Here is a 144,179-nt window from a genome sequence, read left to right as displayed (position 1 = left end):
CCATTTTATTGCACTTTCAAGAATCAGAACATATGTCAGTACTGGAATAGTTAAAAATATTTGTAGTACAGCTAGAGAAAGTCAGGTGTTCAACTTAAAAAAAACTAGTTCCTCCCAGCATAAGAGTGCCTGTGACTCCACACTGAATGGCATCAAGCATTTTAACAGTGATGACTTTAGGATATATAGCATAAGACCAGATTAAAGCTGGTATAGGAAGAGTTATGCTCTGCATCTTGTTACGTCTCTAAGTAGTGAAGTGTAGAATAATAACGGCCTCTTTTATTACAAACCAGAGAAAGTGGGTAAGAACCCCACAACTGTTAATATTTTTTCTTAGCCCAACACAACACACTTATGGACACTTTAAATTGGGAATTCTCTTATTTCTACTATGGGTAATGAACTGATGTTATATTTGCAGAAAACCTCTTTCCAGACCTTTTACATTTTGATCTACATTTGAAGATCAGCACAACCATCTCTCAGTGCCTACTTTATCATGCTGTTTGTCACACTGTGCAGCTCAGACCAGTTTGACGGTCCATTCATATTTCTCCTTTAGCCCTGGAGTGACTCTGATTGCCATTCAGGGACAGAGGTGAAGCTCAAGTCACTTTACAAGGGCATGTTTCTCCCATCTGTCATATTTTCTGGGTGTATTTATAGAGGTTTGTGTCTTCTCTGCCCTATGTCTCTTCCTTGCTTTTCCCTTACTATGTATAGTGTCTCTATACTCTTTAGCTGTATTTTCTTCCTGTAGACTGAATGATGACACTGACATTCAATTAATATTTGAAGAATAAATGTACACTTATCCTGTAATGTATCATTGTTAGCATCACATAAAATTATCTCCAGGAATATATAGAACTTATTTTTGTGTAAGCTAAGTGAGAACAGAATTTCCCTAAGAAAATGTTCCTTTAACGTGTAAAACGACTTCAAGTTAAACTCAAATAAATGCTAATGTCCAGCACTTAAACAAAGGGAAAAACTGTCTTCTAAAATAAGAAAAATATTTTTTATGATTGTCATTGTGACTGGTCAAAAGAACCATATTATGGAAAAAGATGTTCAGAAGGGTTAAAGCTTTGGAGCTACATGTTGTACAAACTATCCTCATCCCTCTTAACAGTAAGCTGTGTTGCACTGATTAAATGAGTTGCACAGTATTTGATTACAGAGTATAATCAACATGTTGCAAAACTGAGTGAATAATTCATAATGTGTCATTTATCTGACAATTTTTTCTTCTCTCTGTTTGCTAGTTGTCATTGAGCAGATTATTATGTTCTCAAATGCATCCCTTATTTGAATTTATTTGCTAAATAATTCCCACAAATTATTCTTATTCTGTGTGTCATCCATAGGCAGTTTGTTAGGAGCTTTCAATATTAAAAAACAGAGTTATTTTTATTTACTTGGCTCCTGGATTATGCACTATTCCCCTGTTTCTTTAATGGATGGCACCTAGATCAAAATGAATCTTCAATATCAAAATTCTATGTGCATTTTCTTCGAGTATACACCTACAATTCTTGGATAAGAGCTGGCATGCCTCACTAGATTTAAAATTCCAGTCTAAGAACAGATGACGTTATCCATTCCTTTCCAGATAACCTACAGTCACACATGTACTACCAGGAAGATTTGAGGGTGCTGAGAGTATAAGCAGCCAGAATAGTGTGCCAAGAAACTACAGCTTTTGGGGATCTCATCCCCTTGTTTCCTTCCTGAAATTAATCTGGGTCAACATTGCTCCTCAGAAAAGATAATTATTTCACCTTTTGCAAAATAGCCCTATGGACAGATACCTCTGAACTGGGAGGCTGCATTCCAGGGGAATCTACTAAGAGAGAGGCATCAGTATATACCCCATAAAAGCAGTCAAAGTATTAGGCCATACAGAAAAAGAGAATCATTTATTTCTTGTCTCCTATTTCTTTTATTCCTGGCTGTGTAATGGCCCAGTTTCTTTCTCCTTACTTCCTCACAGAATGCTTTAAGCTGTCTACTAACTTTTCAGGTGTCCTCTCAGGATTTACCATATGGATTGCAAAGCAGTTCTTAACAGGATGAGAACATTGCTATGCCACTGAATATTTCTGAGTGATTGTAGCTACCCAGCCAGCAAACACCCAGCTCAGTGTCCAGTGAAGCTGGGCTTCTTCTAAGTTGAGCATTCCTGGGGTGCCAGACTTAATGTGTGCAGGAGCTTGCATAAAATATTTATTACAGGAACAAAATTCCAATGCCATATTTTTCATTAATATTTCCTCTGTACATCTGAACACATAAGTCCAGTTCTGCACTCTACTTGTGTTGATAGCCCTCATCCCTTGGATTAAATCTAAGATTCAACTAACATTCCCTACAATAATTAAAGAAAAAACAAAAATTTTAAGTCTTTAAGATTAATTATAGCAAAATTGGCCATTGTTGTGATTCATATAAAATGCTTTTAATATTTTTGTGTGGCATTGCAAGTTTGTCTGCATTCCTCCTATATTGTCAATATCCATGGTCTGGGATCTGATACTGGTTCAAAGTTGTGATGAATTCAAGGCTGAAATTTTTATAGTTCTGAAGGATAAACACAAACCATTTACAATTCTGCATAGAGCAGATTCAGGAAAGAACATTGTCTCAATCTGTTGCTTTCACTTCACCACAGAGATTCACAACTTTCTTTTGTAAATAAAACATTTTTTAAAGAATCAGAACTAGGAATTGCTGTAGAAATATGCCCTTTCTCACAGAGCCTCTGCCCTCTGAATTTTCCATTGCTGTACCTACAATTCATCCACAACTTGATGGATGTCAAGTCAGAATCTTCATCAATCAAATCAATCAATCCGTGAATAAATCTTGTACCTTTCCTTGCATGAACACACTTAATCTTGTTTTGTGTAAACATTATCAGTGAGCCCCTGGCCCCAAGTGAGGCATATCAACCATTACTATAAACCAGCTTATGTCACTGGTTTATAAATTAATTGCTTTTTTTAAGCATGTAATTCGTAGACAAATTTGATTTTAGCTTTTTTCTATAGGAAGTGTATTGTTTTTCCTCCCCCAAAATCAATCTTTCAACACTATTCTAGTTCATAAGACTTAATTCACAGTCCTATTTTTGAACTTGAGCAAATTCATACTGCCATATTGGAATTTCCTTTCCATTGGAACAGTCTTATGGTTATGTTTTTGCTGATTTGCACCTCAAACAGATGTGTCACTGCTTCTCAGGTCAAAATTACTGCTAGCCAGTATAAGTCCTAGAACAGCTCCTCTCTGTCATGATATTGATTGCAGAGTACATTTTGAATACAGTAACATAGATACAGAATGTTAGGAATAAATTTAAATTACTCTGTAACATAATTCCATTTAAATACATTTGGAATGACATTCTAGTTTTTGAAATCCCTTCTCCATCCCCTAAAATTAGCAAAATTATAGGGCTACACAGTTACCCCATGAGCCCAAGGTGAGTACCAAGATATTTCTTGAAATCTTCAAAGTGTAAATGTGGGGGCTTGGAGTGTCTATTGCTATTGCTAGTAACAGATCACATGCTTTATGCTGAGGACTGAAGCTTGTAAGGCTTGTCAGGCTCTGAAACTTTCTTGACCTGCCTCTAACTTTGTTTTTCTTGGTTTAAGAGTGAGAGCCATTTCTCTAACTGTTCAGACGCCAAAGGTTAATTTGTTTTCCCTGTGTTTATCTTAGTGTGGTATGACCAGAACTTTGCATGGATACTAGTAACAAGCCACTATTCCATATAGAATGAGATATTACAAATCTAAATCCCAGTGTGTTGAGGCATACAGCAGTCTCTGAGTGGGAGGCACCATATGTGGGGTAGAGTGAGAGATGAGACATAGGATGATAAGAGATGGGATACAGGGTGCAGCAGTCTCTGGGTGGGAGGCACCATATGTGGGGTAGAGTGAGAGAGATGTGACATAGGATGATAAGAGATGGGGTACAGGGTAGATCCTGGAGAGTCTGCAGCAATAAACAGTAGATGACTGGAGCAGGACAAACATTGTTCTAGACATAACGAAGAAATAAAATGTAGCATACATAAAAGTATCACATATATTAATTTTGAATGCAATATGGAGTCTGATACCAAAGAAAACCAAAGTGTCAAGGAGTGTTAGCAAACATGAAAACTATTTGGAGTAGATCTCCAGAGGAGAAATTTAAAAGCATCAACATGAATATCATATTCCTTTTGGTGAAAGAGTCCAGGTGCTGACAACACTAAAAATACACAATAACCCACCTCTGCCTCTGCCACCATAACCACCAGACTGAAATAATTTATTTTAGGATTCTAAAGGATTCTCTCTAGGCTAAGGATGTAACAAAAGAGTTTGAAATTGCTAACTTCTCTAACAAAACCAGAGCTGCTCCTTATAAAGTACAAAAAAATATAAATCTGGAAAACTAAAACTGAAAGGTAAAAGAGATGTCAGTTTATTCTTTACAATAGTTTCCTAGAAACAATTAATCTGCATTAAATTCTGAGGGTAAAAATTGAAATAATTTTCCAAATTGATAGGCATAAAGTTAAAATTGTTTGTGGCCACTTAAGGGGCTTTTTTGACCACCGATAGATATACAGACTATATCAGGGGTCTACTTCCAGGTTATGAAATGTGCAATATTTAAAGTATTGGAGAGTATCACAGTTTCTAGCTTTATGCTATCACACACACACATATACACACATATTCTCCAGGTATCAGATAGGTCTTTTTCTACTTCCAGAATACGGAACTTACAGTGGCCAGTAAGAGATAACTGGATAACTGAGGATTAGGTCCATTTTATTTGTAGGACTTATCATTGACAACAGAGATGAAAACAGCACCCTACTTAGTGGGGTTCCATTCTTTAACTATGAAATTTTAGTATCACTGTAGGGAAAGGAGTAATTCAGCACAAGAGCAGCTCATGCTCAAGTAACTGGTGTATTTTGAATATTACTGTGTAGAGTCTCTCAATAAATTATCACAGACAATTAAGCACAGGTGTTTTGAAAGAATCTTGCTAGTTGTCCAAGATACCATAATTTATGAACAGAATGCTTTCCTCTCCCTAGGAGAATTTTCATTAAAAAGAAAATATTCCAATATACTTTCCAACTAATGATAAGTAACTGATATAATAAGAATTGACAGGTCACAACTTGATCCTTCACCCTTATTCAAAGCTGTAGATTCATAAAGTTTTAAATGTGTTTAAATATGCAAAAACTCAACAGGAAATTCCTGGCTTTAAGCACATGCTATCACCATCTGAACATTCAAAATATGAAAGAAAAGATCTTTAAAAATGAATCTCTAGAACCATACTGATAACTGATATTTTGAAAAAATCAAACCAAAGCATATTTTTAATATGTAGTCATTTTATTTCTCAGATAAGATTGCATGGTACTTCATAATTCAAAAGCATTTTCATAAATGTTTTAACACATAAACATGACCTTAAAATACATGCTGTCACTGTATTCACAAAAAAACCCAAAAGAAATAATGAGATATAATGCTCTTTTTATTTCTTTTTTAAAGAAAGAAGGAATATAAGTAAAAATGTCTCTATAAGTACTGCAAAGATATTACTATAAAACACATTATATTCTTTTAGTAGTCACCTGAATATTTCAGAAAATTAACTAGGAATTATTTAATAATGTTAGTTTTCTCTAACAATTTTAACTGAGGTTACATGAAGGAGTGATGTCTAAATAGCAGAGTTTTATCAGTCTTAAAGAACACCATGTTTTATTATGACATGACTTTTTAAAGTTTGGCTCTCTCCATCAGTATTATTTTAATTATTTTCAATTTTGAAGAGAATATTAAGAAAAGAAAGACCTCCAAATAATATGTCTTCTTAGGAGGACATGCTTTTTAAAAATCCTAATTATATTACATATATACATTATAAAGATTTTCACAAGACATTTGCTAGCACAAGGATAAGAATAAATTAACATAAATTAAATTTAGAATTATGGAATGATAGAATGGTTTGGCTTGGAATGAAACTTAAAGACCTTTTCATTCAAACCATGAGCAGGGACACCTTTAGGTTGCTCAAAGCTCATTCAACGTGACCTGGAACACTACCAGGGAACAAATATCCACAGCTTCTGTGAGCAAACTGTTCCAGTGTCTCACCATCCTCACAATAAAATATTTCTTCCTAACATCTAATGTAGGCCTACCCCCATTCAGTTTAAAGATACTCCTGTTTGTCCTATCAACATGTGCCCTTGTTAAAAGGATCCACATTACTACTCTCAATTTTGAATTTATTTATATGATGATGATCCAGGTGTTTTAATCCTAGTAGGATAACATTTCTCCTGACATGTTGTATTAGGTTTATAATTGCAAGATTTGGTGGCAGAGGGGTTACTGGGGTGGCTTCTGTAAGAAGCTTCTGGAAGCTTCCTCCATGTATGGCAGAGCTCATCCTTGGGATCTCCGAAGATGGACAAGCCTCTGGTCAAGGCCAGGCCAATTAGAAATGATTATAAATCCTATGTGATAACATATTTTAGAAAAAAAAAAAAGGAAAAAAAAAACCAAAACAAAAAAACCAACCAAACAAAAAACCCACAAAAGTTTGTGCATATATAAGAAAAGGGGAAAAAAAATAACCTCTACTTCCCATCAGCCAGAAACATTCACGCAGTTCCTGGGCAGTAGGAGTTCAGCACATGAAGCTGTTGCTTCAGTAATAGAAAACACTGCCAGTAACTAATGCCCCTTCATTCCTCCTGCCTCAGCTGTTATACCTGAGCTGTCACAGGGTGTGGAATGGCCCTTGGGTTCGTTTGGCTCAGCTGGCCAGGATACCCCCCCCTCCCAGGACCTTTCCTACCCCAGTCCCTGGTGGAGCCGGGATGTTTGGAGGCAGCGCTGGTGCTGTGCCAGCCCTGCCCAGCAGCAGCCAAAACTCTGGAGGGTTTCAGCTCCTTTGCAGCTACCAGGGCAAGCACAGCACTGAGGGCTGCTGGGGGAAAATGAGCTTCAGCTCAGCCAGACCCAATACACAAGTTGAAAATGTTTCAGAAGATCTTTAAAGGATTGAATTTCGAGGGTTTTCAGGCATGAACCTTATTTTCTAGGCTGCCTTCTTGAAGGATGACCAGAAGCTGGAGAAATACTTGAGTTTGGAAGGAAATACAAACTTTGGTGTCTGGGAGATAGATCTCCTAGTGTTTCCAAACCCGGAGCTCGATTTATCATTCTAGGATCCTTCTCACTATATCCTTCCACTGTCCAGAATTTGGTGTTTGGTTTTTTTTTTGGTTTTTTTTGTCCCGATATAATTTTGATCTTTTTCTTACATTTACTTTAACATATGAGTTTGGAAGGACTGCTCAGGGCTACAGAACTTGCTGCTTGCAGATTTCTAATCATTAAATGACTGTATTGACACTAGAGAGAACTAAGCAGTCATCTTCATTTATGTTTTAGACAGAAAGTCTTTGAGACAGTTGGAGAAATCCAAGCGTTTGATAAGAAAGCAGCCTAACTTAAAAGTGGCTGGCTGAAAATAAGATGCAAGTCTCTGCTAAATAGCATGTTAAATTGTATGGTTTTTTGTTCTTAACAATTCTTAACACTTACAACAATTTTATCATAGTAGTTGCTGAATACCTGTCACTTAGAAAATTGCTTATAATGTAGTAAAAATGTGTGGTTTTGATACCCTCTCTTTTCAAAAAGCTCCTTTTCTTTCATCATAATCACATTGCTATCTGCAGAATACACAATTCTGTGTGCTACATTACATTTCACTGCCCCAAACTGCTCAGAGTATTCAAATATTCTGAACAACCCTGTGTAGAAAGGTAAGTTTTTCTTTTACATGACAAGTTGTATTTTCATAAGAAAATACATACAAACCCAACATAAAATTTCTAGGTTTTGATCAATGCCTCTGTACAATCTGCCTGGCCAACCTTTCATACAGATCTATCTCTATACAATCAGTTCAGTTTCATTTACTTAGGCAACAAATTAATATGACAGTTAGAGATGGTTATAGAATCTGATATAGGATAGTTTAGAAATGCATATATTCTCTATTTCTATGTATGTCTGCTGCTATGTGATGCAATAAATTGTTGTATTCAATACAATTTTGATGTATTCACTAAGAATCTTTGAGTTTCAGTATCAAAATGACAGGTTTTTATTACAAAAGGTTTTCAGCACATCCAAGCTTAACCTGAAGCAAACCCCATTAAAACCCTTCTGAATTAGACATATATGTTGTTTTTACATAATTAAAACTAGTGAAAAAATAAATTTAAAAAAGCAGTCCAAATAGAAGCTATTTTTTTTTCAACCCTTAAAAATCATGGGGTAAATCAGGAAAATTAGTCCTGCATTTTGCTAATGGTTTCTGCAGGGACGCTTAAAGCAATGTCTGTGCCTATTGCTCAGATATATTACTGTTTACAACACTCATTAGAGTTGCTGGAAATACCATTAAAGTCAGGTTTGGCTTAATTTTTATAACTGCTGACTCACAGAAATAGAAACTGTTACAAGATTTTGAAACAGTGAATAAAAGGAAAACACAAATACTTCTTTCAAGCTGAAAGTATTTGGTCAAGCTATAATGACAGATCTTGTGCTGGATGATGAACTTACTTCTTTCAAACTAAATACATGTTCACTCCTGTAATTTACAGGGGACTATTTAAAGTTCACTCTTGGAGAGTTTTGGTTGCAATGTAGGTAAAATTTTAATAGTTTTTTTAAAGAAACATTTCAAAAAGGCAAGCCTTCAAAAAGGCATGACTTTCTTCTTAAGGCACGACTTTCTTCTTAAGGCACATGTTCCTATGTGGGGTTTTGTTGTTTGGATTCTTTTCTAATATTAGAACAGTAAATCTGAAGGTGTTTTAAAGAGGTTTTCATTTTCTTGTGTTGGAATCTGTTTTTAATGCTTTTTTTAAAAAGGATCAGTCAGAATATAGTCAGAATATAAGATGAAATAGTTTAATAAAGATTTTATTTTATAGTACTACTTGTAAGTGGAATACCTATTCATTAAAAGAAAACAAATAATATTTCTCAATTGAAAAAAGACATGTGATATAAAAAAATCAGTGTGACTTCCTACAGACTGCTCTTTATGGATCAGTAACTTCTTCATAACCATGTTTCTAATGGACCAACACAGAGGAATCTATTTAACAGTTTTACAGTCTAATTAGATGTGGCATTTGTCAAACGTGCCTGATTTGTCTCTAACAACTGCTAAACTACATATCAGGATACAGGCTGACCAGCTAACAACAAGAAAAGTCCAAACATACTGTGTGCTGGCTGTAGACAGAAACCACAGAGATTTTTAATGTCTGAAAACAGAGCACTATTTATAAAAGCACATTTTTTATTATTTTGATAATAAAATTCAAACTACTGTCTAAGTTTTTTGCTAATACCGTGAGTCTGCTTTCTGAAAGGAAGAGTGCTTCATCTTGCAAGACTTGCTGAGAGCACACAAAAAAGATGTAGGGAAAGAAAAGTGGAAAACTAAGCTCAATCGTTCTGTAAGAATCAAACTATCAGTGCCATCCAAAAATAATAAGTTTACTATTTTGAATGTCTTTTTATTTTCCATTTTTGATATTACAAAAAGTGTGCAAGAAAGGACAGGGATAGAAAGGCTGGGTTTGTCCTTGGCTGCAGTGAACATAAGAGGGTGGAGTACAGGATTCTACATGAAGAAAAGCAGGGTGAAAAGTAGGATTGCAAAGCTGGAGTTCAGGAGAACTGGTTTTCCTTCTTCAAGAACCTACTTGGAGGAATCTTAGATCTTTAGTTATATTACTTAATATTAGTGTTAATATTCAAATATCATTTTCACTAGGTGCACATTTCTCCAAAGAAAACCCAGCTCTCTGATGACCACTTTCTTCCAGTAGACCTTAAGAATGGCTGTAACTGACCATTTCCAGAGGGGCAATATCTCTTTTTAAATTCTCTTCCAGAGAATTTAGGCATTGGCCTCTGCTTGCATTACCACACAAAGGTGCCAATTAATATCATTTGCAATGTGAATTCTCAGTCATTAGAACTGAGACTAAACCCAGGAACTCATTTCACTCAGGGCATTGAAAAGCTGTCAGAGGGTAACAATTTCTGTCACAACTGATCTGACACAGTTGTGAAGAAGTGACCTAGAGATGTAATGCTCTATCTCGTTATCAGCTATGTGGACCATCCAGCCTATTTAACATTAATTATTTACTTTTGTATTTTACCTTTTTGTCTTTGCTCAGGAATAAATGCCTTAGGCATTGAGTAATGCTCCAAGGCAATTGAGCTATTTTATTTTTAAATGTAATATTGGGTCTGTATGTTAGGGGAAAGAAAACCATGTTACTCATTCTACCTTATATATAAATATATGGTATTGACTTTCATTTTTATTCTGTGTTTCATTCTGTCACCTTTTTATTTTCCTATTCTCAAGATAGTAGAAATCTTTTCAAGCATCAGAATAAAAACCTTATAGCATCTAAGAGGATGAGATCATTTGACTGGGGGCATTGTGGTTTAGGATTTTGACTTTATCTGAAGAAAGACCTTGAAATCTTTATATTCTAGCAGAACAGCAAGAATGTGAGTAGTGTGTGTGAAAATCTCTGGGATAAGAGGGCTAATTCTAGTCACAGTGTTTTCAAATAATGAGCTCATTCTTCAGCTATTACCATTGTAGCAAGTCATCTCATTGTGTTTCAGCGCTTCAGCATCTCAGGACACATACTAACCATTTTAAGCATCTACAAAACTGCTTTGTTGTCAAAAGTGTACTGAGTATTGATTAAAAATCTCAAAGACAGAGGGACAGAGAAAGAGGGGAGAAAGAAAGTGGAAGGCGGAAGGGGGAAAAGAGTCTTTAAGAACCAAATCTAACACAAAGCCAGTGAACTGCATACATTTTGTATGGCATAACAGTGATATAAATTAAAATGACTATGTTAGAATTGGGTAACACCTTACATAGCAAATATTCCACAAATGCAAACAGGAAGTTGATTTCATGGAGGTCAGCTCAGCAAAGATTGTTTTAGGTTGGGTAGGGGGGTGTTCATCTAGAATTACTCCCCCAGTCACCTAAGTTCTACCTGCATGTGTATGTATAGTAACAGGTACACTCTTCTTTCATTCTCCTTGTGGTCCTCAGTCTTGTTGGTAGAAGACTGAAGAATATAAAAAGGTAATATAAATTAAAATTTTGTGTTAAGAATGTCAAGGATCCTTGGTCATCTTAATTTGTACTGACTGCAGGACTTGGAGAAATTGTGTCTTCAAACATCTTTTAATTTCTTCAAATCTAGAATTATTAATTTATCCAAGACCTAAAGAGTCAGAAGAAGGATTTAGTTCTGCCACCAGGATGTTGTCATTTTCTCTGGTTAAACAAAAACATTAAGAGTTTAGGAACAGCTTATCTTTTTTTGTAAAATATTTTTAATACCAATGATATTGATCTAAGATTATAAATTTAATCGGTTATGAAAACAGATATTCCTTCTGTCAGGTCTTTCAATCTTTCCTTGTGATCAATTTCTGTTGAGTGCTGTTTTTGCAAAGTGAAAAAGTACACAAGTTAAACTAGGTTGCATTGATGAAACACTGGTTGTATCACCATAATCATGAACACATTTTCAGAATCTGTAAAAAAACAGCGGACTATAGCAAAATTACAAGTTGATAATTTGAAGCAAAAAGCACAGGATGATTATAGAGTTATAAATGTAAATTAAAAATGTAAAGTTACTAATAAATGAAACTTTAATAGTTAGGCAGGGTCTATTTTAGGGCATAATTTAAATGTATAGAATTGTGGTACAGATTGTTGCAGATACCTGTTACTGACAGCATAGGTGGAATAATCTTTAGATTGTTTAGATGATAAAAAAATCTCCGAAATGTAGCTCTGCCTCTTCAAACACAGCATATGCAAATGTGATCAATCTGATATGTTATACTCATACTAAGCTATGCCTTTGTTAACATGAAAGGAAAATATTCTTCTCTTTCTTGTACTGATATCAGTACCCCATTTCCAAAGATTCAGTTGTAATCAGCATGACTCATTTGTCTTGCCCTTAATGCAGAAGTATTTTCATCAGCTTTAGGTCATTGTCTTTGACAAAAGAGCAAAGAAAATGAGGTGAATGGAGAGTGGTCAAAGCTGTTCTTCTGTTTAAGTTTTTTTTTCTATATGTAAAAAGTACATAATCATGCATCTATATTGCAATGAATTTGCCTAATACAAACAGAAATACACTGCATTTTCAATAGAAATATAGAACACAAAAAACCTCATGTATCACTTTGGCTTAACAAGTTATTAAATAATAAATCATCAGCTAATGTACTGAGTGTACTAATAGAAAATAATGTGATTTTATTTACCAATAAGCCTTTTTTTTAATATTTAGTGATGTTTCTTATTTTGCATATACAGCACACCAATAAATACAGACAGGTATTACAACTGATAAGTGGCGCTCTATTGAGCAAAATCAATTTTGCAAGTATCTGAGTCCTATCATATATTTAGATAGTATAATTAAAATTTACAGTCTCAGAAAGAAAGGATGTTGTTATAAGCACAAATATAGTGAAATTTTATATGTGCTCTTTTACAAGGAAGTTTTGACAGGAACATGGAGAATGTAAACATATCTATTTTGATTCTGCATAAAATATGCATGTCAGTATTTTCAATTGTTTGAGATTTCTACTGAATTTTGTGAGACCTTTGAATGTCAAAGCATGTCTATGAACTAAAACAACAAACAAAAAAGGAATACACTTTCGACAAGTCCTCCAAATTTGGCTTTCTTACAATTTGACCATCTGTTTGTGCTGGACCTGGATTCCTCTGATACTGGCAATGGCCAGTATTGTCTCAGGTGGTGAATGCAAGAGAAGAAATGGTAACATAAGGTAGTAGGATGCTCAATCCAGCCAAGCAATGCTAAAACGTATAAAAGCAATTACAGTTTATCTTCTATGCACTGAAATTTGAGAATGGCATTTTCAATATTTTAGTAACTTACCTATTTCAAGGACTTAGTAAAAATTAGCTAAATGTCTTTAGGCTAAAAAGAGATAAAAAGTAATTTTTAGTTAGGTGAATAAGAAAAATGTGTATGCCATAAATTTAGGTGCTGAATTTAGGTCTAACGAAAAGCACAAAAATTTCCCTTGATAGCCAACAGACATACTTCAGAAAGGATGTTTAGACCATATAAATTAATTTCTAGGTGCCCGCCGTATGTATTTTAAAATACTCTGCATAGTCTTCAACGTACAAAACTAGAAAATTGATGTTAAATATTCTAATCTTCTGACAAGAAAACCCAGTTGTTTTTAAATCTATACTTTTTTGGCTATCTACACTTTTTGGAAAGTGAATATGGAAACAGGTTTTTCAAACAACTAAAATGCAGAGCTAATAGTGAACTTGCAGAGAAGTGGTTTTACCTCCCATGTCCTGTAAATCTAACAAGTTCTGCATAGTAATGTACAACCAGAACATCCCTTTGTGATGAAGCTCTGTGTTTTGCTCTATTCCAGACAGAACTTTTTTTTGTATTAAATTTTAACTCTGATATGCCATCAGTCAAAGCAAACCATATTCAGGGATGGAGGTGGACATTTATTTTTGTATATTCTACAATCTAAGTAATGTGCAGAGAAGTTTTAATCCTTTTCAAGCTGAAAAAAAAAAAAAAAGAGAGAGAGAGAAAAAAAAAAAAAAGAAAAAGAAAGCATGTACAAAGGAAAACAAAATCTAAACATTCCCTTCCCTCCCACCACATTAAAGCCAGGGAAAAAAGGAAAAAAGACCTAACCAAGGTACAGCCTCTTCTCTATAGACAAACTCTGAAAAAAGTTATCCTGCTTAATGCATATGAGTTGAAACTAACCCATAATTATGGCTTCCACTCAGTATATTTTGTATAGTTCACCATTCAGGTTTTCTGAAGAAATTGTCCAATGGATATAACAGATTCAAATATCTACAGCTTTTTAAGGGTAGGGTTTAGGATTCAGCACAATGAACTGAAATGACATTTAATTACTGATGTGCAGCCACTCAGTTCAGCTAATTATGATCCCTGGAGTTTAGTAATCATATGTAATTAACTTTTACTTTCATAAAAGCTTAATGTGCTGAAAAAGCACCAATAGCTGTGAATGCTACACTTCAGGATTTCTGACAGAATTCAAAATTAATTCTAAAAGACAAATTTTCTTACTAAGTGTTAATATAACCATCTGCTCTAAAACAATGTAAATTTGTTTTAATATGAGCATAAAATTATTTGTGATTTTTTTTTATTTTTTTAATTTCATGATCACAATAAATCCAGTATAAACAAGTGGGTGAATAATTCAGCTTTGGACAAGCAATCATAATCTATTCAAATAAAACTAACAAAAAGTCTGTTACGGAATACTTGAAAAACCATTTGAGTTTTCTTTCAGTTTTTTGTTTTTCCCTTTAAGAAAAGAAAAGAAAAAAATACTTAAAATCACTACAATTATCAGAACAACTGGATTTGTATTTCTGAAATATCTTAGTAGTAATTATGAACTATAAAGATCCGCATATATAACTATTTACCAAAAACAATGATTTTGTAGAAAGCAGGTTCACTACTTCATGTGTATTTAGTCAAGCTTTGCTGACCCTTGTTGCAGAAAAGAGTAAATAGATCAAAGCTCTGAAGTAAAATCAGAGAAGAATTGTATCCAGAATTGTATTCCCATCAATCAGTTGTGTTTAGCAAGACAATTACAACACAATTAAATCTCTATGATACAATAGTGAAGTGAAGGGACATACCAATTAGCTTTTAGTGAACCAGGGTACAAAAGCACTGTCACAGTTTGGTGAAACTGTTTAATCAAACTAAAATAATCCCTTTGCCAACAGATCTAGATTGCCTATTAACAGCATGCTGTTATATACACAAAAACCACATTGATACAGTATAACCCTTGAGAACCCAAAACATATTTGTGAGGGTTCTTGCTCTTCAATAAAGTTACTTTAACAATGTGGGTTGCAGTGGCACAGCTCAAGCTCAGACAATGGAGGCAACAGGCATTTGGTCACTGAGCTAACACTGAAACCAGCTCAGCTCAGCTTCAGCAAAACTGAGCCCAGGCCTGCCCTGGCACTACATTCTCAGGTCAGGCATTCATATCATTGTGTACAAAAGAATGGAAAAATCATTTTTACTGAGCTACAATGTAGTAACTGTATTGCCTTGTTCTGTGAGGAATCATAGGTGAGAAGAGACTGGTTCGAACCAAAGGAAAAAGCATGGAAAGAAGGTTGTTATAAAAATAATATCATTTTATGAACATTTTTATAAGCCGCAGAACAACTTTACAAATTCAAGAGATAGTGAAGTAGGCCAAAGACCAGAAGGCATTGCCAATTGCAGCATTATGATGGAAATTATAAAAATGGAAAAGTGTCTGGAATACTCTGATACCCTTACCACTACCTAGTGACAGCACAGAAAATCAAGATAATTCAAGAATCCACAGGATAAAAGGGTTAGACAGAAGTTAGGTCTCACATACCTGAAAAAATTCTCCTTGTGTATTTATACTGTTACAGATTTATCTTAGAAATGAACTTACATTCATTTTGAACTTACATTCAAACACCATAAAATTATGATTACATCTACAAACAGGAATTTAAACATTAATAAGATTCTGATATGAATATCCATGTGAAAACTTCTGAAGAACTCCTGAACCTCATAGTTGTGTGGTAGGCTTAATGTTCTTAGCATTGGGCTTTAAAACCTGAGTTCTATTTAGCGTCTGTTGAATCTTAAAGTCTATCAGTGACAGTCTAAAATGCTATTTTATCTATTTTAATTGGATATATGATGACATCATTTGTGAAGGTGACCACATCCCAGTATGACTTAGCCTTGTCAGCTTGGTGAGCTTAGTGGACCTATGACATTAAGCCTGAGAAAATTCTAAACATATTCAAATGCTGCATTTCATGCAGTAGCTGTAAGGAGAGAACTTAGTCCATTCTAGCACAATGGAAGCATTATTATTATTATTATTATTATTATTATTAGTAGTAGTAGTAGTAGTAGTAGTAGAAGTAGTAGTAGTAGTATTAATCATTATTATTAACTATCATTATTATTATTGTTATTTTATGGGAGAGCAAACAAACCAGTGCAATACTTGATATTGCTTTCTCATCTTATTCCCTTAGTAAAATGTACTGGCTTGTTTAATTTCTGCTTTACTAAATTAATTGTTATCGAGTAGGCTTAATAGCTCTCCCTTATGGCAGTATTAGAAATGGAAATAATATTGAGTAATTCTACAATAATCACTGGGAAGCAGTACTGTAATATTGTTCTCTGTTACATCAGTCGCTGTAGTAATAAAACTAATACTGAACTGTATTTATTTTTGTCTTGTTTAATATCTATCTGTTAAGGCAGTTTCCATATTATATTTATTATCCCTAATGTCTTAGACATTCCTCCAATAATATATATCCTTATACTCTTTATAATTTTTTCCCTGAGTGCTATTGATTTCTGCAGATTTTTTTTTTAATTAATGCAAAATTTATTTTTCCTTTTATTTACCACATAAATGCCACATACTATTTTTTTTTTAATTTTAGGATTACATCTTAGTTAATTAGCAAGGCTATGCTTTGAAAAGAGAAGAAAATGTAAGGCAAAGTCTATTTGGGACAATTTTCTAAACTTCTACCATTTTCAATGTAAGTGTCTTATCTGCCTACCTGCCTGGGCCAGAATTGATCATATTCAGGACATCAGATATGCTTACTATCTTTCTGCACCACATTGCTACTGCTATGCATTGTTTGTGTGTGTGCAGTCTAGTTTACAGGCTTGTCTTCTGTGTCCCCAGAGGTATCTAAAGCCTTAAATGACAAAATTTGAGGTCACACTTTATTGAACAAATCTCCATTAATTACTTCCAGCAGACCACTTGAATCAGCAGCCTTCCATGGTCTAATGAGATAAATTGTATTGAAAGGTCCTGCACAAATGCAAAGGAGGAAAGTTCGGAATGATTTGTCATCTCTACTAATTAGAAGTGATTGTTTTTCCTAGGTCTCAAATAAAGCCAATATCTTAATACAAAGATATTCTACTTTAACTAAGGTTTGGGATTAGAAGGAATAGTCTCTATCAGTTTCCACCATAGCACTTTAAATTGAATTTGATGCAAAGACTGCACAGAACTGTTTTATCTAAACTGCCTAACACTGTTAGGCAGGAATTTGAAGTAAAGAAGTGAATATTAACAGCAGTGCATAGATGATAGAACTTCAAGAATGACAGTATTATTCAAATTATATTGAAAACCCCCTTATATTTTTAATTTGTTGAGTGCCGTGTTGAAACTACCATGTTCCTGCAGTAAAATCTGAGAGAAAGGGAGAGGGATACATTCATTAAGGCATTTGTCTTCTGAAACCACCACTGTGCCTATTGAGGCTGTACTTCCAAGGAATGGCTGGGCTTTGCTTGCTGATGGGAAGTAGAAAATTTCTGTTTTTCTCTGCTTCCACACACAGTCTTTGCTTTTCTTTTCTTTATTTAATTGCCTTTATCTCAGCCCACAAGTTTTTAATCTTATTTTCTCCCCTATCCCTCTAAGGAAAGGGAGTGAGGGAGCATCTTGATGGGTTCCTAGCAGTCAGCCATGGTAAATGCACAACAGAATTCATAAGCACAACCCTCCCTGTTGACCAGCTATTAAACTGATTATGTGGATTTTTCTGTATTGGCAATACCATCTGTCCAGTAAGGTTTAAACCAAAATTCATGAGCAAAAGTGATCTTTAGAGATCCAAAGGACATTTCACTGAGAGAAAAATTCTTTATTTTGGCAAAATTCCATCCCAGGCAATTATGTTATGGACTGTTTAAGTTCCACCTATAATTGTAACTGGATATAAAATTCTACTTTAATTCCCATCTGCACAATTACTGCATATTAAGGGGCAAACACTTTATTTTATCCAGTGGCAACTGGGATGATAAAGGAACCTACCATGACACAAAACTATATCTTCGTTAATGAATATTAAAATCTTGAAAAAGTTCAAATGAGTAAACTACTTAGATCCAAATATTCTCCAAGGCCCTGAAGAACGTTAACCAAAATCCAGTTTTATGTGAATAACACTTAATTATTTTTGATCTTTCAATCTCTACTATGCTAAGAGTATTCAGGAGTCAGTGAATATTAGTGGTGGGATCCTGACAATAAGTCAGTGCTGCAGAAGGGGCTCTCAGGGTCAGACTGGCTCCAGCTCTGTATAGAAAGCCTGTGAGGGCAGCCTCAGTAAGTGAAGATCCAGCATACACAGCATCCTCTGGTCTTGAGCAGTCCCTATAAACACCCTGAAAGGCACCTGTGTATACACTAAGTGGGTGAAACCAAGAAGTCACAATGATGGGGGCTGAAGATATGTTTCCAAGGGTTTTGTGAAGTTTTACTTCTTGAATAAATTCTAGACTGGACTGGACAGGGGCAAAGTTTGAGATTCAATTTAAGCTCTGATTCTTTAATCATCCTTATCGTTTTCTGGACTTGAAGGGGAACTGAAGGGATGAGCACAGCATTAGAAAATAGAAAAAGTATATATTTATCTAAAAAGTATCTAATAGGAAGTTTGTGTCACAATAGGAGAAAAACTGCCAATAAAATCTTGTCCTCATAAGCTGAGATTTCAAACTGCAGAGGGAGCTAACTAGTAATGTTTTCTAGGAATGTGCTTTTGTAGGTATTGCTACCAATGAGTGTTCATCACCTTTTAAGAACTATTTCTAAAGAGTGCAGTAGCAGGCAATTAGATTCTATGATGCTTATGTTCCACTTCCAAGTTGAGTCATCCTACAATTCTGTAATTAATGAGACTGTTCTGTAGTAGGTAACATGGACTGTTAAACTGCTATTGTTAAACAGTAATTAACAATAAATTCTTAGTTCCTCACAGAAGATGTTTTGTCTTTTCCCCATAACAAAATCTGGATTAAAGCTATAGTTTATCTCTGCCAATCCTTCCACCTAAACAGGCTTCTCTTAAGTCATGTTATTCCAGAAAAAAATTTCAGATATTATTATTTTAATTTACTAAAATCAGTCACCTCAACACTGAGTAATCCTCCACTGTTTTTATTTTTTTAGATTTTCCTAAGATTTATCTTCTTTTCTTGTGTTTAATAGTTACTCTCCCATGTATCAGTTCCCATACAGTCTTTTCACTTTCAGCAATTAATTCTATTGTCCCCTGTTCTCCTATATTGAACACTCTGTGCAGTAGATTACAAGTACAGCATTATTTTATACAGGTATAGGTATTTTTAATCATATTGGACTTGCTAGGTCTTACTCAAAGTTTCTTTCCCATATTGCATTCATTTATCTTTTTTGCACAGATAAATCTGTATTTGCCTGGTTTCCATCTCACTATTGTACCACACATTGAAAATATCACGTCTTGTTCTGTCTTATTATTAATAATTTTCTTTCATTGTGTTATTTTAGCACTCTGAAGGCTATTTCCCCAATTATTTAAATTGAGTTAGTTCCTCCTATTTAGGCCACAGAATAGCATCATAAAAGTGGTTTTGATAGTATCATTCTCTGAAGCACATATTTCAAAATCTTGCTCTGACATTAAATGTCATTGAAGCTCCTATTTTTTCTGGTCTTTCAATTATTCTGTATTATCAGTTTTTACTCAAATGTATTTTTAAAAATTTTCCATTGAGGATTATTTTCATTGCAACTGCTTCACACCAGGATGTTTTGTGAGACTAATAAGAACTTGTCTCTAAAGATGAAAAAAATATTAACAGAATCAAAATAAAGTTTAAGATATCAAAAGATAGGGAAGCCTATTGAACAAAAATATAATGAAAATAATATAATTCATATGGCATGGAGGGGTCTAGTGCCATTGATAGCAGTCACAGAGTGATAAACACAGAAAAGCAGATTATAAAGTATTGTCACAATTTATATGGCTTCACACAAACTAGATGTAGCAAAAAATAATTTGAAATATTTAAAGAACTGCTTGTATAAGAGATGTAAACATTTATTTTTGAAGAAAATGATGAAAAATGAGTGAAATTCTAGAAAATTGTATTTGTTGACTCATTTTTTCTGTTATTCTCAGAAATATATGGAAAAAATGTGCCCATCCACATGAAATAAATTCAGTGTCAGTCAGTATGGATTCATCAGAAACAAATATGTCAATACAATTTAATTTTCTTCTGTGGTAGACTGGCGACATTGGGAGTTGAGAGTTAAGAAATATTATGTGCTGTAATCGTAGAAAACTTTTTGACAAAGCTGTACTGAATATCTGTAAGAAAAATGAGAGAAAATGGTGGGATGCACATTCATGAATGGGTGCAAGACTAGTTGGAAAAACCTACCATACTTTGCTGCCTGAGGGTGAGTAAGGTGACATTTTCTGCTTGTTTTTATTGGACAACAGTTACTATTTTCACTAGTGGTATCAGAAATTAAATAAGTAGTCCTTTTATTTTGCTTCTCTAATTGTATGAGACTGAAAAGGAGGATTAAAGGATCCTCCCTATCCACAAAGGATAGGGAAAGGATTAAAAACCATTTTGATAATTTGGAGTTTGAAAAATATTCAAATCAATAGATACACTTAAGTACAGTAATTAGGTTTTAAATGTTATCAAGACTTTGAAAGATAATCCCTATGAATTTTCCAGGAGCATATTAGATTATCATGGATTGTCAGCTAGTCTTCTGGAATGGAAACAGACTAATATACTTGATTGTCACTAGAAGGTATTACTCATGACGCCACTATCAGCCAGATGGTTAAAGGAAGAGGAAAGTATCAATTCTAATCTTGCAAACTTATAAAGACACCTACAATGTGGAAATGAAGTTGCCATGAAAAAATGACTCAGATGCATAACTCATATGGGAGAAATAATGAGGGGCAGAGAAATGTTTTAATCAAATCAGGAGACAATATCTGGAAGTCCTGAATGTTTCAACATTGAAATATTTCTATCAGATTTCTTAAGATTTCCTATTGTTGATTATCTTTTAACCTATATACACTAGAGGCATGCAATCATAAATAAGGTGACTTGCTAACCTTAAAATAGCAGTGTCAAAAGATCAGTTAAATTCAACTTTGAAAAGCTTTTAAAGAGAATGTAGATGGTGCTTTGGAAACAGAAGAAAAAAGATCAGGTTTGACGCCAACTTCAACCATAAAATGAAGCAAGATGAGTTGAGAAGTTAATTTCAGTAATACTGTGATAAAGGACATATAATTAAAGTAATGATTGTTGCTATTTCTTCCAATATTATTCTTCCTTCAAAGTCTGTATGTATTCTTCATTGAGGAAAAATGAAAAAAAGACACATATAATTTCTTCCAGGTTTAGTGTATTGTGTGCTAGGACAAATTCTAGGGAAAATAGTTATTTTCTAAATGTAGATTAGTTTGTTTACAACTAGTTCTAGAAAAGAGTTCTTATTGTAATTAAAATGAAAATGTTTTCCTTCAAATCTTAGTGAAAATTTGTGTCCCAAATTTGCAATCAATTCTTCTTTAAATAATCAATAACTGGAAAGAAAAAGTGGGTTTCATGCTATCTTACTTTGGCCACATAAACAGTCACTTGTTTTTTGACTCATTTACTGAATCAGTTTCCAGTGCTCTTGATGACTCTGTACAATACCTGCAGAGCTGGTTGTGAAGTATAATGAAACACTAAACCAATCTATATCCTTCAAGAAAGACAGAGAGAGTACATGTGTATGTATAAGAATGATACTATGTGTCACTGCCTGTGCAATTAAAAACTTGAAATTGTGGTTTAATCTGATATGAAGACATTTAGATACATGTGTCTAGACATCAGTACCCAGAGACATGTCTGAGGTCTAAGCTTTGATTTATTGTGAGTAGAAACATAGTGGAGGGAGTTCAGAGAGCAATTTAGCTGAGCACCTGGCAGATGCTGAATCTTTGTCTAGACCCATGGAATGGATTGACCAGTAGGGTGAGGACTTGAACATGTGTAGAAAGCTAAATCTGGAAGATTTAAATCCCGAACTCAGCCTGGCCTAATCTGTAATTAATTTATGGAGGTAGGCATGTACTGAGAAACAGTTGCTCTCACAGAAGAGGAAGACATTCTGACAACTAGACATTTGCAGGGGAAAAAGATCAGATGACCAACTTTAAATACATACTGACATCTAAATATTTAACTAGTGTCATGGCATCACTCTACAAGACTCTAGTACAAAACCAGACAAAAATAACTAGCCCAGAACAGAGTAAGGGAAGGGAGAGAGATTAATTTGATCTTCACTATCTTGTTGCCAATGATTGTATTGGAGCAGAACTACATTTTGGCTGAAATAGCTCAACTTAGCAATAAGGTTTGTATAAGGTGTACCTATTTAATAGTGATTTATACATTAAAAATTCAAGGATGTGATTCCTAGGACTTATCTGTCCTCAGGAAAAGAATTCTTGCTATAAGCAACACTTTAGCATGCCTTCATCTGTTTGTAGTCTTAAACCACCCTGTAATAGCTGCACATCTTCTATGTGTAGAACAAAGATAGGTCCTATGAAGAACAGCTTCATAATTTTTAAGGAGAAACATTCTTTCTTTGTTTACACTCCTGACAGTGAAAGTAGATGAACTTGCCCTAATCCTGAAGTGATTTCTTCATGGTAATAAGTCACGATGATAAGAACATTGTCTTACTCTTATGCTAACAGTCTCAACACCTTGACTACAAGTTAAGGACAGTTCGCATCAGTCAGCTTGGAAGGAGGATATAATTATCAAGATTTGCCTAGAAAGGAAAACCAACTATAATCCTCAGTAAGGCAAAGGAACATGATAAGGCACTGCATATTGTTTTTTTAATTTTAAGCTTTTTATACCAAGAATGCATCTGCATAAATTTCATAGTTTGGAGATCTTTACCACTTTGTCTAGCCATTCTTTTGCTTCAGAGATGAGCAGTATCTGCCAAGGCATATGGCTGGACTGAATAAAAATATTTTTATAAGAAGCTATAATGACTTTTCCTAGCCCAGTACTACACTTCAGGCTCACACCAATGACAGAATTTAACACGGAGCTTAGCTGGGCAATATTTATTTCCAGAGGGTCTCTGGACATGTGCAAAATCACATTAAACTGGAAGCTTAGAGTTCTTATTCTAATTCTAGTTTCTAGCAAAGTTTATTTAATTTGGAATGTCAAAACCAATTTTTGGTTGTTTATTTAACATTGATTATTTTTATGTACTTATTTTATGCAATCTAAAAGTTTCATCTAAGGTTCACACTTCATCACTCACAATTTATGCAACTGCAGACTAATTTTAGTTAACATTTAAAGTTATTTATCTGATGTTAGTACATTTAGTCTACAGTTGAATGATGAAAATTTCTAGAATTGTGGTCATCCAGATGACAGCAGCTGTCTGGATATCATAGAAATAGATAAAATTAGCATATGTTTGCTAGACACTTGAAAGTATTCCGCAACCCTCTGTGTTTTCTCCCTCACTATCTACAGCCAAATGGATAATGATAAAATCATTCTCTCTTAAATGCAACTTTTAGAATTAAGAACTCTTAATGAAATAAGGAATTTTAAAAATCTATGAAAATAGGTGATTTCCACTGAGCTTTATAATAAATTTTGTTTTCTTTAATTTAAAAATGAATTGCTGGAATAAATTTGTGTTATTGAAGAGAATACCAGACATTCATTTCCTAGGTTCAATTTCATTCTAAACTAGCAAGCACTTAACACTGTCAGCCCCTTGTGCTTTTAACAGAATAAAGGTCAGATAATCAGACATCTGAAAGGACAGCTCATTTATCATCCTTTGATAAATGTGTCAGTAGCTAATCTTTAGCAGTGGATGATAACACTACACAATGAAAAGTTAATGGATTCAAAGCACTGAATTTACCACAACATGGATGTAATGATGCTGTAGAGCAGAAGTTCAATTTTATTCCCTCTTTTATACAAAATTATGTTTTTGTGTGAGAGCTTTAATTACCACAATCTAAACATTTTTCTGATAAATTGTGTTCCACAGAGGACAAGAATGATCTTGACAAGAAATTATAATTATGGAATTGATTGAAGTATTATTTCAACAATCTAATGTAGCATTTCTATCCCATCAAGCTAATTGCTGAATCCTCACCAGTTTAAAAATTACTGCTAAATGTCTCTTGCTACAAGTTTATACATACAATTTTAGTAGGACATATTCTCATTTATATCTCAGCTATTATTATTTTAAAATCAAAATTAGTATAGTCATCCTAGAGCTAAAACTGAGATTGAGAATATGTGTCTGCTTTAAGCCATATCTTGTCAGCCTTAGGTTGTCATCCCTGTACAAGGATTTGAAATATTCTAAGGCATTTCTAATGACCAAAAAAAAAAAAGTTCAGACTGTTGTTCATTTATTTTCTCAAAACTTTATGAAACTCTTTTTTTTTCAATCTAGTTTTGTAAGTATCATAAAATGTAGAAAAGATTAATGCTGAAGAAGATGGGTGGTAAAGAAAAATGATACACATATATTTCTTGAATTGATACCAGAAGAAAAATGTCTGACATATACTTTTATATTACTTGATGAACACAGCAGGTCACTACCTCCCTTTTCCTTTATCTTCTTTATTTCTTTTCACAAGTTCATGGCAGAATGACGTGAAGAATATTTTTTCTAAAACACAGATTATTGCAATTTTGGTTAAAACACTTGAAGTTTATTGGTCTCCCGCTCAGGAAGACCGATAAACTTCAAGGAAGTATATGGTATTCTCTTAGATTCTGTTGAGACTGGAAAGATTTGGCAAGGTCCCATACAGGACAAGGATGATGATAGAGATAATATCCTGTTTTGGTGGTTGGAAACACACTGAAAGAAGCCTGTAGAAATTTGTACCTTGCCACCTCACAACCACATTTTTCCTCAGAAAGAAACAATCTAGACCTAAGTGGTTTATGTTCTTGTTTAGAGTATTAATCAAGAAATTTTAGATTTATTACTTTACTTTAAAAACGCCAAAGACAATGCATATTTTATTTATTAGTGTATGAATTAACTTTATTTCCTTAATTCTAAAGATGATTCAAGTAAATATATCTGTCTTATAAGGCAGTTTAGTCAGCACAAAAGAGAGAACAATGTGGCTAGGGTTCGTATCTAATGTTTTAAATATTTTTATAACCACTTTTACCCAGTTGTCAGGTATACTTTTCACAGTAATTTTTCATAAATATATTGTGGAAATCAGAAATATAATTTCCTGGCAGCATAATTTTCAGATATCATTGTCATAAGAGAAGCATAAAGAAAGTTTATTGCACGTTGTGGATATCTGAGTCAAAGAGTAGAACAAGGACTTTATTTTAAAAAATAATTCAAGAAACAAGAAAATAAAAAAAGAAGAAGAAAATATTCTGATTGATCAGTTTGGGTTTTTTTTTATGCCAGGTAACTTAGCTGACACCTTTGGTGTATATGGAAAAGAAGGCTCCAGACCATTTACAGTAAATTCAGAAATATTAGTGATAAAAAAATATATTCTTACAGTGACGTTGTTATTTGAGTGTCAATATTTCAAGCAATTTGCCATGGTAGCTATTACTCAAAATAATGAACTTCTATAAATTTAGAATAAAAATTTATATGAAAATTTTACCCTGTGTCTGAAGCTACTAATTTAAACAAAGTGGACAACATTGGAATAAAGAAATAATACGAAAAAGCTAGAAAATAATTTATAATCACATCATTATAATCATCTTCACAAGTTTCTTGACAGCCAAACAAAATGCTTGCATAATAGATTTTTCTTCTTTCTTTTCTTCTTTTCTGAGTATTTTGTACTTGGACTTAATTTTTTCTCCCTATCTCAAATATTTAATTAGACAATTTTCTAATAAATTATTCTTGGACAGTAAGTTAATAATATATCATTCAATTGGGAATAGCTCTGTGTTATAATAAGTGAGTATGAATAAGATAATCATATATGAAATGTACAAATTTTATTTTCATTAATTGATGGTAAAAATAGGATCTCTATTATATTACTTGAAGATTTATCCAAAGGACATCAAATTTATGACATATGTAAAATTAACCAAAGCATTAAAAAACATTGGTATTAAAAGTATTAAAGAATAAAAATACATGAAAACAGAAAACACAAAAATTATATTAATGGAAACTCATGTGCTTGCTTCAATGGTTTTCCTTTTTACATGGTATTATATGACAGTCTACAAACAGAGTAGTGAGATATTGTGTCAGGAAAACTCCTGCAAAATGAAGAATTTTTTTTTAATATTCAGAGTAGAAACAGGAATAACTTTAGTGGCGTTGGCTTTAGCATAGTCAAGGTAGTTCAGTAACAATTGCAGACAGAACATTACCATTTTGATACTGAATTCTTGGCTAAAAGTCATCAGATAGGGTGTGTTTTAAGGAGAAATGTTTCCAAAGTGAAATATTAATTTTCTGTGCCTGTTCACTTTAAACAAAGAGACAGAAATTGTAGGAAACATTTTTCTAGGTTCATCCAAATTTCTGGGTATTTCAAAGTTTTATTTTGATTCCACTACACTACAAATTTTACAAAGGTGACGGTTTCTCATTAAAAATATAGAGATATATTTTAAAAACTACTGCATGATCCTGACTATATGTATCACATGAAATCTAAGGAAAGGGTCAACTTCCTTTTTTATAAGCATTGTCTTAAAACTTTTAAGTATAAGAGTATCGCTGGCTCACAAACAATTGCTGTAATATTACTTTAAGATACAATTCTCCAACATGTCAAGGAAGGCTTTACAAGTGGTTGGTCAGATCTGAAATGTCCTTCAAAAGGTTTAAGACATGCATCCACTCACATATATATTCTATCAAGACAAAGTACATTAAAATCTCAATCTTTCACTAAATCTATCTATCTCTAGAATGATCTGTGATCTCAAACTGCAGGATGAAAAAGAAAAAAAGAAGCAGAAAAGCAGAGTGGTTTAAAATTGCACATTATCTTGTATGGGAGGAGCCAGGTGCAAACCTCTACTTTGTTTTTTTGGATTTTATATCACCATAGGGCTTCAGTCTCACTCAGAGCCTAAGGATTTTCATTATCATGATGGTTCACATTCACTGAAGAAAACAGATGTTCTCAAAATTCTTTTAAGCAAATGGGTCTGGGATTAGATAATAATAGGAACAGTGGGATAATGTGAAAATGAACAAAGCTGCTCAGAGATGTTTGTGAGAAACTTGGAAAGCATACCATATTTTATGGTTACATTTTTTTACAATGAACAAAGTATAAAAAGTATGTTTATATTGTCTTGTTTCAGATGGATTTTCCCACACATTATTGCTGTTGCTATTGCTATTGTTATTATTAATATTACTACTCCTGCTATTGTTCTGCAGATAATGTAATATAAGATGAAAAATCCAAGAGATTTGGAGATAAGCAAAATAAACTCAGACCACATTGTCTTTGAAAATACATGTATATCACTTGTGAAGCTATGAAGTGAATAAATTGCAAAGCCATAAAGAAATGAGCTAGCCTCCTAGCTCAAATCCAAATTACTCTCTCCACATCTTCCTTGAAAATTGCTTAAAGGAAAAATAAGTAAATTATCTGTGAAGCAAATTTATCCTCAATCCTATATGTTGAAATACATGTGTGTCTGACAATGCTTACTGTTGGCAGCAATTGGAAAATCAGAGTTTTTTAAAAAATTTTTAAACTTCACAGCTTTGTCACAGATTTCCTACCACAATATTAAAATTATATGCTCCTGTTCTCCAGTTTTTCTGCTTTTGCCTGTTCTGATTTTGATAATTTTCCTCTCTGTTTTCATTTTTTACCTCTTACACTATCTTGGATAATGTTCTGTCCCTTTAAATTCTGAGCAATGGAAATGGCAGTTTAAAGGTTTCCAAGACCTTTCCTGTTTCTTTCGAGCTCTTATCTACTTGGCTCTGAATCTCAGAACCATGGAATGGATGACTTTGGGAGAGAACTTTGCAGTTCATGTTGTTCAATCCCCCTGTTGAAGCAGTCAGAAGCCAACCAGCTCCCCAGGTACTTATGGGTGCATCCCATCAGGACACATGGATTGATGTATGGATGGTTTTCTTAACTACTACCTGATCTCATCCTCTTCTACCAAGAATAAGTTTTCCTTACTTCAGAATTTCTTTGCATCTCCAGGTCCTTGGACTTAAAAGGAGTTTAAAAAAAAATGTTTTGATATAGTGAATTTGAGTGCATTCTCAGAAGAGAGTTGATAACGCCCAGTTTTAGTTGATTCTCTCTTAAGGAAAGCCATATCATCCAGAAGTACCTTGACAGGCTTAAGGAACAGGCTGTGCAATGCCACGAAGTTAAAGACGGCCAAGTTCAAGGCCCTGTGTCTGGGCTGGGGCAGTACCCAATATCAATATGGAATGGGAAAAGAATGGATGGAGGGCATGTGAAGTCCTATGAAGAAGGACTTTGGTATACTACTGAATGAAAAGTTGGACATAAACTGACAACATGGGATTGCAGCCCTAAAGGGCAATCGTATCCTGGGCTGCAACAAAAGCAGCATGGACAGCAGGTTGAGGAAGGTGATCCTGCCCCTCTGCTGTACTACATACAGCTCTGCAGCCCCCAAAGTAAGGATGCAAACCTGTTGGAAGGAGTCCAGAAGAAGCAAAAAAATGGTCAGAGGAGTGGGGCACCTCTCCTGTGATGGCAGGCTGATAGAGTTTGGATTGTTAGCCTGGAGAAAAGATGGCTCTGGGTAGACCTTACAGCACCTTTCAGTACCTAAATGTTGCTGACAAAAAGGTTGAAACGGGACTTTTGAAAAGAGCAAGTAGTGACAGGATCATGCAAGATGAATGGCCTTAAACTGAAAAAGGGCAGGTTTAGACTGGAGAGTAGCAAGAAATTTTTACTGTGAGGGTGGTGAGACCCTGCCCAGAGAAAGTGTGGATGCTGAAAAGAGCAAGTAGTGACAGGATCATGCAAGATGAATGGCCTTAAACTGAAAAAGGGCAGGTTTAGGCTGGAGAGTAGCAAGAAATTGTTTACTATGAGGGTGGTGAGACCCTGCCCAGAAAAAGTGTGGATGTCCCATGTCTGGAAGTGATCAAAGCCATGTTGGATGGGGCTTTGAGCAAGTGGGTCTAGTGAAAGATGCCCTTGTCAATGGCAGGGAGTTAGAACTAGACAGTCTTTAAGGTTCCTTCCAACACAGTTCTTGGACCAATTCTATGACTTTGTCATTATTCTCTGATACATAGGAACTCTACAGACTTCTATATCTCTTGAAAATATTTCCTTATGAAAGGATGTTTCAAGTCTAAGTAAGTAAAAAAAATTGATTCCTCTCATGTGCAGGAAGCACAGAACTCCCTGAGGTCTCTCCCTTCTTGGGGATATCACAGGAGTAAGCTGTTGAATGGCTAGGAGGCAACACTTTCTACCACAATGTTTTCTTCTTGAGAGAAGAGTTATAGCAGGGGTGCTGCCATTGAGTGTGGGTTTGATGTAGTTTAAGCATGGATTGGCTTGGGTTTGCACAGAAATGCAAAAACAGACAGATGTGCTGGAATTTCCACACAACAACTAGATGAATGCAGGCAGCAATCTTTGGCAGGATTTAAAGCCTAAAACCATACACAATGTGATCCAGAAGAAGCTTTATAGGTGAAGAAGTTTTACTGGTGAAGGTCAGTCACAATCAGACTTTCAACTGACTAAATAATAGATTTTCATCTCTTGCACTCCTGGCCTTTGATGTTCACATGTACTTTATGTTGCATTTTAAAATTCATTAATACTTTTATGAATCTAAATCTGAGAGCTTAATTTTTCCTGCTTTACTTTTCTGGGCTGCTAAGGAAGAAGTTTTCAGCTTGGATTTTTTTATGGCTTCTGCTACTGTGTCACCATTAGCAAGGATGGAAGAAGAAAGTTTATAGAGTAATGATATACATCACTTAAAAAGTGATGACTAAACATTTCCACAATAATTTTAAGTCACATTTGTTACAGCTGTTAAAGAGATGATAATTTCACTTGAGGAATATTTTTTTTTTTTTTTACTTTTGGCTTTGTCAGCTAGTTTTATCATTGTCATAATTTATATGTACTTTATGCAGGATGTTGTTTGTAGCAAAGTTACTTACCTCAAACGTTTTATCTGTCACGTTTTGCTGTGCCCAAATATTCTTCATTTCAGAAAGCTTTCGATATGCATGCGATTGCTCATACAAAAGCCTTCTTCTCCTCCAAATACGTGTCTCACACCTTTGCCAAAAAACAGGATAATTGCCATTGTCAGTCTCAAGTAATTTTTTTTTGTCAAGTATTGGGCTATTTATCTATTTAACAGAACTGAAAAATATTTTTTTTGAGTATATAATTCCTTTACAATGTATTTGTGCTTACAATGTTTAGCAAATAGATTCTATTTATTTACACTGTGATGAATTTCATAATGTGAGATTCTAATTGAGAACCAAATATAAAATGGATTAAATCAGAAATTACAGATATACCTAACTGTCCATGACTACATCTACATAGATATACTTAGCTGTTCCTAGCTTAATAGAACAGACTTGCTGGTAATTAATTAATTTAACCCACTAATTCACTAGTGATACTCAGTAACTTTTGAACTGCCATTTTCAGCATGAGACAATGAGACATACTTGAAAAACTGGATGACTGAGGCAATTCTAAGATACCTTCTAGTTCCAGCCAACCCTGAATATGCTAATTACTTGTTGAAAAATGCTAATTACTGGTTGGAAAATGCTAATTGTTACATGTAGTAGACTATATAGCAAAGCCACACAAGAACTGATCTGCTGGCCTGTAGAAATGTCACTATTTGCACAGTACATAGGGGTTTCACAAACATAAGCCGTAGTCGCTCAGAGGCATTTTGATCAGGAAGAGAACTGCTCTGCCTCCATTTTTTTAACAAAATAGGCACAGAGGTATTTATAACACAGTTGTAGTAGGAAAAAATACCCCTATTTTTCCACCCATAATTTCTTCTACTATATTCCTATTAATTCCTACATAGTATTTGGACTTTTTTTCATATATAAACTTTATAAACCTTTACAGACATATCAATAAATCGCTTTTACATTAAAAGTAACTGTCTGGTCAATAATGAAGATAGTGCCAAAGGTTATTTAGAATTCACAATAGAGTGAGAAGTGGCAAAATTAAAAAATATTTTACTTAGTTCTCTTAGTTGTAGCCAAAAACTTCAAAGCATACCCTGAGGCTGTCATGAACAAAATCTATCATGTAAGCAGCCACCTGTGAACAGTTTCTACAAAATTTGGTGGAGGGCATTTATCATTCCTCAATTAAAATGTCAAATCTAATTAGACTTCCTCTCAACACACTGTATCTTACACAGTGGTACAATGAGAGAAGGGCTTCCCCTTGAATTACTAAAAAGCAAAGGGATTATCTGTGAAAGCTCCAAGAGAAGCAAGGGAGCCTTTCTGTAGCATTTCCAAATGCAAGGGAGTTAATTCATCAGCTGTTTACAGCCCATAAAATATCTATGGATTTGATATTTTACCTGGATGAAGGACACATTCATTCTCATAAGACTCCAGACCAAATTGTTCTGTGATTAGGAGAGATTTGTCCAAGATTCACAGGTTGTTTTGATAGTGACTGGCATCATATATTGGCTATTTGGCAGAGTGGAGACTTCACTATTCATTTTTTGGTACTTGCTTTTAATCCAGTATGACACATCTTAACAAAGCTAAACACCAAATGATTAACAGTGTGTTCTTTCAAGAAAGGGTTTCAAGCATCTTTCTCTTGCAAATTAGAGCTGTTCAGTCCGGCCTGCAAATCTGAGTAACAGAAAACACAGTGGAAAGCAAAATGTTGTATATTATTAATAGTAACTTAATTTCAGAGAAACACACATATTTGAATAAAAATAATTGAATATTTCATAAAATCTACCATTGTTAGCTATAAGAAATAAATGATAAGATATCAAATCAGTAAATATTCTCTTTTTACTGATCTCCTGAAAAACTGCAAGAGTCACATGTGTGTAATGCAGTCTAATGACTAAATTATAAGATATCAAATCAGTAAATATTCTCTTTTTACTGATCTCCTGAAAAAATGCAGTGTCACATGTGCGTAATGCAGTCTAATGATATGAAGACATGAATCACCATACTAATAACACTCTGTAGGCTGGTCAAATTGTATCTCTACAAAAGTGGAATTATTCCCTTTCCTTAACTCAATGCAAAATTCAAACTTTAACAAGTTTGAATAATGCTTTTATTGTAATGCTTTTTTTATAATGGGCAAGCCAGAGAAGTCATAGAGTTATAAGTCCTCCTTTTTTCTACCCTTTTCCCAACTTCCATTCCTTCTAAATACAACAATTGGATAAACGAGTTTGGGTTTGAGGCTTTTTTTTTTTATTTCCTGTTGCCATTTTTATAGATACTGTTTTACCTCTGGGTTTTTTTTCCAAGATTGACTCTTATTTTTATATTTATAAAGTATTGTTAATTGTCAGAAGCAAGTACTCTCTGTCCAGGTTCTTTTAAATATTCCAAACAAGGAGGTTTTAATTTTTAATACTAAATTTACTTTCTGGTGAATATTTTATATTACATGGGACTTTGACATTGCAGAACAATACAGCAATATAATGAAATCACAAGACAAACAAAATCTAGCAATTACAATATAGAGTTGGATAGTAACAGAGATGTGATTCCTATTACAGGTGTCTGTAAGCTCACCATTATGATGTTGGTTGTTCTCAGTCTCCAGAAAGAATATGTGGGTTACAGCCAGCTCAAACCCTTTGCTCTTTTCTGACTTAATTTTGTTGTTTTTAAAATTATTTTTCAGAGGCATGTATTCACACCCCCATGCAGGACTGACCGTCTGGGGAAGGTAATACTTTGTATTAGCTGTTGTAGGGAAGGCCATTTACACAACTGCTTGACACAATGAACAGATACACTCGGTTGAAGGAAAGGCCCTCTCTGGTCCCCTTTGCAACAGCTGTGCTCTTGTGGGTCCAGAGAGGAGCAGAGATCCACCCTGAGGCCCGTGGAGGGCCCCAGGTCACAGAGGGTGGAGATACACTGGAGGAAGGTGCAAGCCGTAGGGACACAACGCAGAAGCAGATGCTGACAGGAGCTGCAGCCCATGGCAGAGCTCTGCTGTAGCAGCTCTTTTCTGGTGGTCTGCCCTCCATGGAGAGGGCCCACACTGGAGCAGCCACTGAAGAACTGCCGCCCATGAGAAGGAGAAGTTCATGAAAGACTGTAACCTTCATGAGGAACCCCATGCTGGAGCAGGGGAAGAAATGTAAGGAAGGTGGAGTGGCATGTGTAAAGTATAGCAAGCTGATGGTAATCCCCATCCCCCTTCCCCCTCATGCCATTCAGAGGGAGAGGACAGAAGAATCATGAGTTTGGTGTAAAATACCAACAATATAAAATAGAACCTAGGAAGAAAGAGGAGGGAAAAGCATTTTTAGTTTTGTCCTTTTTTCTTGCCATCTTACGCTATTTTTTGCTGGGAAGAATTTAATTGCTCATTCTCCAACCTGAGTCTTCTTTGCTGATCATGGTAAATGCAGAGTGATCTTCTCACTCAGGGTTTATTTCAACCCATAAGCATTTCCTTCACATTGTCTCCTCCAGTCGTTTTGGGGAGGGAGACTGATACAGTGGCTTGGTGGAAATCTTGTAGCCAATGAATCTTAACCTACTGCACCTATTTTCTCTGAACATTCTTTTATTGACTGGTCACACAAATAAAATGGAGATTGACAACCACTCCATGATATTCCACATAATTATTGTCTGTAACTAGAAAACCGTTTGGCAGTGACTACTCCTCTTCTGTTAATAGTACAGTTTTTCTAGAAAATTAACATGAAGAGATGGAATAGGTAATAAAGGGTAAACTTAAAATTCTTCTGCTCATAAATATTTTTTTCTGTCGTGGATGAGACAGAACAAATTGTCAAAAAGGAAAGAACCTAGAAGGACACCTTCTATGTGGCAGCACAGAAAAATATTTCTTTACTTTCATCATTTTTGGCAGGTGTTTTGACAGCCCCAAAGCGCTAAAAATATTAACAGTATGTCAGAAAGTTAATGGAAACTCTTCACTCATTAAGTGTACATCAGTTAGAAGCTACTGTGTGCTAATTCAAAAAGCAAGGAAATACATTTGGGAAAATGTAGGAAATGAGCAAAGTATCTAAATTCTGAACAAAATTATTCTCCACTATGCCTTCCCCTTCACCAATATTAAGATGCTTTAAAATTAAATTTACACTTCTGTTAAAATATGTTCTTTATTTGCAAGTACATCTATTCTGCTGTTAACTGTTTTCAGCTCCTGTTTCTATTTACATTTGCAACTCAGATGCTTGGCTGGGTCTTGATAAATTTTCAATATACTTCCTTCACAGTAAACCAGCTGTGGTGCTGCTGAGCAATAAATCCTAGAAATTATTAATTTTCAGGGGGTTACTTCTCTATGTCATGATTCTATTTTATGATTATATTTTATAGGTGTTATCTACTATGGGATTCTCAGGTAATTGCTTGGAAACAACATTAAAGTTTACATTCTTTATAGCTTTCAACAGACGAAATACCGATTTCCATTAGTGAGTATGCATACAACATGCATATGAAAGTATCAGCTAATAATTCAGATAATAACTATTGCAATCATCATGCACCAAAAGGCATGTGAATTATTTTAAAAGACAAGCACTTTTAAGACATCTTTGCATAAAAAAAGTCATAAAACAGATAGAAAGTTAGTTCTGTCAAATATATGCTATTTCAGTTAAATTTATTTGATACTTTGTCAGAGTATGAGACTGTTCCAATATGGGTCACACCTAAATGAATTTGTGATTATTTCTAAAGTATAAATGTGTATTAATTGGGAGGGTTTTGCATATGAAATCTATTTGTGTATCTGTCGTCATATTGCCTTAATTTTTGTACTCATGCAAATACTTATATGTAGATATTAAATAGATCCTTATGACTCCCCTTGCTTCCAGTCCTCTAAATTCTAAAAGTTCTTTGATAATTTAGACTCTGATAAAAAATAATTGACAAATATTTATGCTCCCATCAATGTGTACATTTTGAGTTTGGTGATAAAATTCTTTCATCTAAGGTCACTGTATTTTGTTTTGTTCTCAAAGATTTTTCCTAAAAATAAAATGAAAAATATTTATGCCCAACCTTCTTTCATGGAAGATTGAAGAATCAGGAACTGTCCACAGCACTAGCCAGTATCAATTAAATCATATCTGCAAAAGACTTATGGAAACTGGCTAAGGTGTACTAGGAAGCTACCTTAAAATATCATCCCACAAATGATCTATTGTTTTTATAATAATTCTTATTGTCTGTATGTAGGTTTACACCACATAAGTTTCTGTATTCTATTAGTTTTCATGCAAGCAACTTCGATTTACATTCTTAGGTTTTTAATTTTTTATTATTTCAATAGATCTTTTTGTTGTGTGAAGAGGAACTGGGGTGTAGCATAGTAGTAATCCTCTATAAAAAACCAAAAACAAAAACAAAAAACTTTTTAAAAAACCCCAACCAAACAAACAAGCACTCCCCAGGAAAAAAGACTGTTAAGACAAGTGATTGATTACCTCTCCAGAGAGAAATACAGAGGTGTTTCACAGAGAATCAACTTACCCAGACTAGATTTTTACCAACAAAATGCATTTATCCTTATCCTTATAAAAATGTCTTGGGATCTCTTAATGAACATTAGTTACCAGGGCACTGATACCAATTTCTAAAGTAATTTCTGTCTCTCAAGCATGTTGTCATCTTGATAAAACATGATACTGCTGCTTGCTGGGAAAGCAATTCATTGTGTTTGCAATGTGCAAACAAATCCTTCCAACGTGAAACAAAGAACTGAAGAGTCTCTGCAGAGAAACTCATACTGAATAAAAATCCTCTCTTCACTAGCTTTTGTAGCCATATTATGTTATATGGAAATGTTACCAGATCCTTTAGAAATTCAGATCAAATAAAGGCCAGTATACTACTACATTAAATTTTACAAGAGGCAAGGAAGATGTTGTGCACTTTATTTAAATGCGATTTTATTGAACGACATGACTATTTTAACAACAGTTAAAGTAATTAAATATGGTACTAATTACAGGAATTATGAGTGATAGCATTATTTACTATAAGATATCCTTGTATTTGCAAGAGTATCAACTTTTTTCTACCTTTCTGATAACTTAGTCAAAACTGGCTAAACTATAATCATCTGAACTTTCAGCTTCTGAACATATATGCCTGGTTAAAAAAATAAGAAAAGTAAAAAATATCAGGCACACAGAGCTGGAGATTTCTCTGAAACAGGCTGAAGGAGTATATCTGAGGGTTTTTTCCCTGTTAAAGATATTTAGAGACTTCTTTAATGGCCTTTTGTCCTATGCTTTAAATTGTAAAAAGTAAATTTGTCAGGAAACATGGATTTTTTCCCAGTTTGTACAAACCCCCCATGATGAAACTAAATCTTTTAAGAAGTTTGCAATACACACATATTCAATTGGAAGACACAGTTTTACAGCTCCGTTCCCTAAGTACTCCATCTCAACTGAGCATGTTCTGGCCAGGTCGCAGCAGATATTCATGCACCATAGAATCTTTGTGACAGAATTAGAGGCAGCAGCAAAAAGTTTGTTCCTCTTGGACAACAAGTCAACAAGGCTGTATTTGTGTCCAGGCTGCAAGAGAAGCCAGAGAGAGGAGATGAGAGTGCAAACTATCCTATTAAAATTCAATCATAATAAAATACATTTTTGCAGCTAGATGACTAGAGATTAGAAGGGGTACAGGAAGTTCAGTTTCAAGGTAAACACATAACATGATATAAATTGGGACTTATTTAAAAAAAACCAAAACAAGTAGGATTCTGGTATCTAATTTCAGGAAAGCTGTTAGGAATTTATGATTAGAAGTGAAAAATACAGGCAAATATACATGGATATAATCTAGTTAGAAATTGTAGTAGTGTCACAAAACTGAGGTGGTCTCTGCAAAATAAAAGGATTAATGTGTTGTAAAAGAAGAAGCAAGATTAGATGTAGAGCCCAGAAATGAAGCTTTTATTAGAAAGCATTTGAGCACTAATAGAAAGACACAAGTGAAGGTCAGAGGTCAAAAAGCAAGGCAGTCTGAATGAAAACCTTGAGGAGAGAAAGTTGAATTTATTGGGCAAGCTGTTAGCAGGACAGTCTTCAGCAGCATGCAGAGGTTTATCCAGAATGGAAAGAGATTAATGATGTTTAATAGCTTTTTTTTTGACTGGAACTGTATGTAAATTCCAGCACAAGCATAGCAACAGTAAATAAAATTAATGTTTAAAAAACATTCAACTTTGAGACAAAACAGGACATAAGAGCTGGCAATAATAGCACTAAGATATTTACATGAATGACTGTAGAAAATATAATCATAGCAGTTTTATAAAATAAGTAATCAAATTATGTCAATAGTATTATATAAATGCTAAACATTCAACATTTTATCATTAAAATGTTAGCAGAACGGTGTTATGGACATGACATGTATCCTCAGTGCCAAATCCCTGTGTTCTCCCAATAAGCTGAAGTTAAAATTGCCTGTCTTGTACTTTAGAGTTCACATCCATGATACAGGTGAACCAGCAGCATCTGCTGAAATGTGAAGGTGACTGGGATGATGTCCTTAACATCATCAACAGCAAATGACTACCAGACACTGATACTCGCAGTGCTGCTCCTCTTGGCATTGAAAGTTTCCCGCCATTTAAACTTTTATCCCATCAAATGATTGGTTCTGCTATTCTGTTATTTATTTTTCCATTTTTGCAGTCTGATTATTACTTGGCTGAGTTTCTTTCTCAGTCTGGAAATAACTGCTGAGTCTTTGGTCATCATGTCTTCTTCTTGAGAATGATCCTCTGGGGAGTAAGGGCTTCAAAACAAATCAGAAATTCATGTTTCAATTAATCCATATCTGTGCAATTGCAAATATGTTTGTATTAGCAAATGCCATACCAAGGCTTATCTTGACTTTGGTCACTCTTTTTCCCCTGCACTGGTGGCCATGTGCTGTGATGCATTGGATCAACATTTTCCTGATAATTCAGATCAGCAGTTCCCTTCCTCTGCAATAGCAGTTCATTCATTCATTTTAATGACAAAATCTCCTAGCCCATCATCACGATTCACTATCACTGTGTGAAACTAGTCTTGTGGTAACAACTGAATTACACTTTAGAAAAGGAGGAAAACTTCCTGCAACTGTAAAAAAATCCTGTTGCTCATATGACAAAAGTCTGTAAGCTGACAATATTTAGGATTGATAAAGGGTTTGTAACAAGGTTACTAAAACTGTATTTTGAACAATCTGCAAATAAAATATTATGAAAATATTACTTATAAATACCTTTAGTTAAACTCATTAATTTTGGCTTGCTTTTCTCAGAGACAGCTGGTGCCTCTTTAAAAATAAAAATAAAATTGGCCACTTTCCTATAATTTGTTATTTTGCAGTTTTTTAGCATCTCATTTTATATTGTGCTTTCTTGTTTGCATTTTCTCGGTGTAGTGGTTTACGACCAGTTGGAAATTGGACACAAATTCATAATACTTTGTATTCTCCATTACTGTAAAGTTTAATTGAACTGGTAGCCCACACACTTATGATTTATCATACTGTATTTACATGCTCCATTCTTCCCACGCATGTGCTTATCAGTGATATGTTCTGTTTTATAAAGAGTCTAGAATTTCTAATGATCATCAAAAGTCATATTTTTACTCCTTCTGACTAGAATTCATATTGACTCTGAGAGAACTGCAAACAGATATGAAGCAATTAATAATGTTTCCCATGTTGAGGTAATGAGTATAGAACAAATGGCAATTGGGTGTTCAATTATCAATATAATTTGATTCAAGGAAAACTTAAATTCTCTGCCTCAGAGAAAAAGAAGCCCCTAAACATATGTGAAAACTGAATTCCAAATTCAAATGGGATGAAGAGTAACTTATATCCTAGGGTCTAGAATATCCCACCAAGGAAAACCAGACAGTAATAATTGGAACATTTAGAAACATGTTTAAGAAAAATGACTGCATGCATCAAGACCATATTCTGATCTTTGATTTTAGAGTCCAGTGGTGGAACTAAATCAAAATGCTTGTACCATGTCCCTACGGGAAATGAACAGATGGCCTTGATCTCTTGTGTATGAATATATTTTGCACATACACTTCAGCAGCAAAATTTATCCTCCTAAAAAAGAACTGGAGGTGGGGATAGGGGAATGAGGGCAAAGGATGGGAGAAAAAGAAAAGACTGTGAAACGTGAATGGCAGTGAAAGAAATCTTTAGGAATCTGCTTCTTTGCTGATGGATTGTTTAGCTGTAAATCATCAGAGTTTATGACAAGATCAGTTTACTAACCATAGATCACATCTATTGTGAATAATTACTGGAAAACAAATGGACAGTTGAAATACTATTCGATTATCAGGCGCACAGAAAACCACCTTATCGTTGCACATCATTGCAAAATACAACTAAATTACAACAGGACAAAGCTGTGCAATAAGTGTTACAGTTTTCAGCAGTACCAAAGTCAGGAATAATTTCTCCCTATGTTTATGCTTTCTACCTCATCCTTTTAAAAAATTATTTCATCACTTTTCTAGTCTTTCATATTTTCATCTTTTTTCATTATCATATATAAGGAAATTAATTTTCTCCAACTTTCCTCACTACTTTTCCCGTTCTTCTTCTGCTACTTCATCTTTCTCTCAGTGTTGCTAGACATTTGTAATAAAGCTTCTTGATTTTCTTCAAGGATTTCATAGCTATTTTAAAGTTCTGTACCAAAAAGATAGCTTGTTGATATTCTTCAGAGATTTTTGCTCACTTTTGCAAATCTAGTGAGAACTGGAATTTTAAATATATTGAAAAATATGTGTGATGAAGTGACTGTCTGCTCCATTCCCAAGAGAGCCATCCCATCAGAGGAGAAAGGTCTGGAAAAGTAAGGATCAACGTATCTTACACCAAATTAACATCCCGAATATAGAAGGTATAACATCACCCTTCCTGCTCTGCATGATGAATTTTGGGGTGAATGACTACAGACATTAATTAGAATGAAGAAATCTCCTCAGATCATATTTTAAAAGAAATGTCTGAGCTGGAAGTGTCTTGAGGAGAAGAAAAGTCCATGAATAGTAGGTTTTGTCCTGTATTTTTCTCTAAACAAATCATACTTGTTGGTCTTTCCATTTATGCAGTTGATGTGTAATTAAGGAGATGACTTCAGTAATACTAGACTAGTAACCTTATCTCCTTTTATAATTTTGTTAGCATTATAGTGGTGACTTAATCTTCATGTACTGTATGGATTTGTCTGGTATATAAGAAGTATATTATAAATCTATAATCTACATTTATGCCTAAAAAAAGATACAGGATCATCTAACGTGACCCACTGTGCATTTCAGGCTCAATTATGTGCATTTAACTAAGGTATATCTTTCTCAAAGACATTCAAACTGTGCTACAGCTTTTCAAGATATGAGGATTTCAGTACTTTTTTTTTAATTTCAAAGGAAAAACACATTCTTCATCAACATATAAAAATTCTTTATAATTGGAATATTGCTTTTAAACTACAACACAAAATGTATTGGATATTATAGCCATACCTAACATCTCTTCCAGAAAACCAAAACTCAAATAAGTCTCTTAGTATACTAATTTTAAAAGGGTGGCTACTATAGCAGATAATATTCATTTGTGTATTCCTCAAAAGAGCATATGAGCAGACAGAAAAATAGTAATTTATGTATGTCATCTCTGTTGAATTGTTTTCCATAATTTTCTTATGTTCTCCATTTTCAGATATCTCAGTCTCCAGTATCAGTCCAGAATTATTATCCATGAAAAAAACATCATTCTTTTAACTCATTTATATAAAATAAACAGTATACATTTAAATTACTCAATAACCCCTAATTATTTCTGAAGCTGTAAGAATCTTGCCAAACCATAAGCCAATAGGGAACTCTTCCATGATTTGGTGTTCCATCTTACTGGGCATACCTTAAAAATCTAAAGACAAGATAATAAGCAGCTGTACTAACTGCATTGCTTCCATTTTGTGTTTCTTTCTTCTGAGATATTAAAGTAACAATGCCAATGGATGGGTCAGCTTTTCAAACCAAACAAAAATTTAAACTGTTGTTCTGGTCAGGTAGACAAAATAAATTGCTCATATTTATCACACCCACCTTAGGGGAAGCTTTGAAAAGAAGTAAAAAAATTTAAAGTCCAGACTATTATTCACATTTTCCTAAGATTTGTAAAGACCTAAGCTGGAAAAAAAGGGTGATATCTTTTATTACTGTACTATTTTTCTACAGTCTTAATATTCTTTTCTATGTTCCAATTTCCACAGTGCTTAATCGCTTCATTCTGATAAAGAGAAGCTAGAAACGATAAGTTGTCATTAGCTGCACATAGTTGCTTCTTTTCTCCTTTTAATTTTAGCAAAAAGATACACAAATACTGCATCAGTTACAGAAAGACGAAATTGCTCCCTTTCAGCTCTCAGTTGTTTCCCGTTTACTTAAACTCTCACTTTACCCAAACTAGAAATGTCCAGAACCATCAAACTAATGGAATCATATCGAGAAAATGAAAATAAGTACTTCAGGCAACTAAATTTTGTGTCTCAATCATCTGGGAGGTGCTGACATGAAGAAAAGTACTTAGGCACTGATTATTGCATTGCCTCATCAGTAATGTTCTTATTCATTTTACCTAATTTTTTTTTAATGTCATTGGATATAAACAAGTTTTTATTGTTAATCTCTTTTTGAAACCATATGAAATTGAAGCCTGATTAAAGATTTTGTTCTTAGAAGAAGAAACATTATTATGTTCAAAATAATTTCCATATTAAACATATTTTTTCCAAAAATATTGTAGAATATCCGTTTTTTAACAGTATAGAAACTAAGGAATAGATGTGTCCCAAATGAAATTGACTTAATGATGGGATCAGGAGTAAAATGCATCACCCTGTCCCTGTGGAGATATGTCCTTTATCTCAAAACTATCCTTTTCCCACCTCAGATGCTCACAGGCAGGAGTGACTGCTGGCTGGGCTGTGTGCTTCATTGCTGATGGTCACAGAAGTGCTAGATGTAGAAAGAACCACAGGAAGGCAGCAGATGGTATTGTCTAGGGATAGAGTTGTAATTTATGCTCTTGCATTTACTACCATACATACATTTAAATAATAAGAAATATAATGAAAGAGCAGTGGTTTCTGTCATGGCTTTTGGCATAATTCTGAGCCTGTGTTCAGAGTTTTTGAATTAATTATCCTGTCAATCAAAGCCTAAAAGAGAAATCTAAAGATCCAGATGTAATTTTCAACAGAATACTCTCAGAAAAAGTAAATTAAAAAATGTATTATATGCTATTAAAAAATTCATGCTAGTAAATGAGACGTTAGGACTCAACATTAGATTGCCCACAATTTTTTAATTTATTAATTTACTTAGAAAGTTTTCATATCTTAAATTCTTTATGCCTCAGGCATTCATCTGAAATCTTGATGCTGTAAGCTTTCAGGTTTACCAACAGTAACTGTGATGATGTTTTCTAAATGTCTGTAGAGTAGTTTAAGGTTTTCTGCTGACTCATTGTTACAACTGGGAAATGCTAATGTATCCTGTCACCTCAGCCACTCAGACTCATCTGTCATCTCTGGTCTCTTGGCTTGTCCCATACCTCGAGGTGCCTGTTGCCATTCTGTCTGAAGGACTGACTGCAGCAAAGGAGAACTTTTGTGATGATGTGGATTTTCAAACCCAAACAAGACTTTAAGGAGAATTAATGTATTTCTCTTAGTTACATGTCTATTAAATTTTCAGAACCATCAAGTTCAAAGAATAAAATAGATGCTTAGTAGGAATGCAACCTACAAAAGCTGTATGTTGGCTTGGGTTTTTTTTTTCTGATTTTTTTTTGTTGCTATTGGTTTTTTTTGTTGTTATAGTAGGAATGCAACCTACAAAAGCTGTATGTTGGCTTGTGGGTTTTTTTTTTTTTGGTGTGATTTTTTTTGTTGTTATTGGGGTTTTTGTTGTTGTTGTTTTTTTGGGTTTTTTTTAAATTAATTTTTAAGTCCCAGGTTATGGACAAAAAACTTTAGATACACAAACTAAAAAAAAGGGTTTCTACCACCATCAACAAACCACTGCACTGTATCTAGCACTTTGATCCTAAATGGTCTAGTATATCAGAAGAATAAACCCACAGCACAAAAGTTATATTCAAACACTGATGAAATTGAGGTCAACAGAAAATTAATAGAGTAACATCAGAATAATAATTATTCCACCCTGAAGAATTTTAAATGCACTCATCAGAAGTAATGAGTATTTACACATCAGATACAATAATAATCATCAGATCTGCTTTCTATCTGTTTTCACCCCTCTAATTTTCCTTGACTCCTGAACATTTTCTTATCTTGATATTTTCATTCTACTGTACTTGAATTTTATTGGATTTTTCATCTGCTTTGATCCTTACAGTTATACCTCAACTTCTTGTGATTCATAAGAGGTATGCAATTATGTGCCTAATTCTATTTCAACTATTATGCTTTTTTTCCTATGAAAAAAGAAGACGAGTTTAATTTGTTTAATGCAAAGTAAAATATGTTCAAAAGGTTCCTGAATTCAGGGGTTCAGAAAACTCCTTTCTTTCCCTTATTTTTTTTTCCAGCAAAGTGCTTAATTTGCATTTATGAGTAGGAAAAAATATTTTATGCTTTCCACTTATGTATAAAATGCTGAAATTAACAAGATATGAATGATTTCTCAGAGAAAAGACAATTGCTTTTCTTAGTTGCTCTGAGTTAATTTTATTGCTTTAGTTTCAATTCTCCCATATTCCTACACAGTCCTTTCTCAGAAATTGCCTAAGCTTGTGAGGTTTAAGCTACAGGACTCAATTCTTTGTCTTGCAGACTTCCATCCATATTTGATATATCTAACTCATTTCATGACATTGTCTGTTTAGAATTGATTGTTTGGAACATTTAGTAGATTGTAATATTTTTCCATTAAAGAGTATAATGCTTTGTGGATTCAGATTTTGGTTCCCTTTTTTTTTCTTTCCTTACAAAATCCTCATTTTCTTTTTTAGAATTACTTGACATGAAAATAAAGTATTAAATACTTTCAAACTTCTCCAGGGAAAATTTTGGTCTACTTGAGCTTAGCCTTGTTATCTGTCAATCACTCAAACAACCTTTGTTTTATATACAGTAGCACAATGGAGAATTGTTGGAGAATGAATCTCAGAGTGCCATGAAGAATAACTGTTAGTTAACAAAAGAAAGCTAATCTCAGCTGACGAATTTTCACCTTTGTTCTACATTTACGTAAAGAGTTTCTAATAACCTCAGGGACTAAGTGTTATTGCTTTAGGGTATATGCTTGAAGTCTTGGTCTCTGTGTTTTTTGCAGCTGTGTCCATGATAACTGTTTAATAAAATGAACTTGGGTTTAAACTAAAATAATAATAGCATCAAGACTGAATATTTATGTTATGCAGCATGACAGAGACTAATTACATTTTTTGTGACTTAACAACTTACTATGGCCACTGGCTAAAAAACTGTTATAAATAGATCAAGGCTGTGCTACAGAATCAGTATCCACACAGTAAAATTAAGCGTAGCTACGGTCTTTGCAACTTGCACACAGATGAGGAATGCACCTGAGGGAGGCCACAGAGTTCTTATGCAAAACTAAAATGTCCAGCTACTTAGATAATTGTTACATGGCAAAACTTGTGCCTGACTCCATGAAAAGTCAAGAGACACCTCAGGGAGCCCCTCGTGAACTTTTCATCTGCACTTTTCCATTACAAGAAACATTTTATGTCAAAGTGAATGTTGGTACTAAGTATGCCCTCTATTTACAACACTGTTAGTAATAGCAATAATTTCAGAAGTCCCATACCTATTTTTTTTTCACTTTTTGATGCTTAACAAAGAATTTTGAGCTCCCTACATAAAGAATTTGACTTTTTTTTTTTTTTTTTTCCTGGGTAATTTGTAGACAGAAGAACAGAAGACAGTCTATGCAAAATAGTAAATGCACCTCGAAAGCTTGAGCATGTGAGGCTTTGAAAAAAAAAAGTGTATGGATGTTACCCTTTGATAGAATCAAATAAGCAGTGGTAAATAAAAATTAAAAAATCACTACAATATAAGCAGACTGTCTTGATCGTGCTAAAAATTGATCTTCTTTTTCAGTGTAAACAAGCAAGTAATGTCTATTGGTAGATACAATTGAGTAAATTCTGGTATAGTCTCATTTTCCAAACTACATGTGTTGACATCTGTATTAATAACATCATTATTAACAATTAGGATGAACAGCAGCCATTTCACAACTCAGATGAAAATGTCACAGAATTTTTCTATATTGTTAGTTTCTATTTAATCTAATAGATTTTTGTAAGAATATCCAGATTTTAAGGTTTTGTATGTAAGTAGCCAAATTTATCTCTGGTACATTTTCTCCAGGGAATGAAGCACAAGATCACACAATGGTTGGGGTTAAAAAGGACCTCTGGAGATTATGTTGTCCAAGCCCCTCTGCTAGAGAATGTTCACCTAGAGCAGATTGCACAGAACCATTTTCCAAGAAGTTTTGAACATCTCCAGAGCAAGAGTCTCCACAACATCTCTGGGCAGACTCTTTCAGTTCTTTGTCACCCTCAAAGGAAATAAGCTTTTCCTTATATTCAGATGGAAATTCCTGGTTTTAAATTTGTACCTGTTGCCCCTTGTCCTGTCTTTAGGCACCACTGAAAAGAATCTGGCTCCATTCTCTTGATGGCCACCCCAAAGATAATGGCATGCTTTTATAATCTCCCCTTGCAGTCATCTCTTCTCTAAGCAAAACAGTTCCAGCTCCCTCAGCTTTTCCTCATAATAGAGATGATCCAGCTCCCTAATCATCCCGATAGCCCTTTGCTGGATCCTCTCCAGTAGTTCCTTGTCTTTCTTGCATTGGGGAGCCTAGAACTGGACTCAGCACTCCAGATGTGGCCTCCCCAGGGCAGACTACAGGGGCAGAATCACCTCTCTGGATCTGATGGCCACACTCTTCCTAACGCATCAACAGTTGCTTTCCAGCAGGTCAGGCCCTTGTCTCCACTTGTGCATGGGGTTATTCCTCCATGGGTGCAGGACTCTCACTTGCCCTCACTGAACATCCTTCTCTATCCAACTCTCCCTCCTATCCAGGTCTGCCTGAATGGCAGCACAGCCTTCCGGTGTATCAGCCACTCCTCCGAGTTTTTTTACCTTAAGCAAACTTGTCAAGCACGCAAGGGTCTTGTACTGACCCTAGGGAAGACCACTGGCTACAGGCCTCTAATTAGAGTGCACCACTGACTGCAACCCTCTGAGTTCTGCCATTTGTCCAGCTCTAAATCCACCTCACTGTCCACTCACCTAAGCCATACCTGACCTTACATGTGAGCATCTTATGAGAGAAACTATCAAAAGCTTTGCTGAAGACAACATCCAGTGCTCTCCCCTCATCTACCCAGCCAGGTATGTCAACACAGAAAGGTTCTGAATTGGTCAAGCATGATTTCTAACTTAGAAATCCATGCTGACTACCCTGAGAACATACTTTTCATCCATGTGCATAGAATGAACATTCATAATGAGCTGTTCCATCACCTTTCCAAGGATTTAGGTGAGGCTGGATAACCTGTAGTTCCCTGGGTCCCTCTGTTCACCCTGTTTGAAGGCTGGAGTGACATTGGCATTCCTCCAGTCCTGAGTCATCTCTCCTGTTCTCCATGACTTCTCAAAGATGACAGAGAGTGGCTTAACAACAACATCTGTCAACTCCTTCAGCTGGTATTTCCTCATTTCCTCTGTAGGTTTAGGGTAAAATTAGAGGGAGCAAGGCAAAAGGATATTATGTTTATCTTTTAAGTTTTCTTTTCTTTTTTTTTTTTTTTTTGGTTGGTGGATTATTTTGCAGAAAACCTCCAATTTAACTGTATACTTCAGGAAGAGAAAGGTTTGAAAATGTTTCCTCAAACATATATAGTAACACATTAAAACTTAAAAAAAATTTTGAGTGTTCAGAGGAAACCAGAATGGAACAGCACAAAGAAGGTTTCTATCTAAAAAGAAAACTGCAGTATATAGATAAAGCTGTAGGGGAAATTTGACCTTCAAACTCTGAATGGGAAGGGTTTTGAGATAGAAGGTACATCCCTGAAATAGGAGTACCTGTGTTCATGACTGAAAGATAAGAAAAAGCTAGTAATTCTAGTCAGGGCAGCAATATGGTGTAAAAGACCTATCTAGAAGTAAGCACACTTTGGAAGATACTTTCATCTCCATATTTCCACATTTTTGCCCCTATGGCAAAATGTTAGTATACATTTGCTACAGCAATTTTCTGTGAGATTTAATAATTAAATTTGTTTAAAAGTAGTAGGTTTTCATAACACATATTCAGACCTCGGAAAGAATCAGGATGTCAGTCCAAATTAATCTCAATCTTTTTTTAAAAGCTTGCTAACATATGTCAATTAATAAGTAGAGAGCTTATGATAATTGGCAGTTAACACTCTATTATGAATAAGGTTGTTTGCTGTTAATGGAACATAATGGATTGTAATTCTGTTCTTTAACATTACATGCCAAAGCATGCCTCTCTCACCTCCCTTTCTGTCCTCACAACAAATTACACAATATTTGACAATGATAAGTAGACAAAGGATTATACTTAACACATTTAATATGGAGTATTATATACACCGAATGTAGAAACAAAGTAAGTGATATTAATACAGGTATTCCTGTCACTCCTGGTATGAAAATGCCTTTTTGTTTTGTTTTGTTTTGTTTTCTACCTGCTGTTGTTAAAACTCACAAAATTCAGTGGGTGGTCTGTCATAAATGTGTTCCCCAAGACTCAATTTTAAGGCCAGCTCTGTTTGAAATCTTTGTCAATGATCTGAATGAGGGAATTGAGTACACCCTCAGTTTGCAAAGGACATCAAGTTGGGTGGGAGTATTGATCTGCTGGAGGGTAGGAAGGCTTTGCAGAGGGATCTGGGATTGATGGGCTGAGGACAACTGCGTGAGGTTCAATGAGGCCACATGATGCACTTCTGTCACAAAAACTGTCTGCAGCACTACAGGCTGGGTGACTCTGGCAGGAAAGCTGCCTGGTGGAAAATGAACCTAGGGGTGCTGCTCAACAGCTGGATGAACATAATCCAGCAGTCTGCCCAAGTGACCAAGAAGACCAATGGCATCATGGATTTTTTCAGCAATAGTGTGGCAGCAGGACCAGGGAAGTGACTGTCCTCCTGCGCTTGACACTGGTGAGGTCACACCTCAAGGTCTTTGTCCAGTTCTGGGTCCCTCACTTTTGAGAAAGACATTGAGGTGCTGGAGCATGTCCAGAGAAGGGCAACAGAGCTGGGAAGTTTCTAGAAAATAAGTCATGTGAGAAGCGTCAGAGGGAGCTGGTTGTTAACTTGGAGAAGAGTAGTCTCAGGGGACATTTGCTAGACCTACCTGAAAGGTCAGTCTCCTCTCCCAAATATAAGAAACAAGACAAGACAAATTTTTCACAAGTCGCATCAGGGGAGGTTTAGGTTGCATATTTAAAAAAAAAATTAAAACTGGGACAAAGAGTTTTCAAGAATTAGAAGAGGTTGTTCAGGGAACTGGTGGAATCATCATGCCTGGAGAGGTGCAGATATGGACCTAGGGACAAGTGGCGGTTGTGACAATGTTAGGTTGATGGTTGTACTTGATGGTCTCAAAGGTCTTCTACAATCTAAACACTTCTATGATTCTATTCAGGTGTAAGTAAACAGTAAATACAAATCTTGAAAGCACTGGGACTGAGTGATCTTTGCTAATAATTGCTATTTCTTGTGTGACAGTTCAGAAGAAATAAAATTACATAAGAATCTATACATGATCCTTAAGCAAGGTAACTGAGTAAATTAACACAAGAGCCTGCTGAGGAATTGTTTCTATCATTTTCTGCTGGGAATTAACTTAGGTCAGTTCTCTATCGGGGGATAAAAACATACAAAGACAAAGAAAGGATGTTTACACTCTTTGTAGTGTAAACATGCACCATATTTGTTTAACTGAACAGAGCAATAGCATTATTTCTTTTCAAGCCAATGCTAATTACAGTTTGAATCAATCTCCTTGCCATTGGTAGCAGTAAACTTTAAAATATGTTTGCTTGTTTGACTTCACAGCAGTGAATGAATTAGCTTATTAGGTTTTTTTCTTCATTCCTGTTTACTGAAGTGTTTGTCTATCTATCTATCAAGCTATTTTTTAAAAACCTTACTGTCATGCACTACTAATCTAGTTACAGAAGTGTATGAAAATATCTAGTAGCGAAAAAGAAACCAATCTACCTTTTTGCAGACAAGTTGTATGAACTATAAAACCAGAAAAACCACCAAGATACTGGAATGGGATTACATATTGCCCTGTTTACAAGACCAGCACAATGAAAACTTCTTCTTCCCCAGATAATTACTTCCATTGATTTAATTTGAAATAATAACAATTATTGATAAATAAGCATTATTAGAACCAAGGGGAAAGGAAAAGATATGAAGTGTATGCACTGAATCTTAATGTCACAAGAAATAAAAGTGTCTATATGAAGTGACAGGGCTGATAAGGTTATATTCAGTTTCTTGATCAAACAGAATTCCCATTTCTGAAGATGTCAGTTTAATTATTCATCAGCATAGAGCAGATATATTGGATATATTATTGTTTGCATCACTTGTGATTCTTTTGAAGCTCTTTTTTTGATACACAACCTACCTCCAACAACAGACAATAGAAGTATTACCTTAAGAAAATCTCAGATTATGAATAATATTAGAAGTGTCTATCAAAGGAATGAATCTTTTTCCTTTTACCAAACTTTTTAACAGCTGCATCACAATAGTTCTTAGTATGGTGATGTAACTTCATTGTAAGGTTTATTAGTAGAAGAGCGCCTGTGTTTAACTAGCCTTATCTACTCTTAGACTTCTATAAGCAGAAAAATAATCACCAAATTATCTGAATCTTGTCTATAATCTGGAAAGGATATTTATGCTGTGGAAATTGTAGAAAACATCCTACTGTAATGGTGAATTGAGAAAACTTTTAAAGAATTAGAAAGAGATTGTTGTAACAGCTAGCTTTGTTTGTTGAGATCCTGGTGCCAACAAACTGATAAAACTGTCAGAAAATGAAGAACTCTTACCTTTTATCCTTTATGTTTAAAATTAAACCCTGTATTACACTGCCATACAAATTCCCAAATATATATGTTGATATTTGCATGGTAAATACTTACACTCATACAGACTGGATAAATAAAACTAAAGAACACCGGAAACACTGTAAAATCCTCTTTACACTTTGAATTTTAGTTTGGTTGAGTAATTGGGGTTTATTGTAACAAAAACAAACAAAGAAGGAAATCAAACAAAACCCAACAAAAACAAGAACAAAATCAACCAATCAACCAAAACCCACAAGGAGATAATTGTTTCCATTTAGTCATTCTGGGGTTATCTAAATTCAGAACTGCTGGAAAAACTTCATGGATTCAGGCCAGGGTGTACACACTAGTTAGTACCTGAGTATCAGCCTGAGCTGACCTACAAAATCAACTGCTTAGAAAAAACAATGTTCATTGATCAGATTTATATAAATGAAAGGTATCTGATCCTTGGAGATACTCCTTACTATGTTATATGGTACTGACATGTTTGTAATTCTGGGTAAAATTAAGACTTGCCAATGAAATGTAAAGGGGAGAGAGTCAGTCACTTTTTCCTCAGTATAGGAAAAGCAAAAGTGCTTAGCATTTTTTGCAAAGATCAAGACTGTATCTTTAAAATGAGTGATGCCAGTGACTGAAATTGTTTGCATCACAGAGCAGTCTCTTGGAATGTATAAGCTGGTTCTCTTCAGATGATATCAAATTGGCATCTAAATTTGGTAAAAGGGCCTTGTATACTCCAGTCAGTAATTGTAGGGTTTGTTTTGTTGTTTGGTTGTTTTAGTTTTCATTTGACTTTTTTTTTGTTTGGTTTGGTACAGTTTGGTACAGTTTGGTCTGTTTCTTGATTTTTGGTTTTGGGGTTTTCCTATTATTTTAAATTTACAATCACGGTACCAGACTAGGGATAATTTGAAGTAAAAAATTAAAATAAACAAAATAAACTGTGAGGATAAAAGTTCCTCATCATGAACTGTTTTCCTGTACAGATTCACTCACAGTGCTACAAATGTATACAGGTGTAGGGAATAACATTTGCAAGTCAGTGATCCCACATGTTCCTAAGTATATAGAAATGATCTTGTACATCCTGGTTTACATGCTTGTCTACCACATTTCATATCCCTGAAGTATGATGCAATGGTGGGGCTCCTTTTGCATTATGAAGCATGTTTGGAATTCTGTTTCTAAAATCAGTGTCCTTAATGAAATTACCATGGTTTGATTCCTCTGCATGTTTATTCTTACATTCCTTCATGTTTTATGCCACAATAGGATAAAAAACTTCAGCAGCACACAACCAGCTTTGGTGTGTGTCATTTATGTGATTGTTATGGCTTTGGGAGAGGGATGTCATATCCTTACATTTTCGCTTTCTAACCATCACTCTTGCCCTTTATTTTCCAGACCCTGTACATATTTCAAATTTAACAAACTCTCTAATGTAAACATGACTCAATAACCTATTGCATTGAATACAACAAAAAATAACATATGGTGTCTTACTGTGCAGCACAGGTGAATTAAAACCTAATTGAAAATAGTGTGTGTGTGCATCCATTCATGTGTACATATTTAAGTAATGAATTAGAATAAGGGTAAAAACAAAGATCTCAGAGATTATTTGCTATTTTTAATGTTGAATATCTCATTTAATTATTAATGCAGTTGATTTTTTCTATTTGCTTCAAAAAATAAAACCACTTAATAGCTCATCAGAAAACCATATAAAAAACTCAAGTTTGATATTTTATAATAAATATTGATTTAGTTGAAATCAGTGGAATAATTAAAATTTAATTTTCAGAATTTCTCATAAGAATAAATATCTTTAAATACAGGATGCAAAATCCCACTTTGAAAACACCTAGGGTTAAAATTAATTCTTTTACTCCAAGAATGTTGTAAGTTTCCACTCATGCTTAATCTTTTGTTTATACTTTCCTTGACAGAACAATATGAAGCTCTGTTACGAAAAATACACCAATCTGTAAATGAATCAATCCATTTCCTTCTAATCAACCTTTTTGTTATAGTTAGATTAGGATCAAATAATGAACAAATCTCCTCTTTCCAAAAATATTTTGAAAATAAACAAATTTTAGGTCCCTTTTTAGTGACTGAAAATGGAACTATAGATCTCTACATAACAGTGATGCATTTGAAAATAGTAATTAGGATCTGCACCTTTCTAGATCTTCTGTGAAAGTGAGAACAGCAAAAGGAGATATGACTAGGGAGCATTATAATAATTAAACCTTCTTAGTGCAATAGCATGATAGATTGAAAAGTATCAGACACCAAAAAAATGCCTTCCCTAGATACTTTAAAAAATTGACACAAAGCTTGAGGGAACAGAAACACCATCTTGCCCAATCATGGAGAGTTATAAGAAGGGTTAGGAAATTAACCCCTTTTTCCTGAAGTCTAATTGGAATCTAAAAGAATTATCTCATTGAAGTGCATCACAGAAACCTGATAGGCTGACAAGTATTCAACTGAAAACAATTTGTATTTGTTTGTCTTGGATTAGAAAAGAAAAAGCAAAAAGAAATAAAAGTTTTCTTCGACCAAATTTTGTACATGGAAACACAGATGGAAGTGTTTCAGAATCTGGAGAATGTAAAATAACCAAGAAACAAAGTCCAACTTTTTTTGCTATGTGTATTCATAAAAGTCTACACTTGAGGAGAACTGGCAAACCCAGTAACAATTTTAAAGGAGTGTGGGCAGCATGGCAATAGGTATCCTCTTTAGTGCTGTTTTGCTAAGAATTACATCTCTTACAAGCTCATATGTTGAGGATACCTTTTCTCAAGAAGTCCCAAATGGATAGATCAAAACAGCAGCTTCATTTTTAGAGGAAAAAATCTCAAATGTTGTGTGGGGTTTTGTTTTATTGTTCTTTCTGGTTTTTGTTTTTTCAAGGAGTGAAGTGTTTCTTCATGGTGCTGTAGGAATAAGGGAATTTTCTGGCATTTGTCAGATGAGCTTGTATGATAAACCTAATTGTAAGACAAAATGTTCTTCCTCCTGAGGTGTCAAAATCAATGAAAAGCTCAGATTGTGTTGAATCTGGGAGGAAAAAACTGCTGTATGAGTATAGATACTACATTATACTTTTTTGCCTTCTAGCTGCAGCTCCTGGGTTAGTGTTGCTCAATACTTAAACATAACTTGTCCACCTGTATCCTGTAAAGGAGAGAAAGCCACTAAAGGTCTCAGACATGAGACTTGCTCAGGGATTAGTGCCAGAAAACCTACCCTTCCTAGCTGATAAATGCTTTGGTGGTTGAGATTCTCCTCTTGATACAGCAAAATTTCACCATAGATGCCTAAGTATTCGTTACATTGGAATGAAGAAAACACAATTACTTCATGGTCAAATACTGTTTAAAGATATTATAATGCCTTTCCTAATTTTTCTTTTCCACTACTTTCCTTCTGTTGCAGTCAGTTTCCAGCAGTCCTGCCATTAATTATATCATAAACAATGGGTATTCAGGAGAGATTCAGCTTACCTGAGATGGATGATTCTTCTTAAGCTCATTCAAGACCTAAATCTTTCAGCAACTGATTGTTTGACATCTCTGCATGTGAATAGTAGCCAGGCTGACAGTACTCTTAATAGTGTCCAAAAGATTTCCCAAATATGGAAGAAAAAGAAAACAAGGAACAAACCCAACTAAAAAATAAACCAAAACCCCAAACCCAAAATTTTGAGAAGTTTTGTCACAAATATAACATAAAATTTAAAGGGTTGGTTGGTGGGTTGTTTTTTTTTTTTTGTGTAAAAACTGCTTATCTCTCTTTTCTTTCTCCATAAATGAAATTAAGCTTGAATATTTATAAGTGTTTGCTATCCAATGCTTCTTGTACTAGTTTTAAAATGCATTGGAACATGTAAGTGCTGGAATCTTACTATTATAGCTGTAACAAGGGGAGAATTTTTGAGAATATTTCTGAACTTTGCAAAATTGAAATGCATTTAGAAATAAAATTACTAGAATTACTGAAATGTAAACTAGTTTATTCTGCCTAAAAGCAATTAAAGACATTGATAGTAATTTTAATGTGTGGTTATATTCACACGTGTAAGCAAATTCAAGGAAAGAGCCTGTCTGCTTCTACTGAATTTTGCGCAATTCCTTCTGTTTCAGTTTTTCTTGGTTCCATTACACCTCTATGAAGAAGTCTTTAATAAAATCTGTGTTTTGTACATTAGATCAAAATTTCATAATTATGTTTTCTTCCATTACTATAATTAACTTTCACAACTAATGACTCATCTCAGATTTCAAAACCTAAAAACTCTAAACCATGCAAAGATATTTTGCATGATCTTACCATGGATCTAAACAGCACAGGTGGCAGCAATCTGGTATAAAATACAGTACATTTGAATAATAAATCAAGTACATTAAAGAATAAAAAGCAAAACTCAATTAAAAGAACTAATTGATAAAATTTAAAATTAAAAAAGTAAATGTACTAGTAAAAAGCTTGGTTAAGGCCAGAATGACTAATGATATACCCTTAAATCACTCAACAAAGAAAGCCAAAGTATCCTACAAAAAGAAAAACATTGCATTTTTGTTTTCATTGAAAACATACACATTAAAATACATGATGCCACCAATTATTTGGTTATGTGTTCTTGCATTAATTTAATTTAATGTATTTTTTCATTATTTTCAAGTTACATTTATTACAAATCTCCACTAATTTACATAAGCTATTCATGAGCGTTTTTGTAGAACTTGTAATGACAAGGGCCTTCCAAATTATTAGGATTTTAATATGTTTCCAGACCAGTAAAATATAACAAGTTGATTAGTTTTTGGGATGAACTATGTTTATGCTAAGAACCCTCCCTGAAGCACCACTTAATTTGCAAGGTATCTAATTTTGTGTATTCCAACAGGACATAGTTCCTTTCATTTCAAGGGAGTGTGAACATTGCCGTCTTTCGCATCCATCAATATCCATCTTCTGCTCTCCAAAGTCTGACTGCCACCACCCCTTATCGGACATCTTGACAGTATAATTGGAAACTGGAATCAGTGGGGAGGTTAATGTGTCAGAGAAAGCAGCATTTCACCTGAGTCGTTTTTCACAACCTTTCTGTTAAAAGGTCATACTTGTACAATCAGATGGAACAAGCACGTTCATCTGTTTCAACAACACTGACAGTTGTTTCTAAGTTTCTTTTTGTTTTGAAAGCTGCAATCATTCCCTACACTAATATAACTCTCAGTGATTTGTTTCCTTTTTAGATCAGTTATAACACTGTATTTTTAATTTAAAACTTGTCTTCTTATGACCAAATAGAATGCAAGGATTAGCACCAGTTATCAGTCTTTGATCGACAAAAATGTACATAGAAAGCCATCTTGAAGGTCAGTGTTTTACAGATTTTTCTATATCCATGTTGTTTGAAGTAATACAAGTATATTCTTATTGCAAAGAAACAAAAGATCAGAATCCAGGAATATTTTGTTACTATTTCTTTATTCTATTACAATTTTGGCAATAAAGATTTGCAGTGACCGGAAGCAACTTTCTGTCTGTTCTGCATTTTGGAATTAGTGTGAAATCTGAATAATCTTTTACCTATCTTTTCTCCAGTGTTTTATTTCTCAAGATGTGCAATTTTTTGGTATATTACTATATAAATATATAAATTTATATTATTGTAGGAATTTTATTAGTCTTTGCTGCACCTCTCTTCTGCTTACATTTCTTTTCTGATGTTAGACATTCACACATATAGATAGTCACAAAAAGCATCTTTGTTTTGATTTTCCATGTCAAGAAATGGTTACCTAACACATTTGGATTTAAGTTAGTTTACATAATATGTATCTGCTTTCACTTTCATAACTAAAGAAACATTATTATTAGAAACTGAAATATTATCAGCAGTCAGCAACAAATTAACAGTTTTCTCCAGATCACTGAAAGATGTTGAAGTACTTATTTACTCCATGTAACAAAAACCAAAGAAGAGAAATATTTACTCTGGACATCCAATTTATATGTTGGTTTCCCTTTGATGTTGAAAATCTCTTCAGACCTTTTTGACCATCTAACATGGGTGACAGCTGTCACACTTTCTGCCATAAACTTCATGTTGTACACTTGCCTTTTCTAGTTACTTTATAATTATTATGTTATTGAAGAAAATCAACAGAAAATTATTTCCCATGTTTCATTATTTTTCATCATTTTCATAATTTTTTTCATACTCCACTTTGTAAATGTCAAAAAATGTACTACTCTGTAGGAATTCTTGAGACAGAGAGTGATAACTGATAATTCATTCAAATTAGTATTAAAATTTGGGTGACGAAAATTTAAGCACAGATTTGTATTTTCTTAGGCAGCTTGGTGTTGAGAGAAGGCTTAAACCTTAGCTTAGGGGTCCTGTCTGTACTAAATTCCTGTTTTTCTCTTTCCCTTTCCCTTTCTCTTTTTTCTGTCTCCTTAATTATACAGATTTTCAGTGAAACTAAACTTTGACTGCTAGAGAAAATCCTATCTGGATTTCTATGGATTCCTTATTAGCTAGCTAACCAGATATTATTAATATAAGCACTTTGTCATCCTTTTCTCTCCTACTCTTTTATATATTTCACACCACTGTTGTGGTTTAGCCCCAGAAACCAAGCCCCACATTGCCACTCCCTCACTCCCTCACCAGCAGGATCATGGAGTGAATGGGAAGTGTAAAAGCTAGAAAACTCATGGGTGGGGATAAAGACGTTTAAGGAAAAGCCGTGAACACAAAACAAAATAAGGAATTATTTCCCTGCTTTCCCTGAGCAGGCAGAGGTTCAGCAATCTCCAGGAGAGCAGGATCACCATCAGGCATAATGATGACTTGTGAAGACAAACACCATCACTCTAAATGTCCACACCTTTCTCCGCCTTTCCCCAGATTTACATGCTGCACGTGTAAATACATGGTCTGGAATATCCCTTTGGTCATCTGGGATCACCTGTCTTGGCTGTGTCTCTGCCCAACCAACCCCACATGCCTCATTCTCTCACCAATGTGGCCGTATGAAAAGCAGAAAAGACCTTGGCTCTGGGTTAGCCCTACTCAGCAATAACAAAAACATCTCTATGTTATCAACTCTGTGTTCAGGTCAAATTCAGAATGTAGCCCCATACCAGCCACTGTAAATAAAATTAATGCTGCCCAAGTCTAAAAAAGCACAGCTATCTACCAGTTTTCTTCTAGCAATTATTCATCCAGGACAAAAAAATCCTGAATTCTGTAAGTGCTTTATTTTTCTCCCAAATTATACAGCATCTTTCTCTTTGCAGTGCCCCTCATTATGGCTCTTCATTGTCATAAGAGCAGCATTCTTTACTGATACTGCTGCTTTGCAAGGAAAGGCACTTTCCCTATTCACCAAGTCTGTATATGGCACATTTAATGGTTTTGCCAAATAGAGAAATGACACATTGTCAGCTTTGGGGGGAAAAAATCCATGTAGGCAGCAGCAGCAAGTACGTAAGATGGATACGTGAGATATATGAAGAAGGTGGATATTATTTTTTTTCCAGTGCTTCCTACACCATTTAAAAAATGGAGAATTGCAAGACAGTCATCTATCACATCACATGAAACAGCTATCAGAGGGTATATGGAGAAAGAAGGATCATGTCAATAATGGGAAAACAGCAGGCAACAGTTGAGATTTATAACCATGAACTAGCAATGAGCTGCATAGATGCTGGCTTTTCTGCCTCTGACAACTCATATATCTGTAATGTGTTTTCCATCTAATTGTAGGGATTCAGCTGCTCATGGCTAGTTGCAGGATTACCTCTTGTATTTGGAATGGAAAGAGCTTAGCAGCAGAGAAGAGAAAGGAAGTTGAGACAAGGATCTAATTTGGCACTGGTGGGCAATAACAGCCACTATGTGGAATATGGGCAATGATACTCATTATCAAACCTAAAGACAGAAAACATATAGAAAGGTAAAAAGAAAAACCTTAGGGAATTACTGAATTGCTGTCTAATTACTGAATTAGAAAATAAATCTCCTAAAATACTTCCTATTTCAGGTGATGAAAATGATTGCTTTTAATGGAAAAAAAAATTAAAACTCACTGATTTGTAAAAAAAAAAAAAGATAATATAAACAAGATGAATAACCAATACTTGTAATGCTAAATTATGCCCCTGGTAAATCACTGAAGAAAATATTGAAAGAAAACAAATATGTGATCACTGACCCAGTTGTAATTTTATTTGGTGACATTACAGACATTTCAGCATGTGAAGAAAGCAGTCATGCCTTCTCTCTTCAAAGGAAAAATGAGCTAGGGACACTTCTGTCTGCATTGTCACATGGAGTATTGACATTTCAATACCAACTGTCCACTCTTCTTGAAATATGAGTCTGTGAAATATTATATGCTAAAAGAAACAGGTAAACATGTCTGAATTCATATCATATTGGCCTCCAAATTAATTGAGCCAGACAATATAAACTCATTCTCCAACCAAATAGCTGTCTTACTCCTATCTCAGCTGTAGCAGGTGAAATAAAAGAGATGAAGCTGTAAGTTAAGGAGAAACCAAAGCAACAGTGAGCCTTCATTAAATGAGAAATGACAGAGAGATTGTGGATAAAGTTGGAGGCCAAAGACAGTAAAGAAGTTTATAATAAATATCAGTTTTTGGTTGCCTAGAAGAGATGGGGTTTTTGTAATTTTTTTTTTCTGTTCCAGCAAAAGAAATCTGATGTGGTAGAGTAACCAGAGGGTAAGCTGTTCTCTGTGAAAAGAGGTATCTGCTCCCACACAAGAAAAAAATTCCATCTTTAAAACAGGAAAAAACTGTTTGGAAAGGAGAGCTCACAGGTAGACTGGTTTTCTAATAACTTGTTTTGATTATTGATGAACTCTGGTACTGGAATGCAAGGAGTCTTGATTAATCAAAACATTTAGAAAAATGCTGCAAGCAACAGTTTGAGTTTAGAGTAAAATTGGGTTGATCAATTTATTTTTTTCACTCCTAACCACTACAGTTTTATGTCTTCATATCAGTGGCAACAGTTCCAAAGTTGTTTTTTGTAAAACCCTAAATCCCGAATAACAGACATAAACTTAACACTCAGAAGTGCTTTAAAAACTCTTGAATTGACTTTGGAGGACCCATTGCCAAATAAGACAGACTTATTTGAATTAAATTATTATATTAGTCATTCCTTACAATTTGTTTAGTTCTAATCTAGTACAATATAGACTGGGCCTCTGGAGAATGAAATCCAGTCATCTATGTGGTAGGGTTAGAAAATTCTGTTTCAGAGTGAGTTTGTCTTGTGAATGTTGTGGTCCTGTGTTGTGTGTACTGTATTACACAGAAATTCAGAATTTATAACCAGAACTTGTGATTTTGATGGTTGAAAAAGCTTATAATTAGGATTAATGTATAAAAGTCTGGTCTAATACATCCAATAAACATCAAAGCATTCAGTGGAAAACTTGCAATCAGTCTTCTGAAGATACCCTGAATTATAAGATGTAGTGTCATCCTCATGATGGAGCTCCTCAAATAGCTCTGTCACAGCAAAATGATCTACACATAGTTGGTGTGGTCTGGGCTTATCAGGTACTTGGAGCAATAAAGGTCTTTCTCCCAGGTTGGGTGTTTTGTTTTTTTTTTTGATATTTAGGTAAGAATGTCTTTATGATATTGCTCAAATTACTAGGAATTCTGAGCCATGAAAGGGAACAAAATACATCTGTAAAACTGCAGTCTAATTGTGCTAAAGGATCTTTAACTCCCAGTCTTTTCAATGCACTTTTAAATAGGATAAAAATAGAAATTAGCAGTTCTTTTTAATGTTTATTGTTTTTTCACCTGAAGAAGAGTAGAATTCTTATTTATTTTGTGCATCTCTGCTGTTTCTATTTCGTAGTAGGGATTACAGACAAGGGGATATCCAACACTCGGATTAAATGTTGTAAATTTGTTCCAGCTTCCTGAAAATTTTTCTTTCTATTTCTTTTTCTTTTCTCTTTATCAGGAATCACCATCTATCCCCTTGAAATTCCTAATTGCACTGTTGCCTCATCACACTGAACAATATTTTCAGTGCCTCTGAAAATTTGATAGTAGCAGTTTTTGGTAACAATTATGGGGTTATCAAGGTGTGCAGACCTCAAACAAATTTTCAGTGGTTGCTGTTTTATAAAGTTCCTGCTACTTAGATTTTGCCTTTTGATCAAAAAATTTTCAGCTAATGGGATTCAAAGTGTTAATAAAACAAAACTGAAGAGCACTTCATCTGTTGTTAATATCACACATATCAAGAAAACTTAAGAAACTCACTGAAATAATAGACTGATTATTTGATGTATTGAATAGGCCAGTAATTGTTATTCAAATGACAACATATCATTTTATTATTTTCTAAAACTATTTTCCACCTCCAAATAGATTAAATCAATATAGCTCCTTACGATGAAGTGAAATCAGAGTGGTCTTATATCACTGTCCCTCTAAATGGCTCAAAAGAAACAAGAATATTATCACTAAATCATCTGGACATATCTGTCTAAAGGTATTTAAATCTGTCTAGTGTTTTATTTTACAGTCTTGAACATTTTAATATGTAATGAACAATTGATAAAAAGTATTTTCAGAGTCAAAAAAACTACTGAGAGTTTTTTTTTTCTATTCTGGTTTAGAAAGCATATCAGAATATTTTTATCTCTGTTTTCTACATAATACAGTATTATTTACTGCATTAATGAGACAACTGGCAGCATTTCAGAACACAAAAAAATATTTTGAAAAAAAAATTTTCTCCATGACTAGCTTTCATTCACTCTAATAAAGTGACTTAGGCCTTATGATACTTAGGCCTTATGACCCTTAAATCACAACAGGTTTTATTCAGGAGCTAGTTTATAAATGCACTAGAGTGAGTGTCAGTCACTGCAGTGGGATAATGGAACACTGCCAAATACCTTAGCTCCTCTCATATCTTGATCTCACTAGAACTCAGCTTAGTCCTAGGTCCCAGTTTCTGGTCACCCACGTACTTTGCTAATTTTCCCAGGTTTTTTTTCCTGCGACAAAAAACTTTTACAATTCTGGGACTAATTCCACCAGAAAGATTTCCCTATAGTCAAAATGGGTAAATCCATACTACTTTGAGTATTTCCACCCCATCAATTCCTCAACATAATTCAAGCAGCAGTTGTACACTGAAAAACTCCCAAGCAATCTCAGCCCAGGTTCTCAGGTAGGCAAAAGCAGAGCCCTGTGGGTACAAAACTATTCTTTGGGATTTGCTGTGGAGCTGAAGGGTCATTCTCTTGGAGGAGATAACTTTGTCCAAGCAAATGTAAACGTGCAGCACTGATGACAGTGCAATACACAGCTGGTCCCAAAGAGTATATTCTACTGCATTTCTCCGTACATATTTACCAGATTTCTTCTATATCAAGTTTCCCTCCTTAACTTAGAGCTTTTAAGTGGCTAATTATATCTTCTAAGATCTCAAAATTCCTTTTAACACTGTTATACATCCTATGTGCACAGTTCATGTTTTTATCTCTCTTATATATAAGAGAGATATAATATATATATCTTTTTTGTATAAAAAACCGCTAGATATAGGAATAAAAATAAATTTCTAGATACAATATTATATTTTACTTTTTGTAACTAGGCAATATCAGATCCCTATAATGTATACCTTGACTACTCTTATCAAAGCAGTATGGATTTTCTGCTCAAGAGTTTGTTATCTAGCTGTTTATACATCATAAAGTTCAAATTACTTAAGCTACAGAGCTAAAATAATTGCTTTTCATATTCTTCAGACCTATATAACATTCCTTAATTCTGTATACAGCCTAACAGCAAATAGAAAATCACTGAAGGATTTCCACAGGCCAGTGTGTGTTAAGCTTGATTTGTATTTGAAATTTTTATTTCATGTACCAAACTTTGATTTTGTTTTTTATTATACCTTCCCATTTGCACAACATCAAATTTCCATCTAGTTTTGAAAGTTGAAAAGAAACTCCCACTACTGCTTACCAATCAAATAAAACATACTCAATTTCACAACCTTTTGGCTTTGTCTTTAAAAATTCACCAATAAACCTTAATGTTTACTCCAAATTCTGCTAGTTCAAATTGTCATTTCTGTGGAGTCTAGTTCAAATAACATGCCCTAGAAAGGTCTGGAATAATTTCCTCCACTGACTTCCCCCTTAGAAGTCATAATTTTAATCATTATCTCTGTATTTGCCACACACTCTTTTTTTAATGGTTCATTCTTTACAAAGGTCAGAGACTTCACGCATCTTTTAAAGTTACTAGATTTTAACACTAATTAACAATTAAGAATTTCATATACTGTTTCAAAGTTCCTCCACAGAAGTAAACAGGCTGGACTTATAACTCCACAGTGATATAAAACCAATGCCTTTATACTTTCTTTGTTATAAAATCTGTGAAAACAATGAAGGGTAAGGCGTTCCTGGAGCAGCTCCAGGCGATTAAGGCACTGGAGAACCCCACAGGGAAGGGCTCAGGAAGCTGTGACTGTTCAACCTTGAGAAGAGACACCTGAGAGGGGACCTCATCATTGTCTAAAAATATCTGAAGGGAGGATGCCGAGATAGATCCTGGCTCTGTTCAGTGGTGCCCAGAAGAGCACAAGAGGAAGAGAGATAGGACAAGAGGAAATGGCAGAAACCGATGCATAGGAAATTCTACCTGAATATGAGGAAGAACTTCTTTCCTGTGCAGTGACCAAGAACTGGAACAGGTTGCCCAGAGTTGTTGTGGAGTCTCCCCCACTGGAGACATTCAAGAACCACTTGGACACAACCCTGTGCAATGTGCTCTGGAATGAGCCTGCTGGAGCTTTAAGTGAATCTGATTTTTCCTCCTATGGACCTCATCTATCTTCTGTGGAAACTGTGGATATCAAAAACATTTTAAGAAAAATTATTTACTGTGTTGTCTATATCTTGGTGGGAGGAAAGATTAAAAAATATTTTTAAATTTTTACTCAAGAAATTAATGAATTATTTTCTGCGGTACAAGAGGTAGTCTCAGCATATCTGATATTTCTGAGACACACTCCTTCTGCAATACATTATCTCCGATTGAAGCTGTTCTTAAATCATGGCACTTTGGTTAGAATTGTAAAACTATTTATTGTTTACAATGGAACACATATTTTTCTTTCACAGAAATTTTAGTTGTAATTCTCCCAGCCTACAAATAAACACCTAAGGAAAATTAGGTCTGTATACCAAGGTGTAGAAGTTTTCAAGTTTTCACAATAAACGCTTTAATTCACTTCTGCTTTTGTATCTCATAGTAGTGAGCTCCAGGATAAAAAAGTTCCAAAGATTATAGTTATTCTGTTGAAATATTCTGGAAACATTTCAGATGGCTATGCTATGTTGAAAATCCTCTTTTGTCAATACGGCTATTTTGTCAGCTTGCACACGTTACTTGTTCCGTGTGCCCACAGTGGAGCAGAAGGACTCCTGTCCCTGGCAGCAGCAGAAATGTGTGATGAACTGACCACAGCCCCCATTCCCCATCTTCCTGTACTGCTGGGGTGGGGGGAGGATATAGAGTTGGGACAGAGGGAAAGGTGGATGAAAAGTTGGTTTTAAGGTCTTATTTTATTTCTCATTATCCTACTCTGATTTTGCTACTTATAAATTCAATTCATATCTCTAATTTTGGTCTGGTTTGCCTGTGATGGTATTTGGTGAGTGATCTCTTTCTGTTCTTGTCTCAACCCATGAATTCTTCCTTATATTTTCTTCCCCTTTCCAACTGCACAGGGGAGTGAGCAAGAAGCTTTGGTACATATGGCATCCAATACACTGTGCTAAACTAGAGAAATAAATCCTGCAACAAGAATTGAGAAACTTCTGATGAATCAAAGAAGAATATTCAAGAACTTGAGATTATTCTTAATGAGTTGTAATGCCCAAGTAATCTAGTGGTCGACAGTTAGACTATTAAGAAGCGATACACTGAACATAGCAGAACTGTAAATTTTCAGTTAGGCATGCAAAATTCTACTTTTTACTCTACTGTCCATTGACTTTAGACATAGCTTCCCTTTTGAGCTAGCATTTTCACATCAGAACAATTAATTTAGGAACAGATGCAAAAATGTGCATTTTTTTGTTCAGTGATCGATCAAAGACAAGTATAAAATATTAGATGTGAGGGAAGGTGCTGATGGGATAATTGCGATTCTGATTACGGTTTTGGGATATTCAGAATCGTATAAGCAAGTAATTGACTTTGTATTGTGTATTATGGCTTTTATCATCAGTACATCAGAGACATATGCATTTTCCAGCTCTCTGTATAATATCCTAAGCATGTCTTTAGTAGGATACAAAATTCATGGGTTTTTATTTTATTTGCTTCTACTAGTTCTTAGTTACAATTCTTATAATTTTCATTTAAAACCTCATGGACAAGAGCTCAAAAATGAACAACTAATAGTTAAATTCAGCAATAACTGTAAAATAATAAAGCAGGCAAACTTCTGCTGTTTTAATTCTTGTCTGCCATATAGTCAATGGATATACTGAGGGTGCATTTACGGACGTGGTGAAAACTAAAAATAGAAAAAAAAATACCTCGTTTACCCTATGAATAGCTAATCAGATTCTAATGTGATCAGTCAGAGCTTCAAATCTGCACATGTCCTCCTTTATTTCTGTGGTACACACTGTCAAGCTTTAATTTTATGTTGTTACTTGCATAGGAAATGAACAGGTGTTTAAGAGGAAATTACTTTCCCCTTCAGACCCCACCAATATTGTATAATTCATTGTTAAAAACAGCTTGCATACAACAATACCCTTAGAGCTAACTTGTTATGTAAGTGAAGCAAGACTACGTTGACCCTAACTCTTGCATCAAACAATAACATCTGTTATAAATACAATATGTGAAGGACCTTGTACATCAGATCTTCTGCCTCAGAAATATGGATGTTGTTGGCTTGTCACAAAGCTGAAAGTAAGCCAGCTCAGGATATCCCCAGTCAATTTGACAATCCTAACTCTGCATGACTCAGATTTGGAGAGTAAAGTGGCTGAGAACATATTTCATATTGTGCCTCAGTATCCCTTTTCACACAATTTACCCTAAGTAAATTGTATCAGCAGCTGAAGACATATACTTGTGGTATTGTTTTCACATGTCGTTTTCTATAGGCTAAGGAGCACATCACTGCTACCATTTTGACTTCACTTCCTCATGACCTCCTAATTGAGGTTATCAGTCCTCTAACCTCCACTCCTAACCTATTTTTGTTGGTATGAACTGAGTTATGGACTTTTCATTTAGTAAGCCTCTGTCAAGAAAGAGGTTTTAAGAGATCAGTTTACCTTCATTTGGTTGAGCCTGGAGTAATAACCAGCTGTAGGAAAATATGTGCAGAGAACATTAATTGGCAGAAGGAGAAAAAATTTAATACATTTCACTTAGTATGTTGACACTTTTACCTTGAAAATATAGTCATAAAGTCAGGTAGACAGATTGCCTTTGTAAGGGAGGTCATAGGGTTTTATTCAGTAATTTCTACATGAAGACAATAAGGCAATAATGACTATGAGATTTACCACAGTTCCTGTTACTGTCAGAAGCAGATGATTATTTTTGAAAGATTATATGCACAGATCACCAAACCCCTGTGTTTAAGTAATGTCTGCATTTTAATTAAAACTAATATTCTGGGCAATGTATGTCACATAATATGTTACAGATTATACTGTTCTCCTTCTTTATCAAGTAATTATTCTTATTTATGAGAATATTTATCTCCAGTCTAGTAATTTCATAATTTCTTCATATTCTTAGATGTAAGAGTGCAGGGTTTTCCAGGAACGGTGAGACAAATTTCTCAGTCCTCCACAAGAAGATAAGTATCTTGCTTTTTAGAAGTTTTGAAATTTAGCATGAAATCATGACTTTCTGAGTATCAGAATTTGCCATGCTAATCTATAGACACTGGCCAATGAAGCTTTAAGAGTTATGCATCTGATCTCTGGAAAAGAGAAATGCCAACATTGCAAATATCTCAAGATGACTCATTCTCTTATAGCTAAACTACAGACAATTGCTATTCTCACTGTAGAAACCAGGAAAATAATCCTGATCTACTCTGTTATTGAGAAAACAGTGTCAGTGGAAATTCTTTTTAGGGATATATTTATTAGAAAAATCTATTTTTATTTTTACAGATTTTTTTTTTTTTTATTTTTAGCACTCACAGAAGCAGTTTTGCTATAACTGTTAAGAAGCACTGCATGATCATAGGCAAGAGAGAATGAAATGGATGAAAAGGCAAGAGAGATCAATTACATAATAATTACACAGAAACTGTAAAATGTCACAGGCTTCACAGGTTTCCCCTATTTCCTGTGGAATCAGTTTTCATGATTCCCCCCGGCTGTATTGACTAAATCTCCATTGATCACAATGTTAACTGAGACAAGTAACGTGTGCAGAAATCACATTCCAGACACCTCACAACAGGCAAGGTGGAGCCATACATTCCACCAGACCATACATTCTCACTCACTGAGTGGTACTTGTATAACTGGTTCTTTCCATCTACTTCAGAAATTAAATACCCGGATGATGTCTGCCATAGGCTCTTAGGCTTCTCTGCTCTTCTTCAATACCTAGTTTTCTCCCCACCTCTACGTGTACTGCTTATAGATGACCAACCTAACCTGGTGGAAAATTTCTGGGAAAGCCAGTAATCTCCTGCACAAAGGGGTAACTGCCTGCAAGGCTGAGAAACAGCTGGGCAGTTCCCAGTCCACGCTGATGTGTAGGACCCTTCCTTCCTGAGAGCAGGGCTTCACATTTGTTTCTGTCAAAATTGCTTAGTTTCCGTGACTCATTCCTTCAGTGTTTTGGAATCCCTCTGAATGGAAATCCTCCCTTCCACTAAGAACCACTCTCCATTATGGTGTTGTCCTGTTATTGATGATGATGATCTGAAGTGGAACATTGAATGTAACTACGCACCAGTTAGATTTCAAAATGTTTTCCATTAGGCTATTAAGCCTCATGGATAAAGAATTTTTTATCTGCCTTGTAATCCATTCAGCCTGTTCTTCTCACACCACTTTGATTTTGATGGTGCTATTGGACATCCTTTACACAAGCTAGAGTGAAGGTAAACATATACAGTTATCCACAGAGCCAGTCAGTTCCCATATCCTTCCCAGTTTGGGGAGTAGCTTATAGGAAAACTTGCTTCATAGTCTTTCTAGACACTGATGCAAGCCTGAGCAACTGTAGCTCTCTGCAATTTCGTTGACTTTTAAAATGGGAATAGCATAAATTAATAAACACCTTTTTAATTTAGTGCTCTATTCCGCTGCAAGACATTTCTGAACTTAATTACCCATCAGATGTGAGTAATAATTTCCAATATAATTTTCTGGTTTGGTTTGTTTGCTGAAGTGGATGTGTTTCTCTAAAATCTAAAATATCCCACAGAAAAAAAAAGAATTTAAATTAATTTTTCCAGGTACACAAAAAAACCAAGTAAAATCTTTTGCTTTGGACAAAGTCAACTGTAAAGAATGTGTGCTGCATTTCATCACAAAGCTAAAGTTTCTGAGACTCGTTCCCTGTTTTTTTGTTGTAACTTCAGCATAATTTCTGAACAGAAATATTTAAGAAGTGAGTGTACAGTGCAAACTAGAGCTCAGAGAAGTATGGAATTACCTCTCTGTATGAAACAAAAAATGAATTTTAATTTAATTTGATATTACATTTTATAGGTAATTGTTGGGCTTTTTCTCCCACGGTGGAAGGAAAATGATAATTTGGATCATCATTTTTTAAATTTACATTAATGGAGATAAATGGTGGAGATTTTTTTGCTAACAGAAAGAAAAATATTCTTTTTCTTCATTGTTTTTAATGGCTTTAGGATGTTTTTCTCATTCATTTGCCCTTCTTTTTGTGTAAGCTTAAATAAATCAGGTAGAGCTTGGGCAGAACATAATATGTAGTGCATTTAGAGATACAGAAATGTACAGCCTAAAATCCCAACCATCATAATAAGGATGATGAGCTTATGAAAAAATGCAGGTAGTGATGCATGAAGCACTTTTATTAACACTTTTTTTCAGGACACCTGAAAAGACAAAATATAATGACACTGATGGAAAGATTTGAAATCTAAATATTATCTTTATTCTTCCAATGGCATTTTTTTTCAGTCCAAAAAAAATCAGGTTTTAAGGTGTATCTCCATGAAAAAAGGACCATTCACAGAAGAAATCTATGGAGCAAGGTAACTCAGTCTTATATTTTACCAGGCTATATGGAAAATGAAATTAAACTAAGCCAAAAATTATCTCATCTTGCAGAGACAATTGCTTTTTTTCCTGATGCAGTACAGTCCAAAACTTGAAATTCCTTGAATATTGAATAACTATACATGCCTGATTCATAAGTGCAAGAGGTATTGGCTTCCTAGGAAAGGGAAAGGCTTCCAACCTCCCTAGCAGTTTAGCTTTGATACAGAAGTGAAAGTAGAAAATAATTAAGCAAAACTTCATTTTCCATCACTCACAGAAAAGGTGCATTAAGTTTCATTCATTCATGCTGGTGATTTTCAGAACCTATTAGATTCATAACTCTCAACTCTCAGGAACTAGAGCAGCTTGTGTAGGTATAGAAGAGTAAGGGAGAGTAGTCTGATTAAGTCAAAGAACAGCTTTAACATTTTAGTACAGTTTGAACAAAGAAAATAACTTTTCTGAAGTTCAAAGATAAAAGGTATATATAGAAAGGAAAAGGTATTGGAACATATTATGAACACAATGTGTCTCATCTGTTTAGAGAGTGATGTAAGGTCTCATGTTCAGTGACAGGTAACTCTTGATGCTCAGTGTTGGTGTGTAACTGCACAACACATGCTTTACTTCCATTTGTGCTGGGGGAATTTACCACTTTTCTGAAAATAAGCCTAACTGCATCTCAAGCAATGCATCTCATTGTAACCTTATAAATATGGTTCCAAGTTCCAAACCACAGCAAAAAGCCTTGCATGACTTTTGGTGCTGAAGGAATGAGTTGCACTGTGCATGTGGAAAAAAGAAAGTACATAGCACAGAGTAAAACTGAAGTGAACACTGCAAAGTCTGTGCTCCACAGGGAAAATAGCAACTTTCTTGAACCTGATTAAAAGTACTCTCACCTAAGATCTCATGGATCATTAATACTTCTTGAACTTATAAATATAGTCTAGAAAAATTTTTATTTTCTCCTCAACCAAATAACATAAAATAGAAGAATAAGTATGGATATTACCATGTTTTAAAAGTTAGCTCAATATTTTTATGAAAATGATGAATTATCCATTTGCTCACATTCAGGGACTGCTCAGTAACAAATTAAAGTTGATTTTGTATATGGGATCTGCCATATATAAGAAGGCTGATAAAAAGAAATTTAATGATCAGCCTTCTAAGTAGTTGACAAGAATATTACATCTGCTGTGTACTATTAGGATTCAGTCAGTTACAACAAGTCTTTCAATTAGCTTTGTTCTTCACGCTTTTGCAATATTTTATGTTCTTATCATTAAAAAAGAAAAAATAAATTCAAATATAAATGTATATGCAATAATTTTATTTGGGGATATTAATTGACTGACATAAAGTTGGATAGACTATCTTATGGTTGATTATCAGACTAGAATGTTTTTTTTCCCTGTGGCCACCACTTTATGTTCCATCACTCACAGCTTTCATTTCAAAAAAACGAACAAAACCACAAAACCTTCCCAGACCTCTAGTGAGAAAAAATTATATGGAATAGCCAGATGAATGCAACTACTGTCAGTGTGAGTATCCAGAGAATCTGCAATAGATCTGAAATCCATGAACAGTCATACACCTACAAAGAGGTATTAAAAATAATTCAGTAAAGTATAAACAAGAAATGAGAGGCTTTCAGGGCAGAAATGAGGACTTTAAATGTGGAAAAGAGGCCATGATATTTTTATTTTTATTTATTGTCCAATTATTTGGTTTCCAATGGAGATTTTATTGTTGTAATGGTTTCTTCTCAGGCAGGTTAGACAAGATTGTTTGTGATATGGATGTAAAGGTCATGAAGCACTGAGTAAATTGTTCTAGAGCATGGTCATGGTGGCTAATTTTTCCTTATTAATAAGTTGGTGGTGAACACGAGTAAGGAATGTATTTATTTAGCAGCTTGAGACAATGAACAAAATTGATACAGATGGAAATTCTGAAAAAAATTCAAAAGAGGTAATATAAGATGCTTACTTCTTTGGTACAGCTCTATATGCAGTTTTGTGGTGGTTAGCAATAGAAAAATATTTATAGCTGATTAAAGATGTGTTATTCCAACAGTTTTATGATGTCTTGTACAGGAAAATTGTTGCAAGGCTAGGACAGGGTCTCCAGGACAAGAAGAGGGTTGAAACATTATGTATTGCGAGAAAATAAAAACTGGATTTGTTCAAGTTTAATAGAGGACTAAAGGAGAGCTTTGAATTGCTATCTTCAGCAATCTGATGATAAAAAAGGAGACACAATGGAAACCTTGGCCAGAGGTTTAAGCTTGCCCACAGAGGTTATGAAAACTCCATCCCTGGAAACATTCAGAACTCCACCACACAAACCCTTCAATAACCTGATCAAACTAGAGTCAGATCAACTAAGTTTCTTACAATTTTAATTGGTATAAAATTAGCTTTTCCATGCCTGAAGTTGTAAACATACATTTTCTTGTGAAGACTATAAAACTAGAGTCAGATCAACCAAGTTTCTTACAATTTTAATTGGTATAAAATTAGTTTTTCCTAATGCCTGAAGGTTGTAAACGTACATTTTCTTGTGAAGACTATAGATGCTTCTACCCAGAGGAAAGATAGTTCAGATAGAAATAGTGCATCTAGATGTTGTGGGATGTCTTAGGTGAAAATGAGTCCTGGAAAACCAGTCTTCAGTAAGTGCTGACAGTTCTGACTCCATGAAGAAAGAAACTACATACCAAGAGCAAACAATAAGAGCAGTAACTGAAAATTCTAAAAAGTCAAAATTAAAACTATGGTGCTGTGTTCTACCCTGCTGGAAACAGGCAAAGAGTATTTGGGGAAAAAAAACACAAAAAACCGAAAAGGATAAGTGTAACTCCAAGTCATATAAAGTAAGTTCTCTGTAAATCCTGACAGTGACCAAAAAAGGTTGTTTAACAGCGCTGAAAATGCAACATATAATCTGTGACAAATAGAAAATACGAAAAAAGCTATGTTAAGCTGGGCCTCCAAGTAAACAACACTGCATCATACAAATAGGTCAGATGCTATTTGCATCTTCTGGTGACACAAGTTAGTACAGGCTCAGTTATACAGTATGAAGCACCATGACAGACAATCTCCCTTATTATGGAAATGTCTATATGAACAACCCACCTTGGATTCCCCTAAGACAGTATTTCAATATCCTGTGCTAACTTCAGAGAGCATAGTTTTCATAGTTTTTAAACAAAATTTTGAGTATTTACTAGTTATTTAAGCCACAATTAAATCTCTACATTTCTTGTTATGGGTTCAATCTTACATTTTCATTATTTTTATGCCATATTAGGATTTTGTGGGATGACAATGACTTCCTTGCCAAAGATAAATTTTACCTCATGTGTTAATACAAATTATTATAATATAAGGTGTTTTGTATGTCTGCTTCTGGGAAACTTTCATTTGCTTTGATTCAGAAGTGCTCATGCAAACAAAACCATACTTCATTTTCTGTTGTTCAGGTTGTAGTTATGATTGTCAACCACCCCACACATTTTGAGTCCTAGATGAAGTCCCTGGGCATGGAACAGAATTGCAGTCTGCTTTCTCAAGGCTCTACTGGTTGCATATATATAGTTTATGGAAAAAAAAAAGTGAAACAATTTGCATTATTTTGCTATGAATGGCAAAGTCATTTTCACAAAGTATATTGTAATTTATATCACTTTCAGAAAGCAGCTATACTTCCCCAAAGGTGACTGATAATGAGAGAGGAAAAAGCCTTTGGGTGAGGCATTTATAACTTTTTTTTTTCTCTTTATTTAAACATTATCATTCATTTTCATAAAGACAACCTGAGTAAACTGACACTTAAGCAGAACTCAAACTGATGCAGTACTGAAATAAAATTCTATGCAGAATGAAAAGGTTGCCTCTAGGGAGATAGGTACATTAAAAGCCTTATTGTAAGTTTTATTTATGAAGCAGTTATAAAAGTATTACTCTACTTATACTAAAAAGTTGACTAAGGCAGTATGCATGAATGTACCTCAAACAGTAAATTGCAGCTCACTTTTTTTTAGCTCACTTTTTAAATCTGCTATTTCAATATTGGCACAAAAGATGCTTAGGTTGAATTTCATCCGAATAAATTTTAAACGTAGTTTAAAATACTTGTGATTGTTTACTCCTCCTTGGATTTACGTGGCAATTCGTATACTGAAAAAAATTATCAAAACCTAGCAATGTTGACAAAAGGATCACCTTACAAATGCTGAAGTGACAGTGACCAATCAAGAGAAATAATAGGAGAACTTTATAAAATAAAATTAATATAATGCAATTACCAAACTGTATGTTTAGATTCTCATGCCTACACAGCCCTCCCATGTGTGCACCTTCATAAAAATAAAACCTCATTAAATGTGAACAGTCTTATGTATCTTTATGAAAATATTGAGCTGCTAATTGAATCTGAAGCACAGAAGATGCTTAGTATTCCATTCAAAGTGTGATTTTGGTATATATATTCACTAATCCAAAGTCACAGAAAAAGATCCATCTAGAGAGTTTCTGGTTCCCCAAATGAAAGTATTCAAATTATAAGCTAAAAGCTCAGCAATTCCAAAGAGGAAATCTTTCAATGATTCCAAAATAAACATAATTTCTGATTCAAACACCTAAAATTGTAATAAAACAGTACATTCTGTCTTATACCATATGCTTTGGGCTAGCAGCCCAGGGGGCAGAAACCATTATGGTAATCTCTTTCCTATGGGGGTAACTATCAAGCATTGAGAAAATTTGTATATGAGAAAAGAAAAATGAACAAACAAATGTAAACAGCATATCACTATATACACCACTCCTACCCACAGCTTCAGATCATCAGAAATTTTGTAGAACGTTGTCTTTGTTCACTCCTTGATGCCAAACTCCATGACATGTATGAAGTCTAAATTATGAAAGAAAAATTTAACAAAACTAAACTACAAAACTTGTGCTCTGTTTTAAGAAAGTCATATATGTTCCATGAAACTTTCAGAAAAGTAAAATCAAAAATATATAATCACAGTTAATTATTACTAGTCTTCTTCCACATTAGTAAGTGTTCTTGTATGCGTGCACATACCTACAGTACATACTAAACCAAATAATGTCTGTCAAACTGCTCAGCAAATACAACAGAAATTAGAACAAAGCATGTCCACTTGCCTTTAACAATAACAATATGTGCAAACTTGACAAACAATATGACTTGGGGATGACTCTTAAATTTTAAATTCTCCTCTGAAAAGACATTTTTCTGCCTATTTCAATGTCCAATGTTATATGTCAAGGAAAAAAGTGTTCTTCATATTGCAATTTCTGTTTGGCAGAAGTTTGGAATAGATCTTCACTTGAGGTGGGAAATAGTCTTATATTTTGCTGATTGAATAATCTAACTGTGATAATTTCTATGGCAACTCTTTTGTCATGGAACACTCAAAGTTCTCACAGGCAACATGATGATCACAAACCACTTCCTTTTGCCCTTAGAGAGAAAATCTGTATTCTCATTTACTTGAAATGCAAAGCTGGTTCTCATCATGGCAAAATGAAGCATGAAAGAATAAAACATAAGGCACATATTGAATATTGTTTAAAGATAAAAATATGAGTACATACACATTCTAAGACATAATGTGCTTGAAAGCTACTGTTACATTTTCTCCTTTTTAGGAATATCATGGAAGATTATGTGTGCTACAATCTCCATTTTTCCTCAGAATGTACAAACTTTCTACACTGAATGCCTAGATTAGTTTATTCTTGGTCTTTTTAAGTCTTGATCCTTTAAATGCCCTGTCCCATTGCATTCTCTAGTGACTGAAATTTTGATGCTGAAATTTGCTGTTTGGTGAAGCAGTGATGCCACTTACCAATTATTGATTGTGTACATTGTGCAAAGAGAAAAGTCATGTCAATCCTGCTCGTCCCTCAGCTACTGCAAAGCCCACTTACACATAATGTAAAATTGTCCAGATTGAAAATATGCAGTTTTCTCAAAAAGCAGTATTGATGAACTAGCCAAAAAAATCCACGATTTTGCAGCTGCCCACTCAGTTGTAAAGGATTAGCATGGTGCAGAACTAACTTCCTTGCAATTGTAGCAGCTCTTTGAGCTTATGCCAAATATTTTGCTGCATCAATAATGTCTGTTCATATAAAATCCTCCTTTTGGATTAAAAAAAGTTGTCTCAGATATATGAAAAGTTGATCTATAATAAATTATAGTGAAGACTAAAAATAATTACAGTTAAAAAATCTCTGGGATAATGTTTAAATAGAATTGAGAATTTAAATTTTTCAATCTTATTACGCAGTGCTTCACTGAGGAGATGATTGTGTTACTAAATCTTCAACTCAAAGAGAAACTAGAAGAAAAACAAAATTATGTTAACAATAAACAAATTCAAAAGAGAAAATTCAGACTTAAAAAAAATCTTGATAAATATCAAACTCTCAGAGAGTAATTTCAAAGTTTCTGATGTTAACAGAAGGTAATTCATGGCTTGTATGGATTTCTATATTGCTCTCCACTCAGCAATTTCCTTTTCACTTGTTAACTCATACTCTTAGAATATCTAACCACAATTCCAATAAACTTTGCTTTTTCTTACTATCTTTTTCTTACATCTACATCTGGCGTTTAGCAGATGCACTAGGTTAATTTGTGGAAGAAAATCTTCAGAGATTATTAAACCTGGAAGCTATACCTATAGAGATAAAGGAAGTCTGTTCAGGAAATGAGCTGTGGTCCTCCAAATGAGTAATGCAGAATAACAGTCACAGCTCCGGATAAGAAATCACTCAAGTGGACTGATAAACCCATTTGGAATGGGCTTATCAGAGTATGCAGTCAGTATTCAGTAGACACCAAGATAACTATTAATTTTTAGACAATTTTTTTCGATCCTCTCCCAGTCTTTGGGGTTTAAGTATCAGAAATTATAAAGCACTGTTGAAAGTACAGGCTGAGGATGTGGCATGAAAAAAGAAATAGGGTTGTGTGAAAACACAACAAGCACTGGGACTGCACCATTACATAGTAGAGGAAGGAGAAAATGGTGCAGTTTTGTCTATAAGGACTCTAAGGTATAGTTATTGAGTAAACTGTCTCCAGAATATCAATATTTATTTGTCTTAAAGAAAACCAGTTAATCAAAAACCCTGGGAGTGAGAAGTTTTAAGGTCTAGAGCCTAGGGAGGATAGTACTGCATTATTTTCCGGGAAAAACATCAACTGCTATTTCTTAATCTGGAAATCTCAAGGCTATTAATTTTCAGAGGTTGGGAGTGCATGCTGGGGAAATTATTGCTTTATCTTTACCTACTTATAGTATTCCCCTCGTCAGAGACAGGACATTGTGTTACAACACCACTTCTTTCTTAAAGTTTCACTGTCTTAAAGACTTTTAGCAGCACTGCAGCATAGGTCTCAGTACCTGAGACAAAGACTGAATGGATCATGCCAGGTTTCACAAAATTTAGGTAATAACCAAGACAATTTTAATGATATTGCCTCCCAACCCCCTTCACTTAAAGAGGAAAACCTGAATTATAATATTCAACAAGAGAATGTATCTGATGCTCAAGACAGTAAATAATTTTAACACACATTTTTGGCACATATAATATACAATACACTCTCACATAATACTTTTTTAAATTAATTACAGAAATGACTTCAAGCTATTTAAGTAAATCCAGTCATCAGAGAGTATTGTGAGAAAAAGAGAACAGTGAACAAAAAGAGATCAGTAGGGTAAGTGGCACAGCTGTTCCTTACCCCAAAACACCTTCACTGTTTAGATATCACCTACATCAAATTGCACACACTTGAAAGTAATGATGTCATTAATCTTGCTTTTCTTCATGGATATGCAAGACTTTAGCTAGAAGTCTTACATTTTTTCATACACTGATTAATAGCTGTTTGCAAGGGGCAATTCATGACCACTATGACTTTTTTTTAGCTTTTTAATATCTATGTATAATTAAATCTCTTGGAGTTCTTTGTATGCACAGTAGGTAGTGGACTTTGAGATCAGTTATACTTGCATAAGTATTCTTTTGACAGACAACAAAGGTGTATTGTTGCTCCCCCTCCGCCTTTGAACTTTTGTAAATTTAATTTTATTTCTGTTTCTGGTATGATTTTCTCACTCTTTGAGTCTCATTTTTCTTGGAGCTAGAGACTGCCTTAATTGTAGTGGCTTTTATATAGCAGACTGTTGTTTTCTACATATAGTTTAAGTTGAAAGAAGAATTGCTGAAAAAATTCCTTCCTAGCAACACAGTTTCTTCGACAAATTCTAACAGATATAATGGGAGATGGTATTAAAAATCTCAATCTGAATTTAAGGTTTGTTTTTAGAATTAAGAGGATGTTTGAACCAGGAGAGCAAGAATATGTAATTTTTCTGTTCTGACGATGTTTTTTTTGGTTACTATTGTCCTGTCTGCACACTTGTGAAAGATTTTTTCTTTTCAGTATGAAGTTGCATAAGTAAATCTGATTTTAAGTATGGACATTTACCTGAAGAAAACATGGCATAAATTTTAAAAATTAGTTTAAAACTATGGTCTGGATATTGCAGCTTGTGTCCTGTTTTGTCATACTGCACAGATAAAGGCAGGTCCCATCTAGTGAACATCTCTCTTGCAAAGCTGCAGTAGAGACAATGAAGGAAAACTTATATTCAGTCCCAGATCAAAGTCCAGAAATGTGAGGGATGCTTTTGGCTTAATAATCGGGGAAAAACACTACAAAAAACATTGACTTTTCCCATTAATATTACAGTGGAAAAATATTATGTCAGCGACAAACTCTTGCAAATGCTGACAGACATGCTGCGCCCCAGAAAACTGGAAACCCCAGATTGCTGAGTCTCCACAAATCAAAAGGAATTATGTGAGTACAGAGTTGTGTAGATAAAGCCAGAAGCTCACACAGCAATATTTGTTTTTATTGGGAAACAGTGGATTAACACCAAAGGAATATCCATACCTACACTTACCATACAATTTTTAATGTAGTGATGACTAATTATGTTTTATAAATTATATTTGTAGCCAATTATAGCATAAATGGAAGCCCTCATCAGAAGAAATTCTAGATCAGTCTTAATCCTTCCATTAAGTGACAACTATTCTCAGGATTAAATATTTTTAATAGGTAAAAATATCAATTAAACTCTTAATAAATACAACACATTTATTTGTAGAATTAAATAAATTTCATTTATGCATGTATATATAGAAACACATGCATTATAGACATGTATAAATTAAATGTGTGTGCATTATATATATATATACATATAAATAAAATAATTTTTTTTCATATATGCATCCAACTTTGGTTATATGCTTAGAATATGCACATTTGGGTATTATAATATTATGAAATGCAATTCAAAGCAGAGCTCCACATGTGAATAAGCCAACAGATGGTAAGAATCCTCTAAGGCAGTCTGTATGCCAGAGTATAAATACTGCTGCAGTAAAACTAATCACAAGAGGAAACTAAAGCCTGTAGATGATGTATCGTTAAGCAAAATACAGTTAGAATTCTGGACTCAGCTTGGCTGAATCAGTGAATCCCACCCTGTCACAAATTACTGTCAAATGTTCTGAAGTGAAGAAAAAAATATCCTTAATTTTAATGACTAAGAGTTTGGTGTGGAGACGTATATTTATGGTTACTCAGTAGAAGAGTTATTGAAGGCCTGACCATCTTTGAAAAATAGTTAGTGGAAGCATTGGATTAGAAGCTGGGCAAATAAAAGCATAGACAGTGACTGCAAGACTTATGCCAAAGCAAAGGTAGAGCTGACTTCCAGCACCAATAAAAGATTTACTCAGTTTGCTCCACCTCGTGCTTCTTGTCTTTCAGGCTGAAACTGGATTCTTAATCAGACTTTCCAGTTGATGGTATAACTGACAAATATATGGCATAGTTTTCTAGGAGGATGTTTTTGCTTATTTTTTAAGGTTTATTTTCTGCTCAAAACACTCTGATAACAGAAACCAGAAATCTAATTATGCAGTTAAATACTTGGCCTAAATTAACTGAAGCAAAGACTGAAATCTTAAGTGTCTCATTTAAGAGGCTTTACATGTTTTAAAGATCTGTACTAAAGTCCTTACGCCAACAGTAAATAAGACAGGTGCCATGATAGGGTGTCCCCAAGACTGGCCTTCTGTTGCACCTTGCCATCAAAGATGATGAGCTAGATAGGTGCCCTTGGAGATGCTCAATACTTGGCCTGTATAGTGCAGTGAAATTCTCTACAAATTCAAGTGAAAATTGGTAAGCATTGTGTAAATAAAAAAATTCTGATTGCATAAATATAGCATATTAAACAATGAAGACCAAGTCAGGCCACTCATAGAGCATGATTCCCTGTTCCATATTACTGATCCAGCAGACCTGACTGTGTGAAAGGCTGATAAATCTGACTGAATGAGCATAGGTTCTTTGTGTATAGTTTTAAGAAAAATTTCACTGTATCTTCTCAAGGTGGGATATGTGGTTCTTCTATTTTGCTTTACTAACAGGAAGCTTTAAGCCTTAAGTGCATTTTGACCATAACTACAGGTATGCATTATGCACATGAATAAAGTGCATGTTGAATAATGGGTTACAGATGTCTCTGACTTTGATTTTTAAATAAAGAAAAAAAAAAGAAAAAGAAAATAAGAAAATAAGAAAAAAAATTATTGGTACCTAACTGAAATCAGACTATTAGTCTCTGTTTGGCTTCAAGTAAATCAATAGGCATTTCCAGTTAAGCCAAATTATAGACACACTTCACAGTGAAGACATGTACTGCTAAAGATGTGACTTCTTCATAACATGTAGAAGTCTAGAAGAATTTTTGTGCTACCTTACATTAAATAATCTGGTGTTTTTAACTTTAATGGCACTTCAAGGTTTTTTTCAGTTTTGCTTTTCTTTCAACATACTGTTACTACTGCTGATGGCACTTTTTGTGGAAGACATGCTTATGTATAATACAAACATTTCAAAAGAATCGAGATAAATAAATAAGTCTTTCTTGGAAATATACCTATAAACTCCTAGGTAAGCCATATTAAAAATATACTCCCAATGGATGGGATGTGCTAAAATATTCACTCTCTCTGCCTGAACAATTTTAGGCAATCCCTCTGAAAATTTGATTGATGGCTGGTTTGATAGCAAATACAATCTGCCACATTTTTGTGTGTTATGCACAGCTGTGTATATAAGCTTCCAGAAAATAACCCATATGCTAATTTTTTTCATTGAAGAAGGTTGTAGTAACACAGGAGAGTAAAGGAGGAAGCAGTTAAGGTTTTCTCTTTTCTTGACACCATCCCCTTGCTTTTCTTGTAAATCTGAAGTGAAATACTTCAGCGTCTAAAATCTGGTGCACTATAAGGATCCACTGCTCTGTCACTCTGCAGTCCCTCCAGTACTCCCATGACATGTCTGCAGGTTTCCAAGCAATGATGCTGTTTTACTTCCATCTCTCAGTGCTCCTCCTTTTTCCAATTTTCAGTGCTAAAGATGTACCAAAATGTTGTTGCTATAGTTACCCGAAGATAAATTTTGAAAAACACAATAGTTTTTACTTCCCCACCTTTGTAAGAATATCAACCTAAAGTTCGTCCCTCCCTTCTGTCAGAAGAGTACAGTGCAGAAGAAAATTACCAGCATTTGCTTGAACTTCATAGTGTTGTCTTACTTGGGCAGACTACCACAAAACAACCTTCTGTAGTATTCTATCAGGCCAGGTGAAAACGCATTCTTTCTTTCCAAATTTAAAATATCTATACACAGCTCTCTGATTAGCGATTGTTTCTCTTCAGCCAGCCACATGACAACTCCTCATAACCTATTCAAAGGAAAATCAGGCCTTTTCCAAGAAAGAAAATTATTAGAAACATTTTAATTAATCTATAGAAATATATTACTATTTCCTTTTTTACATATATTTGATGCATTCAAAAATAAATTCAGGAATAAGAGAAGACATAAGAAAGGAAAAAAAGGGACCTATAAGGGGAAAATTAAATGCTTCTATGAAACAACAATGCTGCTCTGACAGAAACAAAATGCAGAGACCTAAACTCAAAGATCTTTAGAGAGAGATTTGAAGAGCTGTCTTGTAGCAAAATCAATTGCAACATAGGAGAGAGGCACCTTTGAAAGGGAATAAAGCATTCAAGTCCAGAACAAAGTAGGCAGAATAAATTGATTTCATGAAGGATGCTTTCCTGGTTCACATTCACTGCTACAAAAAGTTTAAAATGAAACCAAATCAAACCACACACAAATTCAAACCAAAACAACCTAACCAGAAAAATCCCAGTAACTATTTTATTACTGCATAAGGCAGTAATATTTTCCAACAGACTTCTTTTTACTATGTGTCTTCTGGGAATAGAAAAGTACACTTTCAATGTGATTATTCTTAAAATCTATTTACTGCCATCAAAGCATTATGTCTAACATCTTTTTGTTCCAGTTCAGTAAAACAGAGGGAATGCAGGGGAGGGCAGTGAAGATAATCAGAGGCTGGAGCCTATGAGGAGAGGCTGAGGGAGCTGTGATTGTTCAGCCTGGAGAAGAGAAGCCTCAGGGGAGACCTTAGAGAAGCCTTTCAGTATATAAAAGAAAGGTATATACAAGGAGAGGAATTTTTTACAAGGATATGTAGTGACAGAATAAGGTGGAATGGTTTCAAACTAAATGAGAGTACATTTAGATAAAATATTAGGCAGAAATTCTCTGCTGTGAGAGTGGTGAGGCACTGGAGAAAGGTTTCCCAGAGAAGCTATGGCTGCTCCATTCCTGGAACTGTAGAAGGCCAGGTTGGATGGGACTTTGAGCAAACCAATCTAGTGGAAGTTGTCCCTATCCATATGAGGAATTTGGAACTAGATGATCTTCAAGGTCCCTTCCAACCCAAACCATTCTGTGATTCTATGATTCTGAACATCAGTCATACATTTACTCAAGTCAATGTAAATGTTCCCACTGCCTTTAGTATTGTAAGGCAAAAAAATAAGTTCACCTCAAAAGAGGAGACAAAAACCTTACAGTGAATTACAGTGAATTAAAACAAGGCAGCAGAAGAAATATAATAGTTTAGGCAAGTATTAAATACCCACTAAAACATAATGGTTAGATAGTTAAGTAGGGAATAGACAATATTATTTTAAAAATTACTAACTGCTGTTTAATTCAGTAATAATTAACTTCTGATAATACCACATATAATTTCCACTAATGTAAGCATTTTTAAATGAAATCCCACAAACCTATACACAGCGTAAAACACACACATAAGTATTTAAATAGAAAATGAAGCTTGAAACAGCCTCTTCGGGTACCCTGAAAATGACTTAAAGTGCACAGCAGAAGGTGCAGTATGTTTCATAATATAAAAACACCCTCAGAAACACAGGTCTATTTGCAAAAAATACCAGAAAAGCTCAAGGAGAACTAAAAACTACAAAGTGAATTTAGAGTCCTAATTAAAATTATCTAATGTTAGACTGGCTTACATTCTGATTTATGAATGCTCATCTGGGTTATTTATCCTCTGTATTTTCCATGGAATTAGTTGGGATCAAGCAGAGTTAAAATTTTTCTAATATACAAAAAATTACCAAAATATCTGTGTAGATAAAATCTCAAACTTAAAATGAAATAGTAGAAATTATTGCAATTATAAAAATATATTATTATGAATATTTATGAAAAATTACTTAATTCTATTTGCCCTTACAGTGTACAGAATATGGTTTTATCTTCATCAGCCTTCTTCCAAATCTGATTATCTGGGAGCTCTGGAAATCCATTTGGTACCTTATGAAAATGTAACATTATCATCTGTTCTAGTTTTGCTTATAGTCACATATATTACAGCATTAGTTTCCCAGTTGAAACCTAGTAAAAATATTTAAGTATACTTGCAATTTATTGAAAATAGTGTTTAATTATAAATTTGATGCTGCAAATGAATAAAGATCTCTACAGAAAATTAAAATGGCTTAGTGCCAATGTCAAAGTGGTTCTATCCATATTTTATGCAGAGTTTACTTATTTGTGAAAGTTGTAATTTTTCCCTTGTACATAAATGGGTTGAGAGGTGTTTACTCGAGTGTGTTCTCCCAAAGAAAAAAATTCTGGATATTGCATATTTTTCAGGGCTTGGCACATCCTTCAATTTTAAAACTGATTCTTTATGTAAATGACAAGGGTCAGAGAGACCAGAACTGCAATGTCCAAGTCTCAAGGGTACTCATTAAACTGAGACTGTTTATAACCTTGTCCTTGATGTTCACATACAACTATCATTCTGTTAGAACCCCTGGAAGCACATTCCTCCTCGTAACACATCCAGATGCACAAGGTATGTATGTTGCTTGCAGGATTACCTGTAGAATAAGTTGTAGTCAAAAAGGAAGCAACCTGAGATTTAGAGCTAAAGCCTGAGTTTCTATCACAAGCAAACAGCTTTGTGACAGTCACATTACAAGAGTTGTTTTGACTTTTCTATTGTATGCAACGATTTTACAGTTTAATATCTTTCCTAGGCAGAGTGTCACAGAGATAAAGCTTACAGATGAGATGGATTCTTTGGTTTGAGGTTGGTTTTTTGTTTTGTTATTTTTGAAGCTTTGCCAATTGAAATAGTGCTGCATTGTTCATTTCATGTCATTTAAACCACGTCAGGATGAAAGTGGTTTCTTGATTTCTTAATAACATCTCTGTAATGGCCAATCAGTGACCTATAGAGTCCAAATACAAGTCAACAGATAAACTGCAATACTAGACAGTTGAAAAATATTAAATATTTCCATTGTTTAAAATAGCCCATTTATCTCCTTTCCCATACTACTAATCACCCAAATTTCCTCTCCTTGCTCTTACTGCACACACAGGCTGCAGTCTCCCCATCCTCTCCGAGCCATGCAGGTGTCCCTTTGCATCCCATGTGGCAGATGTGGGACATTGCAGCTCCAGGGGTTCCTGTGCCACAGCCTGTCCTCGGGTCACCCAGGGAGGGCAGCATTGCACAGCCTGCACTGAGAGGGAGCACTCACCTGCCTTGCCCGTCCGCTTCCCCTCTCCAGGTCTCTGTAATGGATCTTTCTGGTTTTCCCATCTTCATTTTCAAGATTGATTATTTTGTTGTTTCAGAGTTTTTTTGGCAAAGTACCAATGACTGCTTTACACAACTGATGGCTGTCTTTGTCCTTAACATGACCAATCTGGGGGCCCTTCCAGAGAGCCTGGTGTGTTTGGTTCATTCAGTGTCTACATCCATATTCTTCTCTGGAAGAATGTTCTTTGAGAGGACTTTTGTCAAGGGTAAGGCACGAAAGCAGACACCAATTTGTATACATAAACACATGTGTGTGAGCATGCCTACCCATGCATTTTTGCAGAAGATATTTTGTATTTGTTAATCTATGCACACAGATACAGGTATGATATTCTTTCCTCACCATCTTTCCATCCTTGCCCAATATATTTTTTTTTTGTTTTAACCTTCAAACTAGCAAGTAATTCTCTTTAGCCCTTATTCCAGTAATTTTAACTAAGCTGTTGGCATTTTCTCTTGTCAGGCTTAGAGGAAAACTGTTCTGATTTAATTACAGCTATAAAATTATCAAAGTTCTGTCATCTAAAACAGAGAATGATGTTAAGGTGCTAAGCTAGTTAAGCAGTGAACATGCAAATTTGTGAAGACACTGGTGCAATGCTGTATGAGGATCAATACAAATAATTTCATTAGACATCAATGCAGGGGAAGACCTTATAATGTTTGCTGGGGATTCATGATGTGATAAAGATGTCTACAAAAATAATTTCTAGTTTATATTTTAGCCTACAACATTTAATTGTTTCAGCAGAGTTGTATAAACTCATTACTGATATAATCTCTATGTATCTTTAGCTGCTATAGTTCTGAATCATAAAATGTCCCTTTTCTTCTCCATCGTCCTTTGCTTCTCTGAGTATTTCTTCCATTTCCTGATTTTAATTTCTTCATTGGTAGCATGACATTATCTCCTTTTCCATCCCATTCTCGCCTACTCTGTCTGTTGTAATATATTAATTAAAAACATAGAAATCAAATATTCCCTACCTACTGAGAATAATGATTTACATGCACTTTGACAGCCATTAACTCTCATGACTTAAACCTTGTGCTTTGTCCTTCCACCTTCTATTTTGTGTGGGATTTGCACAGTGTGTTCAGTGAGATAGAAAACAGGTCTAAGGACTGGTGGAACACATATACATAAGTGTTTATCAGATTTTTTGACAAATAGTGGTGAGGGACACAAGTTCATTATCTTCTTTTCCCCACCAATAGAGCATCTGCAAAGACAAAGCATTGTGACTGTATTACACACACTGGGAAATGAATAGTTTCAGGTTCTACATTTCTAATTCGAAACTGTGGAAAGAAATACTGTATGACATTTGATATTGAATTAATCTGGTAAAACACAGATTTTCCAGGCCCAACACAGATTTTTTTGGCTACCTATACTTTGCCTCTGACTTCAAAACAGACAGAGAATTCAATACCTCCAGACTATCAGACAGTCTGCCAGTTCTGAGCCACATATGAAAGTAATCTTGCATGCAGTCAATGTTCTGATATTAAGTGTGATGCATTCTAACACAAAAGTTTTTCCTGCTTTGAAATCCAAGTATTTATTAAAAAGAAAGTATAAGTGATAAAAGATAAACAATTAAAGCCAGTTCATAAAGCATGGTTTTAAAATTAAAAATAGAATTTAAAAAATAATAAAATTAAAAACTGAAAGTATCAACATTTCTCAATATTCTTTAAATTTGTAATCAGAAAAAAAGGTAAATTAACACAATACCCATGCACTGGTTATCATTATCTGAAATATTTTTTCACCTTTTTTTGTTTTTTCAAGTCTGTGTTTCTTACAACACTTCAGTTAATTTCCTAATAAAATATAGCTCAAGATTGCAAGGATTTATTCTCTTTTTAAAATTAAGAAATAAAGCGTATGATGCAAAAGAACACTTCTGTAAAAGAACTTCTTTTTTAAAGTTTCTTCTTGTCTTAATAAAGAGCTAAGAAGTATTTTGAAGTCTCTGTCAGGGGATGTTGAAAACATTTGCAATAGCAACTTTGGATTTATATATTCAGACAAATTGCTTCTGTTAGAGAAAAGGTAAAAAAAAACAGAAAAAAGTTGTGTGGGGAGAACATGCTGTAATGTAATAACTAAAAAATGCAAAATTCTTTCAACTTTATTGTTTATTTGAGTCTTGAAACCTCAACATATGGACAATGTTTTAGAAGTTTTTTGAAAAAGAAAATAAGAAAATAAAAATGTAACATTTTCTTTCTAGTAGGGCTGGGAGGAAAGAGGTTTTGCCCTTCCCATGAATCTTCTCCTGAATTTAAGTGTTGCACATTGTACACAGACACTTTAGATGAGATCAGCTTTATGTGCACACAGGATATTGAGAAAAAATTTTCACATTCCTTTCCTAAAGTAGTCCTGGAAGAGACTTGAATTTCTTGAACAGAAGGAACCTGAATTTCCGCTTTCCCTCACTTGTTACAACCCCTTCTTTTTGAATATTTACAGAATGCTCAAACTACCAGAGGATTGTTCTCTTTCATATTTTGTGTGTCCGTTTGCCTGCTTCTGTTTTTGAAATGAGATGTTTTGGTATGAGAGTTTTATTGTAAATATTAAAACAGGCACTGCAGTGGGTAGAATAGTAGATGATAGGAAATCCTGCCAACAAAGTGATTAAGGGGAAGAAATGGAGAGGAGACAGATGGAGAAATAGAATGCTGATAGAGGAAGAAAGAGACATTTTATGCTTCAGAACTACAGCAATATATATTAGAGATGACATCAGTAATGAGGTTCCCCAGTTGAACTGTCTCCCACCCTATGTATTTATAGCCATGGTTTCCATTTTAATGGGTTAATATTTTTCAGCAAAAAACTCAACTCCCCTGAAAAATGCCCCAGCTGCATGTTTTCTTACACCTGTTCTTAGAAGTGTTTTTTCTCTTCCTGGAACTCTTAGACAAATATGTCAGAAAACAATTCTGCATTTCCAAACACCATGATACATAATCTAGAGTAACCAAGTAAGAAGCTTGTTTCTTATTATAAAACAGTCAAAGTAATCAGAAGAATATTCTCAGGTAGAAAAGTATAAAGTAAATAACTACAAATTTACGTCTACATATAAGTACACAGACCGAGGATCTAGGCATATCATACTTTTTTTTTTCTAAATGTCTTTGAGCTTTCATGGAAAGCTCTGCATTATAACAATTAAAGAAATTATTATTCACATCATTTGAGTACCTATGATTAGTATTCAAGGTTTATTACTGCAAAATATATTATCTTGGACAAAATAAGACATCTCAGACTTCTTTAAAAATGCAGAGAAAATAAATCCTCACACAAATGGATGCCACATTATCCAAAACCTTCCCTTTCAAAATTTTCCACATAACCATTTGTCTACTTTTTAAAATATAAATAGTGTTTCCACTCCATACAATGGGTTGGAAGGTGTGAAGATAGAAGAAAGTAAAGCAAAAATATTATCTTTATGGACATCCAGCTTTCTTGTGGAAGTAAAATGCAATTTTTTAAAATCAGCAGTGATACTTTTAATTGATAAAATATAAAGCAGTTTGATGTAAATCCTAAGCAGGTTACACAGCATCATATTGACCTTTTCTTTTCTAATCTGATTCAGAATAATATTTTACAAAGATAAAAATAAGTATTTGCAACACATAGAGAAACAGTTTAGATGAAGTAACAGCATATGAGACACCATAACTATACAAAACATGTCTAAACAGATAGATCTGTTCTGTTCTTAAGAACAAAAGGGCTCACATGAGAGAGTTCTTTCAAATTTGCTAAAAAAAAGATTTGGTTTTGTATTTCTATATTATGGTAGCATTCCATGATAGCTAGCATTTTGTCTGCAGAATAATCCATGTCTTCATGGGCTGGTGGATTTTACCCTAAGGCAAAGACCAAATCTGTACCAAAAAAGGACAGATGACATTAAAAAACTTTAACTGCCCGAAGAACATCAGATTTATAGTGACACACCTGCAGATGGTGCTGTTCCACCACATTTCCTGCACAAAAGTGGTTTAACATTCATTAGTTGGTCTATTCTTTGATCTTTTGGTTTTTATGTATACCGTACATGTAGCTATTACATAAAATGGTTGGCTGTGTGTGAAGGCTAAACTAGATGGAAAAATATACCTAAAGATTTAACATTTTCCCATGCCAAAGATATTTTCTATTTTTTCATCCTCTTCTGTTATAATATTCATTATTATTCAGTAATGTGATATTTCTTTTTATAATATATAGCATTTTAGCATTGTTTGTGAGACAAAAAGTTGTACTTACTCAGAGAAGTTCAAAATTGTTTTTCCATCTCAAACATGCTACAGTGTACAAAAGTTGTTAGCATATGTTATCCTACACAACAATATTACTTAAGGGCTACAGGTTATGAATTATTCACATGAAGACTGTGGGGGCCATAGAAATAAAATACTACTGCACAGAGAGGACAATTTCAAAGCTGTGTTTACTGCTAGAGCAGAAGACTAAGGACAATAGGTGTCATCAAGTGAATTATTTCATACTTCTATAAAATTTAATGTGATTTCCATTAGAAATAGTTGTATTGTTTTTAGCACTCCATAGTTTTTGATTTTTTAATCATGAATGAAAATATCACTATTACTGCTATTATTACTGCTACTGCAGTTATGAATAGAGGTAGTAGCAGTAGTAGAAGTACCACCATTAATTTGTAAAAACAATGGATTTATATTTAATTTCCTCTTTATTTTAGACACAAAAAAAAGCTTTTTAACTGTATTTGAGAATGGAAAATATTTAATTTTAGAAACATTTCTATAACATATAACGCACTTTGCAGGAGAAGCCCTATGTAGTACAGCAGATTTTTTTTCTAAGAATCTATCTCTATATTTGGTAACAATATGGAATAAAAACTAATTTTACATAGTAGTTTAAAACTTCAAAGTTTTTGAAAGTATATAAATAAAATAAAATTAAACACAGTTAAAATTTAAAAAAATAATTAACATGATAAGCAGATATGAAGTTTTAGTTATAGGGTAAGTTGAAGGAATGTACATAATTTAAATGGGAAATCTTTATCCCTTGGCACTCATAGGAGCATTTTCATTGATTTCACTGGTGTCATAATTACATATGCTAATCTTTCACCATTAAAGCCACTCATGGATACCAATAGGAGGTCCAAATATTTCATAAATATAAACATATTTACTGAGTCTTCTATTGGATTTGTTGGGATATATACTTTGAGGATCTTTGTTTTGCCTTCTAAAAAAAACTCCAATCAACAACAAAAAAACAGAAACAAAATTAAACCCAGAAATTTGTTACTAATTTTTCCCTATTTTTTACTGGGAGAAAGAATTAATCACTTCTTTTACTTACTCTGCAGAGTAAGAAGAATGTTTATTAATTAATGGATTATGAGGAGATCCTTTAGATGCCTTGTGCATCTTCAGTACCTCTTATGTTTCACTTCATTTCTTGTTTTAATGCAGAACTTGCTTTTTGGGAAGACCAAGACAATGATGTGGCATTTGGCAAATTAATAAATTAATTTAACAGCTATTTAATTACATAGTTATTTCTGCAAATAAAAATTCTTTTTTGAGTACTAAAGATAAATTTTTAGAAAGGAACAAGAAGTAACTCATTTATCTTGTCATAGAATAATCTACTAATGTAATTTTTTTCATTCTGCTTTCAGAGTTGTAGTCACTTGCAGACGTAATATGACAGCCTTCAAATTCATTATTTTCTACTTATACATATTTTTCAAATGCAGTAGCTGGTGTATAGTGTGCATAATACTCTGGCTGTATTATTCAGAGATTAATCTTCAACCCAAGATACAAAATATGCTGGAAAATACTTCCAGGTTTTGATTAATTTTCCCTGCTCTTCATTATAAAATCCTGTTTTCTTTCTTCCTTGGAAGATTCATGATTTCTTTAACTTACTCCTATCCTTTGAATCTCTTGATGTGCTTTTTCTTCACAGTTCTAAATTAGTTCAGTAAAGAGCAAAAACCTCTAAGCAGTCAGACTAGAAACTCCCATTTACTCTTAAAAATGAGGTTCATTAAGCTGTTATCTATAGTGTCCTAAAACCAAAAACTAGAAAGTAAATTCAAATGTATTCTTATGGCACAGGAGTGTATGCTGTGGTTCAGGGAAGAGTATCAGAAGAGAAAATTAGATGACACTTGGAGAAAGCTATGCCATATATCACACAACATGTTTCAGTTCAGTTTGGTGAAATGCCAGTGCAAGTTTCTGTTTATGTTGTGCAAATAACAGCCTAGTCTATGTCAAACAAATGACAAATTGTGTGTTTGGCAATGCATGTAACAAATTCTGATAATTTAAAATTGTATGTTACTTAAATACATTTCCTTTCTAGAAGAAATTTCCTTTTGTATACTAAATTACTGATTTGATCTAATTCTTCTGTTTCTTATTTCTATAAATTATTAAAATTAAGTATGTTATGGTAGTATTGAAACAAATTGCTACTGCATTTAAAAAAGCTAAAAACTATTTCTCTAAAATATTATTTCCTTGATATAAGTTTAATGTTTCATCTAGAATTTATAAATCTGTATTACTGATCTCTGCCACACCATGGAGCTCACCACTGGAGATGGTCCAGCCATGTCTCACCAGCACCAAGCAGGGTATCACTTCCCTTGGCTTCCTACTGTATTTTAGCTCCAATTCAGCACTGGAGTATATCAGTGCATGAACTTGTTATTGTAGAATAATTTAAAATTACTTTTCAATCTTTCAGTTAAGTATAGGGTGTTGTGAATACCAGAGTAATGTCTTTTCACGATTCTGACTTCAGCAGAAGCCATTGTACTTGGAAGATAATGCAGGCTTCAGAATTTCAATTTTTAAAGAAATGGTCTTTCCAAGATAGAAATCACAGTCATCTGATATTCAGATATCACAAGTTTAGTGGGAGTGGTCATGCAGATATTATTTTCAGTCAATTTCAGAGAGAGAAATATATGGGGTTTTTGATACCACATATTTACCAGTTCAGACAGTACTTTATTTGGCTTGAGTAACAAACACCCTGATTATCCATCTAGTGTTTATAGATAGAAAAAAAAACAAAAGCATATTTATTTTCCCTTTTTTTTTTTGTGGCATCAAGAAATTAAAATATTATTTGCAAATATTTCTTACAGTCTTGTGTTCCTGTTAGGCCAACTATTAATGTTAAGTAATTTTACAACATTGCAGCTGAATAGGTCTCTTGGTCATGTCTAATTGCCTTTATAAATAACAACTTCTCATTACTGCCAGGTCACAGTAACAAAGGCATATGCAACCTCACAACCGGGAGGACCAAGGTGTTTACCACTGGGAAAGCAATGGTATGTGGATATCTTATTTAAACAAATACAAAAGGTTAAGTCATGCTTTCCCCAGGTTCAAAATGGCAGCTAAGGTTCCACAACTAGCATTTTCACAGGTTTTCATTATACATTTAAAAAGGCATAAAAAAGTGCACTTCAGTAGAGTGCCACAGAAAGACGGCAAATAATTACCCTAAGTGTAAGCACTGAGATTAACTGTTTGGGTCTGTTTGGGCTTAGAGTTTTTGGGAGGGAGAAGGGGTTATTTGTATATTGGGGATTTGGGGGGGTTTATTGTCTACACTTTTATGGAGGAAAAAAGTTAAAATCTTCTTTATATGACAGTAGATATACACCTTCCTCACCTTTCATGATCAGTCCTCTTTCTCGTCCTGTTTCTTGCACATAAATATAGTTCATGGGATAATAAGCAACAAGGAAAGGAGGAATAATAGATTTTGAAGAATAAAATGAAGATTCTTTAAATAATCTTTTATATGCGTTATGAGGTGCAACAACTCTTGTGTATTTCAAATCACAATGGTCTGATGTTTGTTTGCATTTTTGTGGCGATGTCTTTACTCTTTGCAAGTGCAGAATAAGAGATTTTAGAGTTAAGTGCAGAATTAAATTCAATATTAATCAAGTGTGCATGTTTACTGTATGCTTATATCTATTGGTGCTTCAAACTCAGAAATTGATGAAGATTTTTTAATCTTTTATTTTTAAATAGTTTTTCTGTTTTTCTCTGGCTTTTTTTTTTACAAGCACTTTGCAAATAATTTATACATCTTTTGAGAGGTATCTTTAATAACTGATCAAAAAAGTGAGATTAAAGAAAAGAATATATTTCTATCATCTAACCTCAATAAAGTTCAGTTAGTGATAATGTCATTTCACATTTGAACTCATATGATAAACTGCAAAAAATAATTAATTTAAAATACGTTGAGTCAGTGAAGATAATTATGGCAATTTTATGCATCTCAATTTCTCTTTCAAAAGAACATATAATTGCTCTGGTATTTTGTTTCCAACCCTCTTGTCTCTGTGCCAATATAAATTGAAATCAAACTGTTTTACAAGCTTGCCTTTTCCCTGCTGCTTACCAAATCCTTATCTGACTGAGAGATTCAAAGGGCTCAGCCTTCTCCTTGGCTCCTTCTCATAGTCCAGGTGTGATCATGAGGGAATATGCCTGGTTTAAGGGAACAAGGGAATTTCAGCTGGGGAAGGAACAACGCCCCATGAGGAATAAATACCATTTGATTCCTAAGACTGTCTTGAGATGCAGGCAACCTACCACATATAAAGGGTCATCCTTGACAAATATTTTAAAATGTTGCAAATGTTCATCCTTTTCCTTTCTAATTGTCGCAATGTTAAAACAGAAATTTGTGTTTGCAAAATAAGTTTCAAGAATTTTCTCCATTCATTCAAAGTATAGTGCATTAGATTAGGACTTATCCCATGTCAATCTGAGGAGCTGTCCAGGGGTAGTGGTACCCATCCAGTTACAATTACAAACTCATTTGAACATCACAGTTACTGCAATAACTAGTTAGTGATCTTTGTTGTAAGATCCTGACAGCTGGAAACTAGCTAAATTCTGGAGGTTTTTTCAACTTTGTTAAAATGCGTTAAACTTTCTTTTTATTAATTTTTTACTCTGAAGCTGTTGTGATCAAGTACTATCACCTCAGATCTGAGTTTTCTCATTTCCTTCACCAGGTCTTTATATTTTAAATAATAGAAAGATTTTTTAAAACAAAGTTGGCACTCAGTGCAGTAGCTTTTAATATCTCCTAAGTGGACTTATTTGTACAAATAATTATGTGGGATATAGAATCTATCTGATTTAGCTAATAGGTGCTAGGTTGTTCCTGTCTAGTAGCCAGGTGTCTACTAAAAATATTTTTAACTCCTCTTATTCAGATTGTCAGGAAGAGAAAATATAATTAAAGGCTCATGGTTTGAGATTAGGATAGGATTACTATCATGGACAGACTGATGTGACATGGGGAAATTATTTTGATTTAGAACCAATGCAATCAGAGTAAGATAATGAGAAATAAAACCAAATCTTAGAAACAACTTTCCCCCTTACTCCTTTCTTCCAAGGCTCAACTTCACTCCTGGTTTTCTCTACCTCCTCCCCGCAGAGTGATGGGGAATGGGAACTGCAGTCAGCTTATCACACACATTGTTTTTGCTACTTCTTTCTCCTCATGGAGAGGAGTCCACACATTCTTCCCTTGCTCCAGCGTGGGGTTCCCTTCCATGGGAGACAGTTCTCCACAAACTTCTCCAACACTGGTCATTTAGTCTTTCCCACAGCCTGCAGATTTTCACAAACAGGTCCAGCATGCATCTTCAAAGGAATGCTGTCCTTCAGGCACAGACTGCTCCAGCACAAGACCCCCACAGAGTCACAAGTGCTACCAACAAACCTGCTCTAGCATGGACTCCTCTTTCCATGGATCCACAGGTCCTGCGAAGAACCTGCTTCAGTACAGAGTCGCAGCCTCCTTTGGATGTGTCCAACTGCTCTGGTGTTGGGGCTGAAGATGGATCTCTGCTTCCCCATGGGCTGCAGGGGCACAGCTGCCTCACCAAGGGCTGCACCTCGGGCTGCAGGGGAAATCTCAGTGCTGGTGCCTGGAGCACCTTCTCTGCCTCCTTCCTCACTGATGTGGGCTCCTGCAGGACTGTTTCTCTGGCATACTCTTGCTTGTCTCCCTGGATGAACCTGCTATTTCCTCCCTGTCCTAGCTGTGTTATCCCAGAGGCACTGCCACCATCACTGATTTTCTCAGCTTTGGCCAGCAGCAGATCCATCTTGGAGCTGGCTGACATTGGCTCCATAGACATGTGGGAAGCTTCTAGTAGATTCTTACAGAAACAACCCCTATAGCTGACTCACTACAAGAACCTTGCCATGAAAATCCAACAGAACAATCTAAATACCATATTTATACCACCAGAATCTGAACATTATTGAGCATAATAAAACAGTTGTGGAACACCAGTATCTATTCTTTGCTCACACTCTTCCAATCATATCAACACCTAGCTTTTGCTTTCATCCAGTCTCATTTTCTACATCTTTTTTGCAAAGGTTTATAAAAAGCTTTATAAATAAATAATGCTTCAGAAGTTTAATGGATTTAACTGATTTAATAAACATTGGACTTCATCATAATGAAGTCTTCTCAGGAACAATGAATGGATATTGGCGTGGAAAAATACCAATGCTCTGGGTGAGGAATTCTGCTTGCATTTGTGTAATTCCTCACATAGTGATATATTCATCTTGAAAACATTGAAATTAATCTATAGTAGAAATAATTAGACATTATTTCCTTTTGTATTCTATTTATTAATAAAAAAGGTATTGCAAACAGAAGTAGCATAGGTTTACTAATAATGTCAAAGCTGCATTATTATAAAATAGATACTGAACACTTATTTTCTTTTCAGACTATAAAGATATTAACTGAATTAATGTTTATTATCAGTGTTTTATTCATGTATTAATTATTTATAAGATATGTGAACTTCCATTTTATATATAAAATGTGACTGTCAATAAATTCACATAGCAACTGGAAGAAATTTAAATGTCTCCTAGAGAATATAGTCATAAAATGGAAAGTGTGGACCTTTTTAACATGTATCTTCAGAAACAGAGTAATTTTTCATTGGTGACATGTCTGCTATACTTTATTTTGATTTTCTTCTTCTCAAAATCGTAATAATTCTCAGGAGAAAGATCTTTTCTTAATAAGTACTGCTTGACATTTACCATTACATACATGATAGATATTTGAAAATGATCATCCATCAATGCTATGGCATCAAATTTAAACTTATTAACCATGCAAATAACTTGGCCTGCAGATTTCATCAGCACCTTTTCAAATATTCAGACAAACAACATAAAAAAAACCCAGACAGAAAAAGATCAAAGCAGTTCTGCTCTTTGCTAGCATGGAATAGTTGCCAGTTAGAAGTTTACATAAGTATGAACATAAAAATAAGCAAAAAATACATTTAAAGTTTTTGATAATTTTTTTTTCTAGTGAATTTAAACTGAAAGTTACATTTAAGGCACTACAAAATAAAAAAGGGGAATGTTAGCTGTTAAAGACACAACTTGATCAAAATCCCATGATGTTTAAAGGATAAGATGAATTAATATTTATCAAAGGCTTTTAATATTTATTATTTTAGCTAACACTTAGAAAAAATACCTCAAACAGCAGATTCAATGTGAAGTTTGGGGGATTTTTGCATGAAATATTTTTTCTTGAATTTCACCAAATCTGAAACGGAGCAGACAAGACTTTCTTAAAACATTTGTCAATTTTGAGTCCAAGTGGATTCAAAAACTAGGTAATATTGGTTTCATGTGAACTAGCAGCCTTTAAGGATTTATTTTAATTTTGGCTCCATTATCTACATTTCTTAGATCCAAATTTTGATCTGAACTTCTTTATGGGTTCAAATGTCACCCATTCATCTTTATGTATCAAAAAACCCAGTTCCTCCATCTCACCAGTCACTTATTTATGATAATCATATTGCTTACAGATATAGTTGTCCCAAAGACAACTCATTTATAAATGAGAATGATGTACTTAGCCAAGTAAACACTTGAATAGTATAGAATTCTACAAAAGCACATTTTAGTGTCCTTTTAAGTGATTTATTTTCCTGTAAAATTCAATTTTACCAGAACTCCCTTTGAGTCAGAGTCTTCCATTAATGTAATGATGATAACAGAACTTTTTTTCTTCAATAGGATCTAAAATGTCATTGTAAAGAATTTCACAGTTATGGTCAGCCTGGCATGCACTCATGTTCTGGTCACTATATTTCAAACAAGCCACACACCAACCAACCTGTATTTAGAAAATAAGTGTTCTAAGAAATGGGACAAGTCAAATTACCCCAGCTTGACGTCTTGAGGACTTCTAAATTAAAGAACTTATATGGCTTATAAAGCATATTTTCTAAAAGAACAGGCTCCTCCTTTTTTTTAGTCAAGTTTGGGCATGTTTAGCAGAAAACCATAGAACTTAGAACTTTATGCAACTATTTCTAACAAACCTGTTAGGTATGTGGCTAATATCACTCAACAGTCCAGCTAAGCATTAAGCTCCCAGAATAGAGATTGTTTCTGTGTTGCATTAAATGAATGTGCTGAATACAGTGGTTCTTTGTTTTAAAGACAGAGGACTGTCTCTGCAAGCTGGAATGAGCATTCAGAGTCAAATGTCTGAGAGTCACAACCTTCCAGCTAAAGCAGTAGTAGTGGATCCCCTGACTGTGTAAGAAAGTAAATAACATTAAAAACAAATGTGATGTCATAAAAAACTGTATGTTCATTATGAGCTATAGGAGAATCAAAAAATATGAAGGAATACAGTCTTGCAGAAAAATTATGAAGGAAACAACGCATTCTTAATTTAGGTTTCAAAACTAAATTCCTGGAAGCAGAAGATTCAATGGTGAGTGATATCAATGTCTTCTTTCAAGTGGAAAAATGGGCACAGAAATTTCAAATTTTAGCTTCTTCATGGCACTTCTGCATCTTCACACAGTGGCTGAGGTCAGAGAAGACCTCCAGAGCTGATGTACTACAACCTCTCTGCTCAAAATGGTGCCCATTTCAGCAAGTTCCTCAGGGCAATGCCCAATCAGATTTTGAATATTTCAAAGGTGAGAGACTCCATAATCTTCCTGTGCAACCATCCTCACATTATCTTCATTCCTTTTTATTCTTATGTCTAAATCCTGTATTTCAGTTTGTGGGTCTTTCTTCTGCAGTAGCTCAATAAGCATGATTTTGGCATTGTTAGTGTTAGATTATCTGAATAAAATATAATTGTAGTAAATAAAATGAGCACCAAATATCAGAAGTAGTACAATAGGGGACCAAACTCTGGTTATCTTATCAGTGAAAATGAAGTATACCTGAAATGACTACTTTTAATGTCAAATGGAAATGTAAGACTTGTAACTAGGGATAATGTTTTCTTCATACCTGTGTCAGTGATTTGTGTGATTTTGTAGGTACTTGAAAAGACAATAGCCAGAGAATTAACTCTTTATTGATCTGTGTGGCTTATCTGTATGTGTTGAGTATTAAGTGTGTGCATGTGAGAATGCACACATGTATTGCCAGCCAGGGCACAGCTGCACACTGCACACTGATCTGATCCACACCTGGCAGGCAGGGAAAAGGACAAATCCATCTGTGTCACGAAACCCACCGTTTTAAGCTGTCTCTGACAACTGAAGAAGGGCTCTATCCTGTCCTGAGGGGCTTACCTTGACTGGAGCTAGGCTGAGCTGAGCTGGTTTCAGCTCCTCCCTGAGGACCTGTTGCCTCCCCTGCCTGATCATGAGCTCTGCCAGTGACTCTGTGGGGAGTTTCAGAATTATTTTTCCGTAGTTGCTGTCTAAAAGAGCCTCTGGGGTGGCTGAGCCTGTGAAGGCTGTGGGACCACCCTTGATCTCAACCGTGAGCAGCCAGAGGGAATTAATCAGTAATAACAAATTTTAAAAACACACCCAAGCATCTTAAAACTAAGAGGAAGTACCTTCAACTCTGAATATCAAACTCCTTATGCTGAAGTCCTCAGGATGTCCATGGCTCATGGTGACTGTCACTTCTATTTCTTCAGGAAGACAGAGATCATAAATCTGAGGACCTGGAGGGACATTACAAAGGTAGAAGCTACATTGATTACAGTGCAAAAGTACCAGGAAGTTTATGTATAATAATTATGTTTGTATTTTGGTAAAAATTTTCTATATTAACTTTGACTTTTAGGTGGTTACAACATCAGATTAACAATATTTTTTTGGCTGCATATAGTCTGTTTCCTCTTTTTCTGAACTAGTATATTAAATATACATGTACCAAAAAGACTTCCATTTAGCACAGTACTTGGTCCACTGATATGTATATCAAATATTTGACTGATCTGATCCTATAACTTGTGTTTTTTCTTTGGGAAATTATACTGCATTTTTAAGATGTATAATACAAGCAAAAAATCACCCAGCCAAGAAATAAACAAGAGAAAGGAAAAAAGGTAACCGTGATAATCAATGGACATGTTCTGGACGTGGTTTTTCAACACGTTGCTATTTTTGACCAGAGTATACTAAAATTTACTCTGTGTAGTGTCTGAGATCAAGTGTAGCTTGCTAAAGGGTAAAAGTATAGCTGCCAATGGAGACCATCAATAAACAGACCCGCATCTTCACACTTAAAATTTTACCTCATTTCTGGTACTAAGACTAAGAAGTACTACAACCAATAACCAGTAGCAAATGAGACTGCATACTTTAGGCAGAAGAAAGAAGCCAAAGAGTATTGTAATGTTTATGTTTCTACAGATTGAGGTAAAATGAAAAAATAAAATATCTGTTTGTAAGGTAAAAATGTCCATCTAGAGACTTTCATTTTCACTGTTAGAAGTTTCCATTTGTATCATCATTGGTTTGGGTTTTTTTTCACCTTATCCTTTCTATTTTCTACTCTCTGATGATCATTTTATGCCTCAATATGTTCTTTCTTGTGCTTTTGCGTTCCCATTTTTTCAGCTGATCTCCTTGTGTTTGTTTAGTTTGACTTCCCTGCTTTGCTGTCTTGGAAATCATTGACCAAAGTTTCTACAGTTACCTTAAAACATCTGTTTGTGCTTATACAGAAATCAGGTTTTAAGTATTTCATACTTCACAATTCATATTTCACATTTTTTTTGACTCACATCTCGGGTGTGTTTACACAGGCTTGTTTTCATTCTGCCAGCTGTAGAAACATTGAAGAAATGTTTGTGCACCACAATGCATGGATCCAGGCAACCCAAACCATGGGGAGGGAAGGTAGGATGCCATCCCTATCTTTCCCTCTTATGCATTACTTCAGAAGATTTCTTGCATTTTAGGCGCTCAAGAGCTAGTTGAAAGATCAGATTTCAGCTGTTGAACTCATGGGAGCACCAAAAATCCCAAAGAGAAATTCTAGGGTCCTAACACTCTCTGTGCTGGCCAAGTTATTGAGAACTCAACATGCTTTTCCTTGTGTGCAGCCAAGGCAGTTACTGATTCCTGCTATGTTTGAAGAGCTCTTCTGGTGACATTACACCCCACAAAGGAAGGTGTCAACCCTGAAGGGTTGATGATTGCCAATTCACACACTCACCACTAACACCTTGCTATCCCATGTTATTCTGTGACTAACTACTTTGTGAGGAAATAATATATTTGTATGGAGAGTCCACCTTTTCTTGTACGAGTGGAACGGTTGTTTATTCAATTGAATAAGTAGCATTTGTATGCAGCCTTAATCAGGAACATTTTGGAGATTGGCATCCGGCACTAAGTGCAATCCTGTCAAATAACTGGCAGTGGATTAACTGTGACACCTAGAAACATGCCAGATTCTGACAGAATAAGAACTTGCTGTGTACCCAATGTCAATCATTCACTGAGTGCCACTCAAAATGCTTATCCTGTTAGTGATGACATCAATCTGCATTGGCATTCAAAATGCTGCTGCCCTTTGAATACAGAATTGAAAGCAACAGGCAAAGCCCCAAAGTGCTTGCATTTTAGCAGCCACCTAGTTTTCCTTAAGAACTGGTGCTACCTCCTGTGTGGAGATGCTGCTTTATTAATGGGCCAGTGAATTAACCCAGGTGTTTGCAAGAAAAAAATAAACCAAACAAAAAAACAAGGTATCTATTTTGCACAGATTGCTCTACAGGCAGGCTCACTTGCAAGCACTCAGAAGTAATTTCCATCATGAATGAAAACTTCTAGAAACACTTAGGTCTATTCTAGTTACAACCCAAATTGTAGAAGTCTACCCATATTAACAGCACCTAAGTTTAACCTGAGGGGTTTCAGAATTTTAACCACCTGATGTTTAGGCTTACATTTATTTGATCTTTTCTTATCTTCATAAATCCTGCATTTCTGCCTGCACGGTGAGCTAACACAAGAGGAACATTCCATTTTCTGTTTTTCTTTTCAGTCTGTCTTGTTCTGTAATCCGCCAGAGTAAGCACGACCTTGTAAAGTAGGAGATGAAGCTGAAAAGGAAATTGAACACATCTCTGACTTCCTGGGCAAGTGTTCTAGCTATTCAAAAGAGGAGTAGTTATGCACAATAGTGATGGACAAAAAAGTGAACAGTGTTTTTTAAGTCCCTTACTTTGGAAAAGGAGTCCAGATCATCCTTGGCTAGGGATCACTAATAAAAAAAAGTCTAAGGAAAGTTTATATGCCTAAAATATAAAAAAGGCTAATTATTAGGATAGCTGTTTTCCCTTCATCTTGCAAAGTTACAACTGAAACAATAAAAAGTACTCCTAAGCCTTAAGCATAGCTGGAAATACATTTTTCCAACCTTTGTCCTATTAGCTATGAATAATCCCTTGTTCAGCATGTAGACGCCACAAATAGCTCTTTGGAGACATGTCTTTCTCAACAGAAGACTTGGTGTTTGATCCCCTGAAAAATGTATCTCAGACATTGCGATGGTTTTTTTTTGTCTTTATGATACAGAAATTGGGCATTTGTTTCATGGATTATTTGTAGAATCAGATTACCAAATACTCTTATGAAGCAAGCTATCAGAAATTATATACTTGTTCTGTTTTGCTCCAGTCACCAGGTAGGTGTCAAGTGGTGTATTTAGGCAAAGCACGCACAGAACTTCTGTTCAGTTAGAAAGCTCAGATAGGAATGGGATTCTTCTTCCTCTATCACGCCAGGAGGTCCTAATTCTTAGGCATTTTTAGGCTCATTTAAGACATCTCATAAAAACCCCTAGCAATTACTTAATCTGGACTAGCAAATTCATATGAGCATTCATTGTCACAGGCCAGATGTTCTCAAAAGGAAAGTAGATCTTAGACCATTAAATAGTGTCCCTTCTCATTACCAGACACAACCGCACAAAATTCTTTTCATAAAAATAGTAAACTCTATTCTAATACATTATTTACTCTACTTTGCCTTTTAGAAAACTATTTCAGAAAGAAACTAAATCTGAGGAAAATCTAACAAACCTGAAGCCAGTTTTTCACAAACTCAGGACTGAGGTGTCATGTCTGTCTTCCATCGTGGTGTGCAAAAATTTGTAGCTTGCTTAGAGTTGTCTGAGGTATTGGAACAAAGTCAACACTGCCATAAGTTTAAGCACCATTCAACTTGATAGTTCCATAAACTGAGCCTATTTTTTGTTGTGGTTTTTTTTTTTTATTTGTCCTTGATAACATGTGTAGACAATCAGTTGTTCACAAATCTTGTATTAAACATACAAATCTCATAAGGAGCTTTAGCTTCTGATCTGAATCTGATAATTCCACTGGGAAAAAAAAAAAAAAAGCCCAGAAAATGTTAGTTATTGAACTGCCAAAGTGCTTTTAAGGAGCTGAGAATAGTGTGTGTAATACAGCATCCATGTCTCAAAAAGGCATTTTTCTGCTGCTGTCATGTGGAGGTCACTGTTTGCACTCTAGTAAATAGCTGCGATAAAACCTGAAGTATTACAGACTTGCTTAAAATTCAGCCAACGTGGAACAAGTGCAACTGTCAGCAATAGGAGGCCTTGAATAGCTGTAAAGGTTAAATATCAATTTGTTTTAAAAAAGAAGTCAAACTTGCTTCTCTACCATAAACTGCAAATCTGATGACATTCAACCCATTAACACTCCTGTCAGACATTTGAATTTAAAGTGTTTGACACCCCCCAAAGCACGGCACACTGTTATTAAACAGACATTACTTTGTATAGGGTTTTTGAATGCCCTCTTTTAATCTGAAAGGCATACCAAAAATGTTAAAGGGTGTTAAATTTGCTTAAGTCTATATCTAATTTTTATTTTGTTTTCAATGAAAGATTAAGTGATGAGAAAAAATTGGACTTGAAAAGAGCAAATCCATTAAAAAAAAACCATTTGTGGAAGTACAAAATATTTGAATTTTAAAACTTACAGTTTAAAACTGGATTCTACTAAATCATAATAATTTATGTCACACCATCAGTGACAATAACAACAGATACAGCAGGGCTTTCTCTACCACTACAAAACTGGAAAGTGTTAAGATCTGAAATCAAGCAGAATTTTACTTTTCATTATTCAAATCAGTGAATGCAACTGATACTGGCTATTTTTTTTTTTTTAATTAGCACAGGATACAGGTTCATACATTGATTTTATGAGTTATTTCTGATATCTGTGGGGTAGAAAAAAACCCCATTTCCTCAGCTGTTCAATGTTTGGGGGTTTTTGTTGTTGTTTCTTACATTTTTGGTATTGTGAAGGCATTTTACCAAATCTTGGTGGTATCTGCATTCATTGATTTTTCTGCCTTTGAAATCTGCACAGAAGCTGAATCCTTTCTTTAGTGGATACTTTTAAACTGTAATGTATTTCAAATTATCTTTTCTTGTGTTAGAAACAGAGTAATTAAGATTTTTTTTTTACAGTTGCTGTAAAAATTTATCTCTGATATGATTTCTGATTTACTTGGATTATCTTGATCTTTTAATTATGAATTAATCCATCCTCTTTACTTAAGAGTATTAACCTATAGTGCATGCTGCTAGCAGCAGAAGTCTTTGTTGCAGAGCTTCTTTGAGCTCCTCAGATATATCACCATGTGAGTCTATATCTTAGATTAAAACTATAATGTATATAATGCAAGTCAATATCTTGGTTGTAAGCATGTAGATTAGAGCTTTCTCAAGAACAATACTATTATTAATAAACAGATGGGGAACTAATAGTTGAGTCCTTCCTGTCTGAACTTTTTGGAGAATTTTGCACTAAAAGCCTCTGCTGTGGGGGTCTTCCCATCTGTGTGTCCACCAATGCATGTGCTCCAACATCCCTACATGAGTTCGTCCACACAAATCCCATCAGTTCCTGCCCTTCCGGACCGTGTCCAGGTTTACCCTCGTGTTCTGGCACCAGCTCTTTGCTCTGCTCTCCTCTAGGTGGCAACAGAGGAGGGAGAAATACAAAATCCTACCCTGGCTTGAAAGAAGCAAAAGAATGAGGATCAGGAGAAAGGGAGAAAAGGAAAGATAAAGCAAAACGGGAGGGGGAGGGGAAGAGATACAAAGAGCTCTTTTTTCCTGGTTCTGCTGTCTTCGAGAAATAGTAATATTATCCACCGTGTGCTATAAATCAGCTCTTTACGTTATATTATATATAATAATATATTATATATTATTATATTTATATTGATTTATATTATTTATATCTTTATACCAATTTTAGTTATCTGATTTCCTTACAAGAAGGGATAGTGGAAAAGATTTTCAATCAGATCAGTGTTTTTTCTCAGCAGTGGGATGAACTTCCTTATTTAATTTATAATGACTTCAGACCTGAATAACCTTGCCATGCTGGAGAAGTACCAGTGAGCTGAGATGTTGGGAAATACTGTGGAAAGAAGGTGTAGTATTTATATTAGTTTAATGGATTCATACTTTCTGGCACATCTTAAATATAGTCTTCATACGAAGACTATTTTTGAAAGAAATGCTGTTGCATATGAACTCTGGAACCTTGCAAGAAAGACACATTACTTAGTGTTCACTTTTACTGAACTATTTTAGGGGAGGAGGGTTTACCCTTTTATTACTTATCCAAAGCCTCAATGACTAAATACATATTAAACCTATTTCTGTAGATTTTGCTGTGTCTTATGAACAGACAATTTTACACATAAGCAGTAGCAATTATCAATAATTACAGTCCACAGTTACAGTGCTATTGTTAAGTTTCTATCAGTACTCCCAAAATACAATAAAATGTTAGTTTATTTTAAAAAGTGGTTGGATTTCTGATAAGAACGAAAGTCAAAATAATTCTGCAAAGGCCTAGAATTAGTTCTAATCTTTTAAGGAGTAAAACTTCAGAAAATATTATGAATTCTTGTAAATAATGGAAAGTGTACTTACAGTATTTTTTTTTATTAACATCCCTTGGTGTTTTTGTGATAGGGTTGTGAAGTATTATACATTATTAGTTCAAAACCATATAGAGAAATAAGGTAAGAAGGATGAGTCTAGAGCTTATATAACATTCCTACAGCACCCAGACACAAACATGACAAGGAAACATCACAACAGCTAGTCCTGTAAACAGCTGTATTGCTAAGAATGATTAAAAATGAGTCTAAGGGACGTGTTTATGTTTAAAGTTAATTTGCAAAGAAAGGCAGAGAAGACTGCAATCCGCCATTGTAGCATCCTACAATGAGCTATAGAAAGCAAGTTGCAACAGTACATTAAGGATAAAGTTAAATCAGTTCTTTATATAGATTTGAGAATGTGTTCATACAGGTGTAACGACATTTAAAGAGTATCCAGAAGGATAGCTAAACTAAACAGCGAGTTAACATAGAAATCTTGCTGTAAATCAGCTACAGAAAATAGTCTACCTATTTTCTGTAGGGTATACCTAGGGTATGCCTACCGATGTCTTCCAGATTGGTGGGGTCAGAAAATGGTTCCCCAACAAAGAATGTTTGCCTAGGGGTCCTGAAAACTCTCAGATAGATATTTTCTGCACATCCTCATTCCTGTAAGTGTGTTGGTGATCTCAACAAAATATACATGTAAATTTTTCTGATTTTGTGATGATATTGTAAGTTGGGCTTCAATACATAGAATTCATATTGAGAATTATGATTTTGGACTGAAAAATAAACTGAACATAAACAATAGTGATACAGAAAAGTACTTGGTAGATTTCTTATTTATCAAGATTCCTTTCCTTCTTGGACCACCTTCTTCATTTTTACAGAATTTAGCTGTTAGGAGTGTCTGTTCCTTTTCATAGAGGTTTATTGTGCACTTCTTTAAAAAGCCTCAGTTTACTGCTCTGAGATTCCAGTGTTTAGGGGGATTTCCAGATGATATCTACACTGCACAGCCTTCCCAGTTAGGTCCAGCACAGGTGCAAGAGATGTGAGCCTAGAACCAGACTGTGAAGGTACATCATCTCATCTCCCAATTTCATTAAGAGTGTCTATAAAAGATTTGTTTATCCTTCAGGGTAGGATCTGACTGTAGCAGAGCAGCTGGACAATATGAAAGATCGGAATAGAAAGTCAGTTGCTGTCTGTCTTTCTAACACTAAATGCTATTGTTTTCAAGCTTTATCCGCTTAACTCTACAGTTTTATATGCCCAAGCATCACAGAAAGGTTATACTGTGCCTTTATGAGTGTGTGTGGTAATTGTTCTCTTTGATGATCCCAAAAGGTAAATCAATAAAAAGAACATATCCCACTGGCTGAAGCAGAACCTTGTTAAATTAGTAAAGAGATGAACTCAAGTTTCTCCAGAAGGACATCATTGTGATTACACAGAAGTGTCAAAGCAAAAATCATGTCTTTCAGAGATAATGTCTTCAGCCTGGTAAAAAAACAAAGTTATACACAATCCTTACAAGCATATGTACCTTGGGAGCATGTACTTTACAAAACTCTGAGCTTAAGCAGTATGTCCTTGGGCAGTCATTCTGCACATTATGAAATCTCTACAGAACGTGTTTGTATACTTATCTATGACAAGCATCCTAATAGACTTGCATGTGCACATTTATACCTTTAACTGTAAGCTAAACAGGATGTAGTGCTGCTGTGGATTGTTCACACTGCTGCTGTGGATTGTTCACACTGCTTAATTCTTAGCTTGCTCTCTGTTATTAGTTTGACCTTGAACAACCAGTTGTGTCTTAAAAATCCCACAGGAAATGTTTGATCAACTCTGCTAGGTAAATTGAGTGTACTATTTATGCATTTCTCAGTGAGGTAAGAGAATTAGTCTGCAGGACCATGGGTCATAGTGTGCCAGATGTTTTCATCTGGCATGTGAATGGAGATTTGTATTCAATCTGTGCAAATTATAACTGAAACTTTTGTCTATTTATTTAAATTGAGATATGCACTGATCTTGTACTTTTAATTTAGACAAGCAGTCCTTTGCAAGTATTACAACATTGATTACATAAGCAGATTCAGTTTCTCCTTCAGTTGAGCTTTAAAGTCATTCTTTAAAGCAGAGTAATTATGTGGCCTCTTTTGAGAGCTAGCAAATACCTATTAATTCAGCAGTATGTGTATATTGATCTTCTGATCTTAACCTATTCCGTTTATTGTCCTTTAACAGAATTCTTCCATGAACATTAGTGCTCATGAGAAAGTAGAAGAGAGATTTATGTTACCTAAGGAATTTACATGCCTATATTTAAAGATTAGGAGTCCACATAAAGATATGACATCATTCCCACAAAAATTCTACTACAATGTGTCTGTGGATTTTATAATAAAATACAGGATAATATAGATGCACTCACCTAAGCAATTTTTCTCTATAAGTAAGAATAACTACTGATACACCATATTTCCAAAATAATTAATGCAATATAAACTCAGAAAATATTAATGAAATATTTAAATTTATGAACATATTTAGGTGAAAGTTACCATGATTTAGAGTAGAAGCTGTTATTGTGTATTTTCTGCCGCATATAATAAAACAATCTCTGTAATTTAGAAAGTAGATATGAATTATTCTATGCTTTAGGAAGTATTTCGTGACAGGTGATTGGCAGGTCTCATTCTGTCCAAAGCTGTGAGCAAGCTGAAGTATTCATTGTAACTGATCTGTGGACCATATCACTTGAAGGACAGGCAGAAGGATATTTTTCTCACCACATTTTACTATTTCAAGGCATACCCTTGGAGGCAGAATGCAGCATTTAGGAAATGCTAAACAGTTGTGCATGCAAAACTTCTTTGTCAAAAACAAACAAAGAAGCAATAAATAACTAGAATCTTGCTCATTATGTTCTCTTAGAGTTATTTCTTGTTCAGTCTGGTACCGCCATCGTTTCTAACCCTGGAAATAGATTTGGAGCATGGCTTTGTTTTCCAAACAATTTGGTGAATGCCTATCAGTTTTTACCAATAATATCAACTGTTTCATCTTTAACTCTTTATGTCTTCCTTAGAAACATATTCAGGCTATGGAAAGTTAAACTTCACCAGGCGCAAATGAGATAGAAGGGAAAAGGGCTGGGTTGCAAGAGTAAAAAATGGTTGAGAGGATATGGGTTGAGGCAGAAAACAACACTAAGGATTGAAACGAAACTAGTTTTAATTTTTCCTGCTATACTTTCTGCCTAATATTTAATACAGCCAGCACTGGCTTTATTCACAGGTATCTCCAGAAAATGCCTTCAAAATTATACTGATTCTTCTCGTAAGGTGTATGTCCAAAATATAAGTCAAATGAATAACCCTACAAAATATTTTCATTGATAATAAATTTAATTGATAATAAATAAGTAAATCAGAGAGTATATTAAACCTGGGATTTCTATACTGTTGGCCATTTCAGGGAGATGAGTTAAACCCTAATAATTTTTATGCTGGGTCTTCTAGCACAATATTGCATACCAGTGTTACATCCATATGCACTCATGTAGCTAGAGTAGATTTTTAATGTTCTGCAATGTTTAAAGTTTACTGCAGTTTCTACTGAAAATTAAAATTATAAACAGTTTTATTTTTTGTCTTTTTCCCATAATTTGATATTTTCATATTCTGTTAATATTCGTCTTTATATAATGCTATAGATGTTTCTCATTAAGAAAATATAATTTTCACAATGCTAACTGAAATGCTTGATTATTATATCAAGACAGAAAATAACTCATAAGACTTTAATGTACTGCTATGAAGAGAATAGTGTTCCTACTCTTTGTAATTCTCTTTCAATTTAAGAACTATTAGAGAAGATAGCAAAGCATTGTCTTTGTTTCTATTGTCTTCATGATTCTCTTTGACTCTTATTCATCTTCCTTTAAAGCTTTTCCTGTTTTTAAACCTCAGAGACAAAGAAACCACTTTGCTTCCTTGTAGATGTGTGAGTTTAGGAAAAATAGCATTGGCATATGTATATTAATTTGTTGAAGAAAACGTGGTACAGACTTTCCAGAACAGGAACAAAACCAGCAAAGAACTGGTGCAGAATTGAATTTCTGCAAAAAGATAATAAAATAAAATCCTTTTAGCAGTACATATTTAAAATAAAATATATATGCTCTAGAATATGTAATATATTATCCAGTATATAATTAATAATGTAATATGTACTCTGTAATGGATATAAATAGTATTTGTTGTATATTTTCAGAAGTGTTATCACAGAATCATGGAATCTCAGAACGACTGAGTTGGGAAGAGGGTCTCAGGAGGTCATCTGGTCAAGTGTACCTGCTCAAGTAATGCCACCAAGAGCAAGCTGTCCAGGACAGTGTCCAGTGAGTTTTTGAACACTGCTGGCAACACTCTTACTACTGTAGCTCAGGCACCATTCGTCTTCTTTGTCACAAGGGTATTTTGCTGGCTCATGTTCAACTAGGTGGAAGGGAAAACCCTCTGGACATTCTTTACAAAGATGTTTTGCCAGTTTGTGCAGGTTCATGACATGCTCCTTTCCAGATGCAGAGCTTTGCACTCTTTTTTGAACTTTCCTGTTGAGAAACCTGTTGTACCATTTCTCCAGCTTATTGTGGTCTCCGGGATAGCAGCATGACCCTGCTGGCAAATCAGCATGCAAATCTCATTTTTGCATCCCCAGCACACTCATTAAGGGGACTCTGCTCCAACATTCAGATAATGATGTCAGAGTCCCATTTCAAGCCAACACAACAGCAATATTATGGATATAGCTCAATTCTTCAGTTAGAGTGAAATGTATAAAACATTGAACAAAATGACCTGCCATGAAACCTGCTAAGAGCTGAGTAGCTCCAGTGTTGACAACATGGACTCTTTTACTCATGGAACATTTCTTCTACATTTAGAGATATCATATGTATCTAAGTATTTTCTAAGTAAATATAGCATTGCTAAAATATAGGCTGCAAGTGCACACTGTCAGCTCATTGTCAACTTGTCATTCACCAATACTCCCAGGTTCTTCTCAGCAGAACTGCCTTTAAGCAGCTCAGCCCCCAGCCTGTACTGGTACTTGGGATTATTCCTCCCTGAGTGCAGGACCTGGCAGTTGTCTTTGTATTTTATATAATAAGTTTGGCTTTCTTTTCAAAAGAGTTTTTATAATAGTTTAAAAGAATATTATATCTATATATCTATATATCTATATATTTATCGTCCATATGTCATATATCTTATTCCATATATCTATCAGTTTATATATATATATATATATAGTTTTATGTATAAGGTTTTTTTTAATAGTTTTTTTTGTGAAGTGGAGCAAAGTATTTTATCTTACTATTTATAGTTTTCCAGGGTGGAAAAATGCATATTTGCAAATTTTTAGTTACCCTCAGCAAAAGCAGATTTTAAAAATGATTACTTCTGTTTGCAAAAATATCCTCTATTTACTGTAATTTTTTTAACTCTGTGTCTGGCAGTTAAAAACATGTTAATTAGTAAAAATAGCTGCTTTTAGACTACATTTATTCATGCTGAGTGATGCTTTTCTTCAAATGCTGCTATTGACTACATCTGGTCTATTTATAAAGTACTATTCAACACAAGGGAGAAGAGAGGTGTCAGATGCCTGATGGTCTGTCCAGGACAGTGAGTCTAAAGATGTGACATGAAATCCTTAGTCTATTGCATTCTATTGCAATTTTGTCTTTGACTTCAGTGAAGCCAGAATTTCATCCATTATATATACTTATGTCTCTGACTTCTTAGGAGTCAGACATTTCATTTATTTCTCCAACCTCTTCACAGTGTTTCATCGAAGTCAAATACTATCTTCATTTACAACACAGTGAAACCCTGCTGAATTTCAGGGAATATTTTGCTAGGCAAAAGTTAAGCCAAAGAAGTTAGCAGATATTTGGTTAATGCATGACTTTGAGCTAATTCCTATGTAAGTATTTAGTATTCCTAAATTCAAACATATGCTAAAGTTTACACTGAAATGGATGTCCTTTGCCGAATTAAGTCTATGAACAGTAGAAATAAGTAAGAATCAGAATATTTGGAGGGTGTTAGTTGACACGGGCAGGCAACCAGAAAAACTAAAAAAAACTTAACTGAAATGCAAAAAGTAAAATTTAATTATCTCACTAACAGAGGATTCCAAAGTGGCACCCAGGTGGACAAAGATTAGCTGGAATGCCATCACGATCAGGAGCATTCCATCCTGGGAGTTGGCAAGGCTGCTGTTTGCATGCATTTATTGAATGTACACATGTAGTTTACCACCATGCTCTGATCTCCCCTGTGTTTTTTATGATTCCCAAGACAGGGAGCTCAAGCATGTCCATGAGAGTGCCTCCACAATCACCTCTTATCTCTAGACAGAGATTCTACTTTTCAAAAGAGAGGATAAAGAGCAGTAGGCAGGTTCCCACATTTATTCTGCAGGCACTGGCATTCCCAGTTGCAGGGTCCATTGAGTGAATCTACCATCCTCCTTGTCATTCTTCAGCTTTTAACTCTTTCCTTCCTACAGAAGAAGTACAATTTTTTTTGGTGGTGTTATCAGACCAAGTTTCATAGTCTGTGAGCTGGAAGTATTAGAGCACCCACTGAGCATGTTAGAAAAGGAAAGGTTGTGCTAGAAATGGGACTTAGATCATATGCCAGTGTATATTCTAGGCAGCTGAAGTCAGAATTTCTCTTGGAGTACGCTATATTCTTTTCCCCTTCTTTGTTTTAAACTTGTGTCCAGGGCTTTATTCTTGTGGCCCAGGTACTCCAATTCCTACACCAATTCCCATTTCTTCTACCCTCTCCTGGGAAATGAAACAGAAGTCTCATGGATTGCACCAGCTACAGGAAAGAGGAAGAAGTTGAGCCAGTCAAAAGCAATGGATTCTTGACAGTTCTTGATGTTGTAGTCAGAGGTGTGAGGAACAACAAGGGATGTTGTGTTATATCACCACCTCCTCTGCCATTGACAAAGGAAGAAGACTACTTTGTCTTGTTTACACCTCTGAACCAAACCCAAGGAAATTCTGCATTAAATACCACAGCCCTAGTTGAGATTACTTGCCTTGTCTTTATGGAAAAGTCTAGAGAAGTGCAATGGTCCTATGCTATATTTATCTTTGTCCTTGACTATATTTCTTTTATTTCTCTTCAGTTTAAGCCTCTGATTTTGTGGCTAAGATTTCCAAGATTGTATTTAATTAATCAGTAGGAAAAAGTATTGCCAAAAAATTTTAAAATTATCATAAAAGGAAAACCTATCAACTATTCTAGGAATGCAGAATGGTGGGAATTTTCTAAGAGAATATTTCCTAATAAAACCAGAAAGCTTTATACATATTTTATTCTGAAGGTATCTCAAGAAATAAACACAACAATTAAATATCAGTATTTTTGTAGCTTTTCATATAAATTTTTACCTAAGCTGCTGCTGAAATAATCTTCTAAAACTTCTTTGAATGTCAGCAATTCTCTCAATCTTTTCAATTTAATGAATAAAGTTAACATTTATAATTACTTATGTATGAATATAATTAGAGGAGTTAAATTAATAATATATGAGAGCCATTTTTTATGAATATATTCCAGAAGTGATAATTAGGGGAAGGACCAAAAATGTTGCAATAATTTTTATGCTGCAATTATTTAGCCATTATAAAACTCACACACTCTTTAAAACTGGTCCATCTTGTGAAAAAATTCAGTGTGTAGTAGTGACACTATTATGATTAAGGTTAGGGCAAGTATTATATTTAAATTTAGGAACTGAAAGGTTCATAGATGCTGAAATAGTTGCTAGTTAAACAGAGAATCTTGAAATAATATAATCTGGGAATGATTTCCAGATGACCAGGTCATCTGGTTCAACTGGCTGTTCAGAGGTCACTCTGGCCTTTGCTCCACTGAGTTTCAAATACCTCTAAGTGCAGAGATTCTACAGCCCTTCTGGGAAATTCTTTCCAACTTCTGATTATAACCACTACAGATATTTTTTCCCCTAATATCAGATCAAAATATCCCTTTAAAATTGTCATGTGCCTAAGCACAACGAACTGCAGCATGTGCACTAACACTGGAAATCTCCCATGCTTAAACATTTACACAAAACAGATCATTTGTAAGGTTTTGGAGCATAAAATCCTGGAAGTACTAACTTCTAAACTGAAGTGATCACGTAAGATGGCAGCAATTTCAGTGTCTCCTTCTATGTCTTGATATATAAGCTGGCTGGAAAACTAATACTATTTTGAAAGAATTGAAAACTTAGACAATACCACAAGAAGGTATTTAAAGTTTTTACTCTCCATGCCCAGAACTGTTTTCACTGCAACAAAAATTTGTTTGCTGTTCTGGTCATTTGCACACAGGTGAGATGTGGTTCCTCTAATTTTTGTATGCACAATTTCATATGGTTCTTTCCCTCTTTTTAGCTTTTCTCTTCCTTTTCCATAAATAAACATATTTAAATACTTCAAAGCAGAAAATATTCCTTTTCCTTATTTTTGCTTTTCCTTTCCCATGAGTATGTAGTGTGCAAAGAGGACAGAGCCAAGGTCTTGTCAGTGGTATCCAATGACATGATCAGAGGCAATGAGCACAAACTTAAATGCAGGAGGTTCTGCTTGAACATCAGAAAACACTTTTTCACTGTGAGCGTGACCGTGCACTGGCTCAGGTTGTCTCTGGAGCTTGTGAAGTTTCCATTCAAAAGCTGTTTGAGCATGCTATAGGCAATCTCTTCTAGATGAACATTATTGAGCAGGGGGTTTTGATGATCATCCCTGGTCCCTGCCAAGATGAATAATTTTGTAATTCTGTGAAGCGAGCTCTACTTAATTTAATGAACACACACTTATTGCAGCTGGGCATTTAGTTCAAAATTTCCTAAGTATGAATTGTCTTATTCACACCTGTGTTATTTTCAAATGGAAAACCAATGCAAATGTCCCAACTCAGTTTGTTTTAGAGATTTAATGAAAAAATTTGTTTTAAATGTAACATAAAATCAATAATTAAAAAAAAGCAGAGGGGAAAGAAGGAAATAATGATTTTAGCAGAAGATAAAATAGGATGCAATAGTTTCTAAGCTAAAATTTATACAAGAGCATTTAATGAAATCAAATGCATTACAGGGAGTGTAAGACAGAACTTGTTAATTATTAAAGAAAATAATTCACTTGATGAATCTTTGTAAATTAACTGTTTGCAGCCAATGTAACTCAAAGCTGCCACTATTAATTTTTACAACTTGGTTAATATTGGGCATCTGGTGTTGTATTTTTCATTATGGGACTATAGCAGGGAAGGTTTAGGTCAATATTAAGAAAAGGTTCTTCAACCAGGTTTTGGCACTTAGTGGAAAGTAGTCACAACACCAAACCTGCTGGAGTTCAAGAAGAACTTTAACTATGCTTTCAGGTACATGGTGTGATTCTTGAGGCTCTCCTGCACAGGGCCAGGCATTGGACTTAATGATCTCTGGGGGCCTGTTTCAACTCAGGATATTATATGATTCTATGATTATGTAAAAATTTGTGTCTTTGGGTGAGGCGTACTAACAAAATACCAGCATAAATCTTCCATTACCATCTTAACATTGTGTCCAGAATAGACTTTCCAATCTTGCAATGTTTTATTGTTAAGCAGGAGTCATCAAACTAATCACTGTGTTTACTGATAGGCTGTTAACTACATTTTCAGTTGCTATCATCCTGAAAAAGCATATTAATAGAAGTTGAAAGTCAGATAAGTGCGTCAACATCTCTTTTATTCTGAATAGGCCAATTAAATATGCCAGCAAAGAAGGTATCACCTTAGCAAAGAAGGTATCACCAATGCAAACAATTACATGAAAGCCAATATAGGTACTGGTTATCTGCTGTCCATTCATTTTGCAATGAAAGGTCTTTGATATTTTAAAGATCTTAATTTTTGTGAGTTAGACGTTGTCAACCAAGTACAACAGCCCTGTTATGAATTATATATTTATATTTTATGAGGCACAGTAGCCCCAAGACCTAATTCTGCTCAGCCAGCTTTAAAATACCTCAGTGCATTTTGCTTTTTTCCAGTACAGCCTTTCTAGATTGTTTCTCATTATAAAGTGATGAAGTTACTGCCTATGGGGAAACTATCAGAGAGCAAAAGATAGCCATCAGCTATTAAGGAAACTTATTCTTTAATAAATGGCCTTTAAGAGGATAGACACTAAAAATTATGAAAATTTTCTAGTAGTGGTGCACTTATATTTTTCACTTCTACCTGCAATTCTCCATTTCCTCATGCAAATGATGGTAGACTGAGGTTAATCTTATACAATTTTTTTAGTCATCCTCTCCTTTTTCTTTTTCTCACTAAATAGCTCCAAATAAAGACCCAAGCTCCAATGCCATTATATAGATCCCAGGAGACCAGGATGTGTATTGTGCATTTTGATTAAACTTTTATACATAAAATAAGAGAGGCTTTCTGATTTTAAAGTGTAAATAAGGTACAGCCCATAAATTTTATCTTTGTTTTTTATTGAAACATTAACCTGACATTGCCAAGTATTTTTGTGAAAGTCTCTTTTTGGAATAAACTTGTTATCTTTATAGCATTTTTTTTTTCTGATCTAATAGTATTTTAAAATTGCACATACAGATATTCTAAGTTTCCATCATTTCACCATCCTTTCCAGTTTTTCTGATTTTTCATTTATTAGTAATCAATTTTTTTTTTAAATTATGCAACCTTTAAATATTTTCTTTGTGTGTATTTCAGTGCTTGCATGTGCTTGCATCACCTGAAAGGTTCACAGAGTCACAGAATGACTGAGACTAGAAGGGACATTTCAAAGTATTCTATTCCAATCCCCCTGCTCTAGCAACATCACCCAAGGCAATAGCAGGGTTCCTAAGGGCAATATCCAGACAAATTTTGACTAGCTGTTAAAGAATTGGTAGAGTTCTTTAGGTTTTTCTGTTTGGATCCTTGAACTAAATTTTATGAAGAAGCAAAAACTTACTCAAAATTCTACAAAGTTTAATATTTTTCAGTGTCAAAGCACTGAAAATCCACTTAATTTTAGATTCCTGTCACTTAATAAATTAACAATTCTAATTCAGTTTCAATGATTTTCAAATAATTTCCTTTGTTAAAACAATTGTTCTCATACACTGTTGTATATAACAAAACTCATGCACTGTTTTTTATATTTGTAGTACACTCGTGATCAGGAAGAAAAAAAGCATATCTATCATTTTTAGTAGTTACTGCATCATGAGGAATTTTTTTTTTGTGTGAGATCTTTTCTGGCTTTGTTTTTGTACCCTTGTGTTTTCTCTGATTTGTGTATAATACGTAAAAACAAAATTTCAGTTCAAATGAGAAATTATATATACTGTTATTTAACAAGATATATCTCAAAGCATATCTATCATTTTTAGTAGTTACTGCATCATGAGGAATTTATTTTTTTTTTGTGTGAGATCTTTTTTGTCTTTGTTTTTGTACCCTTGTGTTTTCTCTGATTTGTGTATAATACGTAAAAACAAAATTTCAGTTCAAATGAGAAATTATATATACTGTTATTTAACAATATATATCTCTTAAGTGTCTTTTTTGAGGGTCTTATGGGGGTCCAGTTATTACAAAATTTATGGATTTAGTTTCTGTTATTAAACTACTGCTAAATCAAAGCCATTCTGTCTATTCTGTGAGAAAACTGACACTCTCTTTATCATGTTCCTTGTATTGCACTTTGATGAATATACTAAAGTAATTTCCAAAATGGGAGTTTGCAACCCATCAAAACAGGAAATTAATGACAATGTAGACAAACGAATTTGTTTTGTTTTCCTAGCACGATGCTAAATCTGACTTTGTCTCATTTCTTATTTCTGTTGTTGTTTGGTAGGGCTATTTACTTTTTTTAAAATAGATGATATGTCAGTGATAATAACAATAATGACAACAACTCTTAGAAGATGATACATACTTGAGACACAAGATAAGTAATATATATAACCTTATTAAATGAAAAATAATAATATAGGGGAGGAAGACTCCTATGACAGCTAACAAACTCCGGAGATTTTATGGATAAGGAAGAAACAAATATTCACTCCTCAAGGACAAATAAAATGAATATTTTTCTGCTATTTAATTAGTTAATTGTATGACTCAAATATGGGGAAGCTCTTTACTGGTAGCAGGGCTGATAGGGACATAACTGAGTATCCTTAATAGTTAAAGAAAAGCTTGAGTTAGATGACTCATCCTCTGTTGCTGGTGAATGAAAAAAGATTCTTAGGCAATCTTTTTGGATTGGATAAAACTAAAACAATTTTAATCACAGCCACCACATTTAGAATAGCATCCTCTGGGTTCTTCAATCACTTATCTGTTGCTGGTGAATGAAAAAAGATTCTTAGGCAGGTCCACAAAACAATTTTAATCACAGCCACCACATTCAGAATATCATCCTCTGGATTCTTCAATCACTTATTTCTTTCTATTTAAAGCCATATTTAATGAATTTCTTGTATTTACACGTTTGATGTTCCCTAACAGTGTCATCAGCACTGTTAAGAATTCTCCTTCCTGTAGTTGCCCACAGTTTTGGGTCATAACACATACTCCAGTACATCCTGTAGAGGAAGAAATAATTATATCAGGCTGGAGTATTGTTTGGTCCAAGATTCTTCTGAGCCCTGTATGGAATTTCTGTACATGTGTTTATTTCCTGTTTTTGTTTCAAGATGTAAGTGGATGGATTAATATACCAAGTGATATTAAATTGATATTTTGGACCCTACAAAATATAGGTTATATTACAATGTTCTGTTACACCACATGACTTACAAGTGTTTGAAACATTTGCAAGTGCTATTTGGAGGTACAAACCCTATGAAAATGTTGAAAAAAGAGATTGCAGAATAAAGGGAGGCAATTCTGATGGAATCTTTTCCAACTTATTATAAACATCCATACCTGAAACATTTTTCTCACAAAAGTTACATTTTTTTATTGGAATGAGAATAGCTTTATTCATTTAATTAAAACAAATCAAACCAAACCAAACCAAACCAAACCAAACCAAACCAAACCAAACCAAGAGAAACAAAGAACCAAGAGAAACAAAGAACCAAAACAAACTAACCAAAAAGCCATAGGAGATATGAATATTTATTGCCAAAAGCTGATGACTAGGAAATAAAAGCAAACCAGGGAGATACATTTTCTGACATTGCAAGCTAAATCACAAAAGTTAAGTGTCTGTCTACACTAACTGTGTAGAAAATATTAGACAATGAAAATCTTCCATCATTTGGCATCCAGACTGACAGTTCTTCTCTTGAGGACAGTGGGAATAGCTCTGTATATGCATACAGGTATGCACACATACAAATGCATATGTACAAATGTGTACATACATTTTTTTAAAAACGAAAAAATTATTTTTCCACAGAAAATAGGAAACTGATATTTCTTTTTCTTTTTATATTCACTTATTTTGCTTCACCTTTGTAAAGGTAGATAGTTCCATCAAAGCCAGAAATACACTGGATCTTAGGATAGATGCTTATCTTCCCACCACTTGATATCCATATACAGAGATTTTGAGATTATGTTTTTTATATGATCAGGGATGTTTGCAAGATAAGCAGCAAAGTGCAAAGGGATTTTAGTGTCTTCAATATTAGGCAAAGCCAGTACATATGGGGTTTGAACAGTTGTCAGAGCAGCAGCTGCAATCCAGGCAGCTGAATTCCACCTAAAGTGAAATTTATTTTGTCTAATTAAATGGTATACTTGGAAGACTGTAAGAGTTCTGATATCTGATAGAAAACTAACAAAGAGAAAATTTTTGTTCTCTGAAAATATACTGAAAATATACTCACAAAACATTTCACAGGGATGTTGGTTTTCCTGTTTTTATATTTAAAGAGAATCCAGACATTTGATTTGGGAAAACTGATCTCATGTTGCTAATTTGCCTACCCAGAAACTTAAAAAAGAAATATTTATACCAGTGACATCAGGTTGAAAACAACTTTACTGTATTTTCCAGTCCATGCACGCAGTCTGAAAGTCTGACTTCTGACTAAGACTTCATCTCTCTCTTTTTAGAATATGGGTTAAAAAGTCTGTTCTGGTTCTCTTGGATTAAATGCAGACCATTCCTGTTGCTGAAAGAACTTTTCCTACTTCCAGGCCCTTCTCACTGTCCACTGTGAGACAGGAAGTGTTCCCAAAGCTTTTTGAAAAAAAACTAGTATTTTTTTCCCCAGAAGAGAATTACTGAACTTTTAAAATAGGGTATTTTATAATTTGTGTTACTTTTCTCTAGCATAGAAGAGAAAGCCTGAACATTTTTTTACTCCTTGGGAAACTGGGCTTTATACATTGACCAACATAATGCCTTTTTCTTTTCCCCCCCCAGATATTGCAAATACCTAAGAATACAACCACTAGCTGGAGTTCCTGATGACCAAATGTGAGAATTAAAAATAACAGCAAAGTAGTAGAGAAGATTGTCACAGAATGGCTAATGTTATACCATGTGATCCTCTCACTGCCTATAGATATGACTGTTACATTTGAAAATGAAAATATCCAGATTCCAAGCAAAGTTCAGAATATCTTTCTCTTCTTGCTTCTCTTTGGAGTAATTCTTTTAAGTGGCAAGTCTTCACTGAGTTTTGACACCTTTATCAGGCGATGTTCTATTAGCTGGAAATATCTTCTGACTTCTAATATGTACATAATTACTTTCTCTGGCAGTATTCCATTTAAAAAGGTCCATTGCAGACTCAATAAAATATTTTAAAATCAATTGAATTGCAATTTAACTTAATCATAAAAACGGAAATAATTCCCTGACATTAGAGCAATATTTATGAAGAAACTAATTTTGTGCATCCCACTACTATTCACATTCACTTACATAAACAAAATGGAATGTATTTTAGTATTGCCTGTATATTATTATACTATTTTAAAAAAGTGTAAAAATAACTCTGAGGTCAGAAAAACCTTGAATTTTAGCACCAATCTTTCAGCATTAATTTCTTGATCATTTTGATTAAAGCTACTCCTATTCTGCCCCTGAAGTGTCCTAATTTCTTCAACCTACTTAATACAGAAAAAGATTCATTATATTACAGGTTGTTTTGAGAATTCATTGGTTTTTTAGCTCAGCTCCTCACTGCTCACTGAATGCAATGGTGGAGTACATTTCTGGAGTGCATCTTCTGCTTCAGTTTGTGTTGTGAGGCAGGGGTGCAAAAGGAAGTGTGGTAATAAACTAGAGAATTTTCCTGAAAACCACACCCTGATAAGAACTACTGTTGAAACTAATATAGACACATCCTTTGAATTAATTTTCTATTCCATCAAATCTTCATACAAGCTGTCTGGGTTTGAGAGTACAGAATAAATGTGATGCCAAGCAGCAGCAACACATAGATGAAAAAGGTACATAATTTTTATTAATTTATGCCTCTTTTTAAATATAAAAACTAATTTATTTAAATTCACATTTCAGTAAAATAAATGTCTTTAGACTTTTACTTACAACAATATATTGGCTTTTCTTTTTCAAGCATAGGATATAATGTGAGGTGCCCAGTTTAATAGCAAAGTAGATTTAGAAACAAGAAAATGCTAGAAAGGAAGCAAATATTAAGTAGAAGGAATGGCCTAGGACTTTTTGTCACTGAGAGAATGGCCTGAGACCTCATAGCATCTTTGCTTCTATGATAATAGAATTTGTGAAATTGTGCTAAAAAGATTATTTGAATAACCATTTTCTGCTCTTGCTGTAAAACTCAACCAAAACTTGGGCAAGATTACAGCTTATGAGATTTTCAAATTACTCATGTTGAGATTTGGAGTATCAATTATTCAGAATTCATCTGTACTTGGGATGCTCCAGACCCAAGTGCATTTATTACAGCCAGCATGCACACACCCTGCTCTTACAAAGAATCTGAGCACAAGTGAAGAAACTAGACTGGTCTGTCTGCAGATTCTTTTTACAGCAGCTAGGGGAGCTTGAGTGTCAGAAACAAGGACTGAAATAATAAAAATATGTCTTCTAAACTGATGACTGGCCTACAGGCTGTAAGGAGGACATGAGAAAAAATCCTCTTTTGCAGGATAAAGAGCAGAGAGACTGTCTGGTGATGTGGGTTTCCAGAAAGAGAAGCAGCAAATAGTATGAAGATCCAGTGCAAAGTAATTAGTGTGGCCCTAATACAGCAATTCTCTTCCTTATTCTGTATAGACGTTATAGAAGACCAACAAATTTTGAATTTAATTCTCCCCTACCATGACAAGTGCTATGGGAGGGAAAAAAGCTGAAAACTGAAGTGCCAAGCATGTAAGCAGAAATTGTACTTAAAAATTGTATATGAAGATATGGATTACATTTGTATTTGTACATACAGAATCAGTTCAAATTTCTTGATAATCTCAAACTATGTTCTTCTGGGGTTCAGCCTTATAAAATTTTATTTTTAATAAAGAGCTCTATATATTTATATTTAATTTTTTTCATATTTTACTTCCCTCCCATTGTTCCATCAGTTTTTTCTTTGAATTTTTCCCTGTCATGTATGTTTTACTTGTCTCTTTTCCTCCAAATCCTCTCCCTTTATTCTGTTGAGCCTTAGTATTCTCTTCTCTCAACTCTTTTACTGAGCTGTTGAATCTTTGAGGAGATAGATAAGAGGAAAGGAGCCATCCAGCCAGGCAAAAATCCAGGCAGCTAGGACTGGATCAGAGGCCACTTCTCAGCACAAAGGCTTTCATGTCAGTGCTTGTAGGGGCATTCACAGCCAGCTGCACAACTCTCAACAATCTCTGGCAGGTCTTTGTCTCCTTCCCACCACATTCAACATAAGTCTTCAAAAAGAATGTACTTCTATTGGGTTTTTGTGTCAAGGTTTGGTGGCGGAGGGCTACAGTGGTGGTTTATGTAAGAAGCTGCTAGAAGCTTCCTCTAAGTCCAGTAGAGACAGTGCCATAAGGCTCCATGAAGAAAGCACCTCTGGCCAAGGCCAAGCCCATCAATGAGGATGTAGTAGTATCTGTGGCATAGCATAGTTAAGACAAGGAAAAAGTCATTGTACAGAAGCAAATTGCAGCTCCACAAGACAGGAATAACTCTGCAGCCACTCAGGTCAGTGGAAAAGGAAAAGGAGAAGATGGTCAAGGCAGAGATTCCCCTGCAGCCCTTGGTGCAGACTATGGTGAGAAACCACCAGCTCTGTGCCCAGCAGCCCATGAAGGTCATCAGCCACTGAGGATCCAATTCTGGAACAGGAGAATGCATCCAAAGGAGGCTGTAACAGCATAGAAAGGCCATGGCTTGGCTTCTGGCAGGAACTATGGACCCATGGAGGGAAGAACCCACACAGGAATAGGTTTGCTGCTAGGATTTGTGATCCTGTGGGGGACCCACATTACAGCAGGCTGTTCCTGAAGGACTGCACAACATGAGAAGGACCCCATGGGAGAAGTCTGTGAAGAACAGCAGTCCTTATGAAGGACACACACTGGACGAGTTCATGGACAGTCTCCCACAGAAGAGATCCCATTCTAGCGAGTAGTGGAACAGTATGAGTAGTCTTCTCCTTGAGGAACAAAATTGGCAGAAACAATGTGATGACCTTACAGCAATCCTCATTTCCTGCTCCCTGCCCTGCTGGCCATAGCTGTGTAGAGAATTTAGAAACAGAGTTAAGCATGAAAAGAAGGCAGGGATGGGGGACAGGTATTTTTAAGATTTGGGTTTATTTGTCAATATTCTACTCTGATTTGATTGGTAATAAATACAATTAATTTTCCCCAAGTTGAGCCTGTTTTGCCCATGACAGTAATTGGTGAGTGTGATACTTTCCTGTCTATTTCTTGGCCCATGAACCTTTCATTATATTTTCTTTCCTCTGTTCATTTGAAAATAGGGAGGGATAGAGCACTTTTGGCGGGTATCTGGCATCCAGACAGGTTAAATCCATCACATCACTTTAACATTTCAATTATGTAATGATTCAGGCAGCAGTTACTGTCAGAGACATCTTATCACTTTTTTCATGTGAAAGAAATCCATATTCCACTCTTGTCTCTTTGAAATAATTTCTGTCCTCTGGTTAGAAATGATTCCTGATAAACTCATACATTAGGGTCAATCCTTGCCCATAGGAAAATGTCAACTTATCCAACACATAGGTTGTACTTGCAATCTCATACCACTGCATGTTAGAGCTTTTATCCCACTTTCACAGCTCTTTTTCAGGTGTCAAACTCATTCTCTTTGATTAGCTCTTGCTGTCTTTGACATATAAGAACTGCATGACAGGATTTATGCCATACTGCAACAAGTACAGGTCTTGAATAAGCTGTAAAATTTGATTAAAAAAAAAAGTGCAATTTTCAGGTAACTATACAGTAAACATGTACTTTATACCACAATGAAATAACTATTGACATGATCAGAAAATTGCCTTTATTTTCACTGTCCCCTTTCCTTACACTTCAGTCACAAAAGAAAATGTAGCAATGTGCACTTGCAGCCCAAAAAACCAAAGGTATCCAGGGCTGTGTCAAAAGAAAGAAGGCCAGTAAGGTGTGGGAGGTGATTCTCCTCATCTACTTTCATTAGACCTCACCTGGACAGCTGCATCCAGGTCTGAAGTCCCCAACATAAGATAAATATGGACCTGTTTGGGTAACTCCAGAGAAGAGCCAGGAAGATGATCAAAGGACTGAAGCATCTCTCCCAGGAAGACAGGCTGAGAGTTGAAGCTGCTCATCTTGCAGAAGAGAAGGCTCCAGGGATATGCTATTGTGGTCTTCCAGTACCTGGAGGGAACTTACAAGAAAGATGGAGAGAGATTATTTACAAGAGTATGGAGTTACAGGACAAAGGGAAATGTCTTCAAACTGAAAGTGAGTAGGTTTATACTAGACAACATCCAGAAATTTTTCACTGCAAGGTTGGTGAGGCACTGGAAGAGGTTCCCCAGAGAAGTTGTGGATGCTCCATCCCTGGAAGTGTTCAAGGCAAGACTGGATGGGGCTTTGAGAAACTATTGAAAGGTGTTCCTGCCCATGGCAGGAGAGGTGGAACTAGATGATCTTCAAGGTCCCTTCTAATCCAAGCCATTCTATGATTTGCAAGTTTATGAAAGGGGACATGCCAGGTCTGAGTCCCCAGCGAGACAAAAAACCAACAATCCAGGGTAGTAAGTCAGGTTGACAGATGAGTCCCGCCAGAACCCACATGGGTACAGAGGGGACCCACATCTGCATTCACCACTTTCTCATGGTGAACATGTCTGTTGCAGGTTCTGCTGACTCTGATGATTTCTCAGACCTGGTTTTCTCCTTCTGACCTGTCACAAGGGCACTTAAAATATTTTGAACTTGCAGATCTGTAAATGCAGAAAATGAGGAGAAAAAGAAGATGAATAGGCATTACCTTCTGCCTTCTCAGCTGCTTTTAATAATCTGTTGTGCTTTGCCATATCTATTTTTACTTACAACAATAAATCTTGCCTAAAGAGTAAGAACATTTGAAGCTCCATACAATTATTTTTTTCTGGTACACTGACAGTTGCTTTCTTTCTAGATCCTCTTAAGTTTTGGTAAAGTTTTTAAATAATATCAGGATAATAACTAAAACTTTGTGATTTATTTCAGTAAAAAAAAAAAAAAGAATATTTTGGAGGTAATTTTTTCTTTTTTTGAAAATATGTTAGACAGTGTGTTCTTACTGAACAAAAGCTTTATTAGCATAGAAACTCCTAAAGAAGGCTGGAATCATGGTGTGTCAGGATAAATGCATGAAGTTTCTACAAACTCCAGGACACTCTCCTGCTCTTCTCTTCTTTCTCACCTTTGACCAACTGTTTTCAGTGGTTATTTATGTGTTTGTTTGCTTTAGAAGTAGTTGTTAATCTGCAATCTGAAAGTCTATCCAGCCACCTGAATTTACAGCTTTATTTTTCTTTATGATTCTTTCTCTGAATTAAATAGTTTATTTGAGACATCATTTGGCAAATCATTACCATTTCAGAGTTTTCAGTTTATAGGTTAAAATCAAACTATGAATAGCATAGTGTGTCTCCTGGAGGATCTCTATTACCATCAGAGGCTTGATGCATTAGGCAATGGATGACTGAGTTATTTTTGATTGCTTTTTCCTGATGTAGTTGAAAACAGCTTTCTTTTTTTCCCCCTCCAATATAAAATAGATTTGTTATACTTCAATAAAGACAAACAAAAACAAAAGTGAAAAACTCAAGGTCATGAACAACAAAAATAAACATTAAAAACTCCAGTATTCAGAAGTTCTTTTGATCTGTCAAGAGTTCCTCACTATCCCCAAGGTTTTAAGTGATTCTTTCATTCACTCCATCGTGATCTAGAGGATTCCTGGCTATCCCCATTGCCTTTTATCCACTTCAAAAAATTTTTCTTTATAAGTACCCCACTGGTCCCATACTTATGTCTGTGCATCTTTAGAACATTTCCATTATTAAATTATCTATAATCCATGATCTATTATTAAATAAGCACTGCTTTACTGAAGCCAAAGCAACCCTATAGGCACAAAAACTTATTAGTATAGCAGTGTGCTTGTAAAAGGTGACAGATGGGAAAGAGAGCTACAAGGACAGTGCTGGACCCTACTAACCCACCAGAGATTGAATCCATCAATCAGAAAAAAACCATGATAACAGTGTAAAGAGGGAAGAAGAGAAGAGATCTCTCCCAGCCTTTTTTATTAGGCCTTTTTTTTTCTGTTGTCTCTTGCTTTTATTTCCATGCAAAAGGAGGATGGGGACACATTGTCTCTGCCCTTCTCGTGGTAAAATTGTGTTCATTTGTGATTTAAACTCTTTCTGGTTGGTAAATCTAGCATCAAGAAAGTAATATTTTCCTGCAATTTAAATCTCAGGTAATGTCCCAATCCTAATCATCCAAAGTGTCTGTGCGGGGTAACACCTACTCCATGGGAAAGTCCTTAAAGCTTCAGTGGGATTTGGAAGCTCTGGTAGCACTGTTGCAAACTTGAAATCTTGGAGCGAGATTTTATTTAAACTAATAAATTAAAATAAAAAAATGCAGAAGTAAAAATTAACATACATATTAATACATTTAAATTGCATAAACATTAATTGGAAAACATAATAAATAATAAAATGCATAAGAAAAAAATGTTATTCAGTCCTCTTTGTTCTCTTGCTTTCTCTCAGTAGGTGCATGAGAAAAGTGAAGTCACTTTGTTTAAAGCTGAAATTCATGAAACAATTAATTATTCAACTAGAACAAGATTTTTTTTTTTGCCTTCAAGGATTAAATAGACAATGTACAGCTTAGTTTTACAAAATCAGAATAAAGGATTCAACTTATTTTAAGAATTAAATAACACTCTCCATTTCTGATAATTTTGATAAACATCTAAAATGCTTAAAGGAATGCTTAATATGTCATGCCTACAATGAAAAATCTTCTAGCTAGGTTTTTGCTATTTATTTTTCCTTACATTTCTTAAAATTTATCTTTTAAAAAGTGAGAATTCAGGTATCGTTGATGCATGTGATTTATACAAAATTCATCACATTGCACATTTTTTACGGCTACTTTTCAAATGTGAAAATTATTTGAAATTATACTGTTCTAATGCTTTGGCGGTTCCTTGTCCTCCTTTCAGAGTAAAAAAAATAGCATTTGGGATTATGGAAGAAATTCAAAACATCAATCATAGTTTCTATACTAAAGGATGATATACAGATTTATAGAAAGCACTAAAAAAATAGGAAAGAAGCCACATGATTATGCCATCACTATTCCCCATATTTCCATTATCTCTCTCATTCAAAAATCTGGACTGCAGAAAAATTATTTACTATTTTCCATGACAATTCAATGATACAGTTGTGTGTTTAATCATCCAGTACTCTTGCTCTCAGCCTCAAATTATACCATACTCAATAGTTTAATGTTCCTAATTTATGGAGTCTGACACCACTCCATAGCCTTTGGGTCAGTTTCAGTCATATGCATACACAGAGAAATTAATATTTAAACAAGTTCTCTATATTAGAATTTAAAATACATAGAAAAGAGCTGATCAAGTGTTCAGCAAAGAAGATAAAGCTGTAAGAGCAAATTACATACTTCGACTCTGAGCACTTGGAGTTGAAAATTAGAAGGCTGCCTCTTAATTAAGTTCCTTAATTTCAGTGGGTTTCAAAGACTTGGAATGTGTTGACCAAACTCTGAGTACTTATATACTCTTTCAAATCTGCTTCTAGGGCTACCTCTCAAATTATGATTAATATTATTTGTATGAGACCTTGATACCCGGACTCACTTTTATATAATATAGGAATTAATGCTCAGAAGCCAATTAAAATCTTTGAATAGTTGCAACATTATTCTCAGCAAAGAAATGCACCCACATCACAATCCCATGCATGAGAAATCATAGTGTACTTGCTTAGTGAGTCACATGTATCCTAACTCTGCTCTTATACACAGGGGCTGTCCTAACGTCTCCGGTTTCCTGGAGTCTCCACTGTTCATCCCAGTTCAAACAACAAAGTTAAGAAACATTATTCCTTTCCTCTGTTTTTAGAATGGAGTCATAGAATTGCTTAGGTGGAAAAGGCTTATAAGATTGAGTCCAGACATTAACTGACCACCATGTCCTCCACTTGGCCTCTAAGTACCACATCCACATGTTTTTTGATGGGTTGGCAATTTCCACTTACCTGGTGACCTTGTGGTGATTCACCGCTTCCCTGCAGCCTCTTACAATACCTGAGCACCTTTTCAGTGAGGAAATGTTTCCTCATATCCAATCTAGACCTCTCCTGGTGCAACTTGTGGGGATTTACTTTGTAAGTTTTTTATCTGTGAGAAGGGACTGATCCCCACCTTGCTACAACCTCCTTTCAGGTATTGCAGAGAGAAATTATGTCTGAGGCTCCTCTTCGCCATGCAAAACAACCTGAACTTTCTCCTCAGCCTCCTCATAAGACTTGTGCTCTAGTCATTTTAGCTTACTCCCAGTGGAAATGAAATTATATTTATATTTGTGGTGTCACTAGTAACTTTTAAATCTTTCAAGCAGATTAATGATGAACTTGAATACAGAACAGAAATACCCAAATTGCTAAATTTTTACAATTTTAGTGAGAGTTAGAAATATGCCTAGGGAACACACTCTGCTCTTATTCCTCTTGAGAGAAAAATCAAAGAGCTCTAAAGGTTTTGTTTTGTTCTATTTATATCAATTAATCATTGCAAATAAATCCAGACCAGCATCAGCAGTTAGGACAGGTCAGACCTGTGTGAATCTCCTGTGTGAAGCCTCATATGTGAACCACAGAACATGGGAACACAGTATGAGAGTGAACAGGAGCAGCTGCAGTCCAGGGAGAGCACTAGTTAGGAGTAAACACGCTGTAGGGAGAAAGAATGCAATTCTGCAGAGACTGAATTAGGATTAATCAATGTGACTTTTTACTGTATAGCTTATACAATTTCTTATAAAGAGAAGGGAGGTGGACAGGGGAGAGTCTCTGACAGTGTTCTAGAAGGGAAACTTTATTTTCCTAATTAATTTTAAAGATGCTCAAACTATATCAAGCTATGTCTCTTATTCACTATTAAGCACTTGGTTGTGTTTCTTAATAGGTAAAAAAAATAGAATTGCCTCCAGCAAAGTCAATTTATATTTCAAATGGTGTAGGTTCTTTTGCTGTTTTTAGTAATTCCTCACTTTTTTTTTTTTCCATGAAGGAGTTCATATGGACTACTCTCTGTCTAGAAAGCAGGAATTCATGATTTTAGGGCCTTAGGTCTCCTACTGTCTATTGAATGTAATAACTCTCAGATTACCTCCCTCAATCAACTATATTCAACAATATTTACATTCAGTGGTAGACTATTGTAGGTATGAATCAAAAATCACAGTCTTATACTTTAATCAAGATTCTGCAATTATGAAATTAGATTAAAATGAAAAAAGATGCTCACTTTTATATGAAATGTTACTTTGACAGATGGTCTGCACACCTTTGGAATGCTTTACAACTTTCCAGTTTCACAACATTTTGAGTCATACCTGACTGTTGAGTATTATGCAATGTAAACTGTTTATTCTATAGATTATATTGAAATGTTATGGGGATCTAGAGGGATTTTAATTTAGTATTTTATGCCCTATCCAACAGACAAATCACAGAAAGCTTTTTAGTTAGACGTGGGCCTGTTTCTAGGCACTCGAGTCTCTGGCAAGCAGCTCACTGCAGCTCTAGTTTAATCAGCTCATTCTTTGGCATTTACTTGCTGCTTTCTTGCCTGAAGGGCAAACACTATCTTAATGAAGCACACAAGGACAAATGACTTTTCCAGGCTGTGATTAATTTTCACAAGCTGACTTTAATCACTGGTTAATTAATAGAAGATTTGTTGATTTACACAAAAACCAGTCATTATAAGCAGTATTATATCGATTTGTTTTTCATTAATTTAATGCAGTAACAAGCTTTTATTTAGAAATTAAATGTGCTGCAATTTCATAGTAGAAAGAATGATGATGTACTAGAAAAGAGTATGGCACCTATGTAGCTCATTGGGTTTGCCTGCTTGACCTAATCTTTTTAGAAGAAATGGATACCAGTATCACTCCACCTTGACTCTGCCACCCCCTTACCCACACTTGAAAAATGAGATTAAAATTTTTTGTACTATTCACATCAATATTTTAATAATAAATGCTTTGTAGCAGTATATGACATACAGCATATATGACTTATTTAACTCTTATAACAATAGAGTTATATCTCTTATACAAAAGACATGGCAAAGATCACACAGAGTTCAACATACAAATGAAATAATTTAGGGAAATAGATAATGCTTTTGTATCATTATGCCAGGAGCTGGAAATTGTTTTAAGACAAAATTTTATAAACTGTATTTAACAACACAAGTTAAACTATAGATGTGTAGATTCTACAAAATACATAGCAATTGGTTTAGATCTGCTTGATGAGGCACCCCATCATGATGTAACAGGTGAAAGCACAGCCAGAATCGGTGACAAAAGCCTAAAGGCAAACAAATTTAGAGTGAAAGCAAAATACTAACTTTTAACAGTTATGGGGTGATTAGTCTAGGAGATTGACTGATCTATCATCCACTTTCTTTAATGGAAAGATAATTGACAGTCTGGAAGATTAAAAAATTTTGGACATTCAGTATAACCATAATGCAGAGAATGTGCTGGTAACATGGTCTATAACAAACATATGAGAACAAAGGAATTTTTGGTCTTTTCTACACATGGAATCTATTAATCTTGAAGGCCATTGTAGTTGCCTGACACATGACACCAAATATTTTGTCAGTCTTCAGTACTCAATAAAATCAAATGAGCATTTCTTATGATACAGATACAGATACATTTCAACATAGTTTATACTATATTAGATTACTTTAATCAACTTTCTATTCATAATTTTATGCTTATCCACTCTTTTCTGCACAGTAAAAAATCCAACAGATATACATGGAAGTCATACAGTGCATACAGCAACGTAAGGGGAATTTATTCTCAAATTGATATTTTTCTTTTTCTGTTTGCAAACAAATACTCTCCTTTTACTTAGAAAAAGTGGGGGAATTGTAAAATTACATGATTTTTACCTACACATCTGCTCATGGTTTGGGGGCTTTTTATTTATTTTCTTTTAACATTTTTCTTTTTTTTAAGCTTCGGAAAAATGTATAGTTAACTAATATTTGGTGTACATAAAGTCCATTTTATGACACCTTAAAGTGTCACATTGTATAAAATGAGATATTCAAGAAAAACAATTATGTAGATTCAATGTTTGCATGCTGAAGTCTGGGACTTAGCTTTCAACTCTTCAGTCAGAGCAGATAATGCTCACTTAGTGACATTATACCTGGGATTCTTCTCCACAATATTACTTGTCTACCAGTGGCAGCAGCAGGAGGCTGAAAATGCAGTTTAACACATAGTCTGCAATAGCAAATTTGAATAGCTTTTGTTAGAGGGAGTATTACACTTCCACTGGGCACTATGCACAATACTATTACATAATGAAGCATCAATTAAAATGCTGTTAAAATAAGTTGTTATCCTGTTGTCTTTTCAATGATGTTATCTTGCCACTTCATCTGTCTAATGTCGTCAGTTAGCACAGTAGACCCAGAGCCATTAAGGTTAATATACAACATGTTTCTAATGTACACTAGTGTGTCATAACATATGTCAAACATGAAACCTAATCATAGTGATGATGATGGACTCACAAAAAAATATACAAAGAATGAGAAAAATATGTGAACTGACTCCTATCTGAAAGATTGTGTTGGCGTTCAGTCAAGTGTTGATGATTTCATACATCGTCTAAGAACAAGGTAAATAAAATTGAAATTAGAGCTTGAAGAAGTCTGTGTAGAGATATGGCAACAGACAAATATATTCAGGGCCTAAATTTTTTTCTAGAGTCCTCAATCACACCTCTAAATGCCAATGGATAACATTTTGTTACAGTCCTCCCACAATAATTCACTGAAAAGACATATTCATTACAATGTATAGTAAAAGCGGCATCGGGTGAATTTCAGAATGTGCAATAAAATGTCTAAACAATGATACTGGGCAGCCTACATTTTCTGCATGTTTTCAAAATTATTCTGTTCCTACTGAGTTAACAGTTTGATTAAAGTTTTGTCGGATAATTATTTAAAAGCACTGCAGACAAAATTCACATTTCTCTGTTTTCAAGACCACCTATGACTGAGATAAAAACTGAACTAAAAAGGCACATTTGATTTTAAAGTTGCTGTCACTTCTTCTATTTGTGTACATGACACATTGAAAAATAACTTGCTGTCTTACAGCAAGTCAAAAATAAATTTTTACACATTTCTCCAACAGCTATAATCAATCAAAACATAGATTTGTAGTCAAAAGATTAAGCCCTTGATACATTTGAATTTTTTTCTATTGTAATAAATCTTTCAGTAAAAAAGTGGATGCCTCAGCATAGTCTTTGGTGAAAAACAATATGGAAAACATAATTTAAACTGATAGTCAAAGTAAAGCTCAAATGCTTTATCTAGTAACAATATTTAACAGTATTGTTAAGATCTAAATGTAACAACAATTAAGATCTAAATGTAAATATTTAGATATTTTTAAAATTCCATATGTTATGAAATGAGATTCCATGCTGATAGGGAGTTCATTGAGAAAAACAATATGCCCTAGATATATTTACTTGTAAACAGGAGTGTCAGATTTATTTGGATTATAACATTATTTAAATAAATCTGGCTAGATTTTTCTCCTTTTTGCTCTGTTTTTGGGGTGGGTTTTTTTTTTGGTTGGTTGATTGGTTAGTTTGTGGGTTGTTTTTTGTTTTCTTGTTTGTTTGGGGTTTTTTTGTTTGTTGGTTTTTTTGTTTGTTTGTTTTTAAATCAGTGGGTGAAAAATTTTATGTGTTAGCAAATTATGAGTAAGAAGAGCGGACGTGATAAAACTGATAAAATTAGATCTGACAATGATTTTTCATTTAAATGAACTCCAACAGAATATTCAGAAAAATGCATGCAAAAAAGGGTCAAGAGTATACTGTTAGTTTCTGTTCCCATAGGAGTAGTGGCAAAATTCAACCTGTTTTACCTGGGAATAAGAGAAAAATATGAATATGATGTCTGAATTCAATTAATTAATTCAATATTCTCAATTAAATGCCTGGCAGTGTTTGACAGGTTTGTGAGATAATCACTCAGTTCCAATGCTATCCAAAGGAACTTTTGTTTTTAATCCATTGTTTTAATGTACTCAAAAGGACATAGATTCCTGCGTCAAAACATCATTATGTTACTCATTGCGAGTCTTTAGAACTAGTATTCATTAAAGAAGGAAATCAGACGTACGTGCAGCTTTTGGGTCACATTGTCTTTAAGAGATAAGACATTGCAAAAATTTTTAGGACCCTCATTTTCACTTCTGAAACACTGAAGAAAGGACCTTGATAGGCAAAAGAAAAAGACAAACCTCTGAATCTACTTGAACCCACTGACCCTGAATTCACTAGTAAAACTTTCACAGGGTTTATCTTTCTCAAATATCTCACTTACTGGGATAAGTGTCTTTCTTACTAAGACTAGAAATTGGGAATACAATCTAAATGTACTGTTAATTAATATATGGGGTGATTTATCTCACACTGAAATAGACATGAATTACCCTGTTGAAGATTTTCTATGTTGTCATCTAGGGAGACAAGATTGATGGCTAAGGCAAATTTGATATCTTACTTCCACATAAAATTTATACAAATCCTACCTTTCATATTCTCATTAAGGTGAAATTTCACCTAGAAACAGATCTAGAATCTGAAATCTACATCCTGGTTAAAATCAATGTTTTACAGACATTTAGAGATTTTGAATACTTTCACAAAACAGAAATATAATTTCAACAGGAATACATTTGCAACTGTCATAACTGAAATATCCACAGGACATGTACAAAAGAAATTCATGTTTTGCATCATTAAAACCATTTCACAATTATTTTCAGAACTAAAAGTCTGAGACTGTTGAGCACTGCTACTCAAGGAGTTCAGAGCTCTTAATTTTGATGAAGATATGCTGTTCAGGCTTCACTGTAGTTCAGCCAGTGATTCCTTGCTCTTTATAGAAAAATATTATGGTGCAATATGAACAACTGAGAGAATACTAATCTGATTCTGAGTTTTAACCTCAGAGATCCCTGAATCAAGAGATCCCTGCAGTAAGTAACATAATTTCAGACCTGAGAGAGGAAGTATGGATTTTAGGATATAGAGTACTGTGAAGTAATATTTTAAATTAGAGTTAATGAAGAAAACCCCTAAGAAACAACTGTAAATTACAGAAGAGAGAATTCTCCACCTGGCACCTCACAGTAACAGTGATCAGGAACCGTCTTCAATCCTCTGGCAAGTGAAGGAGAAAGAAGAGCTCCCAAATGCTTTGATAATTATCATTATCTTTTTTAATACATAATCATCTGGAGTTTGTGCCAGCAAACATTCATCACCCATCTGTGGCCATGCACAGAAGTTATCACAGTCTAAAAGCTGGTGCAATTCACCACTGGCTGTGTGACAGCTGGTTGGAAGACAGACTGCAGAAAAATCTGTGATCAGAGGACGGGACCCAGGAGTTCAACATACAAACCTTCCCTAAGCTGTTCTGTACCTTACCATGGCAGATCAATGAATTTGCTTGTAATGAACTGACTTTCCACCAGGCTTAGCATTTTGTTAAATAAAGTGACCTTTAGAAATTCAAGGCTGTGGACTCTCAGATGATTAATAAATTACAAATCTAAGTAAAATATTAATTGTTTATTTGAAGGAAAACATGATTACAGTTTTCATATGGATTCTACATGCTTAAAATGCATTTTTATTAGACTATAGCCTATATGAAAAAAATTATTTTTACCAAAAAATAAATTAAAACCGGAATGAATTCTGAATCATTGTTTTGAACAAAAACATCAGCAATTTCAAAGAAACATTTAAACATAGCATTTCTCTGACCAGCTTGATCTAGGAGATGGCATCCCTGTCTATGATAGCTAGGTTGGAACTAGGTGGTTTATCATCCCTTCCAACCCAAACCATTCTACGATAGAAAGACGATAGTCAGATCTTCTGGTAAGCCTGCTCCACACACACAAAAAGACAACTTCCAGAAAGGAGATATTTGTAGATTTTGTAAATTCAATTAAAAAAATATATTTTTATATTTGGCATTCATTATCATTAACCCAAACGAATTTCTTCCTGGATTCCTTTCATTCACTACAGAGACATATTTTGCCAGGCAAAATAGGCTTTTGCAAGGCAAGGCAAAATAGCAACTGAGCCTTATGTGGTCTGAACCAAATTGCTGCTGGAACAATAATCTTCCTGCTGTCAATGAGCTCACCAGCATTTGGAAATGCCCCTTCTCTGCTCTTCCTCCTCTGCATAAGTGGATCTGTGTAGTCACCAGTAGATTCATGGCAGCAGGAATGAACACAGAAACACCACCACCTGCAGCCCACCTTGGGGCAAAGCTCAGTGGCAAACTGTGGTTTTGGTGACAATTCAAATGCAGAGGTTAACGCTGCTTACGGTTGCAGAAGCTATAGTTCATTTGCAGGATCAAAGTTCAAACCAGAGGGAGCTACATGGAGCAACAAAACCAAATGAAACACTCAGAACTGAAAGGATCAGAGAGAAACAGGAGGGCAGCAGAAGCTTCAGTCTTTTGGAGCATATTTCCAAAGTGCTTTTCTTCATGACTATTTACTCAGAGGGCCATGCCAACAGACGGGTGTGGAGCCTCAACTGTGGTGTAGTTCTACTAGCACAGTTTGATACTTTGAAACTCTAGTTTCAGTGGTTAAACCGAAGTTTTTACACTCATATTCTGAACATAGGATGTATTTCTTTCCACCACCTTAAAATTTATTAAATACTCGCCAATAATATAAGCATGAAAATATATTACTTTTCCCTCTAGCAGGAAGGGTAGTTTGAGCCAACAGTGCACTGATTTAATATTCAAAGTAAATGATCCATTTGAGGTCAGGAGGATGTAAGTCAGCTCAAGAGTTTTCAACTTGTCTGCACCACATTTATAAGCAATGACCACTTCCACGAGGTTTATAGCTTTGGAGAACCAACAGGCCTGAAAACTGTGAACTGACACCATCAATATCAAAAGCACAAAGAAACCAACCTATTTGCTAAATGCCGTCTGAAAAATCCCTGCAGAATAAATAATAAAAATCCATGACTGCTCTGTAAAAAATATATCTTGGTAATTTTTCTAGAGCAAGAATTTCTCCCTTAATATCTTCAATTTTTTTAATCTGCTACCTCTAAAGGCTTTTAGGTAAATCCGTTGGGTAATGCTTTTATTTGAAAAAAAAAAAAAACAAAACCAAAAAACAAAAACCACCAAACACTATTTTTGTTTTGTTTTAAGAGAATTTAGACTTTATCATCTCCATGTCTGTTATTTTCAGAAAAAAAAAAAAGACGTTATTTATTTGAACTGATGTTCAATTTTCTATCTGTAATGCTGGGAAGGTGCAGACATATATATATGTCTAAGTAAATGTATATATATACATATATAAAATTTTTATAATCCAATTAATTCAGATTTCTTAGCTTATGTTTCTTCTTCATGATCATCAGAGCTAAAGGGTATCCTTCTGCCTTGATTTAGAAAGGATTTTGTTTTCAGCAACATGAAAATCACCACATCTCAACAGAAAAATAACTTCACATTCAAAACTAGAAAATGAGCAAGGTTCTGTCAAAACACTGGGACATTTTTGAGCAGCAGTTGAAAAACAAGAAAGTTATTTGTTCTCTTATGCCTGTCAAGACATGTCTGCAGGGAGACATGTCCAGAGATGGGCAATCCACATTTCCTGAATATAGTATTATCATCATCACTATCTTATTAGTCAGAAGCAGAATTTCTTTTTACTGTCCTTCAAAGTATTTTGTCCCTGTGATCTTCCTTCCTCCTCCCTTTTTTCATGGATGAGGCAAAAAGACCAAAAATCTCATTTTGAACCTTTGTATTTTTAGCAATATTGGTTAAGCCCTTACTGTATTTGTAGATAAAATGCCACAGTTCTTTTATTACATTAATTTGTACTTTTCTCTTTGTGCTATCTTCAGCTTTCAGAATTGTGTTCAGTTTTGATAAACTCTTCTCAGCAGTGATGCTGCACCATCACTTCATTAAATCTTCTCAGCAATAATCTGGATAATATTCCAATATGAAAATAGTTTCTTCTAATTTTTAAATTTCTGTTTACATGTTTTTTTAACCCTAATTTTCACTGAGAATATGTTAGTATTTAACAATCAAAAATTATCCTTAGGTTAAGTGATTACAGATATTTTAGAATACATTACTGTGAATTACTTTAATTCTTCCTTTAGTTGTAGCCTGCAATTATTTACAATGAGTTTCATTGGTCATATGTTGTCCTACTACCTTTTCCAGGGCATGAGGTCTCACCCTTTACTTAAATCTGAAGTAACTTATATCTAAATAAACCAAATAGTAAAAATTCATCAACCTGAAAGAAATAAATGAGAGATTCAACTCAGAGACAGTTAAATCTTCCAATTTCAGAAGCACTTGGATATAATAAATTTAAAACATATTATTAAATCTTAATCTTATTTTTTGCTTATCCCTAAACATCTGTTGCACATCATTTTGAGAACAGGATGCACAGTTTGACCCTGGAAAATGATTTATCCCTAAAATGTAGCTAAAATTTTTTAATTAAGAATTTAACTTTTGCTTCCTTTATTCTCTTTAATACTGAAGATCATAGTAAAAATACCTTCTCATTTAAGAAGTATGATTAGGAAGGCTTATGAAAATTTTAGTGAGGTACATCCTGCAATATGATTAACTTGTGCTCTCATTTGGAGATATTTTAATTATAATTGTCCAAATACAAACAATCAAGGTCGTATGTTGCTAGCAAGGACAAACTTTCTGCATGATGTTTCACTGTTGGCAACTTTCTAGGAACCTTCCATAAGAAAAACATAGTGATTTTCCCTTTTCCCCCCTTAATTTCAATACTAAAATACACTAGTAAAAGCATTTAGATAATGAAATACCATATATATATATATATAATTGTAAACTACCCAGAGGTAAAATAAATAAAAGCTTTTAACAGATTTTTTTTTGGTTCCTCTATTCAATTAAAACAAAATCCTAAAACAAAATTGCAGCACAAAGTTCTTTATGAAGAAAGAAAAAGTACAACTATAAGCATATGAAGAGATTCTTATATAGAACATAAAAATTTTGGGAGATATCCACCTAATACAGTGATACCTTAGCTATAAAATTCAAATAGATTACTGCAGTATTGTGATACTTAGATTAATGTGAAATTTTTACATTTTGCTGGTGTTTTTGTATAATCAGAACAAAGCTGAATTGCAACATTCAAAATGTAACACAGGACTAATTACTTCCAACTATTTGGACTATTATGGCAAATATTGTAATAATTGCAGTAATTATTATTGTGATTAATTCATTAACTTTAATAGATTAAGGATAATTTAGAATAATTTCATTCCATGAAGTAGTTTTGTGTATACATGCAACTGCAGACAGAAATAAAGTTCTGTATAGCTTGAAAAATGAATCCTAATTACATCAGTGGTATAATTCAAAACTTTTGAATCAAGATGGAAAGAGTATGTTTCACTGAATAACTTTTAAGACCCTATGAAGCTTTATGACAGCATGACATATATGGATCATTAGAAAATATAAGTATGTCAAATCAGAAATACCTCTCAGCTTTGAACTTCTCAATCAATTAAAAATAGAATTTAAAAGATGTTTTAATATGGCTCTTCTCCTAGACTCATTTTCCCATCCCTGTATGACAACAAAAATACATCCAAAACTGAAATGTGTAATTTTTAAAGTAGAAATCCCAATTATTGAAGGACCAGTATTCAATACAACCAGCATTCAATTTTAAGTCCATTTCAAGAGGTCTTCTCAACCAAAATGTATGAAGTATCTCTTATCATAATAAACCTAAGTGTGTGGTATATAACAGAAAACTCAGTTACACAGCATTTATCTTTGTAAGAACAATACTCTTAATGGCTTTCAACATTTTTTTTCCTTAATGGGATATTATTAATGATAAACTCCATGTAGAAACAGTTTGTGGGAGATATCTTTTAAAACTCAAAATTTTATTTAGACAATGTAATGTCCTCCTCATCTTGTCAAAATTTCTGGACATGTCCCATCTCTGTAATGGCTTTCGGGTGCAAAGGTCAGACACAAGGGCCATACACACAGAAGCATGTATGCCAACTTTCAGGTTTCTTTTGGATTATTAATGATAAACTCCATGTAGAAACAGTTTGTGGGAGATATCTTTTAAAACTCAAAATTTTATTTAGACAATGTAATGTCCTCCTCATCTTGCCAAAATTTCTGGACATGTCCCATCTCTGTAATGGCTAATGCCAACTTTCAGGTTTCTTTTGGCTTTCATTTTCCAACCTTCCACTGCATATCTACATTATGAATCAACATCATTCCCAGCCTCTGTCTTTCACTCTGCCTTAAGACCAGCAGAAAAACTTCTTTTCAGAAAACAACACTAACAATGATTTTTAAATCTTCATAATAATTTTAAGAAAGAAGACTAAAACCAATTCATCTGTGGTGCAGAGCCTTTCATCTTTAATTTGCCAGTCTTAATCAAATAAAATTCAGCAATGCCTCACAGTCAGTACTGTCTGATGAGTGTTTTTTGGCTATGAGTAATGAAAAAAATGTTCTATTTAATTGCTTCTAGACAGAATTCCCTGTTCCAGAAAAATATATTAAAATTTCATCGACAGCCTTCAGTGGAGGCTGGAGTGATAAGGAGAACTAATGGAGAGATAAGGAGAACTAAGTATTTAGAAAAAGGGATCTGCTGGCCCTCAATAATGCTAGCAGACAGAGACTAAAATGTATTAGTAGATTTCATATCAGTCTTACTCTTTTGGTACTGTTGCTGAAACACCTGCTCACAGGACTTTCACAAATACTAATACTATTCCCTTTAATGCTAGCAGACAGAGACTAAAATGTATTAGTAGATTTCATACCAGTCTTACTCTTTTGGTACTGTTGCTGTGTATAGATGAAACACCTGCTCACAGGACTTACACAACTACTAATACTATTCCCTTTAAGATTATATAAATTTATGGGCAACATTGATTTTATTGGAGAAATTATTAGAAAGCATCTGTACCAGTATCTGAATCCTGTTAGCAAGAATAACAATGAAAATAACTTCCATTAAATATATTTAATTTATTAAGATTTTGTCTTGCATCTGCCTCTGGTTCTTCCACAGAAATTTCAACAACAGCCATCTGAGTTCCAGAGCATGCTCTCTGTCAGCCCTCAAATGAAATTTCCAGCTTTTCCCACGATCCATGCACAGCCTGGATGTGTGTGTGACCATGTGGTCACACACTGAAGCAGATGGTGTGGCTGTTCTGGGTCAGATCATTATCTCACAGGGCTCGAGCAGCCCTACCTGGACTACAGGTGGAGTTTGACACTGCCGCATTTTAGGGTGGGATATCTCCTGTAATTGTAAGCCAAACTGCGACAGAAAATGTGCTGGTGTTTGCATTTGTTTTGGTATTTTAATCACTTGATTCTGCAGTCAAACCAGATTTGAGAATGAGATAACCATGTACAACCTTATCATTAAGCAAATGCTTAATTATATCAAATTCTCATGTAAATATTTGACTTGAAACCTATATTCATTTCACATTTTTATAAATGTGAAACACTAGGAATTACTGCTCTGAACTGTTACGTTTACTGACTATCATGTTTTTAAAGAAAATAATTACATTTTAAAAATAGAAAAGCTAGGAATAAAAGAAGCATTTGTGTTCCTTACTCCTCTTTTTTTTTTTTTTTTCCAAGCAGGCTTGTTAAAAATTCATACTTTTTAATGTATTACTAATGGATACTCAGAAAACTTGTTACAATCTATTTCTTGTTGATCAAAATCCACCAAATAAAAAATAATCTCTAAGACTTCATTTAAGAGATGACCAAATATTAAAAAAGATTCAGTAAATAATGTGGACATGGATCTTACATAAATCATGGAGTAGTAAAAAAGATACATTTAATATCTTTACATTTATGGGCAGAGATATATGGATACATGCATGAACGGATGGATTTCAATAAGTCTAAATAGTTAATGCAGTCAGGTAAAGGAGAAGGAAATTTTAAATTCCAGGTTAAATTAGAAAGTTAAATATTTGTTCTCTCATTTTTGTCTTCTCTTGTTTTATAATTGACCATTTCTGTTATCCTTAATGAAAATATTAATATGTCTGGTATTTACAAGCAGCCTTGTAAATTCAACACTCTGGAGTTCAGTACCTTGAAGAAATATGAATATAAACACTTGAACTCCCTGCTGCATTCCATCTATTCCATTCATTAGTCCTTTTCACTGTTGTTTGAATCTCTTAAATTCTATTTTCTCTCTCAGATATGGTTTGCTACTTTGAAGGAAACTAGACTGGGGGCTGAAGCTCTTCAGAAAGAATTCACACAGATCCTATTGTTAGAGAACCAATTTCTTTTGTTTACACTACATTTATTTGGAATTGTCACACCAGCATTGGCACAGCTGCAGATTACATAGTGATGTCAGGAAAGATGACAAAAACAATAGACTTAAAAAATAAAAGCTGAAAACATCAAAATTCTCTCTTAGCCTAACTGTATTACAAAGATCTGAAGACTTTGCAAATAAAAATCTGACAAACTATTATCTACTGCTATTAAGTAGGTATTTTTTCTTAGAAAAGTTCAGAATGTCCATCTTCAATTATTTATAATAACATTTATGTGATTAAAAAGCACAACATTATTATTGTTTTATAGAAGTTATTACATTAAATATTTTTATGCCTTTCAAATAGAGGTGGTGCTTAAATTCCTTGCTGGATTTTCAGTGTTTTTCATCCTAATAACATGTTTAGTAATCAATGATCTAGGTTCTTCCATACTGTAAAAAAAAAAAAAAAAAAGAAAGAAAAAAAAAAAAAAAAGTAACTGGAAATGGTAGCCCCTGCTCTAGGGAGCAGCTAAACAGACCAGGTGGGCAAATGAGATAAATGGCTGTGATGGTAACTCAGGGTCGTGGCAAAATGGACTGATCCAGCAAGACCATCAGCTTGCCACCTGGCCAGACACTTCCTACACTTACTGTAGTGGCCAGAAATATTTAATTCTCTTTTTTAAAAATTTCAACTTTTGCAGAGATTGCCTAAGTTTAGTGACATTTAATCTCTCAGTCATTTTAAACTGTTGTAATAATCCAGAATCAATCTAAAAGTCATATCACCCATTCTTATTAATGTCATAATTACTTCTACCACTTATTATCTGTCATGGTGCAAATAAATTGCAGTGTGGAGTAGTCTGCTTATATGTGGCAACATCATGTTCTAACTAGATGTGACTTTTAGGCCATGTAAAAAAATCACATGTTTGTGCTCACCTAGGTTGAAAAAATAGGAAAGGCTGTGTTCCTATCTATTTTGTTTAATTTTTTTTTAATATACATCTGGTTAGTTGTAAATAATATCAGCAGCTATAAAACTTTTATTAAATTCTATTCTTTCTCAATGTAAAAATGCTGTTTATTAACACACACACACACATGCACACAGACACACACAAATATTTCTCTTACATAAACACATAGATGAAACTGCACAGGAAACTTGCATTAGAGCATTTGCTCTTATTTTGTCATCAAGAAAAATATTTTGTTGACTGCAGTGGTACTCTTTTCACTTGTTTGTTTTGTCTTTCTTTTCAATGAATATTTGTTAGCTAAGTCAGATTTACAATCATAGGAAAAGGTATCTGAGAGGAAACACAGAGATGTTTCATTATTATTGTGTTTCCAGATGTTCATGACTGTTCCACCTTCCTCATTTCTCTCTTCTAGGTGTTTTCTTAGCTTAGACAATTGTGTGCACAGCAGGAAAATGAATCTCAGCTCATCAGCTCGAGACTGGTGCATTACACCAACCAGCCAACCTTTTACATAATTTTTAATATCTTTACATTCTTTCCCTTCTCTTTTCTAAATAGTCCTTTATGCAGAAGTTTACACTGAAGACTAAATAATTAAAAGGTCAAATAATAGAAAAGAAAGATATCAGAAGCTGTAGCTAGAAACCAGAACCACCTTAGCTTCCCCTTAGCCAGGAAAATATTTTCTAAATATTTCTCCATTTTTCAATAGTTGTCAGAATCAGAGAAACATTTTCCTGTTTCTATTTTTTTAAGAATTCTTGAAAAATATTTGCAGTTCATTCTAACTGTACATTTTGAAAACACTTAAAATTAGCTATAGGTAGGAAGAAGAACACTTTACTGAAATAAAATTTGAGAGGTGAACCTATTCTCCATGTAAAATATAGCTGGCAAATTGGAAATTTGCCTCGTAGTTTCACACTATTTAAACAAAATTCAATTTTGAACACAAACTTGCATAGGAAACATATTTTAAAATATTAAAGATATTTTAAAATAAACTACTTAGAGTAAACCTTTCAGCTTTTTTGAACTGGAAAAGAGATAGGCACCCAAAAGCTTAAGTGACTTTTGGGAAGTGAGATATGAGGAAGATAAAAGCATGATGCTTCCCTTTAGGGAACAAGGAAATGGAAAAGTTCCTTGAAACTCTACAATTCTAAATAGTTTGTAAGACTAAGACCTATAATAAAGGAAAGAGTTATTGTGTGTGTTCCCAGGAGATGACACTGCATTATATAAATGTAAGAAATTTTTATATAAATGCTCATGAAACAAGTAAGAAAAAGAAATTTGAATAATTACTATCTTACTGTGGAGGTAAAATTCAAGAGTAGGAGCTATGCTATCTAATCTAAATCTAAATATTTGGAATAAAATGCTGTGGTGGACACTTTTCAACAATAGTCACTGTGGTGACTTCTGAGAAATTATTTCTTCCATGCTTGTCTGAATAGAGACTATCACCTTTCTTGCAGAGCACCACCTGCTCTCTTCTGCATCTCACCTTACACTTTCTGATACAAATACTTTTCAGGGACGCCTAATAACTTTATGCAAAGTCTGCTGCTTCTCTTGCCTTCTCTTGGAGGGATTTGAAGAGGACCACAGGACCAGGAACCATTTTTTCTCACTAGTATTTTCCTTTTCTGGCTCTACAGGCCTCCAAAGAAGGGTGTTGCTCTGAGGCATCTCTCCCAGACCCACTGACAGCTCTGTCCTTTGGGCCCTGAAATGATAAGGGTAAAGTGGAACACTTTTTTGTTTATATTTTAGACCACTGATTCTCCCTAAAGCAAAAAAGGAAAATATGTTGGCAAGATCTCTGACGTCAAGTCAGTGGATAACTTCTGTCTCAAAGAAGAGTGAAACTGTCAATTAAAAAGCCATCGTAAGAAATTAGTCTGTGAAATAGTGCTCCCAATTTCTTGTTGGGCTGGAAGATTTCTTTTCAAAGATGCTGGTCCTTGATTACCTTTCAACAGACAAAGTCTGTGGAGTGCTTCTATAGAAACAGCTTTAAATGAATAAGAAAACAAAGTCAAACAAGCACCGACTCAAGAAAAACCAGACTTCAACTGACTAGACAGATCTAATAATGGGCAGTTTGCAGTTCTCCAATGAAAGAGCATGTGAGGCAACATACTCCATGAATATAAAAATAATAAATGAGAGACAAACAAACAAACAAAAAAAATA

The sequence above is a fragment of the Passer montanus genome, unplaced genomic scaffold (genome assembly GCF_014805655.1).
Source record: "Passer montanus isolate IOZ18808 unplaced genomic scaffold, ASM1480565v1 scaffold6, whole genome shotgun sequence".
In the NCBI taxonomy this organism is placed as follows: domain Eukaryota; kingdom Metazoa; phylum Chordata; class Aves; order Passeriformes; family Passeridae; genus Passer; species Passer montanus.
This window is presented reverse-complemented; position numbering follows the sequence as displayed.